The sequence below is a fragment of the Eptesicus fuscus genome, chromosome 5 (genome assembly GCF_027574615.1).
Source record: "Eptesicus fuscus isolate TK198812 chromosome 5, DD_ASM_mEF_20220401, whole genome shotgun sequence".
Taxonomy (NCBI): Eukaryota; Metazoa; Chordata; class Mammalia; order Chiroptera; family Vespertilionidae; genus Eptesicus; species Eptesicus fuscus.
Genome location: NC_072477.1, coordinates 71,635,332 through 71,779,510, shown reverse-complemented (window position 1 = coordinate 71,779,510; position 144,179 = coordinate 71,635,332). Strand labels below are relative to the sequence as shown.

At 39.2% G+C, this 144,179-nt stretch overlaps 3 protein-coding genes and 1 long non-coding RNA gene across 5 annotated transcripts; 2 read left to right on the top strand and 2 right to left on the bottom strand.

Annotated features, from left to right (window-relative positions):
- Positions 1–17,639: 17,639 nt before the first annotated feature.
- LOC103287285 (prothymosin alpha-like) lies at positions 17,640–18,411 on the top strand. The gene has a single exon (XM_008142969.3). It carries the CDS (start codon positions 17,812–17,814, stop codon positions 18,121–18,123), a length of 312 nt encoding a protein of 103 aa, XP_008141191.2. The 5' UTR covers positions 17,640–17,811; the 3' UTR covers positions 18,124–18,411.
- A 6,008-nt stretch (positions 18,412–24,419) lies between these two features.
- On the bottom strand, positions 24,420–122,425 carry AQR (aquarius intron-binding spliceosomal factor). Its single transcript, XM_008142970.3, has 35 exons — positions 122,210–122,425; positions 117,452–117,508; positions 113,713–113,753; positions 106,298–106,333; positions 103,318–103,438; positions 100,814–100,954; positions 99,038–99,106; positions 97,653–97,753; positions 95,392–95,468; positions 90,177–90,241; positions 88,969–89,085; positions 86,843–86,956; positions 83,564–83,667; positions 78,481–78,583; positions 75,926–76,046; positions 72,403–72,544; positions 68,997–69,175; positions 65,077–65,244; positions 63,551–63,720; positions 59,439–59,680; positions 57,647–57,793; positions 56,862–56,931; positions 54,494–54,604; positions 51,083–51,192; positions 47,099–47,234; positions 45,131–45,340; positions 43,908–44,045; positions 41,204–41,275; positions 39,968–40,155; positions 39,205–39,376; positions 36,862–37,032; positions 33,169–33,254; positions 28,498–28,672; positions 25,879–25,992; positions 24,420–24,861 (listed from the first exon to the last, which is right to left on the bottom strand). The coding sequence occupies exons 1-35, from the start codon at positions 122,282–122,284 to the stop codon at positions 24,490–24,492; spliced, it is 4,515 nt and encodes a 1,504-aa protein (XP_008141192.2). The 5' UTR covers positions 122,285–122,425; the 3' UTR covers positions 24,420–24,489.
- Positions 122,426–125,684: 3,259 nt separating this feature from the next.
- ZNF770 (zinc finger protein 770) lies at positions 125,685–133,562 on the bottom strand. Of its 2 annotated transcripts, XM_054716377.1 has the most exons (3): positions 133,454–133,562; positions 130,249–130,323; positions 125,685–129,272 (listed from the first exon to the last, which is right to left on the bottom strand). In XM_054716377.1, the coding sequence occupies exon 3, from the start codon at positions 129,214–129,216 to the stop codon at positions 127,102–127,104; it is 2,115 nt and encodes a 704-aa protein (XP_054572352.1). In that variant the 5' UTR covers positions 129,217–129,272; positions 130,249–130,323; positions 133,454–133,562; the 3' UTR covers positions 125,685–127,101. The 2 variants fall into 2 exon arrangements, with proteins under 2 accessions (XP_054572352.1, XP_008141193.2); XM_008142971.3 differs by lacking the exon at positions 130,249–130,323.
- Positions 133,563–134,097: 535 nt separating this feature from the next.
- Positions 134,098–136,611, top strand: LOC129149004 (uncharacterized). Its single transcript, XR_008555998.1, has 3 exons — positions 134,098–134,158; positions 136,007–136,115; positions 136,554–136,611. It is a non-coding gene; the product is annotated as an uncharacterized LOC129149004 (long non-coding RNA).
- The last annotated feature ends 7,568 nt before the right edge of the window (positions 136,612–144,179 follow it).

Here is a 144,179-nt window from a genome sequence, read left to right as displayed (position 1 = left end):
GGAAGGAGCTAGGGTGAGGAATGTAGCTACGTGCAGGCCTGGGGTCTGTAGACATCAGCTATTATCAGGTGATGAGAAGATGTTGATGAGATGATGTTGACTTCTGGTGGGTCAGTCTGACCATGTTTCTCATTTTGCTTGCTGGATTCACAGCCGAGTCATCTCCTTAATTACTTGAAAAGAAAACTTTAAGAAAACTTAACCCCCTATTCACATATGAGAAACTTAATCTCTTATTTATATAAGTATATGTGTTCTAAGATTTAAAATAATATGATTACTTTTCAGATTAATTTAACTGCTTTATCTATCAGATATATTATTTAGTATACTTATAATTCCTTTTAAGATTTCTCTTTATAAGCCTTCTATGACCTTTATAAATATTCTTATAACTTTTATAATTATTTTTAAGCATTCTCACTCTAATTTCCTTTCTTCCTATTATATTCTTTTCTTTATATCTCTTCTTACAATTTTTACTTTCTTACCTGTAGTTCTTTTTTAATTGTACAGACATTTTGTAATTTATACATACTTGTTATAATTTACATGTAATTTCTGTAATTTATATATACCTTCGGTAACTTACACATACTTTCTATAACTTACACATACCCTTTTATTTTGTCTACTTTCTTTCCCCTTTATCTCTATACCTTCTATTACAGGAAAATTATAAGTTCCTTCTAATTAGTTATGACTAAAGGTTAGTGCTACACAGTTTCCTTTATTCCTAGTTTTAGTGCAGTTGGAGTGGTGAGAAGTATGTCTCAGAGTCTATTTCTCCTCTACTTGGCCTATCGTCCTTGCTCTGCTCATGTCTAACTGCCTACTATATTCCCCTCAAGGATCTTGGCTCTGAATTATTTCAAGGAAATGGGATGCAGGGTTTCTTCTGTAGCTGCTTCATGCTGAGGTGGGTTGAAGGTTTCTTTCAGAGCCAAAAGAACCTTGCTTTCTGTCAGAGGGATGATGAGGACTGGGTACAGGAAGAGGTGGAATTGGTGCCTAGAGGTGGTATTTTCTAGGTGTAAGTAGGGCTTGTAATCTGGTGGAGACAAACTGTTATAAAATTTAGTATTATTGGGCAAAAGTTAGAACAGTTTCTAATAATTTCCTGTTGAAATAATTTTTTCCCCTAAAATTATCCTTATTTTTATTAAAGACTAATTTACTTACTATGTTAAGTCTAGTTATAATTTGGTCTGATTGTTTGTATGAACACAATAACAGTTGATTACATAGGCTATTTTTTAAAAAATGCTTTGCTGGAATCTCATGTGAAAGTTTTTTTTGTTTTTTAAATATGTTTTTATTGATTTCAGAGAGGAAGGGAGAGAGAGAGAGAGAGAACGAGATAGAAACATCAATGATGAGAGAGAATCATCGACTGGCTGCCTCCTGCACACCCCCTACTGGGAATGGAGCCCACAACCTGGGCATGTGCCCTGACCGAGACTCGAACCCGGACCTCCTGGTTCATAGGTCGACACTCCACCACTGAGCCACGCCGGCCGGGCCCATGTGAAAGTTTACTCCCAGGGCAAAGAAGCCAAGCCACACAGTTGCTATCAGGCTTCGCCTGCAATCCCTACAGAATTGGGGTGTATTCCTCAAACTGAGGTCCCTACAGGTGTCTTGAGGTTTCTTTCATGCCATCTTTCCAGAAAGCAACCTTTGTTCCTTACCTGGAGAGACTGCCATGAACCATGTGACCAAGCAATGTACCAGTCTATTTATCCAAGGGGCTTATCAGCTTCAAAGTCAATCTTCATTCCTTAGAACTTTCTGGTGACATCCAGAGTCCTGGCATGTCTCTCTTTCAGACATGACATTCCAGTAAAATTTTGGTTAATAAAACTACAATTGGAAACTGATTTATGTCCTGTTATGAAACAACCAGGTTCTTATTGGATTTATGCCATCAGACACATTGCCATGAGAACAATAACTACTAAAACTATAATTATTTTTAGTTTACTTAGTCCTATAATTAAATTTCTTTTCTCCTGATTTTTCTTGCTAGTATTTACATAAATCTAGATACTTTATAGAGTAACACAAATGACATGGAATCTTGCCCTTTCTGTAAAACACAATATTCCATAATATTATAACTTATAACAATTAGTTATAAATGAAAGCATATTAGAATCTATTTAATATGCATATATAAATAGAATATAATTATTATTTGCTTATTTGACAGAGCTTCCCATATGCCTTAAGTATAAAATTTTCTTTCATAAGGAGAGAAAGCAAATCTTAAAATTCAAACCCTGGGAAGGTAGTCAAATGTATTATATTATTATTATTAAACAGTATTAAGTAATCTATTCATTTAAAGTAATCAACTTCCTGATTAACATAATTATTTTAATAATATATATAAAACTTTGGCTTCATAGGCAAATACAGGAAAAAGCTTTTTTTCCCTTACTTTCAGAAATAGGCTTATTTTTCTAGTGGAAGACATACTCACATTCTTTTTTTAAAAAAATATATTTTATTGATTTTAGAGAGGAAGGGAGAGGGAGAGAGAGAGATAGAAACATCAATGATGAGAGAGAATCATTGATTGGCTGCCTCTTGCATGCCCCTTACTGGGGATCGAGCCCGCAATCCAGGCATGTGCCCTTGGCCGGAATCGGACCTGGGACCCCTAAGTCCGCAGGCTGACGCTCTATCCACTGAGCCAAACGAGCTAGGGCCATACTCACATTCTTAAGAAGCTTAACAGATAGTGAATTCCTTAGCTGAGAAACAATTCCCTTGAACTTGGAAATCCCAAGAGGGCTCCAATGACTTACTGCGTAATTACTTTCATTTTCTTACTCTTAGTTTTCGAGGGTTCCCTTGTGTTTCATTGCACTCCTGGCTCCTCACACAGGGGCACCACTTTGCCGGAGCTGACTGGCAGACCCTGAACTACAGATGAATGATTACTATGACACACATTTCTGTGAATGAGAAGTAAGGGGCTAGCTGGCATTGGGAGCCAAAAAAGCCTCGATTGCATGCCTTCTTAGGTTTTTATTGTCACAACAGCTTGAACTAAAATTAACCTCTAGATACAATCAGCAGGGTAAACACCCATGGGAAAACACATGCTTTTTGCAAGTCTAGTTGAATAAGGCTGTCTCCCGGCATAGACACAGCTGATCCTCACAGCCAATTGACCTGGAGGTCAAATCCTCCCAGTGTACCAACAGCAATCAAGGTTTAACAACACCAAGACTTTGCACTCAGCCCACAAAGTGGGGTACCAAGAGCGACCACCTAGGGAGATTGGGGAAGCTGAGCTACCGGCCCCTATAGGTCACTGACCACACAAAGCCACTCCATCAACACAGGGAGGCAGCCAAAATGTGGAGACACCGAAGCAGGTCACAAATAGAAGAGATTGAGGAAAGTAAACTAATGGACGACACAGTGTTCAGAACCACATTTATAAGGTTACTCAAGAATCTTCTAAAAACCGCTGATAAACTTGAAGAGACTTCCAAGGACCTTAATGAGAATACCAAAAAAAAATGGAAAAGGACAAGTCAGAAATCATGCATACACTGTCTGGAATAAAGAATATACAGAAACTCAACTGTAGATCACCATACCCCAAGAGTCAAACCAAAGATCTGGAACATGAGGAAGCAAAAAATACCCAACCAGAGAGATGGAAAGTAAGAAGAATCCAAAAGTGTGAGGATAGCGTAAGGAGCCTCTGGGACGGCTTTAAGCGTACCAACATTCGAATTTTTGGGGTGCCAGAAGAAGAGAGAGAGCAAGATACCGAAAACCTATTTGAAGAAATAATGACAGAAAACTTCCCCCACCTGGTGAAAGAAATAGACTTACAAGTCCAGGAAGCGCACAGAACCCCAAACAAGAGGAATCCAAAGAGGACCACACTAAGACACATCATAATTAAAATGCCAAGGGCAAAAGACAAAGAGAGAATCTTGAAAGCAGCAAGAGAAAAACAGTTGGTTACCTACAAGGGAGTACCCTTTACGACTGTCAGCTGATTTCTCAACAGAAACTATGCAGGCCAGACGGGAGTGGCAAGAAATATTCAAAGTGATGAACTGCAAGAACCTACAACCAAGATTACTCTACCCAGCAAAGCTATCATTCAGAATTGAAGGTCAGACGAAGAGCTTCACAGACAAGAAAAAGCTAAAGGAGTTCATCACCACCAAACCAGGATTACATGAAATGCTAAAGGGTATTCTTTAAGAAGAGGAAGAAGAAAAAAAAGGTAAAGGTAAAAATTATGAACAACAAAAAGACATCAAATACTTACCTACCAACAAGTGAATCTAAAAATCAAGTGAATTAAAAAATCTGAAGAACAGAATGGACTGGTGAATATAATAGAATCAGGGACATAGAAAGGGAGGCGACAGACAATTCTCAGGGGGAAGAGGGTCTGAGGGGTGCAGGAAGAGATTGGACAAAAATCTTACACCTATGGATGAAGACAGTGGTGGGGGGTAAGGGTATGGAGTGGGGTGGGGAATCAGGTGGAGGGGAGCTATGGGGGGGGGGGGAGAGGAACACCTGTAATAATCTGAACAATAAAGATTTATAAAAAAATAAAATTAAAAAAATATATATTTTATCCTTATAATAGCTCTTCTAGAAAGGCATTATTACCCTAATTGTGCAGATGAGAAAACTAACGCAGTGTGGTTTAGGGTCACCCAGTTAGCGAGTGGCAGAGCCAGTTCGGCAACTTTTGTTAGGTTCTCCTGACTCCAAACTACTAACCCACGCTGGGTGGCTGGAGACTGGGAGAAACGGTGGTAATTACTCGGGTGTGGCTGAAGCACTGGCAGCACTCCCCCACGACCTCCAGCGTGGACTGTGTGGCCCTGCCCCTCCGGCACCGCATTGCCCATCTGTTCTGCTCTGCTCACCTCCCACGCGGTGCTGCCTGACGTTTCATACTGATGTGCTGGGACCGACCCCGCCTCCTTTCCTGGTCATCAGTGACCCCTCCAGGAGCTCAGGACAATCCACCCATCCAATCTAGCTTGAGACTGAGGACATTATCCACACACTATCCATTTCTCAGCCCCGGAAATGGGCTTGGACTTCACTCGTGGGCCAGGGATTTTAACCAGGGATATGTGCATGAGCTCCATGGAATCATGAACTATTAGAATTCCAGGAAAAAACCCTCCTAGATAACAGAGAACAAACTGATGGCTGTCAGATGGGATGGGGGTAAGGGGGCTGGATGAAAATGGTGAAAGGATTAAGAAGTACAAATAAGTAGTTAGAATATAGTCACAGAGATATAAAGTATAGCATAGGGAATATAGTCAATAATATTGTAATGACTATGTATGGGGCCAGGTAGGTACTAGATTTATCAGGAGGACCACTTTGTAAATTATATAAATGTCTAACCACTACACATACTAATTATAATGATATTGAATATCAACTGTAATTGAAAAATAAAAATTAAGAAATTGAAAAAAAGGAATTCTAGGAAAACTATTTAACTGAATTGCTAAAGAAAAATTAAGTTTTCATTAGATTCCTGAAGTGTTACCTTAGGTGGCTAGATATTAGGAAGAAAGCAAAGGGAATCAGACACGGAGCCTGCTTGCTTCCCCAGGAAGCTACAGCTTCATACACAACCCACGCCCCAGGGGAGCATAGCATTGCCCCTCCAAGGGGATTAACACCCTCCATTTCCCCCTCCAGTACTGGATTGTCAAAATGGGGCAAGGGGAGGTGCTTGACCTTAGAGGCCTGTCAGTCTAACCTGGGAAAGGGATCATTGGCTAAGGGGTGGACCCATCAGAAGCCCAGGAAAGACTGGGAAGTTGATTGGTTTCTTTGAAAATCCTCCTGGTTAAAACCCCAGGGGATATCTCTCTCTCTCTCTCTCTCTCTCTCTCTCTCTCTCTCTCCCTTTCTCCCTCCCTCAGCCCATAACACTCTTGCCTCTGCACTCTCAAGTTCTCTCCATAAGCAACCATGCGGGGGTCTAGGCCACCTGGGGCCCTTGGCCGGCTGCAGGGGCTCCAAAGGACTCTGCTTTAATATGAAGCAGAAACTCTGGACACTGGCCATTGCTTTGGCCTTGATGAAGATGCGGTTGGACTCTTTCCATGGCATGATGAGGGAGATGGGGCATTGGGAACCCAGGAGGGGCAGCCTTCGGGAATAAACCTTGCCACACACAATCTCCTGTACTTGGGTCCTTGGAATGCTGTCCTCAAAATCCCATGGAAGAACCTGATTTCCGCCCAGCAACAAAAGGGCAATATGACTTTCTTAAAAGGTTAAAAACCATAGAAATGCTTCAATATTGAAGCCACTAGCTACATGTGGCTATATAAATTACCTAAAATTAAATAAAATGTAAGATTCAGTTTCTCAGTCTCACTAGCCACCTTTCCAATGCACCTGTGGACCTTAGCACAGATTGGAGAACATCTCTGTCATTGCAGAAAGCTGTTGGCTAGTGCTGGTATGGAGCATGGGGAGCCACTGAGGACAGTACACAGAGCAACCACATGCTCAGATACGTGGCGTGAAAGGAAAGCCCCGAGACTCCAGGAGGAACTGATCTTTTGCCATAGCAATGGGAATAGAGATGGGGGGGTCACAATTGCAAGAAATGTTTCTGAGCATTTGGGGAAGAAGCTAACTAAAACACAGAGGCAGAAAAAGATGTCAAAGCCAACTCTAAACCTTCTCATTTGAACAGTGGAAAATGCCAACACATTACTTCTGGCCTCCCTTTCCTTCCACTGTCCCCTCATTCACCTTAGACACCCTGGCCAGGTCCCGGGTCAGGGCCTTCACGCTGCTATTTCCTCTGCCTGGAATATTCTTCCTCTAGTTTCCAAAGGTCTCCTTTCCTCTAATCCTTCAAGTGTTTGCTCAGTGTTTGGGAAACCAGCCGGAGTGACTACACGGGGAGACAGCAAATGCCACAGAAGCAGGTGTGAAGGTGAGGAAGCTGATGAGTCATTCTTCGTGTGTGAATCTGTCAACAAAATGCTGGGTCATCACAGATCAGTGACAGTATTCACTGAAGGGCAGCATTTGGAAACAGCTGACTTGCTCTCACTCCAGGTACTGAAGGCCCTCAAGTATCGTATCTTTTCAAATCTTCCCTCAGGAAGTATCCTGATAAACTTATTAATACTGGGTTCTAAAATAGTAATATGTGCAATTTGTTAGCCAACCCGAGTGCTTTTCGTTTTTATGTGGGAAAGGGTCCTAAGCATAGACTGGGTCTCTAATGGCGGCTTTTCATGTACAAACCTGGTGAGAGCCCACTTCCATAGTCCTCCCCTCACAAGGGGCCTTCTGAGCTTATGGGCTGACTAAAGCAATTTTTGAAAGGCATTCAGCAAAGGGTGGACAGAAAAATTCTTTGTGACTAATTCCCCATTACTCATAAAACTTAAATGGCTCAAACATCCCTCCCCTCCCCCTCTGAGCATGTTGGTAATCACTATGTTACTGTATAATGTGAACACTTCCCAATAGAACTAAACTCAGGCCTATAAATATACATGATTAAGGCTTCAAATATAGCACTGCTTTCTTTTCATGGGGGCTATTTCTGTGTGGTGATTGCCTGGCTGATTTGCAATTTTCAAATACAAATGGTTTTTCCTCCATAACCAAGGGTACTTGGCAGGGTGCTGCACACCCAGGCCCTCTCCGTGCAAAAGTCTGTTAAACAGTGTTAAGTGCTCTTCTGAATTACATAAGCAGAGCTGACAACTGGCAACTCCAGATTCTGCAGAGATGAAATAGTGTCTGTTGGGTTCTCTTCTGCTGCTAGAGGAATACGGACTCTTGGAATAAACAATGAAATGATCATGAGCACATAGCCCTGTGGTATTCTAAATTAAATGCACTATGGCAGAAATTAGGAATTAATGCCAATGGAGATTTCTCCAACACTGGATTCATAAGGAACTAAAGTATCCTATATAATAAAGAGGTTAATATGCAAATTAACCCTCACACCCTTGCACAAGATGGCCACCCCATGTGGTCAAAGATGGCCGCCACAAGATGGCTGGCAGGGGAGGGTAGTTGTGGGTGATCAGGCCAGCAGGGGAGGGCAGTTGGGGGTGACCAGGCTAGTAGGGGAGGGCAGTTGGGGGCAATCGGGCTGGCAGGGGAGCAATTAGGCATCGATCAGGCTGGCAGAGGAGTAGTTAGGGGGTGATCAGGCTGGCAGGCAGGCGAGTGGTTGGGAGCCAGCAGTCCCAGATTATGACAGGGATGTCCAACTGCCAGTTTAGGCCTGTTGGATCCTATGGATCGGGCCTAAACCAGCAGTCCAACATCCCCTGAGGGGTCCCAGATTGGAGGGGGTGCAGGCCGGGCTAAAGGACACCCCCCCAGTGCACAAATTTCATGCACCGGGCCTCTACAATGGGGACTTTAAAGTACTACCTAAGTTTTAGGGTTATTGAGAAGATTAAATGAAACAAAGCATGTAAAAAAAAGCCCAGTACCTGGCATATACTAAATACCCAGTAAACATCTGTTAATATTTTGTCCAAAAAAATCTATCTTCAGTGTCTTTCATTGGTTCTGAACACTTGGCAAACTAGGAAACAATTCTAGTTTGTGATAATTAGAGTTAATCGGGAGGCTGAACCAGTTGATGTATAATGGAAATTTAAAGTGCAAGTCTTGATAAATCCTATCTTTCCCCTTATTGTATATTATACTCTTTTAAAACTATTCTTAACCTGTTCTGACTTTGCTTAAAAATCAAATGGTTTCCTGATAGAGTATCACAAAAACTCACAGCAAACACTATACTTAATGGTGAAATATTGAAAGCTTTGCTCTTAAGATTGGGAAAATACAAAGATACTTAATGTGACTGCCTCTTTTCAACATTGTGCTGGAGGCTCTCACTAAATGTAATTAAAAGTATCATTTACCATAGCATAAAATGATCGCATACCTAAGAATAAATTTAACAAAAGATGGCCAAGATTTTATTGAAATTAAAAAGACCTAAATAAATGAAGAGAGATATATTCCTAGATTGTAAAGATGGCAATTTTCATAAAATTGATCTATAGAGTCAATACAATTCAAATAAAAATCCCAGAAAGTTAAAAAAAATTTTTTTGTAGAATTGACAGGATGATTCTAAAATTTATACAAAGACTAAGAATAGATAATATCTTGAAGAATATAGCTAAAAGATTACACAACCAGGTATCAAGATTTATTATAAAGTTATAGTAATTAAAACAGTGAAATGTTGGTACAAGGATAGAAAAATATACCAATGAAACAATTCCAGAAACACACCCTACACATATACTTGATTTATGATGAGGTGACACTACAGGGCAGTGAGGTAAAGGATAGTCTTCTAGTCCTAGCTGGTTTGGCTCAGTGGATAGAGACTGAAGGGTCCCAGGCTCAGACTGAAGGGTCCCAGACTCAATTCCAGTCAAGGACACATGCCTGGTTTGCAGGCTTGATCCCCAGTAGGGTGTATGCAAGAGACCTTTGATCAATGATTCTCTCTCATCATTGGTGTTTCTCTCTCTCTTTCCCTCTCCCTTCCTCTCTGAAATTAATAAAAAATATATATGTTAAAAAAAAAAAGGATGGTCTTCTAATTAATAGTGCTCAGTTAATCTTGGTCCCTACCTCACATTATACAAAAATATCTATTTAAGGAAACACACACAAAAAAGTACATTCTGTATGATTCCACTTACATAAAACTCAAAAACAGGAATAACTATTCGTGACAGAAAAGGGGGATCTTTCTTATGGCAGGGAATGGCCAGTAGGGGCCCAACAGGAAACTTCTGGAGATCTGGCAATGTTGTATTTCTTGATTTGGGTGATAATTATATGACTGTATTCACTTCATAAAAATCTATTGAGTTGTTCACCTATGACTTGTGTTCTTTTCTGTATGTTTAATATACTTCAGTAAAAAATTAACAGAAAAAAAGTGGTCACACATGGTTGGCATCGGAACCAAGAGTCTTTATATTTCACACACAAAAAACACTTTCTTCTAGTGCCATTTTGTTCTAAAGATAAATGTGAACATTTCATACAGTATATTATCAAATGTATCCCTCAGGATCCCTAAGTGCCTACTGAGATGTAGCACCTCCTGCTCATGCGAGGTCCCGCTAATTCAGAAACTCCTCCTAGCTGATACTTTAAATCTGAGAGCACCAAGTAAGAGTACTTTGCATTCATTTGATCTGCATTCAACACTTCAAGCTAGCCAGGTCACAGGCAGGTAATTCCTATCATTCTTTTTGGTTTTGGTTTTGTTTTTGTTAATTCTCACCAGAGGATATTTTTCCATTGATTTTTAGGGAGAGTGGAAGAGAGAGGGAGAGACACAGAGAAACATTGATGTGAGAGAAACATATCGATTGGTTGCCTTTTGCATGAGCCCTGACCAGGTCCGGGCTGGGGAGGAGCCTGCAACCCAAGTACATGCCCTTGACTGGAATCAAACCCAGGACCCTTTCCTTTGGCCTGCAGGCCAACACTCTGTCCACTGAACCAAACCGGCTAGGGCTGTAATTGTTAATTGTAGACAAGAACAAATAAGTTCACTTCCCATGCCCAATATTAATATTATTATGGCAATTTAAGAAAACCACCTGATCAATTTAAGTATCAATGCCAGCTGACAGTCATGACTTTTCATCACAGCTAGGACTACATTTCTGCAGAGGAGATACGTTCTCTGCTTGCTCAGATGAGCCCACCATTTACTTAATGAGTTCAACTAGATCAAAAGGTGCAATGGTAGCCTCTAAAAAAGGTGTCACAATTGATTACTTTCAGTTGTTTTAAAAGTAGATTTTATTCCCGAGAACTTTAACATAATGTTCATTTTACTGGTAGCTCTCAAATGTGCTAATGCTGGAAATGTGTAAGTAATTAAATTGGGAGGCTGAACCAGTTGGATGTATAATGATAATTTAAAGTGCATGTCTTGGTAAATCCTATCTTTCCCCTTATTATATATTAGATTCTTTACAAACTATTGTTAGTTAACCTTTTCTTAAAAATCAAATGGCTTTAGGATAATTAACTAGCATTTTGGAGACATAGATTAAGTACTATTTACTAGAGACCCTTCCCATTACGTTCCTCAGATCTTTTTCAAACCAAAAGCAAGTATTAATTTGGCTTTCACCCATAAGTCTAAACACTGTAAACATTGAAGCATACTTTCCAGAGACCTCTTATTTCCTGTTCTGATTCTGGCAAGGTAGTCTCCTCTCTGGTATTCTAACCTTGGGAGGAATTCTTTGGTAGAATCATGCGCACAGTTAAGTATTGCTCTTTATCCTTTGTCTCAAGTAAGTAAGTTTCAAGAACAGCAATGGTAAGGGATCTGCCTGAAAAGCAGATGGTGGGTCTAGTCCCGGTTCAATCGACTGTGGTGTCCTAGGCAAGCCATCCATGCCTCAGTGTTCTCATCGATGAATCAGTAGGGCCATTTCTGGCATTGTTTCCTGTCAAACATACAGGAGGTGCTTGGTAGTCTATGATTGCACAAGAATTAGGTAATTTCAAAAACATCTTCCAACTTTTCATCATATTTAAGTCAATTCACTTCTGTGGAAAGTAGTCAACCAGCAAAATAAAATGCAAATTAACCAGGTCTCCTGTTCCACCACTATTCTTGGGGCAGAATGGGAATAGAAGAAACCAGCACTGGAAGGTGCTAATAGAGAAAATAGTGATATAATAAGCACCTTTATTTGTAAAGAACTAAATTAAAAACCAGAAGGATCCCTGCCCCCAAATGGCCAAATGGACCATGAACTAAAGAAGAAAAAGGTAGTATTTTATATGACCAATTCCTAACCAGAACTCTTGACTTTTTGAAAAATGTCAATAAAATTGGTTTCTCAAAAGAGCTTAATATTACTCAGGGCATCTCCCAAGAAGTGGCTACCATTGATTCTTTTACTCAGACTTACTGCAAGAAGAAATGTGTGGGATGAGTATGCAATAATGTAAGACAAAGATGGAGAAGGGGATCGTGGAGATAGTCATCTCTGGAGATCAACCCAGAGAATTCAATGTCTCATGTGAGGCAACTTTTGGGGTCCTCTACGTTAAACATTCTCATAAAGGGAAATTTTCTTCATTTCTTTATAGTTGCCTTAATTTTTTCTATTATTTCTGGCCCATCCCTATTGGCCATTCCTTTCCCTTTTGAAACTTAAACTTTTCAAAGAAAACAAACATTTAAACCTTCATGGTAAGAAATGAGAAGAGCCTAACGTGAAACGCTTAAGTCTAAAATGAAAAGTAAAACAAAGAATGCTCAGTGACCTTTTTGTCAGAGACTCACATGAAGAAATGTCATGGTACATTGATCAAACTTTTATTCATTTGCATTTTCGGGATGTTGCTATTAATACCACATGACACTCAACAAATTACAATACAACATGACATTCTGTACAAATCACCTCTAGTTTCTTCTTCAGCTGTGTTACTTCAGCCCCTGGTTACTTAAAAAAATGTATTAGAGACTTTAATACCCCACTATCACCACTGGACAAATCCTCTAAACAAAAAATCAGCAAAGAAACAGCAATCCTAAATGAATCACTAGACCAGATGGAATTAATTGACATCTTCAGAACATTTCACCCCAAAGCCACAGAATATACATTCTTCTCAAGTGCACATGGGTCATTTACAAAGATAGACCATATGCTGGGTCACAGGCAAAGTCTCTTCAAATTCAAGAAGATAGAAATTATATCAAGCGTCTTCTCAGATCACAGTGGCATAAAACTGGAAATCAACTACAATAAATATAATCCAAAGAAATCAAACACATGGAGACTAAACAGCATGCTATTAAACAAGGACTGGGTCACCAGAGAGATCAAGGAAGAAATAAAAAACATCATGGCAACAAATGACAATGAAAACACAACAATCCAAAATCTATGGGACACAGCGAAAGCAGTCTTGAGAGGGAAGTTCATAGCTCTACAAGCCTATTGCAAAAAACAAGAAACAATGGTAATAAATTACTTAACCCTACAACTCAAAGAGCTAGAAAAAGAGCAGCAAGAAAAGCCCAGGGTAACCAGAAGGAAGGAAATAACAAAGATCAGAGCAGAGATAAACGACATAGAGACCAAAGAAACAATACAAAAGATCAACCAAAACAAGAGCTGGTTCTTTGAAAGGATAAACAAGATTGATGGACCTCTAGCCAGGCTCACCAAGAAGCAAAGAGAGAGGACCCAAATAAACAAAATCAGAAATGAAAGAGGTGAAATAACAACAGACCCCGCTGAGATACAAAGGATTGTTACAAAATACTACGAACAACTCTATTCCAACAAACTGGACAACCTGGAGGAAATGGACATATTCCTAGAAAAATATAACCTTCCAAAAATCAATCAAGAAGAATCTAAAGAGCTCAATAGGCCAATAACTATGGACGAAATTGAAGCAGTCATCAAGAAGCTTCCGGCAAACAAAAGCCCGGGGCCTGATGGCTTCACAGGAGAGTTTTACCAAACATTCAAGGAAGAACTAAAACCTATCCTCCTCAGACTATTCCAAAAAATTCAAGAAGAAGGAACACTTCCAAGCTCCTTCTATGAAGCCAGCATCACCCTAATACCAAAACCAGATAAAGACAACACAATGAAAGAGAATTACAGACCAATATCCCTCATGAACATAGATGCCAAAATCCTCAACAAAATTCTAGCAAATTGGCTCCAGCAGTACATCAGAAAGATCATACACCATGACCAAGTAGGATTTATCCCAGGAATGCAAGGATGGTACAATATCCGCAAATCAATAAACGTGATACATCACATAAACAAGTTGAGAGATAAAAATCACATAGTCATATCAATTGATGCAGAAAAAGCATTTGACAAAATCCAACACCCTTTCTTGATAAAAACTCTCAACAAGGTGGGAATAGAAGGCTCATACCTCAACATAATAAAAGCTATATATGATAAACCCACAGCAAACATCATACTCAATGGACAAAAACTAAAAACATTTCCCCTAAGAACAGGAACAAGACAGGGATGCCCACTCTCACCACTCCTGTTTGACATAGTACTGGAAGTATTAGCCATTGCAATTAGACAAGAAGAAGAAATAAAAGGCATCCAAATTGGAAAAGAACAAGTAAAGCTGTCTTTATTTGCAGACGACATGATAATGTACATAAAAAATCCGAAAGACTCCGTCAAAAAACTAATAGACTTAATAAATGAATTCGGCAATGTAGCAGGATACAAAATTAACGCCAAGAAATCTATGGCCTTTCTATACACCAATAGTGAACTTACAGACAGAGAGACTAAAAAGGCAATCCCATTTGCCATCGCACCAAAAAAATTAAGATACCTAGGAATAAACTTAACTAAGGAGGTAAAAGACCTATACACGGAAAACTACAGGACTCTGAAAAAAGAGATAGAGGAAGACATAAACAGATGGAAGAACATAGCATGTTCATGGATTGGTAGAATCAACATCATTAAAATGTCCATACTACCCAAAGCAATCTATAGATTCAATGCACTCCCCATTAAAATACCAATGGCATATTTCACAGACCTTGAAAGAACTCTCCAAAAATTCATCTGGAATAAAAAAAGACCCCGAATAGCCACAGCAATCCTGAGAAAGAAGAATAAAGTAGGAGGGATCTCAATACCAGATTTCAAGCTGTATTACAAAGCCACTGTTCTCAAAACAGCCTGGTACTGGCACAAGAACAGACATATAGATCAATGGAACAGAATAGAGAATCCAGATATTGACCCAAACCACTATGCTCAATTAATATTTGACAAAGGAGGCATGAACATACAATGGAGTCAAGACAGTCTCTTCAATAAATGGTGTTGGGAAAATTGGACAGATACATGCAAAAAAAATGAAGCTTGATCACCAACTTATGCCATACACAAAAATAAACTCAAAATGGATACAGGACTTAAACATAAGACGGGAAACCATAAAAATACTAGAGCAATTCACAGGCAGCAAAATCTCAGACATATGCCAAAAGAAATTCTTCACTGACACTGCCCCTAGGGCAATGGAAGCTAAAGAGAAAATTAACAAATGGGACTACATCAAAATAAAAAGCTTTTTCACAGCAAAAGAAACCATCAACAAAACAACAAGAAGGCCTACTGCATGGGAGAACATATTTGCAAATGGCATCACTGATAAAGGTTTAATCTCCAACATCTACAGGCAGCTTATACAACTTAATAAAAGGAAGATAAATGATCGAATAAAAAAATGGGCAACAGACCTAAATAGAATCTTTTCAAAAGAAGACAGAAGGAAGGCCAAGAGACACATGAAAACATGCTCAACGTCACTAATTATCTGAGAGATGCAAATCAAAACAACAATGTGGTACCATCTCACACCTGTCAGAATGGCTATCATCAACAAATCAACAAATGACAAGTGTTGGCGAGGATGCGGAGAAAAAGGAACCCTTGTGCACTGCTGGTGGGAATGCAGACTGGTGCAGCCACTGTGGAGAACAGTATGGAGTTTCCTCAAAAAACTGAAAATGGAACTCCCATTTGACCCAGTAATCCCACTCCTGGGAATATATCCGAAGAAACTAGAAACACCAATCAGAAAGGATATATGCACCCCTATGTTCATAGCAGCACAATTCACCATAGCTAAGATTTGGAAACAGCCTAGGTGCCCATCAGCAGATGACTGGATCAGAAAACTGTGGTACATCTACACAATGAAATACTATGCTGCCATAGAAAAGAAGGAATTCTCATCATTTGCAGCAACCTGGATGGAATTGGAGAACATTATGTTAAGTGAAATAAGCCAGTCAATGAAAGAAAAATACCACATGATCTCACTCATTTATGGATAATAAAGAACATTATAAACTTGAACAAAAAGATAGATACAGAGACAGTAAAGCATCAAACAGACTGTCAAATTACAGGGGGAAAGTTAGGGAGAGGTGGGGGAGATAAGAGATCAATCAAAGGACTTGTATGCATGCATATAAGCATAACCAACGGATGCAAAACTCTGGGGGGTGAGAGCATAAATGGGAGTGGGGTGGGGGGTGGCAATGGTAAGATATGTACACATATAATACCTTAATAAAAAAATTGGAAAAAAAAATGTATTAGTCTTTTTTTTTTTTTTTTTTTTAAGGCGAGGAAAAACTTTCTCTCTACCTTAACGTCCGGTCCGTCCGTGGCTGGGGCCTGTGAATTAGACTCATAAAAGATAGATTAACAGGAGAAAGAGCATACATACTTGTAAATGACTGAACTAAAAACCAGAAGAAAAAAACAAAAACAAAAAGGTCAAGTCTATAAAAGCAAATTTAATTGATATTTTAAATTTTACTTCCACGGGGGATACACAGAAAAGTGAAAAGTCAAAAGAAGCAGTAAGACTTGGAAGCTTATGTACTGTTTTGACAAAGGGTGATAAACTGTGAAGTAAATAGGCAAAGGAAAAGGGGGGTGGGCTTCCAGAGGGGGTGAGTTGTGGAAGAGTCAATATATGGGGAAACTGATGGAAAATAAGGATTATGTTAGGTAAGGTGTTTTTTAATGTAGGCTCATCTCAGTGTCATCTCTTCCAGTAATAAAGACCAAAGGAGAGGGGACACCTTTACAAAGGAACATCTAGGCCCTGCTTTGGGGCAGAAGCAGCCCAGAGTCCTTCCTGCATCTATTGCTTCTCAACTGCCTTCAACTCAAAATAATCTTTACGCCAAAGTGGCATATTTTAGGATGGCATATTATGACCCCTTAATATTCTAAGAAGCAATCAGAGTTCAATTGCTTCTGTAAAAGTATTAGTTTCCAACTTGTGTTCTGTGGAGCTAGCTCCCTAAGGTGTCTTATTTTTTTTTAAAAAGTTCTATGGTCAAATAAGTTTGAGAAATGCTGAGTTAAACATGATTTCTTTTTCTAGCAGAAATTCTCAGAACTTTTAGTTAACTAGAAATACACTGTGATTCGACAAAAGGGAAGTAATAATTCATTACATTTCCTAAACTTATTTGACCATGGAGCATGTTTTTCAGAGTATGCTTCAAGACCAGTGTTTCCTGTAATACATATTGAGAAATAGTGGGATCAGCCACATTTGTATGTAACTGCAAAAGTTTGTGTGGCCACTGAAATAAGTATAAGCCAAAAGGGAGAGAGCAACTGACTGAAGCTGCCAAGTGTCGGTCAGCAGTAGCCATGCTGCCTTTGAATCATGCTCCGGGACTGAGCTCTGGTTGGTTCCTAGGAAGAAAAACTAAAGCATCGAAAGTTTCTGGGTCCCACTGAATTGAACCCCTTTCTTGGGTACGAAAGAGCACCAAGGGATGAAGGAAAATAGTCTCATGTGCTCATCTCCATCCGTGGCTCAGTACTGTGCCAGTTGTATTATTCTTAAACATCTATTAACATGATTGCTTCATAATTACAAAGGCTAACTGCCAAGCATTTTTCACGGGAAGCAAGGCAATGCTTGTCTTTAATTGCTCTATTGGCTGATGCAAAAGGGTCAGCATTAAAAAAAAAAAATCTTTTAGACTGGCTGCTCTGAAAAGCCATCTTTGCATTGTTCCTGTGGCTTCCTCTCCGCTCGCTGCAACCACCTCCGCCCCGCGCCTCCTCCACCGCCGCGGACTCCGGCAGCTTCTTCGCCAGAGTCCTCCAACTCTCGCTTTTTTTAAAAAAAATCCTCTGCATAGGATCACCGGTGTGCCCCACCATGTCAGACACGGCCGTGGACACCAGCTCCGAGATCACCACCAAGGCCTTAAAGGAGAAGAAGGAAGTTGTGGAGGAGGCAGAGAATGGAAGAGATGCACCTGCGAATGGAAATGCTAATGAGGAAAATGGGGAGCAGGAGGCTGACAATGAGGTAGATGAAGAAGAGGAAGGAGGAGGGGAGGAAGAGGAAAGTGATGGTGAGGAAGAGGATGGAGATGAAGATGAGGAGGCTGAGGCAGCTACAGGTAAACGGGCAGCTGAAGATGATGAGGATGACGATGTTAACACCAAGAAGCAGAAGACTGATTAAGATGCCTAGACAGCAAAAAAAGGAAAAGTTAAAGGCCTCCGTGACCTATTCACCCTCCACTTCCCATCTCAGAATCTAAACGTGGTCACCTTCGAGTAGAGACTCCCGCCCACCTGCCCACCCACCCACCTCGGGCAGCGCCACCTGCAGATGACACGCGCTCTTCACCACCCAACCAAATCCACAACGTGAATTTGCAACAGGGGAGAAAAAAAGAACCAAAACTTCCAAGGCCCTGCTTTTTTTCTTAAAAGTACTTTAAAAAGGAAAATTTGTTTGTATTTTTTATTTACATTTTATATTTTTGTACATATTGTTAGGGGTCAGCCGTTTTTAATGATCTTGGGATGACCAAACCAGCCTTTGGAGCATTCTCTGTCCTACTTCTGACTTTACTTGTGGTGTGACCATCCTATCTAATAATAGACAAATATGCAAATTGACCATACCTCTGACACACCCACAAGCCACGCCCACCATCCAATCAGAGCGAGCATGCAAATTAACCCAAACCAAGATGGCTACAGCCACAGAGAGCAAGGTTTCCTAGGTAACAGAGGAAGCCAAGCTTTCCACCTGCCCTTGCCAGGCCTAAGCCTCCACTCAAGCTACAAAGTTTCAATTATAGAAGGTAAACAAATTCAAACAAATGGCAGCAGAATGGAGCTTGAGAGAGCAGGCCAGGGTTGCCGCCGGCAACAGGGGAAGCAACGCTTTCCGCACACCCTGGCCGGGCCCACCCACTTAAGGCAACAAAGTTTCAATTATAACCCCAACACAAATGGCTGCCGGCCTTGGAGGGAGCCCCAGGCTTGGCTCTGCTCCAGGCTACAAAGTTTCAATTGTAGAAGGAAAGTAAATTCCAGATACCAGGGCCTCCGCTTGCATTGCCAGGGGGCGTAGCCCGCCTGCAAACCACCACAGGCCCCTCGCTCAGTCCGCCCCACACCCCAAGGGAACCCCCACCTGATCCGGGACACCCTTCAGGGCAAACCAGCTGGCCCCCACCCCTGTACCAGGCCTCTATCCTATCTAATAAAAGAGTACTATGCAGATTGATCATCACTGCAACACACAATATAGCTGCCCCCATGTGGTCAAAGATCCTGCCCCCATGTGGACACAAGATGGCCACCATAAGATGGCCAGCAGGAGAGGGCAGTTGGGAGGCACCTGGCCTGCAAGGGAGGGCAGTTGAGAAGGACCAGGCCTGCAAGGGAGGGCAGTTGGAGGTGATCAACCCTGCAGGAGAGGGCAGTTAGGAGTAACCAGGCCGGCAGAGGAGGGAAGTTGGGGGCAAACAGGATGGCAGCAGAGTGGTTAGGGCGTGATCAGGCTGGCAGGAAGAAGCGGTTAGGGGCAATCAGGAAGGCAGGCAGACAAGCAGTTGGGAGCCAGCAGTCCTGGATTGTGAGAGGGATGTCCAACTGCCCGTTTAGGCCTGATCCTGGTGGGATCGGGTCTAAACGGGCAGTCAGACATCCCTCGAGGGGTCCCAGATTAGAGAGGGTACAGGCTGGGCTGAGGGACAACCCCCCTCCGTGCACGAATTTCGTGCACTGGGCCTCTAGTGTTCATTATAATCTCAAAGGAGAAAAAAAACCTTGTAAAAAAAGCAAAAACAACAACAAAAAAACAATCTTATTCCGAGCATTCCAGTAACTTTGTGTATGTACTTAGCTGTACTATAAGTAGTTGGTTTGTATGAGATGGTTAAAAAGGCCAAAGATAAAAAGGTTTCTTTTTTCCCTTTTTTTGTCTATGAAATTGCTTTTTATTTATTTTTTTTTTGGCCTGTTTGATGTATGTGTGAAACAATGTTGTCCACAATAAACGGGAATTTTATTTTGCTGAGTTGTTCTAACAACAACAACAACAAAATCTTTTAAATCTTATTTTAATTGAAGAAACACCTGTAAAAATACCATTTGAGGGGCTTCAAGATAAAAAAGAAAAAGCATATTCAAGGCACGAAACTAAATAACTGCAACAATATAATGATTTGGGGGTAGGGAGTACAGGATTCAGGACGATGGAAGTCATCAGTCTGTCGGAGGCTGCACAGCAGCTATGCCTTCCCTCCCATTACGCTGTGCTGCCAGAACTCTAGTTCCACAGAGACCACCCTCCATGCCATGCCAGACCGACTCAGGTTCCCAATCAGGGGGCGTGATTCTTGATCCTCAAAGGTCAATTCCACCCATGTCCCTTCTTCATCCTGCTCCATGCGCCCTGGATGGGACAGAGCTAAGCACCCACATCAGAGGATTGGTTGCAAATCCTACACTGTCTCAAAGCTTTGGGGAAAAGAGGAGAGAGAGCAACTAATATTTACTGAGCACCTAGATACCAGATGTTTTCATGAACATCACCTCATTAACAAACAAATCTTTTCCTTATTTTGTACGTAAAGAAAATTGGGGCTTAGACTGGTTATAAAACCAGTCCAAGGTCAACCCAAATGCTGATGAGTAAATTAGGTTAAAATCTGAGCCAGGTCTGAGTGAGTCCGAGGTCTGTTTTATAACATCATGCTGTCTCCTGATCATAAAACACTTCATTTTATATGGGAGCACAAAGGGCCCATTTCTCCCAGGGTCTAGCAAAACATCTCAACTTTTATCATCACTTCTAGAGACCCGATAATGTTTAGATCTTGTCATTCATTTGCCCAAACCAATGGAGCTATTTATTTTCAACTCTGGTAACAAACTTTCTTAACTCAGCATTTTTCAGGGGAAAAAAATCTAAATTCCTGAATTGCTTCATTTCATGCTCATTCTCTTTGCATGCATCTTTCTGGCTTTTAAAAATAGAGTCCAAATCATTGCGTATTCAGATATGAAGCACAGGAAGAGCAACGGGAACACTAATGTGCAGTGGTCTCCAGGCGAAGAGTACCTGTGTCTGTACTTACTCTAAATTAAACAGAAAACTCTCAGATTTATAGATAAACCAAATACTATCCTAGGCCTATGGACTTGGATTCTACCCCTCTCTCCACAGTTACTACCCTGGCTAAGACCATTTGATTCAGCCTTGTTATTTAAAATAAGAGTTGCTCTCTTAAGTTCCTTAAAAATTCTATAGTTAACTGCAACTCATTGGCCTTTCCAGAGATAACGCAATCTAAAATAATTCAAATCCCACCACCATAATCCTTTTTAAAATTTCTTTGATAAATGCAAAGGATATACCCATCTTCCAGTTAAATTTCCTTTTGAGTTTAACAGGAAATCAGAAGCAAAGAAAAAGATATGGTGATCTAGCAAGACCGTGATTTATAGTGTTTGGAAAACAATTTACTTAATGAGAAAGTAGCATAAAAGTTTGCTTATCTTGGTCACAGGTATTATAATTCATATCCCTAAAGGGTAGAGAGAAAAATCATTCTTTTCCAGGAAAGACAATCCTATCTAATAAAGAGGGAATATGCAAATTGACCATCACACCATAATGGTCAAGATGGCTGCGCCCACAGCCGAAGCAGGGATTCCATAACATAAAATGGCTGTGACCACAGCGGAGGCTGAGTTCCCATAATGAGCCTTAATGAGCAATCAGCAGGGACCTGAGGCTGCGTGGCGCTGGGTCAGGGCAGGGGACCTAAGGCTGCGCCCCCCGCCTGGTGGGGCTTGACAGGGGACCTCAGGCTGCGCCCCCCGCCCCAGTGCCAGGCTTGGGGACCTCAGGCCACGCCCCACACCCCAGCAGGGCTTGACAGTGGACCTCAGGCCATGCCCCCCGCCCAGAAGGGCTTGACGGGGGAACTTTAGGCCACGCCCCCCACCCTGGTGCTGGGCTGCAGAACCTGAGGCCACACCCCCCACCCAGCGGAGCTTGATGGGGAACTCAAGGCATGCCCCCTGCCCTGGCCCGGGTTGGGGGACCTCAGGACGCGCACCCTGCCCCAGGCCAGGGGACCTGAGGCTGTGTCCCCCACCCAGCGGGGCTTGACAGGGGTGGGGCTGGCCGGGTCTGGATCTAGCCCAATGGGGGTTGGGCCGGCCAGGTCCAGGTTTTGCGTGATTTCGAGGCACATGTGGGTGGGCGAGGACTTGACTCTGGTTCCCGTGGTGTGCCCCAGACTCTGACAGGAGGAAGGTTTTCATATACATTTTACTAATTTTCTTTCATCTCTGACACTTCTATTATAAAGGGCAAATAGCAATATTAAAATATTTCCTCTAATTAATTCCCTTTTAATGTGCACAAATATTGTGCACCGGGTCACTAGTCCTATATAATAAAAGGCTAATATGCAAATTGTCCCCTCAACCGAGAGTATGACCAACTGGGAGTTCAACTGGAGTTTGACCAGGGGGTGGGGCCGGCCAACCACCTGCGGCCCCTCCCCCAGCCGGCCCCACCCCAATCGTGCCCCCCCCCACCCGTGATTGGCCCACCAACCACCCACAGCCCCTGCCCCGGGTCGGTCCAGCCCAATTGGCCCCAATCGGACCCCACCCATGCACGAATTTGGGCACCGGGCCTCTAGTAATAGCATAAAGCTCCTTCCCTCTTGCTTAGCCTGATACTATATATTCACCTGATACTATATGTTTACAATGAAAGTAATTCTGCGGGTGCTAGACCTCACACAGATGCCTGAAACACCTGCTTTCGAATTCTTACACTCGGAGACAACATGTAACTGGCTACCTGGCTCAATCCTTACCGGACAGCAGACAACCTACCTTCCTAGAGCAGTTTCCTCATCATTTCACACCCCTCATCAGCCACCACTTCCATTTCCCTCCCTCACCCACATTTACACAAGAATTCTGAGGCATGAGACACTTGTAAGGTGAGAGTGAATCACATCTGCCACCACCTGATAGAGCTGAGCAAACACTAGTCACTCAAAAATACCCTTCCCTGGCCTGACTTCCTGGGTCTAATTTCTTAATGAAGTGATCATTTCTTCAAGATGGAGAATCAGAAGCATTTCAATGGCTGTGTGCAGTTCTTATTTCATCAAAGGTTCTTTGGACATGGTCAAGGCTGAAGTACATGTAGTAGAGGAGATACTTTGGGAGAAATTCCTCCTTTAGCCACTCTAGCAGATGTCAAAATGTGGGAGAGAACTAGTGGACAATTTCTCCCTCCACATATACAAATATTCACTTTTTCTGGCCACCCATGCAAGGGACCTTATAAGCAGAAGTCCTTGTCAGGAAATTTGAGTCACTCTCAGGTAATTCTACCTTCGAGATCATCCTTCTACCTCTCATTCATGTGAGGACAGCACAGTCATCTCAGTACAGTGCTTCTCAAACTACAAAGTACTTATGAATCACCTGGGGACTTTGTGGAAATGAGGATTCAAATTTAATAGGTCTAGGGTAGACCCTAATGCCTGCGTTTCTAACACGCCTTCAATAGACACTGATGCTGCTGATTGCAAACCACACTCAAGTAGCAAATTCCGCATCTCTTTCCTCTCCCAGAACTGGAGCACATTTTACCTTAAGGTCTCTTTGTGGCTGGTTATCTACCAAGAGAACTAAGCCGGGCAGGAAACGCAGAACCTCGGCGTGCCCTGTGAGCTCCATCCTGCACACAGGGGCTCAGCACGCTGCTCTCACTGTCCAGACTCCGGGCCTTCCTTCTTGCCCACATAGAGTTGCCACATTCTTGCTTAGCTAAATGGCAAACCTGGCTCAGCCTCCCCAGCCTTATCTGATGCCACTCTGCCAGCAACTCAAACATCCGGAGCACCTGCTCTAGGACACATTCCTGGGCCCTCACCTGAGATTTTCATTCATTAGGTTGGGAATGGCCCCAAAAAGAAACAGACACTCTAGGTGATTCTGATCTGTTAACAAATTTTCGGGAAGCAAATACATGTAACCTCTTTGATGGATTTGAGAAACCTGTATGCTATGGTTGTTAATGCCTTTACATCAAGGAAGAAAGGTTAAAAATAAAACAAAACAAGTTGAGCATCTGATACTATGATAGAACTATTTCCTCCCCAATTTCAACACTTGCTTAGGGGCATTTATGATTATTTCCAGTGCACTGTCTTTTTTCTTTTTTATAGAAGTTCACTAAAAATGTAAAATATGTCCTATATATCCTATAGAAAATTCCTTTAATGTAGGTATGATTAAAGATACACTCAGTTAATGAGAAAAATATCAAAGGAATTATTATTTGCCCTTCTGATTGAACTGAAATGGAGTTGTTCATATACATACAATTTAAAAAATATATCCAAGAACAAACACTGATTACCAGGTAACAAAAATAAGGACTGAACATTATTACCTTTGAAATGGCAGAAGCAGATACAAAATACAAAAAGTAACTTTACTTTGACTTTATAGGTGAAATGTCCTCCCTAAGAAAGGCTGGCATTGGCTATTTGGTCTCTGGGGCAGATGTGGCATCTTGCTGGGTGCCAGCCTCCGTGGGCACAGCCTCGGGGCCTGCTGCAGCAGCAGTGACCTCAGAGACAGCGGAGGTGGCTTCTGGACTGGAACCAGTCCCTGCCTGACCAAATGTGGCCTTAGTCTGGCCAGGGGTGGTCTCAGTCTGACTGGGGGTGGCCTCCGTCTCACTGGGGGTGGCCTCAGGCTGAGAGGCTAACAGTTCATGACTGACGCTGGCATCTGTTTGACAGGGGATGTCAGCCTGAGTAGGCATGCCCTCTTCTTCTGTTTCCATTTCTGTTTCCTGACTTTGAACTTCCTCACCTTCTTCTACCATAGCAGGTGGTAACTGCAAAAAAGTCTAATAGAAAAAATAAGGAAAATATCAGTATGAATGAACTCAAATAAAAGAATTGGCTTATAAAGTTAAGCTCTCACATTAACATTATTATCTTCCTAAAAGATACTGTTCACTCTTAAGAGTTCTCCAGAATAATGCTGGCCATTTCATGTTACAGATGAAACAACTCTGATGACAATGGCCTACGTTTTGCTGAATATGCCAACACGGATATCACAAATGATCAAAATACATATTACATCTCTAGAGAGGGAAATAATATGAAAACCTATTATATTTTTTAGCAAAGGAATTTGCTGTCACACTTCTGGAAAAACTGTGGCTGATTAGGACTGACCGACACACCAAGTCGAGAAGGGCCAACGTTGATCAAGGAGCTCTGTGAGGGGCAGGAAGAAACCAAGCCCTGGGACAAAGCCATGGCAGGGAGGGGGAGGGTACGAGACTCTGTCCCACCCAAACACTGGAGCAGCTCTAGATGCTGAGCCTGGTTGCTGGAACCGGTGGGAAAGGGATTAGTAAAAAATGAGAGGGCTTACCAAGAGGCATGAGGACACTTTGGGGGCTAATAAATATGTTCATTATCTTGACTGTGATGATGGTTTCACAGGTATATACGTGTGTCAGAATATCAAATTGTATACTTTAAATAAGTGGATTTTGTTGCATGCTGAATTATACCTACATAAAGATGTTTTGAAAGTATGGATATTATATGAATACTAACAACCCATTTTCGTTTAGTTGGTTTTCTACAAGGAATCACGTATTTAAAGATTTATTCTGAGATGAAGGAATACAGTCAATAATATTGTGATAATCCTGCACAGTGACAGATGATTCCTAAATTAGCGGGGTGATCACATTGTAAAGTATAAAAATGCCAAATCACTATATTACCAATATAACTAATATAATATTATAACACTTAAATTTTTTCTAAAAAGTGATATATTCTGCAACAGATAAGATTCTTTAGTAAGAAGAAAACTAAGAGTTAGTGCTGAGAAAACTCACCTGATGATAGTGATGGGTGGTCTGTATCAGGTGCATGTACATGTTGTACACAAAGTTTGCCATTTGGGGCATATTCTTTATTACCTGTACTTCATGAGATGGTCTCTCCCCATTCTAGAAAAGGCAAAAAGGAAGTTAAATATAGTGAAAAACACTAAAAGCTAGCATTCCAATAGGAGTCCATCTCTCTGTTTAATGTGTAAGCATAAACTTACCAGCCTGAAATTGTATTAAAAGCTAGTGACTCTTAGCTCCCTCCTAATCTCTACATTTTCTACATTTAAATTGAATCACTCTTTTTCCTTCTTTATTGTATTCGCACACTTACATCTTTATGTCCTCTAAACACAAATATTTACATTACGATTCATAACAGTAGCAAAATTACAGTTATGAAGTAGCAACAAAAATAATTTTATGGTTGGGGGTCACCACAACATGAGGAACTGTATTAAAGGGTCGTGGCATTAGAAAGGTTGAGAACCACTGGTCTAAAGTAATGGTTCCTAATACTGTATATGCTCCAAAGGCAATTCTCAAGATTCAGAAATAAAATGTTAAAACTGTTCTTCCTACTTACGTTTTTCTAAAAAATAAGAAGCTAACATTTACAATGAGAAGCTAACAATATCTAGGCTGTCAGTAATGAAGGCGAACATTCAAAAGGAATTTTTACTAATAAAGGATGCATATATAGTCAGAAATGTTGGCAAACAGTAGTATAAAGTGTCAACTTTGTGTATCTATCAGGACCATCTGGGAGAGAATGTTCAATCAGAGGCCTGGCCCTGGCCCCAGAGATGTACATTCAGTGTCTGAGACAGAATGAGGTGCTTAGAGTGGAGTAGTATCTGACCACAATCTCAGAAGCAATGCTTTCTATTGGTTCAGGTAAAGTAAATGAGAAAAAAAGTACAAAATTTGCACTTCTTCCTAAACCATACTAGAATAAAGATGAACAACTTTCCTATTTATAATCAATCATACAAAGTCTCCCCTTTCTTACTGGAAAATTTCAGAAAACCATAAAAGTAAAAAACTTTTATCAAGAAATAAATAAATAAAAGTGGCCAATTATTTAAGGCACATAAAGTTAGAAATATTCAGTACATTAAATAGCATTTCCCAGAATTCGGCAGGGTGGCAGGCACGCATGTAAGCAGGTGTTCTTCTGATAATGGTCACTTTCTGCAATGGTCACAGCATCTGTGTGCAGAGGCTCCCATGCTGCTACAACCACAACACTGCCTTCAAAACAGGAGGGTTTTTTGTTCTGATCCGTTTGCTTATTTTCAGGTGGCTTTGCTGGGGAGCTGCCTCTTCTGGGAGGCAGTGCTAGCTGCTCAGCCCTCACTGCCCATCCCCACAGCCTCCTGAGCAGAGCACGGGGAAATGCTATCTGCCCTCAGTCCCCAGGCCTGAATCCATGGTGCTGTGCAAAGCACCAGTTTCTACACTTCACCTCATTCATATTGCCTGAACTGCACTCCGAGTTTTCACCAGGTGTGTCGCTGTAGCCCTTGGGATTCAAAGCACCTGGGGCATCCTTTCAACCCCCAAGACACAGAGGATCTGCCCCAGACCTCTTGTCAGGAATCTCTCTGCTTAATCATCAGCCCACAACAGATGGAAAACCTCAGCGCTATAGGATTGTGTTCAAACTTCAGAGACTGACACTCAAGGCTTTACATGACCCCACCCTCATCATATCTCTCCACCGGTTCCTCCAATTCCTCTATAGCAGCATTTCTTTTTCTCTTTTGGAAAGTACTTAGCATTATTATAAAACAGATACACATAATTTATTCTTTTTTTGTCTCTAAGAGGGAGAAAAATGTACTGTAAACATTTAAAAGCTTTGTTTAAATTCCAATGGATCTCCAAGACATTTCATTAAATAAGAAGGCAAAGCCCAAGTCTATATAGTATGGTTACTTTCAGGTAAGAAAGAAAATAAACAGGTATCTGCTCCTTTGTGCCAAGATAATATATAAAGAATAAACCAGAAACTAAAGAGACTGCTTTTATGGGGGGAGGGGAGAGGAAAGGGAAGAAAGGAGGAGGGAGAGGAAACTGGAAGCAGGGATGAATGAGGAGGGAGTGGTATTTCTCTGGGTGTAACCTTTTGTTAAGTATACGTGTAGGTGCTGCTCCCTCCCACATTTTCCCAGAATGTAAGCTTCTTAAGGCTTCTCCAAGAGCTAAACTATTTATTACTCTGTTAAGGTCTCCTTACAAAGCTACACAATGATTATGAACATGGACTCTGGAGTCAGCCTGTCTGGGTTTTCAAATCCCGAATTCTTCATCTACTAGATGCACGGCCAAACTACTTCTCTAATCCTCAATTTCCTCATGCATAAAACTGGGTTAATAAGAAAACCTACTGAGCAGGGCTGTTACTGAGATGAAATAATGTACATAAAGAACTAATTGCTTGATACATGGTGAGTACTCAATAAATGTTGGCATATATTATTTTTATATAGAAAATCTAATTTAGTTCCTTAATGCAAGCAACACTCTTAAATCAGTAATTGGAAGATCTGTCTGATGATGTTCCTACCTAATATGATCATCCATAAGAGAATACAGCTGTGTAGAATGCAGAAGTCCTACCTTTCTACAGGTTGGGAAAGGTTCCGTTGGAATTATATGCAAATGAAGTGGGCGGGCTGTGAGCTGGCTGAAAGCTGGAGTTAGTTCAAAACAGTTTTGGAAGAGGGATACTCTGGCGAAGATATAAAGTCCAAGTCTGGCTCGAGACATGGCCACCACTAAGCGACGAACATCCCTTTGGGAAACAAACAAAAGTAATTAACATACATCAAGATTAATAACATATTTATGTAGCTTTTTTCTTTTTCTCACATATTCTACTAAATATTCCTATTAAGCTGTGTCAACAAAAAGTTAGGTTTCTTTATTGCTAATCTATGTGTTGACTTCTTCTTTGGGGGTGAGGGGGAGAAAAAAATCACAAAATAACTGATGCACTGACTAAAAAGATCCAAGAAGCTATATTGGTATTATGATATAGTTCAGTTGTCAGGCACCAGTAATAAGTCAATCTGAACCAATCTTCCTCCATTTCTTCACCTACAAACTCGCATGCTCCTCAAAGTGAAATTTTACTTCCTCGGTAATTTTCACCACCGTTTTATACTTATTTGTAATAATAATTACAAATATAAACATACTAGAGGCCCAGTGCGCGAAACTGTGCGGGACCCAGAGTCCCTCCCGCTGCCACCGCAGGACCCACAGTCCCTCCTGCCGCTGTGCGTGAAATCACACGAGACCCAGAGTCCCTCCTGCCGCCACCGCGGTGCCCATCAGTGCACCTCCTGGTGACCAGTCGTTTGGTCGTTCCAGCATTCCGGCCATTGGCCTTTTATAATACAGATAGTATGATGACATGGTAAAATACCACATAATACCATGTCTTTTTTCATGTATTACTCTAGTACCTGGGCTCAATGCCTGGCCTACAATAAGTATTCAGTGTTCACATAAACAGTAATAAAATGGCTAAATTGAATGACACAACTACACATGTGACTATCTAATGAATATCAGTTTTCTTTATCTCTTAAAGGGAATATATGCTTTTAAAACTTTATTTGAGTCAAATCAATTTATAAAAATAGTGCTATACATTAAGTCTAACTTTAGTATGTGTTTTAGTAAAAAAAGATAATTTTAGTTTCAAATATAGAGGACAGTTTGTTTTCTGGAGATGCTCTTACATGGCTATTTGAATTTCACAAAAAAAAAAAGACTTTCATGAATAATAATAAAGTCTGGTAAAATTATCCCTAATCCTTGAAAGTAAGATTAGGGTGTTACAGAGATCAAATGTTACAAAGATAATATAATAACCAGGGATTCTCCCATCCCCCCCCCCCACTACACAAAACTGTGAGATGTTCACTTAGGGAGGAGAAAACATATCCCTTCGCATAACATTCTGGTCTCCCCTTCACACCCAGAAGGCTCTCCACCTCTAGGCAGAGCACAGATCCAGGGCTGCAGCAACCCTGACCTGGTCCCTTGGAGGAACTGTGCTCTCCAGTCCTCAGGGCTGCAGTGCAGCAAAGCGGCTTCGCAAGCCTGATCTCCCTGCGCAGGAGGAGGGTTACATTAAGATCCTCTGCAGATGCAAGCACGGGCACCTTTCTAAGGATATGCTCAATGTCTTCCCAAATGGACTCTAAGCTCCAAGAGGGTAGAGATCACAAATATTAGAATTATTTCTACAGACCCAGAACCCAGCACATTGCCAAGTAATAGACTGACTTGAAAGGATTTGTAATGAGTGACCGAACACTATGAGCATGGCACACTACCAGTCAGAAGAGTAAGTGAGCAGACAGGGTTCCCTGAAGCTATATCTTGAACTCAGGGCAATGAGATCACCACCTGCTTTCAGTCCCAGAACACGACTGGGCAGGAACATTGTTCAACAACAGGCCGTCGTTCTGACAGACCCTTATGAGGACAACACAGGAAGTGACAGTCTCACTGCTTTGCACTGAGCAGGTCCCCAGCATTTCTATTGGTACCTGGGGTATTGAAATCAGGTGGGGACAAGAACAACAAATGTTGGGAAAGGGACTAGAAATGTCTCACTACTCTGGCTTCTGAACAGGCCCACAGTGTCCCTAAGACAGGTTTCTGGAACTAAAGCAGAATAATCTGGCTCCTATACCATCCAGTCTACCCTGGTGAAAAAGATGTGGGCAAAGGCAATATGACAGGCACTGGGAAACAGAAAGGGTTAAACACAGAGTTACACATGACTTAGTAATAATTACACCCAAGAGAAAGAAAAACATGTCCACACAAAAACTGGTACATGAGTGTTCATAGCAGCATTATTCATAATGGACACAAGTGGAAAAACCCCAAATATCCATCAACTGATAAATGATAAATGAAATGTGATCTAATCTAATAATAGACAAATATGCAAATTGACCGCACCTTCGCTACACCTAAGCCACGCCCACCAGCCAAGCCACGCCCACCAACCAATCAGGATGAGTATGCAAATTGCCCCAACAAAGATGGCGGCTAATTTGCATATCAAGACACCGTCCAAAGAAGCCAACAGCTGCAGAAGGGAGTAAAGCTTCGAAGAAGCAAGCAAGCCGGGGGGGGGGGGGGGGAGCGGAGGCGGGGCCGGGGGCGAAGGGAAACGCGGGCGGGCTGGAGGAGAAGGCGGGGCGGGTGACAAGGGCGGGGCGGAGGCAGGGCCGGGGGCAAAGGGAAAGGCGGGCGGGCTGGAGGAGAAGGTGAGGCGGGTGATAAAGGCGGAGCGGAGGCGGGGCCGGGGGCGAAGCGAAACGAGGACGGGCTGGAGGAGAAGGTGAGGCGGGTGATAAAGGCGGAGCGGAGGCGGGGCCGGGGGCGAAGCGAAAGAGGGCGGGCTGGAGGAGAAGGTGAGGCGGGTGATAAAGGCGGAGCGGAGGCGGGGCCGGGGGCGAAGGGAAACGCGGGTGGGCTGGAGGAGAAGGTGAGGCGGGGGACAAGGGAGGAACGGAGGCGGGGTAGAGTGCAGCAGGAAATCCTATTGCAGGATTTTTCCTGCAACGGGAAAGCTAGTATATCTATACAATGGAATGTTATTTGACAATAAAAAGGAATGAGGTATTCATACATGGTACAACAGGAATGAACCTTGAACACATTATGCCAAGCGATTCCATTTAAACCAAGTGCCTAGAATAGGTAAATCTAGGACAGAAAGGAGAATAGTGGTCGCCAAGGCTCTGGGGAGAGAAGGGAGTGACTGCTGGTAAGTACAGGGTTTCTTGTTGGAGTGATGAAAATGACCTTAACTGATGGTGAAGATAGCTGCATAACCCCATTAATATGCTAAAAATTATAGGCTTGTACACTTAAAATATGTAAATTGTACAATGTATGAACTATATCTCAATAAAGCTATTATTTAAAAGAGAAATAAGAAGGAAGTAGGTTTCCTTGATCTCTTGAAACTTAAAAAACAAAATATTAGAAAAAGATATGAAAGATTATCTCTGTGAACCAAAATATCCAAAAAAGGTTTGGTAAAATTCTAGCTAAGATACCTAAGAAATTTACGTAATTGGAAGCATAAATAATACTTAAATGAACATTTCCCCTGTATAATCTAACAACACCTGAACCATCACCAGTAACCCCGAAGAAGAAATTGGATGTTCAAGAGCAAATTTTGGCAAATACAAAGAAGATTGATTACATGGATAATGGTATTTTTGCTTAGAAAATCTTGATATTAGACAATACCAAAACCAGGCTCTTTTTTAACCTTTCATTTATGATAAGTATTTTACCATCATCATCTATTTTTTTTTTTTAATCTTCCAGAAAAGTCAGGCAAAAAATAGCAGAGAGCTAAAGTCATGGGAATCTGGAAAAGACAAAGCATTACAGAGTAAGAAAAAAGGTGGGGAGGGGAGGAAGCAGCACTCATGCACTCACACTGTGAGTTTTTGCGAAATTTAATTATATAAATCGTAATGATGCCCCATTCAGACAGCAGCTAGCTCTAACTCTCATTGCGGCAAAGGAACTGCTTTTTAGAAAAGCCAGTCTCCAAATACTTGCTTGACAAATAAATAAACAAAAATAAACTGTATTTTAGAACACTACAGTCTTCAAACAATTTCTTGAAACATTCTATCTTTGCTTACTCTTACATAAAGTTATCAGTCGAATGGAACCTGAGCACTGAGCTAAGCTCCAAACAGAGCTTGACTTACTGATTACACTATGAGAGCTTGCAGAATTTTCTTTTTATATCCACCAAATAAAATATTAAAATGAACTCTCCATATAGTTTTGCTATTAAGTCATATGAAATGAAGGTTTATATAAAACTAAACAGCTACTTTGTAATCAGAAGACATTATTCCCATAAATCTCTAGTGCATAAGTACATCACAATAAGTGACAAAAATAGATTATTGTTTGTTTTGACAATTCTTAATCCTGAGAGAACAAATGGTTCCTTTATTCTCTAACACTGAAGCTGAGAGACTGTGTGGAAACACCAGAGATCCTGTGCAATGAAAAAGTCATTCTGAAGAGACGCTTGTACCACTTTACTTCTTTTAATTTCTGACAGATCCATTCTTACACTCCAACATACAGCACCAAAAGCTGCCATAACAATTAATTATACTTTAAATTTAAAAAAAGTCAAACTACTTAGCCACAGAAGTTTAAAACTGACACAGATAGTAAAGTTCAAAGACATGATGACAGTTTTTCCTCACGCACCTGAGATGGCCCACTGCCCTGGTTCGTACTAGAGAAAGGAGAATATAATCATTCTGTTGACCTTGAAATCTGTCAACAGTTGTCACCTAGAAAGAAAAAAAAAATGGTAAGTACGGCATACTTAAAATAATCAATCCAAAATAAACATGACTATATACTTGGCATTCAAAAGACGAATTAATGAACATGAACTATTTGAAATAAACCACGGTAACCAGATGGCTATGTCCCTATGTTACTCATCTTTACCTCTGCTGAGCTGAATAACATCTGTGGAATTCACAGTCTTCCCCTACTAAACTACTCAATTCCATGAAAGCAGGCACTGTGTTTAGCTCATTATGTGGTATCCTGGTTTGATGCCCAGCAATATAACTTAGTTTGCTTACTTATCATTTAACACATTCCTACTTCTATAGCATTCCTCTATCAAAAAATAAACAAATAATCTTCATAGTACTTATTGTTCAGCTTGAAAATACATGTACAAGTAAGGAAATTCAGGGAGGTTTCAGTCTAATATTGGCACCCAAGCATTTATCTTTTTCATTAATTCAACAAAAAGTTTAAATGCTTATCCTGTAAAAATTACAATCATGGTCCTACCTTTGGAAGTTAACATTTCTTTTGAAGTCAGCTTCACAGAGGTATAACTGACATACAGTAAAATGCACTCAAGTGTGCAATTTGATACATCCTGACAATATACAGTATATTCCCTTAAACCACTACCACAACCAAATTTTCCAAGACCTCAGGCCCCTTTTTGTCAAATCTGTATTCCCCACTCCAGGCAACCACTGAGCTGTTTTCTGTCACTACAGATTTTGTTTTAACCAGTTCAAGAATTCCATAAAAATGGAATCATACACTATGTACTTTTTTTTTTAAGTTATTTCACTCAGCATATGTTTCTGAGATTCATCCATGTGTTGTATACATTAAAGTTCATACTTTTTTACCTCATTACTATTCTACTGAATGCACATACCACAATCTGTTTATCTACTCACATGTTCATGTCATTTGCATTGCCTCTAGTTTTGGGCTATTTTGAATAAAACTGCAATGAACATTCTTATATAAATATTTTTGTGCCATGTTTTCACTGCTGTTGGATAAAAGCTCAGAGTGAAATTGCTGAGCTGTGTGGTAGAAGGTGCGTGTGTAACTTTATAAGAAACTGTCAAACTGTTTCTAAAGTTGCAGTACCACTTTACACATTCATTAGCAACATTCCAGTTCCAGAATTCCAGTCACTCCACATCCTTGCCAATACTTTGTATATGTTAATCTTTATAATTTTAGCATTCTACAGGGTGCATAGTGGTATACCACTATAGTTTCAATTTGTATTTCCCTGACAACAAATGATGGTACACACTGTTTCACATGCTTATTTGCCATTCATATGTCTTCTTGTGTGAAATATCTGTTCAATATATTTGCCAATTTAGTATTGGGTTGTCTTCGTTTAACAGTGACTTTTACAGAAGTTCATATATTCTGAATTAAAGTGCTTTGCTCTTGTGTGTGGGTGTTATATTAGGAAATTCTGTTGCCATCCTGACCATGTGGAGAGCTTATCTCAAATGAGAAGGGCTGGCAGGAGGATGAGATGAAACTTGGTCTCTGACTACATCACCAAGTCCCTCTAACCTGGAGCCATGCTACTTTCATCTTGCTAAGGGAGGGAGTAACTGTCTTTATTATTTGAATTAAGTTTTTCTGTTATTTATAAATAAAAGAACTCAGATATTGAGTTTCTTCTATTTCTAAACTTTCTGCATCTCAAAGTTATTAGCTTCTCAATTTTCACTGTCTATACCCCTTATGGAGTGTCTATTCCTCACCATAGTCCTTTCAATTTTATCTTCATTTCTATAATTTTGTTTTATTTTCTTCCATTTCATATTTTGTCTCTTGCAGAGTTCTTTAATTCTCTACTTTGTAGCCCTCCCTCTCAGATATCGTTACTTCATTAAAGTACTTTAAAATTCAAAGCTAAATGTGTATTCAAAATTTCATCTGTTCCAGGCCAACATGTTTTTTTCTGGAACATATATCTTGTCAATTAGTATGTTTTGATGCTCTTTACCTGATTTTTTTCCTGTATAAATTGAGCTTGTGCTAGTCTCCTCTTCCCCACTATTTTACCACTAAGTAAGTGGATTTCCTTACCCACTTACTATGCAAGTGATTAGGGTGGGGTGAGCAGGACTGTGTTCTAAAGGCTGGATGGTTTTTTTCACAATAGGTTCTCTTTTCTTCTGCTACTATAGAGACAGTCTATTTGCAAATAAAGCTATGGCACATACAGCTCACCTAGAGGTTTCTTTGAACCAATCTGGGACCAGGAAGGGGTCTGCTCACCCCAATTTCTGAATCTACTGTTCAGAAACAGGGATGTGGCTCTTATACTTCAGAGTATGCCACTCACCTTCATGAAGTGCACACTTGCAGGCACTTTCAAGATCAGTCCCCTAAATTCCCTTCTTCCCCTATTTCCTTCATGATTTTAGTCACCCCTTTCTGTGTTATCTCACTAAAAATGGAGTTTGTCTTCTCCCCATTTTCCTCTTACTTTTGGATTATTTCCAAGAAAAGGCGAAAGAGCTTTTATACAGCCATATTCACAACCAAAGTCCTAACCTCATCATTACTAATGTATTTGGTTGTTCTTTCCAATTTTCAACATTTTATTGACAAAATCAAGCATATTTATTTATTTATTTGATCTTACTCCCCCACATCTCATTTGCTGTGGACATGACCACAAAACAAGGTTTTCTTTCTGCTACATTGCTAGCATTTGGCCTATTGGGAACATTTTATGAGCCCTTACTTATTTTTGTTGCCTAGATCAGCTTTGTCCAATATAAATAAAACACAAGTTATATGTGATTTTTGTAATAGCCATCAGAGATTTTCCAACAGCTGTCTGAGATCTCTGGAGTCTTGCAGATGTTCTGTCTAGCTAATCCTTCTGGGTTGCTAGTGACCAGACAGTTTGATGTGATCACATGATCATCCAATGTTCCTGTTATATAAGACTAACTGATGTGATAACTATGGATTGAGCAAGAATTATTTTTAAAAGGGATTAAGACTCAAACTCAGGAGGAACTAAGGCAGTGGAAGGAATCACAACATGTGAAATTCCTTATGTAAAATTTATTAACTTTAAGTAATTGTGCCTATGTTACACATAACAAAAAAAAAACCTTTACAAAAAAAAAATCTTAGGTCTGGAGGCACTTCACAATTCTTAATCTTCAAGAAAAAAAACTCCCCTATATACACACAAAAAGAGACAGAACAAATTATACTTTTGCAAACAAAACAAAAAGTGATACAATTCCCATCTCTACTCTAATAATACCTAAGTAATCTAATTTTATTATCCATCATTTTGCCAACAAAAATGTTATAAACATTTATTTCTGATTACTATCTATAAAAATTTTCAGTGTGGTAGTTAAGACAGAAGTTCAAAGCAAACCAACAACACTGACAGATAGGTTTGTCAGAGAATTACTTATAGTTCCTATGACAGCATTTTCTCACATATCTTAAAAGGAGATAGCAAAGAGACGAAGTGGGACAACATAAAGAACTCATAATAAATACAAATATTTCCATCTTACCAATATCATAAATAAGAGAATATATGTATTATATTCATAAAATTACCTTATTTGGTCTTCCAATCAATGGATTGTTCCCACATCGTCTATTGATAATGTCACGAATAAGATGCTTTTGCCCATTATAAGTTGTTAGAATACTGATCTTGTCAGCAGGGTAACCAAGTAAACACATGTACATAAAGAGTGCCACTACATATTCTGCCTCTCCAAGATTCTGCAAGGCAAACAGAATCAGATTGTGCATTTATTGTCTTTTCTTTCAATTTTATATAGTTAACCAACTGGCACAACTAGCACATTTATCACACTTCAAGCGGTGAAGAGTTAATAATTTGGACAAGTGAACACCTTACATGAAACTGATGAGTAACATTACCCTAGAGTAACACTGACAAATAAATGTAGAATATTTTAAGTATTACCCTTTGACATTTGCAATATATTTGTAATAAACATCATAAAATAAAAGTTACCAACTTAAAGACTTAATATTTTTGGGACCACAACAATCACAATGCAGACCGATAATTTTCTGCTGCAGGGTACTGGAACAATGGCTATGGAAAGAAACATTAACATAAAGGGGTGAGGCAACTGGCTTAGAAGCCAGTGTAAGATTCAGTCTAATAACACATACATCTAGCAGTACTGTAGTCAACCTTCAATTTTTACACCATGCTTTTCCTTCTTCAGACTTCACAGTATTTTTGTGTTTTGTGTTTGTTCTCTTATGATGGCTGCCACCTCTACTTTACGTGGGAAGAGGCTGTGGCCTCATATTAGTCAGTCTGGCTGACTTTAGGGAGTGGTCAAAGTTGGAGGAAAGGAGCTCCCCTGAGCCTGAAAGTCAGGAAGCACACACAGGCAGCTTAGTGCAGGTCAGGAGAGACTGATGGGAGGAGTAGGAGATGAGGGAAGAAAGCAAAAGGAGAAAGAAGTACAACATATAAATCAAAAAAGAAAGACAAGAAGCTGCATTTCGTGTCAAGGCAACAGGAAAATTACAGGAAGACCTTCAAAAAAGCCATTTATATTCTGTGACACTCGCACAGCTTATCTCTCAAATCTTCTGGTTCTTTGGAAGACAGCAGGGAAAAGGAGCTGCATGACTGTGTAAATCTTATCAACAGCAAACTACATTTATTTAAGCATCAGCTCTAATATAGGGAAAAGAAATCTTTTGGTGTAAATGCTGCCAGGCCTTTTTGTACCGATTACCAATATATATTTCTATATATTTGTTTTTCTGTTCCTTTTTATAAATAAAATGGAACACTACAGATATACTTACAACTTGATTTTTTTTTCCATTTAATGCAGCATAAACATTTTTCCTGTCAGCAAACCAGGTTATAATGTTGTCATTCTTTTTTTATTTTTTAATATGTTTTATTAATTTCAGAGAGGAAGGGAGAGGGAGAGATGGAAACATCAATGATGAGAATCATTGACTGGCTGCCTCCTGCACGCCCCCACTGGGGATCGAGCCTGCAACCGTTGCATATGCCCTTGACCGGAATCGAACCTGGGACCCTTCAGCCTGCAGACCGACGCTCTATCCACTGAGCCAAACCGGCTAGGGCTAATGTTGTCATTCTTAGTGGCAATTCAGTATTTCATTATATGGAATCGGTAACAATATAATTAATCCCTACTGATAAGATATTTAGGTTATTTCTAATTTCCAAAATAATTTGTAGTAAAAGATAAAATAAACATTTTAGCATATAAATCCTTTGTAAATTCATCTAATTTTTTTTAGGAAGAATTACGAGAAGTGAGAACATTGTGCTTTGAATACATACTGACAATCTGCCTACCAAATTACTTTCCTACTAGCACTGCATGAGTATCGAATTTCCCCAAACCTACACCAACAAATAGTATCAGAGGTGAAAATATGTGCCAGCGATTTGTACTTGCTATAAATCTATATTTGTGAGTGTGTGAGAATTGCATATTCTTATCCTTATTGCATTTTTCTGTTGGGGAGCTGATTTTTTTAAAAAAAGCAAAAACTATTTATAAGAGTTCTATATAAATTCAGATTTCAACCTGTTGTTTTTTTAAATGTTGAAAATTTTTTTTCTCAAACCAGTATTTTTCTTTATGATTTTTGTGTCTGGTAACAAGCTTAATAAGCTCTTTCTCACCCCAACATTATATATTCATCAATATTTTCTTCTTTCTAGAAAGTTTTCTAATAGTTCCCTTTGTGTATGTATCTTTAATCCATTTGAAATTAAATTTTTTGTGCTGTGAGGAGGGGATCTAACTTTCCTTTATTTAATGACTAGCCACATGGCTCGTATCACTCACTGATTTAGGTAGTAGTTCCACCTGCCAAATGCAAAATAAACTTAAAAGTCTTATGTTTTTTTCTTACCTGATAAAAGTAAGGATTAGGCTCAGACTCTCCCACTCCCTGAAAATCTTCAACATTGATGAGCTGGAAGTCATACAGCAAGCCAGCATTTGCTGTGCTAAACTCCGGCAAGAGCTGCACATGGGGTAAGTTGCCTAGTTTCTTGTATCGCCAGTTGTACAGGTTGCACAAGCTTTCCAAAGACAAAGCCCCCCAAACAGGAAATATTAGCAAGGTAAAATCCCTTTTATCATAGATAGGGTGTTTCTAAGGAACTGTGTTCTTCCTCTTAATTCTCATCCTCCCCACTTTGTGCTCCTCTCTCTAGCAGTAATGCTTTTTCATCCTTTGCCTCCCTACTTCAACTAACCAAATCAGAGGGCAGACGACAGTACAGAAGTGACAGCTCCAAAGTGCTCTCCGAGGCCATGCTATCTGCACTCAAATCAAAGAGCAGGGAAAAGTCCATAAATTCAGGAAAATTTTGAGGTAACTATGAGATAGGGCCTGTACACTTTATGAAGCAAAAATTGGTGTGTTCTCCTCTTGTTAACTTTTTGCTTTATATTTCAAAATGATATTAACTGCATTATCTTTGGGGGGCATAAAAAAAGGAGAAGGACAGTGGAAAAAATTCACACCCCATGCCAAGGCAATAAAGGTGTGTTCAGATACTGAGAGGGCCAGTTCCTGGACAGCAGGGAGTGCTGAGAGTGTATACAGAAGGTGCCATCAAATACCCAGACTACCGAGCTGGCACCCTTAAACTAGAATAACCCCCTACCTTGCTCGGGCTCTCCCTTGGGCATCGAGGTCCACAGTAGGAACTCCAATCCGGACGAAGCGAGTGAAGAGAGACTGCTCCATGTTGGAATACTTCTGAAAGGCCATGTTCTTAATGACCGGAGGTAACTGGTGATGATCACCAATCATAATCCATCGTTTCAGTCGGCTAAAACCATCCTGAGGATTCTAGAAATGACAAGTGAGGAAATGGCAAAATATTCTAATTGACAGATTATCCTGCTAGTCTCCTACTTATTGCACAAATTCTTGCTAAATGGCTTCATTAGCTTACTAAATCTTTATATTCATCTGCTCCACAGAGAGGACTCTGGCACATTCATAGAATGACTTGTGAATCAAGTATAGGTGCCACTGCATCTGGCTGATGGCGTGTGAGGAAGGATGGAGGATTGAGAAGGCAAGCATGGAATTACCCTATTTTAACATTTGGGGTAATCCAAAGAGTTCTGGGAGGTACAGGTCAGAACTAGACAAAGAGTACACAGAAGGAAACAGATGCCCATACAGGTCAACATAAACCCTTGTATCACAATTATGCCGAGAGCCAGTTCTGAATCCCCAATGCAGTAAAAATTACCCTTTCTTTAATTTCCTATGCAACTATTTCACTTCCCTCCTCTATGTGTCTCCTTATTCTTGAAACATACCCTGATAAAATACATTTCAACTCCCAAATAACTTGGCTCACAAAAAACTATTTTTGGAACCCAATTTATCTATAAGTTAGAGCAATCATGATTCTTAAATTAGAATTCCACATTTTGTTTTTAATGCTTTCATTGTAAAGAATATTGTACAATAAGAAACATACTTAAACATCATCATTTAGCTCGAAAGATTTAGGCATAAAATAAAGAAAAGCACTGCACCCAATAAACAAAAAAGAATTCTAAAAACAACTTCAACGAAAGAAAAGAAAAAAAAGCCTATCTTTCCTCCAAACACCATAAAAATGCAATTTTCTTTATTAAAATTACTTCATTTTTTCAAAAAGTAGACATAGACTATGAATTTTTAAATAGTACTCCAAGAAACAATACAAACTACTAAATAACCAGTGAATATTTTAAAGGAAGTTTCCAGGCTTAAAATAGCATATCAAACATAATGATGTTAAAGAAAATACCTAACTATGGCAATTAGCACCCTAAAATTATCTAGCTTTCTGATGCTGCCCCTGCAAATTTCTGTGTCTCAGATCTCAGTATCTTACCTGTAGAAGAAGAGGTATAAACGTTTCTATCTCTAGGATCTGAGCAGCCTCCTCCATTAAAATGTTGTCATACTGAGAAAGGGAGAAGGAAAGTCTGTCAGCAAGGCAGCCTGAAAGCCACACATACCATCATAACCACAACCATGCAAAACAACTAAATAATTTCAGATAAAAGTAATAAATCATTCACACAGAAAGTTCACAATCTTATTTATCACTATGCCTCTGCCTCTCCAAGTTGTCTTGAACCTCAGGGAAGCCCCCTAAATATAAAACTCTACCTTGAGGAGATCCTGTATATCATTTCTTGGACTACAATATCAATTCAGTTCTTTAAGTTCTACATAAGCAAATCAATTTATGATTATATACGAGGTCACTTTCATTGGTACTTCTTTTTAAATTCTTTTTTAAAAATTTACATTCAATATTATTTTGTAGCAGTTTTAGGTGTACAGCATAGTGGCTAGCCAATGATATATTTTCCCCTTGACAGTTCCAGTACCCAACTGGCACCATACATAGTTATTACAATATTATTGACCATATTTCCTATGCTGTACTTTATGTCCCCATGACTATTCTGTAACAACTAATTTGTAATTCTCATCCACTGGTACTCTTACCATAGGTAGTATTTTAGGGTGAGTTTTTTTCCTTATGAATCCTAACCAGCACTCAACAATCTCCTGATTCAGCCCCTGGCATTCAATATATCACCAAAGTATGTCAATTTTACCTTGAAGAACTCCCTCTTGAACCTATTCATTTTTCTCCACTTCTACTACCACTTTCACTCTAGTCTAAGCCACTACTCTGACTACTGCAAGCAATCTCTTTACCCCCTCCTGTCTTATACCACCTACATCACTGATAAAGCAGTCATCAAATCACTTCACCTCCCTGGTATCATTTCATTGTCTTAGGAAAAAAATCCATTATAATGTGGCGTACAAGAGATGAATTAACTTAGGGCATTGCCTTCCTCTCGTACTTTATATGTCACCTTTCTCCTCATTATTATGCTTCAACCATGTTGACCTAGTTCATCTTCTCAGAAATGGCAAAACCATTCCTGCCTCTAGTCCTCTTCATGCTATCCTCTCTTCACTTTGTCTGCTTGGCTCTTTCTCATTCTGAAAGTATCAGGCTAAACCCCAATGTCTCTAGGCCTCCTCTGACCTCCCAATCTAAAACGGGTTTCATTATAGATTCTGTTTTTTAAAAAGGAGATTTTAATCACAAAGCAAAATTGTGACATAACTATACTGGGAATGTGCATACATGTCTCCTTGGAGACAGCACAAAATCAAAAGACAAGGTCTACCATGGAAATCTAAAATTCTTTATTGATATAGATTAAAACAACAAAGGAAAACCTAAAAGAGTTGAAAGACTGGATAATTGGGGAGGATCAAGGAATAGGGGACTGCTTTTTTAAAATTTTAAGCAGATCTATAAGGTTCTTAAGATCTTAAACCAGATACACATGTATAAATTGGATAAAAATAAAACTTTAAAATAAAAACATAAAAAATCTAACAGATACTATCAGCACTCATGCTAACAATCTTTAGGTGTGTAGCACAATGTAAGTATAGAAATGAATAATGAAAATGTGATAAGCTACAAGTAATGTGTTTTAGAATATGCATGTGGAAAGTTGCATGCAAGCATAACATGCTAATTACAACTGCATTATCTCCCCTTGTTATTGAACTGATATGACTTAATATAAAACTCAAAGTGTATTTTATGTCAGCCCCAAGAATAAAATATTTAGGTGAAAAAGTCTCACTAATAATTTTCAAAAAAGTAACTTCACACTACCTTTTAATACATTATTGTCCTACTTGCAGCTGAGAAACCTTTCATCCGAGATAACAACAATTCTATCACCTTCAATTTACTTAACACCTATCTTTCAGTGAACGCATAACACTAAAAAATTTGTCAGTTATTCATCAACAACAAATACTTTGCAAATTCTGAATTCAAACTAGTACAGAAACCATATTTTAAACAAGCACAGATAAATCAGTTGCAGGGAAGTTAAATGATGTGCATTGAAATAAAATCTACATCACTAGCAAAGTCACAGTCTGCAAATTCAAATTTGTTTGCTCAATTATTACATTCCATTTCAACTGAGTCACAAGCTATACCATGCCCTTTAGCTCTCTGGTCTTTATCATGTGATTAAGTAATTTAATATCTCATCCTTATAGTCTAAATAAGAATATTCCATGTCCTCACATGGAAGGCGTTTTCTTTATTGAATGAACAAATAACTGGGACTGAATGTGTGCTTAAAGCATGAACAATGCAAGCATATAGATGTTTATTTAATAGGTGGAAAACATCACCAAACGTTATCTTTATAGCTTTCAGTTCTGTTCAGATATTTTTCACATAGTGAAAATATATTAATCTACCTTAATAAGTATTAAAATTTGGTTAGATAATTATATGGTTATAATATTATTTAATGGATACATTACTGATTTAGAAAAATTATATTTAGAGTTCACTAATCATATAAACATAGGAATGTATCACTTTTTAGAGACATTTTTAAGTTATTATAAATGCAAACTTCTAAAAGCGGTAGGCCAATCTCCAAGGGATATGGCCTACATTAAAAACAAAACAAACTAACAGCTAAACAAATGATGAATTAAGAAACTAAAATACAAGTCTTTACCTTGAAACCTAACTTGACTAAATCATGTCGTTTTAAGGCAGCATGAGTACAGGTCATGGCAATGATTTTGGCTTCTTTCACCAAAAGGTATTTAGATCTGTCCAGTCCACTTCGAAGCAGTTCAGAGGCCCTGAATTCCTACAGAAGTGGGGGGAGGAGGGACAGTGAGAGACTATTTTAGGAAAATAAAAATAGCTTATGCAAACATCCATACAATCCAGTTAATCAGACTTAATTCCTAAGAATTTAAACATATCATAAACTAGGCCTAAAGCATAATTCTTTTCATATTAGGTACTAATTGAATTCAAATAATAGCTGATAGTCAAGCTACAATTTGGACTGTGTTTTTGTAAAAGGTAAAACATTTGCATTATCAACAAGAATACTAGTCTTGGCTGGGTAGCTCAGTTGTTTGAAGCATTGTCATATACACCAAAGGGGTGTGGGTTCGATCCCTGGTTGGGCGCTTACAGGAGGCAACCAATAGAGGTTTTTCTCTCTCTTCCCCTTCCTCTCTCTAAGCATATGTTTCTTTTCTTTGTTTCTTTCTCTCTCTTCCCCTTCCTCTCTCTAAGCATACCCTCGAGTGGGGATTAAAAAACAAACAAACAAAAAACCCCAAGAATACTGAATAAATGGTAAATTATCACTATATTTATATTACTCAAGGTCCCTCCAGGAAACTGAAACTATTTCAAGTATTCATAACAAAGGTGAATTTAATGCAGTGGACGGAGTACACAGGTGACAGAGGAGCAGAAAAGCAATGAAGGGGGTCCCTGGGTTCCAGACACATTCTTCTCCAAACCTATCCTTTGTATAGTGGTGATTCTTATTTCACCTAACTAATCAGGATCAACCATCCTGGCTAAGCAGCAACCTCACTTGCCTACTGAAGAGGCATGAAGAACTAAGAATGCCCATGTGGCAGTCTCAAATTCCAACTCAAAGAACCACTGCTCAATCTCCTCATTGCTCATCCCTTTCTCAAATATCAAGATTTTGACACCAGAAAAGCCAGACTAATGGGCATTCAATTCATATTAAATTTTACTTATTTCTTAAACTAGAACTATAAATATTTGCAATAAGCTCACTTAAAAGTAATAATCTGGTTTGTCAGATTTGAATATTTCATTTACTTTACATAAAAAACACACAAACCAACAACTAAACTTAAAACCTTTAAAGGAAAGTTAGAAGAACTTGAGAATCCTTACCTCAAGCTGAGTAAAGATTTTCTTAATATGCCTGAAACATCCTTCAGCAATTTCCATGTCTTCTTCATAAGACCGACCTTTAAAAATGGGTTGAGGAGCATTTGCAAAGTATTCATGAAAAGGGAAGAAAGTGGAGACTTCCGTGACATCTGGCGATGTGTTACCTTTATTTTTCACTTTGCTGATATATTCTTCCCAGCGAGACATTACCTTTAAAAAAAGGACTTGAGGTTAAATTTGCCAGCTAATTATGTCTTAAATGATAAAAGAGAAATTTTGTAAAAATAAGGTCTGCTAGGTAAAAGGTAAGAAAAGCAATCTTTAACCCAAAATAACTATTTTTTACCAAAGTCACTGATGGACTAGACTGCCCTTCTTTTATAAAAGTAACTTTACCTTTAAGATTATAGAAAAAAGGTTCTTTCATCAAAAATGTAGAAAGGGGAAAAAACTTCAGGGTCATCTCATGAGACTTTACCTCAAACATTTCAGATTCTCCATTTATACAAAAGGCTTCATGAAATTCTTTATTTTTTTTTTATCTCAGTTTCTCTCCATACGGTAAGTTCAGCTTTAGCAGTTTTTAAATCAATTTGACACTTAACTCTTCTCCCTGACCTTTATAATTTTTCCAATTCTCTTTAGTACATTTATAAAGAACTTCTGGTTAAGCTGAGTACACATTTGAAAGCACATTCTATGACTTTTGTGATAGAGTTCAATTATATCCTGGTATAATGTTAACTATGCCTCTACCACAAAGTTCCTACTTAATTCATCTCAATCTCTGTGCTTCTCCCAGGTCTTTTTCCGTTACAATCCCAGTTTTTCTCAAAGTGTGGTCCTTAAGAGAATATCTGAGAAGCTAAATAACAATGTACATCCCTAGATGCCACCCTATATTGAAAGAGACTCTCTGGGGACAGAGCTTGAGAATTTCCTCTCAAACAACTTTCCTCATGTGATTCTTACATGTTGAAAATTTTTTAAAAATTAAATTAAAAAACACGTAGTTTTGACTGATAGCCTAGTGATTTTTATTTTGTGCCAAATATGCATTTAAGCATGATCTTTACTCCGTTTTTCAAACGTCTACACAGTCTGAGTCTAATGCAGACTACTTTGAGGGGGATGCATCTCTCTCCTGTTTCATAAGAAAACATGAAATATGTTCATTTTAAATGGGTTCACGTGGTTTGTGTATACACTTATAATGAGCACAAACCCATTCTTTCATATACATTTTAAAATTTCATTGTTACAATTTATACCTAAAATATACAAATAACATTAGTATAAAGAGAACAAAGTTATACAAAGTCTTCATTATTTGATTAGGCTTTATTCCATTTAAAATTACTAGGAAACCAACTGGCTATTGAAGTTCATTTGTATTCATTTTCTTTCCCTTTGTTTCTCATTGTCTTCATACCCAAAGAACTAACCTTGAAAAGCAAAAGATCACCCCACTAAATTGAAGTCAAAAGAATTTTTAACTTAAACTCCTGTTTATTTAAAATTAATTCTAAAACATAATTTATTTCTGGAAATTTAAAAGATTATGTTTTTCTTTATTGATTAATATTCATAGTAAAAGTAAGTTACAAAACTGCACTTTGTTACCATTTGGTAGCTGGGATATTTAGTTATTTATACTAATGAAAAAAAAAAAAAAAGAGAATAACTAGAAACTTTTTCAATAGCAAAAAGGAAGAAAGAAAAAATTTTAAAGTACCAACATTGGCCTTTCATTGAAAGGGTCATCAAGCAAAGTTTGCAAAGAAAATTGAAGATTACAGGGAAAACAAACATTTAACATTCACAATATTGCTATGGCAATAGCATGTATTTCAATCTACTCCTTGGGGTGTGGGGGGGAAGCTTTCAAAAAAGATCTCAAAACCCATTTCAGTTTCCAACTGAAGACCACACAAGTGAAGTATGATTTTAAAACTCTTAACTTCCTACCTGATATAAGAAGAAATAGCCTGCTGTTTCACAAGTATATGAAGCATCCCCTGGAACCCCTAGGCTTTTTTGCAATCGTTTGACTTCTTCTAAAAGTTCTATTCTTCGAGCCAGGACATAATTAACTCTTCCATACCTAGAAATTACAATTAAGCAAAAAGGCAAAATTATGTAATGAAGAGATTTGAAAGGAAATTGTTAGCAAAATATTCCAGAAAAATCATATCAGAAACTATAAACGGCCAAATTGAAAAACAAAACAGAAAACATACTTTATATTTTACTATAAATAGTAGTTCTTGGATCATTTTACACCAAAGTTACTTAAAGTACACCCTATGGATCAGTGCATACCTACAAATGTGTTAGTGGTCTGTGAAGAAGAAAAATCAAAGACATCACTAAATACACCATTTAAGTTCAGCTATCAGTTTTTTCCCCCATAACAAGTTCTTCCCAAAGAAGCAAACAGTACAGTGCATTCTGGTGCTAGTTCATCCCATCAGACCAAGCACATCCAGTTTACCCACTGACTGCTTTGAATAGCACCGTTTCATACCATCACAAATGTAGATTTGTTCTAAAGGCTTTGAAAGGTAATGTATTATTCATTCTGTCATCCCAGCATGTGGTTTGGTACCCGAACCTAGTAGGTTCACAGACATTTGCTGAATGTGTAGAAACCTAAAATTTGGACAGTATATATAAAATTTGGAAAGAGATAGTTAAGAAAAAAAAAAGTAGTGGCACCAGAATTGCATTCCAAAGGCTATATACATACTCTTTCCACTGTAACAAAATGCCCCCATGACCTTTCACTAATAAAAAAGATCAAAACAGTTTTTAAACACTGAAGTTCTCATGTTTAAAGATTTGACAAAGGAAGAAGTCATGTTCCTGGCTGCTCCAGAGTTCAGTTGACCTCTGAGGCAGAAAGCGATGATCAAGAATACAAAAGGGATAAGACATGGTCTATGTTTTTAAGAATTTTCCAACTTAGAAGGTATCAACATCATAGCAGGTAATTTTTTTCTATGTGCTTATCTATAGTTTAAAATGTTTCCTACAATGAACACTTTGGTAATGAGAAGAAAAAAAATTGGAATGCTTATAAAGAGTTTGTAATAAAATGCCAAATCTTGTAATATAATGTTAAATTTAAAAAGCAATCCTACCTAATAATAGACAAATATGCAAATTGACCGTACCTTCGCTATGCCCACGATTGGCCAGGAGGCGCAGGGGGCAGGACTCGGGGTGGCCGGGGTGGCCGATTGGGCCGGCGGGACGCTGAGCTCGCGTCGCCAGCGGTGGCTCGAGCTCAGCGTCTGCGCCATGGCTGTGCTGCGGCACAGAAGGGGCCTCTGGGGCAGCGAGCTCACGTCCCACCGTGGACCATCAAAAGTGAGGGAGCTGGGTGCCTGTCCGCTGGTGCACCAGGCCTTTCAGAAGCCTCCGCCCCTTTCAGAAGCCTCCGGCGGGGCGGAGGCTTCTGAAAGGCCTGGTGCACCAGTGGACAGGCACCCAGCTCCCCCGTGATCGAAAGCGAAAGCGTGTAGGGGACCCTACATGTGCATGATTCAATCATGCACTGGGCCTCTAGTATATAATAGAATCCTATGTGATATTTGTTCAATTGCTCTGTAAATCTAAAACTATTATTCAAAACTATTCATTTTAAAAGGCAATGTATAAAATTATAATTAATTAGCAAAATTATAGCTGATTATTGAAAAAAAGACTATCAAACACTTATTTTGGATTAGCAAAATTATGTGTACTGTCTCATTAGATTTAACATTTTCTTTATGAAAAATGCTATCACTTTTATTATGAAACAATATTCACCATTTTTCTTTTTAGTTACAACAAAGGGAGAGAAATGAAAGAATATGCCCAATCGATCAAGCACACACTTAACAAGACCTGGGGCTTGGTTTGTGTATCAGAAAGCAAAAGTATTTTTCTGTCTAAAAATTCAGTAGTACCTAAAACCATTTTTAAAATCCTACTTCTGCTCTATTATAATATTCTTTAACCTTTTGCACTCGGATGTCGAGTGTGACTCGACACGGTTAGCATTGGTAGCAGCTCATATGTCGAGTTGTATTGAATGTATCAATAATTTGAAATATAAAAAAATCCAAATAAATAAGTTTGTATGAAAAGAAACTCCAGTTTTTTATTCTACTGCCGCACTTTGTAAAATCTGGGGTATTTAAAAAATTAAATCCCAAGTAGAATAAAGGAATCGAGAAAAAAGCAAGCGAGTGCAAAGGGTTAAAAACTATAAATTCCACTGCAATACAATTATAAGTATAATATTTAGCATTCCATCAGTACCTGTATGTTCACTGAGTTTGGGGGTATTTGATTTTAGACTCTAGCCCTCTAGTAAGTTAGGTTTAATATGAGGAAATACTCATGGGAAGAATTCAGAGAAATATCATTGGCTGGTTTAAAATTAATAATCAAAGCCTCAAATAACTTAATGTGTGTTGTTCTTTGCTCTCTGACTTATTTTCCCCTCTCTGACTTTTTAGAAGCTAACAAATGTTTGGTAAGCTCTGTAAAACAAGAATTCAAAGTAGATGCAACATAATAATTTAATACTCTTTTAGCTCTTTTGATGTCTATGATCAATTCAGTCAAAGGTCATGTTCATACCCAAAGGCTGTATTAAATATGTGCAGCTGTTAATTATGCCTTCTGTCTAAAACTATGCTTTAAAAATGGATTTAAATACAAATGAATGAGGTATTATAAAGCAACTTTGAAGAAAAAAAATAAAATACTAACAGCAAAAGAAATTTGAGTGGTAAAATTTTACTCACTCTACAATATGCAATCCATATATATAAAGAGCCAGGGGCTGTCACGACCAGAGGGACGACCGAACAGGCAGGCTGTGTAGGGCGACCAGGCTGTCGGGGGGCAGTGAGGGAAGACCAAAGGTGACGACCAAAATGACCAAACAACCGGTCACCATGAGGTGCATGGAGCTCCTCTTGGGCCCTCCCCCACGGCCCATAGGCTCCAATCGCAGCAAGGCTGGCAGCCAGAGGGCAGGCGGCGGGGGGCGTGAGGCTGTGAAGGGCCAAGGCACGGCTGGGAAGGGCCCAGGCTCAGGCCGGCAGTGGCAGCAGCAGCAACGGGGTAATGGGGGTGGTGCCTTCCCCTGATCCACCAGGTCACCACCCACAGAGGGAGGCCAGACTGCGGCTTAGGCCGGGGGCCAAGGCAGAGGACGTTAGGGGTGATCAGGCCAGCAGGGGGGCAAGTTAGGGGCGATCAGGTCAGCACGGGGGCAAGTTAGGATCCAATCAGGTCGGCAGGGGGGCAAGGTAGGGGTGATCAGGCCGGCAAGGGGGCAAGTTAGGATCGATAAGGCCAGCAGGGGGGCAAGTTAGGGGCAATCACGCTGGCAGGGGGGCAAGTTAGGGTCGAGCAGGCTGGCAGGGGAGCAAGTTAGGGTCAATCAGGCCAGCAGAGGGGCAAGGTAGGGGCGATCAGGCCGTCAGGCAGAGGCAGTTAGGGGCGATCAGGCAGGCGGGCAGAGGGGTTAGGGGCGATCAGGCAGGCAGGCAGAGGGGTTAGGGACAATCAGGCAGGCAGGCAGGCAGGCAGGTGAGCAGTTAAGAGCCAGTGGTCCTGGATTTGGAGAGGGGACCTGGGATCGGGCCTTAACCAGCAGTCAGACATCCCCCAAGGGGTCCCAGATTGGAGAGGTGCAGGCTGGGCTGAGGGACACCCCCCGTGCACGAATTTTGTGCCCCGGGCCTCTAGTATTAAACATAAAGCCCAGCTAAACAGGCATTAAGAGCCTGAAATAATATTTACAACTCCAAAGCTTACAATGCCATTAATCTTCAATTGCATTTCATTAAATGAATCAACTTCCTAATTGATGCCTTAGACATACACAAAGGAGAATGTTAAAGATTCTTTTGTATACTATTTCAAAATTCATCCCCATTTGCTCACCTGCTGAAATCTTTTTCTGTCTCCAGCTCTTCTTCTCCATGACCAAGACGCAGGAGGTGGCGCTCATCAATATCTAAAGCCATGATTTTCTCAAACAACTGGTTCAGGGCCTAGAGAATAAAACCAGAAGGATGATTGCGAGTTTTAAAGAATCAGCACTCCCTTAAAAGTAACAACCAACATTTAGAAGGACAGAAGAGAGAAAGCATTGCTCAGTCAGATATGAATCAAATCAAAACAAAAAAGGAAACATCTTATATTTGTCCATTTACAGTTATTGAATTCTGATATTTCTGCCTATGTATACTAGGCCAAATAAATAACTGGAAACCATAAAAATCATCTAACCACTAAATCTCTGCTTTTAACTTATGAAAAGAAAAAAGGTTTGGGCTCAGTTTCTATTTCTCCCAAGTAATAACAATTACTAAAATGATGAATAACAACACCGGTTTTATTTCACTCAATGAAATTTCCATGGATTGCAGAGAACTAGAAATTTTTTTTGGTTGGAGAAGGACTCCCAGGAGTTGAGTGTGTAGGTAGAACGCACAGAGAGGACCACAGTGTGAAAAGTCAAGTGCATCATTCAAATCTTGGGCTGAAAGTCTAAAGATCTCTATGCAACAATGGGCACTCATTTATAGCCAACTCTTCTGATGAAAGCCATCCAGAAGCCACTCCTTTCTACCTATTAAATGTTCTTATTTAGGGTCCCCTAGTATTTATTATCTGCACATATGCAGTTACAAGGCTTTTCAGAATGAGGAAAGTTTCAGAGTATGGGAAGATACACTAATAAAAACATCATTTAAAAATTAGCCCTCACTCAAACATCTCTCTTAATTTACCATTAGTATAACCCTGCCTGCCCATCAAGTGAGCATCCAATCTCATCAACATCCAGGTTATATAATATAAATATAAACATCCTTTGCTATCAAAATTCTACCAATTAGAGTTCAGAAATTAAAGAGATACACATCATTTTTAGAAAAATTCCCAACTATCCAAAAATCTTAATATTTTTCAGCCAAAAGTTGGAGGCCCAACTGACCAGACCACATTACATTACTCACTATCCAACCTTTTGCTATCTAAACTCAGGAACAACATAGATTTAGATGGCAGACATACTCCCACTGAAATCTCAGAAAAACCTGCAAGATTTCATCGTGAATTAGAGTGATGTTGGAGGACTGCTTGAGTTATATATGCACATAGAGATCTGGCAAACAAAATAGTTGTGAAAAAATTAACAATTTGATAGAGATCAATAAGGATGATTTGATGATCTAAGGATCAAAAAAAGCCCTTAGGAAACAATAAGTCTTTGACTATTTTTGTAAAATAATCTTCTCTATAACTGTATTATTCAAGTCAATCATTAATAGAGGACACCATAGACAGTCATTATCAAGTTATGACAAGATTTATTTAAAAATACATGAATCTTTTTTGCACTATACTATTACTGTTTTAGGTTCATTATATGGTGCACAATTTTATCGTGAGATGAAGTACCAATAAAAATTTTAGTTGACACTTTAGGAACACCTTTTTGTCCAGTACAATTAATTTTTCTAGAATATTCGCTTGTTTCAACTAGCCAATTTAAATTTGCCTGAAAACTTGACTACTATTTTACTGTCAAATTTATTACTCTAACAATAATCTTGTTTTACCCTGTAAATATAGGTGGAAGGGATTATTTGCCTTCTTGATTAGGTCCTGAGCATTCCTGGTGGTAGGCTGGATTCAAAGGACTTGTGTGCAGGTATATGAGCCTAACCGGCGGTTAAGGACAACAGGGGGGTGGGGCCGTGTGTGGGGAGGGGGGTGGGATGGGAATGGGGGGACGAGGACAAATATGTGATACCTTAATCAATAAAGAAATTAAAATAAATAAATAAATAAATAAATAAATACATAAATACATAAATACATAAATAAATAAATAAATAAATAAATAAATAAATAAATAAATAAATAAAATAAAAAAATAAATACATGAATCACCCAGCCAGTGTGGCTCAGTGATTGAGCATCAAACCATGCACTAAGAGGTCACAGGTTCAATTCCCAGTCTGGGCACATGCCTGGGTGGAGGCTCGATCTCCAGTAGGGGGCGTGCAGGAGGCAGCTGATCAATGATGTTTCTCTCTCATCGATGTTTCTATCTCCCTCTCCCTTTCTCTCTAAAATCAATTTAAAATTTTTTTAAAATACACGTATTATTCTTTATTCACTCTAAGAATTTGCAAATAGAAAAATTATCACAGACTAAATATTATTAAATAGAAGAAAAATAAGTCTACACGTGTGTTTTTTTTTTATCAAGGTAAACTCTCAATCAACCCTCTTCATGGCACAATTTTAGTACATCATGCCACCATTACTAAAAACATGATATGAACCAACACAATAGTATTGTTTTTTAAAACCTGTTAATTAAAAGTTGATGAAAAACAGAATAAATGACGTTAGCATTCTAAAAACCCAGTACTTCTTTGTAGACCAACTCTTTGCAGAACTGGTCAACTCAAGTCACCATTATTATGTATTCAGAGAAAATAAGTACCTTCAAACTACCATGCAAGTTTCATAACATGCTGAACATTCTGAAAGCTGCCTTTCACATTCTACATGAGAACTAATAAATGTTACTTGTTTTTCTTCTTTCTATGAGTGACAGCTATCACATCACACAGGTAGACATAAAAATAATTTTTCAACCATTATTTACAAAAAAGGAATTTGTTTTTTTTTTGCTTTAGCTGTTTATAAAGCCTTATGTATTGAACCTGCAACCTAAAATAGTCCTTCCATGTATACTTCCATGTATATTCGTATGTATACTTCATAAAGATTTAAAGTTCAACCCAGTAATACAGTTTAGACTCAGTCTTTTAGGAATATTTGTCCTACTAGCAGGAAAAATGCTACTAATGCTTCAAAGTAAAAGTTCTAGCTCAGCACATAAGATGGGGGGAGCAATTTAATTTCATTTAATCGAAATATTTGACTACATACCTAAATATTCTGCTTAGCTTTTCCACAATTTGACACCCCCTCAATTAGAAAAGGTTGTTTTTATATTTTCTTCAATACAGTCTAGTCCTTACGAGTGTTAATCTAAGAATAACTCAGTAACAAACACTATACTCAGCCTTTCCTGGTATTCTGTTTACCTATGATGAGGTTATCACACAAGCAGAAATCTCCATTGCGCTTCCATGCACTCCTGCTTCTTCTTTATTTACCTCCCGCAGGTCCACTCTATACATTTAAGTATACATGTGTGTGTGTGCACTAGTATTCTCTCCCTTCCTCCCCCCGCCCCCCCCCCGCCTCCCCCACCCCCCCCGCCCCCCCACCCCCCCCGCCGAAACCTTCTTCTCTCTCTCTTACCTGATTGGAATGAGTAACAATCAGAGTTCTCTGCTCTGGAAAATTGTGGTATATATTGGATATGATCTGAACCGCCACATCTGTTTTTCCTGTACCCGGTGGGCCCACAACCTAAAAAGGAGATAAACATAGCAAACTACTAAATGGCAATTCTAAAACTGAAAGATAAAATGTTTAAAAATCCACTGGATGAGTTTAATAGCTTAACGGACAGGATAGAGTCTATGAACTTCCAGATGGATCAATAGAAGTCACCTAATCTAAATAACAAACAGGAAAGAAGGGCTAAAACAAGTCATAGCCAGAGCCTCATGAATCTGTAATATTAAAAGGTCTAACATTCATATCACTGAAGTCCTAGAGAAAGAGGAAAACTATACAGTACAGAAAATGTATTTGAAGAAGTAATGGCTGAAAATTTCCCAAATTGGCAAAAGACATAAAAATCCACAGTATCAAGCTCAGCAAACCCCAAACAGAATAATCCCAAAGAAATCTATGTCCAGATACACTATAATTTAATGTTTGAAAACTAAAGACAAATTATTAAAAGCAACTAGAAAAAAATGATACACTACATAGAAAAACGATGTTTCAAATAACTATGTATTTCTTATCAGAAACAATGGAAGCCAGAAGGATGTAGAATAACATTTTTAAAGTGCTGAAAGGTAAGACCTGTCAAAGTAGAATTCTATATCCAGTGAAAATATCTTTAAAGAATGAAGGTGAATTAGAGACATTCTCACATGAAGAAACCAATGATAATTCTTTGCTAGCAGACCCGCTCTTAAGAGTGGTGAAAGAATTTCTTCAGACAGAAAGGAAATGATACTAGAGGAAACTTGAGATAAAGGATTGAGAAGATTGTGAAGAGTTAAGTATGTATATTGTAATTCTCTAGAGCAGCCATTAAGAAAAATTACACAAGATATAATAAATGAACAAAATAAATCAACAAAAACATGGAACTAAAAACTACACAAATAACTCATAAGAATGCAGAAAAGGAAAAACAGCAACACAAAACAAAGGGAACAAACATAAATAATAAAATGGTAGATCTAAATCCAGACACATCAGTAAATACTTTACCTGGGGTCTAAACACACCAATTAAAAGAAAGAGACTGCCAGAATTCATAGAACAACATGCCCCAATTATATACTGTCTACAAGAAACTCACTTCTGCACTAACCGGTTTGGCTTAGTGGACAGAGCATCGGCCTGCGGACTCAAGGGTCACAGGTTTGATTCTGGTCAAGGGCATGTACCTTGGTTGCGGGCACATACCCAGTAGGGGGTGTGTAGGAGGCAGCTGATTGATGTTTCTCTCTCATCGATGTTTCTAACTCTCTATCCCTCTCCCTTCCTCTCTGTAAAAAAATCAATAAAATATATATATTTTTAAAAACTCACTTCCAATACAATAGGTAGTTTAGAAGTAAAATGATGGGAAAAGATGTATCACATAAACACTATTCAAAGGAAAGCTGCAGTGGCTACATTAATATCAAAGTAGACTTTTGAGCAAAGAAAATTACCAGTGATGAAGAGAGACATTACTTCACCAAGAAGACATAACAATGTGTGTATATATATCATAAAGCTGTAAAATTTGTAAAGCAAAAACTGACAGAACTGAAAAGGAGAAACAGCCAGAAACAGAATTATAGTAGGAGACTTCAATTCTCTTCTCTCAGTAATCAACTGGTATTAAGTGGAATATAAGCAAGAATTGAGAAGTACTGAACAATACTACCAACCGAATTAATCTGATCGGCATACATAGGACACTCCTCCACCCCCAAACAACAGAACACACATTCTTTTCAAGCTCATATGGAATATCCTCCAAGACAGATCACATCCTGGGTCACAAAACAAACCTTAACAAAATAAAAAACAAAACAAAACTGGAATAATATAAAGTATGTTCTCTGACCATAATGGATTTAGATTGGAAATCAATAACTGGAAGATAACAGAAAATCTCCCAAAACTTGGAAATTAAACACATGTCTAAACCAGTTGTCAGTAGACATTTCTGTTAAGGTCTAGCAAGTTAACATTTTAGGCTTTGTGGCCCAGATTATCTCTGCTGTAAGCATTTAACCTCTGCAGATGTAACACAAGAGTGGCCACAGGCAACACATAAACAAATGGGGATAGTGGTAGTCTAATAAAACTTTATTTATGAACACTGAAATGAGTAGCAAGATCTCCATAGTGCATAAGATGTCACAAGCATTTAGAAACACTTAATTCATTTTGGCTTTTGTGCTTCAAATAGAACACACTATCAAAATCCGAAGCTCACTTCTACTCTGAATCCATGTAAAAACATGTGTAACAATAATGCTCTTACCATAGTTAGCCCAGGCTGCATTCCAGCACGGATGGCCTCTATCTGTGTATGAGTGAACTGAATTGTATTACTGCAAATTAGAGTAGATAAAAAGTTGGTTGAAAACACAGATGAATGACATTCAATAAAAATTTAGACAATAGTGACCAGAGTTCTAAACATCTGCTCTGCATCTGTTCCCAGTCTCTTCTCCCCCTCAGGCTGGCCCTTTGTGTATGTGTGGTAAAATTACATAATAAGAAATCTGCCCTCTTCACTACATTTAAATGTGCAGTATAGCACTAACTATGACTTAACAATCTCTTCTGAAGGACTCTCAACACCCCTGCCCTTCCACAGACCATTTAAAACTGGATGAAACTTGTGGACGGAGAAGACTATTTTTCAATATATTTAGCCCATTCCAGACCTCATCTGAAGTGTCCAAGTTCTAATTCACAAGTTAAACCAAATGTCCTGCCACTGTATTAGTTATGGCACACACGCAACGAGCAGCTGTTACAAGTAACACATGGTCATAAAGTAAGAACCCTGTGCTGAAGTTAAGGTAGCCCTCTAATGTTCATTCTCATAGTACCTGAAAATGTTTCTTTCTGAAATATGACTACAGAATGGCCAAAAATGTCTGAGCTGTTCAGCCAATTGATAGACTAGAAGGAAAGGGTATAGCAACAGAATTTCCTGGGATTTTTAAAGAGTCAGAAAATTTTAAAAAAAAATTACAAATCCATTTGAAATAGGAAACTATTATTAATTACTACAATTAGCCCAGATAGTAAAATTACCGCTTGGGTTGGTTGTAAGGGTAAGGACCCCGATTAGGAATAACATGAGGTTCAACAATTAAGGTCTTGGCCTCTTCACTGTCTTCATCTTCCCCATCCACGTCTTTCCTTTTCTTCCCTTTTCCACTTCTTACTGGAAAAGTTATCCTACAAGACCAAACTTCTGTTCAGTTTTACAATTAACAATGTTTATCATTGTGCATACATTGTGTAAAGAATAATCAGATCAGTAAGGAACATTTATGATCTAAAGGATCGTACTATCTGTACATAAATTTTGAAGAAAAGCAGAATTAAAAGCACTAAAATGTGTTAAGGGTGTTCAGATTAGAAAAAGTCATCCAATTAAGGGAAAATAAACAAAGAAACATATATTTAAGTCACATATAAAGTGCTGTAAAGTGCTATACACTCTGTCCTTGATTTAATTAGAAAAGGCTTCCTGGCATCTAAGATGAGTTTCGAAGAATTCAGACATGTAAACATGGGAGGGAAGACACTCCAGGAAGAAAGAAACACCAGCAGCTTTGCTGGAGTGCGGGACACAATTTAAGGCTAGAGAGAAAGGCTGGAGCCTGTTATGGCACCTTTGGAATACTAAGCCTTTAAGGCAGAAGTTATTAGCCCGGGGTCAGGGATACCCCAGGAGGCAACTCCCCACAGGCACCTGGGGAAGTGAATGACAAACCTAAAGTTAAAATAAAACATTAATTCTCTGTGTGCACTTTTTCCAGTCTTTCTTCCCATTCTGAAAGGACAGATAATACCCACCCCCATGTACTAAGAAAGAAACAAAGAGGCTAAGAGGTTATGCCTTATTTTGATAAGCAACAGGACAATTCAGTTTCTTAGTTAGAGAGCGGAATGACTCTAGCAGTAAAGCATGTAATAGGTTCAGTGAGGAGACAAAGGCAGGAAAGACACTGCCACCAAAGACTGAAGTGTTTAGGGCCTAGAGAGGCTGTGGTCAGGAGTGACATAAAACAGTATCCTTAAAGCAGAATCTATAAGGCACAGCAGGAGTAAAAAAATTCAAAAACAATGCTGAGATTTCAAGGCAGAGTAACTAGAAGAATGATTTTGCCATTAATAGGATTTGGAAAGTATAGAGGAAGACTACACTTAAGTAGGTGTTATAAGGATGCATGTTTTTAATATGTAGAACTATTATATTTATATTTAACTACAATTATATGTTGTAATTTCCAACTGAGAAAGCAGGCGCTTTCCTACCACCCAAGGTACACAGAGTGTTTTGTCACTACCTGCCTGATGGAACTCAGGGAAGAGCAGTCGGTGCTTCAGGTACTTTGTCCTATTTCTACTCAAATTTTAAAACCAAAACTCCTTTAACATTAAATATAACTATATTGCAAATATTTAAAACTTGTGAAAGCAAGCAAGGTTAAAAATAAAAGAATTTTTTAAAAAAAGGAAGTTCAAAATCACATGGCTATGTGTATTAATTAGCAAGTATACTAGACTATACACACATATTTTTTCAGTGCAATGCTATAAATATATTTATGTAGTACTCTTCAGACAAGCATTTACTGATCCCTTATAACACACAAAGCTACTCTGACTGTGGTCTCAAAATAACTACTACACAAATAATTAGAACTAGAGTCAAATAAAATAAATTCACCCCAGTGAGTATATGGTGAAGGTACAGATTGCACACACAAGATCCAGACTCGATGCTCAAAACTTACTAGTACTTTAGCTACAGTCCTAATGGCCCAACTGGACTGACCACAGAAAGCCTGAAGGAGGACAGTTCGGACTTTACCTGAAAGGGGGTATCTGTAGAGCTGGGTCATCCACAGTTACTTTAACATTGTGACCAGGGAAGCTGGTTTTCAAATGCTCAATGGAAAGAAATGTGTCATTGAAATCCAGGGTGGCAATCTGATTGGGCATTTTTGAATAATGTGCACTGCTTGGATCCCCGTAACCTAAAATGATGTCATGCAGCCAGGCAGGTACCACACAGTCAGTGTTCATCAGGTTCCGAATAGTCTCCAGCACAGCCTGCCAGTAAAGAACAGAAGAAGACCGTATCAAGAAGACATCCCAAACATGTGCACTTGAGTGGAATGCAGAGCTGGCTGCACTAATCCAGAATTCCCGACTGTTTCAGGACAAGAAGCTATTTTTTGCTGACAGGTGCTTGGCTAGACTGAATCAACAGCTATATTTTAAGCTGATGCCATACACTGAGTTAAACAAAAGACCAAACTTAGCAAGAACAGTTTATCCGTTAGGAGTTCATTTAGACAGAATGTCATAAATGAATTAGACTTGACTTCTGTAGGGTAGGATGAAAATCCAACTGGGTCTACACAACAGCAAGAAAACAATATTAAACAAACCCTTAAAGAACATACTTCCTCTAAGAAACTTCTGGAGTTTTCTCCCCTTTATAATCCTTAATTCCTCAATGCTAGGAACACACACCACCAAAAGCATGTTAAAGTACTAGTATGCCTCAACTGTGAGACACATATTAAAATTGACATTGTTCAAAATAAGATATGAAAAATAAAGCGAGAGTGATAAAAAAAAGTCAAAAATAAAATTTCAGGTTGAAAGAATCAAGACTACAATAAAAGTTCATTACAGTAGTTAATATATACATTGTCAAAAGTAATTACTGAAAGCCAAGGCAAATTCTTAGTCTTTCCAATAATTATTCCAAAAAAGTGATCTGTTCCACATATGTAAATCAGAAGGCTAGGGTATTAATGTCAAAGACTAAAATAACGAAACCAGCCATTCTTACATTATAAATGCTATACAATCCAACAGGATAACAAAATAACAGGCTAGTGCATGTAAATCACGTTTTGACTACATTGCTTTGTTTTATTTTCTTGCGCTTATCCTACTTGATATTCTGTTATTCATGTACTTGGTAACGTATTTACCATTTGTCTAATCACCACTAGAATATAATTCCAAGAGAGCAAGGATGTAGAACAGTTTAAAGATGGGATGAATGAACAGATAAATGAGTATGTTCACTTGATGAATAAGACTGAGTAGTCTCTAAGGTAATTATGATTCTAGTAGGGAGATAAAATATGTCATTAACGATGATACAAAGCAGCAGAATATGGCAAAGAGTAAAAAACACTACAAAATATACCCGGAGCACAATTTGAGCTAGGTGAGACTTTTGACATTAGAAAAGGTTTCAAGGAGAAAAAGTGGCATTTCAATTTAGCTCAAGTAAAGGATTTGTGAAAAAGCTTTGACTTATGTCATCATTAACGTAGTCACAGAAATGTTTTGAGAAGCAGAGTGAAATGACCAGTGGAAGGGTATGAAGAACAGGTGACAGGTGATAGACTAAGAGGAGAACAGGGGTAGAGACAAAGGAGGCTGTTTTGTGCAATTATTCAGGCAAGAAGTATCCAGATTAGAACAGGCTGTACAAACAGGAAAAGAAAGAAGGAAATAAACGAGGGATGCTGCCCAGGTATAAAATGAAATACCAAAGATACCAAAAGAGCGTTTTTCCTTTCCCAAACATAGGCAAGTTAATCATCTCTCCTTTCTCTTGGATCAGAACCTAAATGCCTCTTTGAATTTCCAGGACACTTCTACCTGCATCCTCCTTTCGACTTTTGGAGGATGCAGGTAGATTGTACCAAATACCAAGTTTTCATGGTAGCTATTTGTCTGTATTTCTAACTTCACTTATTAGTAGTCTAAGCTCCCCAAAGGGATAAACTGTGCCTCAGTCATCTCTATTAACTCTATGTAACTTAGCACAATATCAGACACAGTAGGCATTTAAAAAAAAAAGATCAAAGGAATAAATATAAGGAACTTTTCATTTTTAGTAAATTGACTGAAATCCAATTACTGAGAGAAACAAAACAGATACAGACAAAACAGAGACCTGCCCTCATAAACTTGCATTCTAATGTCAGAGAAATCCTATGTAATAATAATAAATCCTATATAATAAAGAAGTAATATGCAAATTAACCCTCACGCCCTCAAAAGATGGCTGCCTACAACCAGGCAGGCAGGGGGTTAGTGAGGGACGACCAGACAACTGAACAGCAGGCTGTGTGGGGTGACCAGGCCGGCAGGGGTGGCAGTTGGGGGCGACCAGGCCAGTGCGGGGGGGGGGGGGGGGGAAAGTTGGGGGCAACCAGGCTAGCAGGGAGGGAGCAGTTGGGGGTGACCTGGCCTACAGTGGGGGGCAGTTACGGGCAACCAGGCTGGCAGGGGGGTCAGTTAGGGGCGATCAGGCCAGCACACAGAGGCAGTGTGGGTCAATTAGGCCGGTGGGCACGGGGGGCAGTTAGGGGCGACCAGGCAGGCAGGCAGATGAGCGATTAGGAGCCAGCGGTCCAGGATTGTGAGAGAGATCCTGGATTGGAGAGGGTGCAAACTGGGCTGAGGCTACCCCTCCCCCCCCCCCCCCGTGCACGAATTTCGTACACCAGGCCTCTAGTAACAATATAAAGTCATTCTAAAGTCAGTTAAATAGCATATAATTATCAGGTATAATAAAGGCTGTAGGGGAAAATAAAGAGAATTGGATAAAGAATGATGTTACTTTAGATAAAGTTGCCAGAGAGGGTTTCTCTTAGGAGGTGACATTTAATCAGAGTTGCCCATATAAAGTCAGAGAACAAGCCATGCAAATGCTTGGGGGATGACTGCCCAGGTTCAGGAAACACTGTGTGCAAAGGCCTGGATTATTAAAGATCAGCAAAAAGGTCAGTGTGATTGACATGGAGTGAATAAGAGAAAAGTGTTAGAAAAAGATGTTGGAGAGGTAGCCAGAAAACAGAGGGAAGGGGCCTCTCTGACTATGAGGACAACTTTCTACTGTGATAAAAAAAACCCACATGAAACAGTGTTGAATAGGGGTACCAGGTATAACCGGCATTCAGCCGCTAGGTGGAGAGGGGTCTAAGTCTTAAACTTTAAGAAAACCTTTGGAGCAGCAGTGGCCAACAGGTGGTCCGTGGACCACTGGTGGTCCGTGAGTTCCGAAAGGTTGGCGACTGCTGGTCTAAGGGGAAGAGCAGTCACAAATGGAACCAGGAATGTGAGAGATGAGTTGTCCTGGACATGGCATCGGTGGAGGGGGTAAGTCAATCAGACTGACTGATGAACTGCAGGTGGAGTGTGAGACCAAAGAAATGAAGGGTATTTCCATTATTTTGTCTTCAACAACAGGATGAGATGGGGAATAAATTCCTTTGTATGTGAGGCTTTCTTTTTTAATAACAACAAGTAAAAAGGATAATCAAGTGGTAATGTGTAAGAAGTACTGTGCTTGGTGGAGAAAGTAAAGGCACTTTGTGCAAAAGCTGGTATCACCAAATGCAGAAGTGCTTAATGTTTAAGTTTTATTAATAGTTTCAAAGAATAATTTTTAAGACCTTCCTTTACTAAAACTCCTCTACACACAAAGTTATTATGAAAATAAAACTCTCTAGTCCCCAAATCTTCCTTTTCCACTAACAAGTAAAGTATAAACACATTACATCATAGAGTAATTCAAAGCCCTAAGATTCCATAGGTGTTACTTTTGATTCATAAAAGAAGTCCCAGTAAACAAATAAACAAGCAGTTTTCTTCACCTCAAACTGAGGCACAAACTGAATGTCTTATATTCAAAAAACAAGGTAGGAGGCTGACCTTTAAAATAACACATGAATTACTTCATATTTTTTCTAAATTCATCAAAAGACAAAAGAGATTGAGCAAATAAATTTCCTTAAGTTTCTATATTTAATCTAAGAGAACCGCTTAGAATAAAAAAGCAGTGATGATAATTTTCTTAACAAATCATTTAAACCTAGTATCTACTATTTGTCTTAAAGTTTTTCAAATTATGCAGCATTTTTGGTTTTAAAGCCCCAAAATTACCTTAAAGTTATTTTCTTTTGGTTTCCTCCTCATTATTATATTGAAAGTTTCATACACATCTTCTGCTCCATTTTGTATGGTATTGGTCATATCTTGTTGATACTGGTTTGGATCCAAAAACACCCTAAATGTCCTTGACTCTCCTCTAAGATTGGGTCTGGGTTCGGGTCCTGAACATTTTGAAAAAGTTTGTTAAATGAAATACATACTATTAAATATCTACTTTCCAAATATCAAAATAAGTTAGTATTCCTTTTCTAGAAATGAGTAAACTGTCCATACTTTACTCCAGCCATCTCCCCGAGTAGAATGCTTTCCACTCATCCATTTCAAATTTCAAAAAGCTGAAAATAGTTTCTCCTTTCTCAAAATTCTTACTATTTCTTCCCAGAGTAGTCATGTAATGTTTATGAGACAATGCCAGGAATTGCAATTATTTGACTATGACCTCAACTAAAATCGGAGCCTTGGAAGTCAAAGAAGTTGACTTTTGTCCGTCACTCAGAGCTCCTACTACTGCCTTACAAATAGTAAGGCATGGCTGATCACTCTTTCTTCCTTCCACATTCCATACCTAATATCACTAGTATAAAAGGAAGTTTCATATTCTAATAGCTGAACGCTCAGAGGCTGTTTCTTTCTTAGACCTTCAACTCTGGTCCCATCATATGGCCTTATGTTTATCCCAACCATCCTCCATTCCCTTCTATTTTTCTTTTATTCTAGTGATAAAAGCGACCTAATTATCAGCACTTTAGCAATGGTGCAATCTTGAAATCACAGGCAATAAAAGCTAATTGAAGTTCTATGAGAAGTTTAATAAACAAATTATAAAATAAGCATTGGGCATGGACGCAGTTATAATTTAATAGTAAGTATTACCAAAAACATCAGAACAATGTAAGAATTTCAAAAAAAAAAATCAGTGATAAGAACTCAAAGAGCGGACTAGCCTTGTAAGGCAACGTTTCTAAATGGGGTAATGCTGGCATCCCAGGCAGGACAGTTCCTTCTACATGATAGTTCTGTTTACATGCTTAGCATCCCTGGTCCCCAACCAGAAAATACCAATAACTCACCAACCCCTACTCCTACACTAGTCATCTGACAACATAAATACTACCACACATTTCAAATTGCAGGGTAGTGCTATTCCCAATTGAGAAACACTGCTATAATGAATCAAATCAGTAAAACTTAAGAAGAAGAAATTAGACAAATATGTCATTGAACAACTAACTATAAGAGGTTTTATAAAAGCAATATTGTAAATTAATATAAAACGAAGTTTTAAATAAAGATGATTTCAAAAGATCCTGTCCTTTCCAGTATCTAACAGTTTAGAAACCATATTATTTATTTCTAAAACTGGATGGTCGGTGCTCTACACATGTTTTATAGATAATCCTGTGTCAATTTAGTACATAAAACAACTAAGAGTATCACCTAAGACGCAAAAAGGAAAAGAAGGCAAAGGAATCTATCATTATGTACACATACTCTTTCAAAAGCATAGATCACCATACCATCTTCGATGACACGTCCTTTATCATCCAGCATGCCCTGGATCTCACAGCCTCGGACATAAACCAGGCCAACCTGCTCAATGAAAGGTCTCCTCCGGTCAAACTTGGTACCATACGGTTTTGTGGGACGCACAGTAATTAAAAAGCATACATCATGTTTACGAAGGCCTGGTAAAACATAAAGACATTTTCACTTATCAGAATGTCATTGTTTTTAGTCTTTTGTTAGCAATTTCTTAAGCTTTTATCTTTGGAACAGAAATATAAAAATATATTTAAAATATGAGAGGTGGTCAAAAATTTTATTTGTACTGTAATACAATTATGGGCTTTCCTATAACATCTAATACTCAATGTTTGATAGTAGTAATTAAATGAAAATTCCCGTATATTAAAATCTGAACCTTTATACCATGAAGATATTACTAAATAAACCCTCCACGTCTGGCTACTGCTCCAAAACTGGATGCTCTCCTTCATTCTTACTCTTAACATTCTTAATAAGTAGCCAGAAATATGGTTAGCATATAATCCATCTCTATCATATTTAGCAGGTTCATAACATCAGTTTAACTATCCATCAGTCATTCCAACCACAGTCTAAGTGTATTTCACCAAAAAAGGTCAACTCAAAAATAATTCATCAAGACACAATAGCATCGTTTACAGACACCATCTTGAAAAGATAGCTGAGTATATATAGTTTCAGTTGGCAAATATGGAAGATTTTTGTAAGTGAATGTCAAGAAATAGGAGACTTGTGCCAAAGTCCATGGCTTTTCAGTTATCTGACCAAATTATAATTCAATTGGATTCCCTACTCTATTAAAACTAGACAGTAGAAGACAAGGGACATAAAATTAGATCACACAGCACATAATATCATCCCACTTAATCTTTATTTCTTTTCTGATTTGATTTTGTTAGCCAGTATATGACATAAATGCAAATTTAAGCAGTCTGTTTGCTCATAACCTTGGTAACAAGACACACAATTAAATCAAACCAGCAATGTGTGTGGCTAACAGTGCTGGGACCATTCTGGTTTGTTTCAATATCAAGTGGGATTCAAGTGTGTTAGAAATAATAACTCGTAATTCATAATAATGACTTTATTTCTCAACAAATTCTCTGCAAAGAAGCAGGAGAAGCAATGAGAACTAAGGGAACTGTTCTGTGATTTGTATTGCCTGTATGACTTCTGATCTGCATGACTCATTAAAACGTCCAAGTCTTTGAGCCAAAGAAGTGGCCCTGAGAGGTAATTTAGTCTCTACCAATGTCGCTTTTTGGTATCAAGGAGGGATGAGTGCCCATTCCCTACTAAGGCAGATAATTTTACTGTGGAACATTACAGATACACATCAAAAATACCTATATTACAATGAGCTCAACTACCTCTCTCCTTTCAACCATCTGCATTCATTCCATCTGTAAATGTGCCTTTTGTAGCAGAATCCGGCATTTCGATTTCCTTAATTTTGTTTCCTTAATTTTAAATGAGGGATGGAGAAGGGCCTGAAATTCACACATTCTTACAGGGACAAGAAGAATGTTTTATAGTATTTACCTTAAATTCTTCAAAACTATTCTGTATTCACAGGGATAATATTCATTACTATTTATAGAACCTCTCTCTAATTTTTTGCCTCAATTTTCTACTAGGTTATTCTCTTTGTGATCAATACTGGGTGTGAAGTTTGACTCTGGCCTCCCAGAAAACACTTTTCTCCCCACCATTCCTTAAAATATGAATTGCTTCCCCCATAATACCCAATTTTTCTCTATCCTACCCATCAAAATTCACCCATTCTAGTTCTTATTCTACAAGAGGCCTATGTTTAAAAGAAAAAAAAAGCTCTCCCTCACCCCCTCAAAAAATGACTGATGTCCTGACAGCAGTCTGCAAAGTAATGGAGGAAAGGAGATTGGATAAAGCATTCTTTTCCCCCCTTAGTACCACAATGCAGACTTGTCATCTGTCATCTATAAGTTTCTGTAAAGGATCTTTGTTTTTAAGTTTATTTCCAATATTACATTAAGGGGTAGCCAATAAGTTAGGGCCGTTTATTACCTATCATAAACCCGTTTATTTTAATACCTCCTTAAGCTCTAAGGGGTAATAAATATAAGGCCCTCTCCAGCAACTTAATGCCTTCCTCAAGATTCAGAAATAATAAAGGTACACATTACTCTAGATGTGTACGGCATCAGATTAGAACTCTTTTGAAGGAAAGTGAAGTTGCAAAATCTGTCACAAATGATACCCACTACAGTGGCCATTTGTCAAACAGTTGGCCAGCTTCTTTACTGGATTCCTTCAGAATTAATGTGATAAATATATCATACAGCCCCTGTGGTTATAAACAGCTATGTTGACAGCAACAGTTTTTGAAAAGTAAACCATTAAGGGACTATCCCTTTCCTTCTGGCATGCCAAGAAGGTGAAAGGAGATAAAACATACCATCTACTATGTCTCACAACAAGGCAGCAAGAGCTCTCACAGACAGCTGGGAGAAAAAGATAAGTGCCAATTAAAACTCAGCTCATGCGACATTTCAGGCACAGATGTTAGCACTGTTTTAACCCTATCTTACATAGTAACTCTCAACATATCTACCCCTAAATAAAATTAACTGTGGAACTCCCATCCCTCAAATCTTGCCTGGCAAAAAATAGAAAAATAGCTCATTTAATCTCTGCAATTCTTATTTATTTACCGTTGAGTACATAGAATTTCACTGACTCTCTATTTGAGTTCTTCCCTTTGGTGGAAATAAACTATTATTATTTCTTTCTGAATTGTTTTGTAGATCCCCCTAAAATTCCTTTTGAGTTTGTCTAGTTTTGATTTTGTATCTTTATTTTCCATAAATGGTATGCATCCCTATTCTCTTCACTTTTTATCTTTTAAAAATAGCAATTTTCTTTACTTGCTCTGACTGCGTTCCCCCTTTCTTTAGTGAACACTAATATTTTTACTTTCTATATTGATCCTACAAATTCATAAACATTACCTTACTAAATTTAAGATTTAAAATACTTTCAGCTCTACTAACTGCAATTTTAAAAACACTTTGATATGAATACTATTTTATGCTTTTATTAAAGTATTAAGGTATTTAATCATGCTTACATGATCCTTGGTATTTTTTACTAATGATAATTATAAAGACAACTGCCATTCTTTAAATCAAATTTTAAGGATTAAACTTTATGAGTTTAGAAGGGTAACATTTAATAAAAGTGCTTTGCTAATTCTCTAAGTGAAAGTCTATCTATAATAATAAAAGCATAATATGCAAATTGACCAAACGGCCTCACAGCGGAACCATCCCAACAACCACGCTATGACATCCAATGGCGCCAGGCCAGCCAAGGCGGGTGCAATGCGATTGGTCGGGGGCCCGGCCATTGCTCCATGATCGCCCTGCAGAGGGAGGCCCAGGCCACCAACCGGCAGGGCAATCGATCAATCAGGGGGCTCCATGATTGTCCCAAAGAGGGAGGCCCAGGCCACCAACTGGCAGGCTGCAGTGGGTGGGCGGGGCCTCCCTCTGCAGGGCACAATCGATTGCATGATCGCCCTGTGAGGGATGCCCAGGCCATCAGCCAGTGGGGCGATCTATTAATCAAGGGCTCCACTATCGCCCCAAAGAGGGAGGACCAGGCTACCAGACGGTGGCGCAGCAGTGGGTGGGTGGGGCCTCCCTCTGCGGAGTCGATTCATCACGGAGCCCCAGCCTGATGGGCAGGGCCTACCTCTTTGGGGCAATTGACTGCAGGGCTCCCAGACTGTGAGAGGATGCAGGCCGGGCTGAGGGACACTCCTCCCACACCGCCCACTGCACAATTTTTGTGCACTTGGCCTCCAGTATAATAAACTAAAAAATAACCACTTTTTCAAATGCAAGATTACCTTCCCATTCATCTTTGATGTGATCTCTGACATTGAGATTGATGGTGACATCCGCACGAACTCGGGTTGGCCAGTTTTCACCTATGTTGGGTTTGGCAACCTCAACCACAGTGAAAGCCACAATGGGCTGAGCCATTCGCGCCCAGCCACCAAATACTACACCACCATATTCAGACTGCCTGAAAAGCAAAGAAGTGCATGATTACTCAAACAAAATATAACTTTTGGACAAGTAAAACTGGTAAGAATACATGTTTAGCTAGTGTTTAAGCCCTAACATAAGTAACTCTTATTTCTACACTTAAAAAAAAAAAATAAGTCTCAATATATCGGGAGTATACAAGGTAGGATGAAAGAGGCAAACATGGTCCAGAATATAGAGGAACATCCCCACACACCCCCAGGTAAGAAGGTAACTCTATGTACATATTAGTTGAACTATTTTGTCAAAGAATGAAATAATCCAGCACATTTAGTTTTATTTTATATTCTTATCCTTTTCTCTTCTTCATAAAATAGTCTCAACTATTTAATTTTACCTTATGTACCCTAAGCTTTTCTATAAGCTGTTTCAAAAACATTATAGAACTAGGATTTAAAATATTAAAAACAAGCAAACAAATAAAATATCTATGCAAATGACTTCTTTAGGGTATAATACTTAAATCATTTAAAAGATGCCACCATGGACTGGGGGGACAAATAATCAAGCTAGTTGTAATAACTAGAGCCACTAACATCCAAACTCTCATTCTTTCTTCTTAAATTAGTCTAAGTAGTGCTTTAATTTTTACATTAAATAGTATATTTGGGAAATCTGTAATATAATAACTGCAGCAATACTCCAAAATTTAAAAGTACTGCCAAAAAAAGCCATGATTACACAGAAACTACACCCTAAGTAAAGGCTTTGTATCATAACAAAAACTGTAGAACTTCATGACATCAAAGAGTAAAACTAATTAAAAATAAAAACTTTCCAATCCAATGACTTGGTTCATACTGGAACAAAAAGACATTACCTTGTGCCTAAACCCTTTGTAATAACTTTCTATCGCTGTCCCCATTTTTTCAACTTTACTACAGCACAGTTTAGTAGCATAAAATTCATTCATTGTAAATGTACAATTCAATAATTTTATTAATTTATAGAGCTGTGCATCCATCCCCACAAATCCAATTTTAGAACATTTCCATCATATTAAAAAAGATTCCTCTCGTCCAGTTGCAGTCAATTCTTATTCCCACCTCTAGGCAAGCACTCATCAATTTTCCCTAATTCTTCCCCCCTCCTTGTAAAATCTACCTGTAACATGAAGCATTAAAAAGTGAAGGTTTCGGCCTCTCATAAACACATCCTCTCTTACCTGCGCAGTGGTTTCATCAGTCTGAAAACATGATCACTAGAACCACGTGATGCAGAAAAGTGCCGCTGCTACTTTTCTACCTTCAGGATACATGGAACATGCCCGTTTTTAGATCTCACTGTTTTTAAGTTTTCAATCATGGGCAATTAGGAATGAAAATTTAGAAAAATTTATTATCACAAGTTAACTACAAAAAGTGACATTTTCTTCTCCCCAGCAGAAAATGTAACTTAAAAAAAATCCTTTATTAATAAACAAGAATTATAAGTGTTATTACTGCTTTATTTGGCATTTAAGTAAAATATGAGTGAGCTGTATTTGATGAACTGCTAGTTATTAAATCCCTACTTGGCAAAATGGCCAAAATTAAGTCCAGAATCTGAGCGTGTAAATGCAAGGTAACCATAAATTCTAAGGAAGCTTTCTGATCAAGCACTCCCGGGGTTCAAACAATGGGCAGCAATTTCAGCAAAGCTGTGGGCAGGGACCATCAGCCAGTGGGTATACAAACTTCACAGTGCTAGCCTGCCTCCTGACTCAACTGATTATTAAGACAAAAATACTTTATGTTGTGTTTTACAGTCTCACCCAGAATAACTATTCACATAATAATTAATTAAAACATAGAGCTGTGTATGAAATAAAATATGAAGGGAAAAAATAGATCATAATCACAGTGTCCATGCAGTTCTCTATAATTAGTAAGGGGAGAAGCCTAGAAAATACCTGAAATCAGTTCACACTTAAAATATGTTAAGTTTTCATACAGAATACAGTATAATTGTGTATGTGTGCATGGTGTAACTATAATGTAACAAAAATTCATTTTAGAGAATTATTTTACTTGTTTACAGTCACTTGTGATATACAATGCATCTCCATCAATTTTATACTTAGAATGGAAGAGTGACCCAGGGCACTATTGCAGAGCTGCCTGTAATAAGTAGAATGAAAGTCTTTTCTAGCTAAAGGAATGAGTTAGCAGGTGGGAAGTTGAGTCCAAGCAAAAGTGTTTCTCAAATAACAAGACCTACTCAACTGGCCCGAAGAGTAAATGCTGATGATTTAGTCTCTTCAAGGCAATCAATGGCTGGAGGCCCAGGGAAGACTTTCCAATGTTCCCCTCTGCTCGATGTTCAGCCACGCCCTCACCTCCTGCCTTCTCCCACAGGCTCACTGAGACTAGTGGTGCCAGGACTAAACTATCCTGCCCTTGTACAGGCCTACTGGCCAGCCCATACTCTTTCCTCTTTTACTAGTGCCCTACCTACTCCCCTCTACATTTCTTTCTTTCCCTGCCCCACTTCTCCCAAGGATAATGACCTCTCTTCCCTTATCCTCAGTCCCATCCCAAATACCCAGATTTTATATTTTAGCACTTTTGATATACATTCACATTAAAGAATTTCTCAAAGAGTAAGTATCTCCTGTTTTGGAAGGCATCTTGGTGCCAGGTATATTATTTCTAAACTAGAGGCCCGGTGCACGAAATTCGTGCACGGAGGGGGGGGGTGTCCCTCAGCCCAGCCTGTACCCTCTCCAATCTGGGACCCCTCGAGGGATGTCCGACTGCCCATTTAGGCCCGATCCCAGTGGGTTATCCCTCTCACAATCCAGGACTGCTGGCTCCCAACTGCTTTCCTGCCTGCCTTCCTGATTGCCCCTAACCGCTTCTGCCTGCCAGCCTGATCACCCCCTAACCACTCCGCTGCCAGCCTGACTGATGCCTAATTGCTCCCCTGCCAGCCTATTTGCCCCCAACTTCCCTCCTCTGCCAACCCGGTCACCCCTAACTGCCCTCCCCTGCAGGGTTGATCGCCTCCAACTGCCCTCCCCTGCTGGCCATCTTGTGGTGGCCATCTTGTGTCCACATGGGGGCAGGATCTTTGACCACATGGGGGCAGACATATTGTGTGTTGGAGTGGTGGTCAATCTGCATATTACTCTTTTATTAGATAGGATACATTATGAGCTTTCTGACAGAAGTATGTCAGTCACTGCTTGCATCACTTCATTCCAAGTGGAACCAATTAACTCACCAAGGCTTCATTCTGCTGACACTGTCCTCGATGTCCTGCCTAATTTCATAAGTTGATTCTAAGCGGAAGAGATTAAAGTTCCTTAGTAGATAATCATGAAGAGTCAAAAACTGCAAATTCAGCTTGGGAAGAGCAAGACAACCTGAAAAGAAAAATAACAACCATATTTGAATTATTTTTTAAATCAGGTATCTGTTTTCTCTATAAAAAAGGCATCACAAATTTGGTAAGAATCTAATTTATTGTCTAAAATATAGCATATTTAATAAGGTCTTATTTCTACTTCCACACATAAGTGAAGCCAAGTTAATAAATGTTATATATTAAGAATTGAAAATAAAAGATGAATTTCAGCCCTAGTTGGTTTGGTTCAGTGGATAGAATGTCGGCCTGTGGACTGAAGGGTCCTGGGTTCAATTCCAGTCAAGGGCACATGCCTGGGTTGCAGTCTCGATCCCTAGTAGGAGACATGCAGGAGGCAGCCGATCAATGATTCTCTCTCATCATTGATGTTTCTATCTCTCTGTCCCTCTCCCTTCCTCTCTAAAATCAATAAAAATATATTTTAAAAAAAGATGAATTTTATTAATACATGTAATCTGCATATCAATGATTCATATCCGAATAGCACTTCTAACAAGTATCTGAAGATGCTTGAACACAGTCTTGAGTAGCTTAAAAATTCTTTCTTTACCACCTAATTTACACTTGGCAAATCTTGAAATAATGCAACCATAAAATTAGTCCCAGACAAAATTACCAAGAAGACTAAATGAGTATATCACATTGTATAAATCTATCTCCAATGACCACCACTGTGCTCTTCTGAACCTTTGCCTTCTTGCTAGACTTTAAGGGTAAGGCCTAGATTGTACATTATTCCTCAAGGTACTTCCTTTCTCTGACTGTATTAATAAACAATATTCTTTCCATTATCCTCACTTAACAGTACTTCCCGTAGATAATAAATGACCAAGCACTCAGCAACAATATCAAAAGTTTAAAATAAAAAGAACCTAAAACATATTTTACTGGCAAATCGTATTTTCATCATCCCTATCTATCCTTACCAAAGCAATAACGCACTTAAAAGCAGGAAACATTAATGTATAAAAATTTTATATTGTTTATGTTAGTAAACTCTGACTTGAAATCTAATTCAACTGCTTTCAGGTCAGAGGCTGAGAGAAAGCATCTCCTTCAACAACATACTTTTATTAAAAAGAAAAGACAATTAAAATGTCACCATTTTACAATGATCACCAAATTAACAAATTTAGCTATTAAGCAGCAATGGCTACTAATATGACAAAAAGAGAGACAATCAGACATTATGTGCCTCCCAATGAAAATAAAACACACCAACACCAAGAATCTTGCCAAAGACAGAACCTCAGCCTGATTGAGCCTCTGCATCCAGTTGCCAATTTGCAAGAAAAATAAAGAGCAGGGGACATGCTGACACAGTCACTTAGAACAATCCAGACTATGGAAAACTATACAGGTTTCCATGGGATGGATATAGGGGGTACCTGTAAAGTAAAATACATTTTTTAAATGTACAGGGCTGACTTTAGTGTCTAGGGATGTACAATTGGGTGATAAAACTATTTTTAAAATGCAAGATAATGATGGCTATAAAAGCCAAGAAATAAACAGTCACATTCAAGTTGAGGAGGAAGCCATGACTAAAAAGGAAGGGTTCTGGGATAACTGATGAGGTGGCTACAAGGGTTTCATGGTGTTTCCCTTATGATAATTAGTAAAGCTCTATATTTAGTGCTTATTTTATAACTAGAGGCCTGGTACACGAAATTCATGCACTCCAGGGAGAGGGGTGTTCCTCAGTCCAGCCTACACCCTCTCGGGGGATGTCTGACTGTGGGCTTAAGCCCATGGGGAGCGGGCCTAAGCCAGCAGGATATCCTTAGCGCTGCTGTGGAGGCGGGAGAGGCTCCCGCCACTGCCGCTGCGCTCACCAACCTTGAGCCTATCTTCTGGCTGAGCAGCACTCCCACAGAGCACACTGACCACCAAGGGGCAGCTCTTGCATTGAGCGTCTGCCCCCTGGTGGTCAGTGCACTTCATAGTGACCGGTCGTTCCGGTCTATTTGCATATTAGCCTTTTATTATATAGGATAAGAAGACTTTAAAACGGTGAAGGTTTACAAAGATTTTCTTTACAACTGTTACACCTTATTTTTTATATCTGCCCCAATTTTACACTTATTTTCTCTCCATGGGAGCTAGGAGCACCTCGCTAATGGTGCAGTCAGAGCTTTTGTCTCATTTAGTTCACAGCACCAGGTATTGGGCCCCACAGTTCAGCCCCATCCATGGTCAGTGAATAACAGCAACACATAGCCAAGTTTCTGAAAACAGCTGTATTGAAGTCCAACCATTTGGCAACTAATCTCATTCTATGAAATGTATAAAAACTCAAATTCTGAAAAGTATTCCTTTCTATTTAAAATTCATTAACCATGGGAATGAAAGAAAAGTAATACTTTATACTAATCAAAATATGTCTTAAACTCAGACTAGCATCATTGACTAGTACCAAAAGCTGGCTATAAGCCTGTTTATATTTTTAAGGACACATAAACTTTTTATTAAAAAGACAAAATATTCTTAAGTGTTATTTGCCCTTTAGGGACTGATTAGTCAATGAGTTAGATGTCATACATATATGGTCATTAATGCTTTTAGTATGAACAAATAAGAAAATAATGCATTAATCACTGTCAGACATTAAGAGATATGAAGAGTGCCTATTCTGAAATCTAGCACAGTTTCAGCACATTGGGCTTACTGGAGTCATGTCTGAGGATATGACTCTGAAGTAAGTTTTTCTTTTAAATAAATGTACCAATAGCAACACTGGCAATGTCTTTAAAATAGCCACATTACTTCTAATACTGCTGTTCAGAAGATTTCCTCAAAATTTTTGCAATATACTTTCAAAATGCGTGAGAATGCACTTTGGCATATACTCAATTGTGGTGAATCCTCATCCTTAGAGGATGAGCAAAAGCATTTAGAAACGATCTGTTAAAATAGGTAAGTGAACAAACCAGGTGGTACCATTTTGAATCAAAACTAAGATTAATTATTAACAAATGACAATGTGTTTTCATGGTGGTCATTACCTGGCTCTATAAGGAATTCAAAAGAGCCTCTAAAAAGCACTACCAAATATTATGGTGATATAATGAAAGTCTACCTCCTGTAGTCTTGGTTCTCCTTAAAACACAATGTTATTGCTTTATGATCATATTTCACAGGATCACACACACACACACACACACACACACACACACACACACACACACACGAGTATGGTTAAAATTTAAATCCTTAAAGCAAAGCAATCAAAATACTAAATAGTTTCTAGCTTCTAAAGTTGACCTTGAGGGTACATAAAATTATCCTAATGTAATAGTACGTAGGGGTATTTTCATTTACATTTTAATTCTAAATTAAGTTTCATGCTACATTTGGATTCTGTAATTCTTTATCATACCTTCCCCTGAATAGTACTCAGTTGGGACAATATTTTCATCCCATATGATTTTCTCAGTTGGGTACAAGGGCATCTGGTTCAATTGCTGAATCTGAGAAATTCGACGTTCATGACGAGATACCTAAAAGAACAGGTTTGGGGAGAAGTTAGAAGCATCTTTTTTAAATCAAAATAATTCATTGAAAAATTCACCCAAAGTATGGAGTGAGAAGTCTCATGTTGTGCAGTTACTGTAGCACTTAACAAGGTATTTTATTCCCCTTTGAATCACCCCACCTCCCCCAATAAATCAAAGATGCAGAAGTACCAATCCTGATAGTCCTTGGGAATCAGATAGATGTGAGTTCAACTCCCAGTACCTCTTCTTATGCTATGTAAAAGCCAGGCAAAGTAGCTCAACCTCCCTGATCTTAGTTTTCTTTTCATTGAAAAAGATAAAATGTCAGTCACCTCTCAGGTTTCTTATGAAAATGAATGGACTACTATAAAATAGTTTCAAAGTGCCTGGCACATACCAAGACTTTAGAAACCATAGCACTCAGCATTGGTTTATGCCAGAATAAAATGGAAGCCCCAAATCCTAGGCCACAGTTTTCACTCTTATACTGACTTGCTAAACAATTTGGACAAGTTTTGTAATAAGCTGGTCTCAGTCTAATTTATAATATGAGAGGTGGACTTGATGAACTCTATGTACCCTTCCATTGTTAATATTAGAGTGATTTATCTCAAATACTGAATTAAGTTTGTTGCCTAATTAACATATGCTAAGATGATATGTCTGAAAATGTGTCACATTCTCTTCAGTAGAGATAACATTATTTTAGGAAAGATGACAGTGTAATATCATCTAAATAATATGCACATTTCAACTTTTTAATCATAATTTAGATATTAGAAGAATCCAAAGCCTAAGGAAATCCTTTAGTAGAAGGAAAAATGAACAATAATGCTAGAGCACTATAAATTTTAAAAATTGTTTTCTTTTGGAATAACTATTTAAATTTTAAGGGTGAAATCTTAGCTATAAAACCTTAAAAGGCATAGAATCCACTCTATAATCAGAACTATTTTCTAATAGAAAGGTTCCTAGAAAAATCCTCATTTCAAAACCTGACGTACAAGAGAAGATTTTAAATTGTCAGAAAACACAATAAGGAATTTTTAGAAAGCACTTGTAGTCAGAGACAATGAAAAGTGATTTGTGTAAAAGAAAGCAAAGATTACCCAGGACACACATTTCATGCAAGTAATATGTGAATAAAAAGTATTTTCGATGGTTATAGAAAAAATGATATAAAGAAATTTTTTTAAATTTTAAAATAGAGTATTTCCCATACACGAATTTAAGTTAAAACCCTTCCCAAGGATTTCTCTCCAAATGGCACTTACACACCTGTCACCAGGCTTAAAAAACACCTGCTACAAAAAGTTTCCTGTTACTACCCCAAAAACTAGCATATCATCTTTCTTTCTACAGTAAGGGACTATATTTTGTACCCTACATTAAAAGTATTAGCTTGGAATATAAGTCTCAAAACCATGTGCCCATTATGGTTCCATGTGTGTAAAAAAAAGTATACATAAATCCACAGTGCATGTTTGTATAAGTATAAAAATAAAATCTAAAACAAATGAAAACAATTATTTTTTTTGAGACTGGCAAAAATTGGGATGACATGTAATAGTCAATATTGATAAGAGCCTAAAGAGACATACTTTAATACACTGTTGGTGGGAACATATAACTTTTGGAGGATAATATGGCTGCATCTTTTATCTTTTAAATAAGCAGCACATGATTCAGTCAAATAACTTCACTTCTCGGTACCTCTCCTAAATGTCCACATATGGGCACAAAGAGGCATGTACTAGGATTGTATCATTATTTGTAATAGTAAACACAGCAACGTAAATGTTATAGTGGGAGTATGGTTAAATACTCATTCATTTTATGAAATATTTTACTAAAATTAAAAATAAGGTTTGTCCCTTCCCCTCAATTTTTCTATGAACCTAAAACTGCATGAACAAATAAAAGTTTATTTAAAAAAAGAATTAGTTTAAGAGTTAAAGCCCTCACTTCCCAAAATGATTGAGAAATTCTTAGAATTCTTAAACCACTAAGTTAGTGATAACTTTATTTCTAAACATTCCTGAATTTTCTAGTGATAAAGGTAGGGCTTCATATTCAAGGTACTAGATATACTAAATAAGAGTGTATACTAGTAACTTACAGGCAGGAATGGTGTCAGCTATCTATGGATCCCCAGTGCCTGACTCCCGTGCCTGGCATAGGAGTTGCTCATACATGTTTGCATGGAATAAATCCATGCTATAAAGCAGTTTTAAGAGATTAAAAAAACTTGAAAAAAAAATTCAAGATATGAGAAAAAAAGTCACATAAAACCAAATGATAATATAATTTCCAAAGAGGAAATTATCTAGCTAATCTTTAGCCCGGAAAGAATATGTACCAGTCTACGTTTTTAAGAGTGATTCAAACAGGTAGGAAAACCACGTGCTAAGTTTGAAGAACATTAATATGTATTTACCAGCAATTCTAGAAGAAATTCTTTATCAAAAGTTGTGTCTTCAGTTTTAGGAAGAGTTGGTAACAAGCAGAGGTATGATGCCACCTGGTGGAGTGTATTTGAACTACAAAATAGAGAAGATTCAAATTAGAATGTTTTAACAACTTACTTCACTTCTAAATATGCAATTTTATAGATTGTTTAAAAAGTTTTACCTAGAAAATATAGTCCTATAACATGAGTAGCAAATATAAAATATCAGCAGGGAAAGATAAGCCCCTAATACAGAGTTCTCAAAGTGTTTTCTGAAAACCTGTTGTGGTCCCTGAGATTCTTTCAGGAAATCTACAATGACAACACTTTTTAAAAATATATATGTTTTATTGATTTTTTACAGAGAGGAAGAGAGAGGGATAGAGAGTCAGAAACATCGATGAGAGAGAAACATCGATCAGCTGCCTCCTGCACACCCCCTACTGGGGATGTGCCCGCAACCAAGGCACATGCCCCTGACCGGAATCGAACCCGGGACCCTTGAGTCCGCAGGCCGACGCTCTATCCATTGAGCCAAACCGGTTTCGGCGACAACACTTTTTTATATTAATACTAAAACAATAGTTTTTCACTGTCTTTACATATACAGCGACAGTGCAAAGCAATGGTGGTCAAAACTGCTAGCACAGATCAAGGCAGTGGCACCAACTGGTACTATAAGTAGTTATAGCATTCTGCATGCCATACACAGTTTTAACAAAACCACAAAACCCCAGTTTTAAGAATGTCCTTGATGAAGCAGTTATTAAACTTGGACCCCTGAGTATCTGTTTTTTTAAAAATTCTGTGTGACAGAAAGGGAGGTCCACATTTTGTATACGATGCTTATTTGAAAGAATTGACAAATGATGGCTATTCAGACTTAAATAATGGCCAAAAATAAATAAATTTAATTTGAACAAAATAAACCTGTACCTTCAATAAAAACAATTGACAGTATTTGTTGCCAAAGATAAAAGTTAAACTTCCAGCCCTAACTGGTTTGGCTCAGTGGATAGAGTGTCGGCCTGTGGACTCAAGGGTCCCAGGTTCTATTCCGGTCAAGGGCATGTACCTTGGTTGCAGGCACATCCCCAGTAGAGGGTGTGCAGGAGGCAGCTGACTGATGTTTCTCTCTCATCAATGTTTCTAACTCTCTCTCCCTCTCCCTTCCTCTCTGTAAAAAAATCAATAAAATATATTTTTAAAAAAACACTTAAACTTCCAAGTGAAAAACTGTTATTTTGGAAAACCTTCATTTGCCACTATAAGCTAGACAGTTTTCCTTAAGCACAGTTTAATCACCCACTCCCCCAATTCCCTCACTCTAACCCAGTCCCTGGTAATCATTACTCTCTTTTCAATTTCTATAATTGTGTTTTTTCCAGAAAGTCAAGTAAATGGGATCATACATTACATACCCTGTTGACACTGGTTGCTTTTACTTAGCATAGTGCATTTGAGATTCAACCATATTGTTGTATCTTTTTATTACTGAGTAACATTGTTGGTTCTTTTTTATTGCGGAGTAATATTCCATTGTAGGGATATATCACAGTATGTTTATTCATTCTCCAGTTAAAGAATATTTGTGTATTCCAGTTTTCAATAACTATAAATAAAGTCACTACATATATTTCTGTACAGATGTTTGTGTGAATATAACTTTTCATTTCTCTTGGGCATGTCTGTGAGAATACTAGATCATATAGTAAGTGCATGCTTAACGTTACAAGAAACTGTCAAATTTTTCCAGTGTCACTACCATTTTGAATTCCCAGCAGAAATGTATGATTTCATTTATAATGTGGAATCTTTGCAAAAAAAAAAACAACACACAAAAAAAAAAAAACACCTCATAGATACAGAGAATAGAGTGATGGTTGCTGGAGAGAGGTGGAAATAAATGATATAAACTTTCCGTTAATAAACAGATCATGGGGATGTAACATATAGCATAGTGAATATAGGAAACAATACCTTATTACATATTTGAAAGTTGCTAAAAGAGTAAATGGTAAAAGTTCTCATCACAAGGAAAAAAAACTCTGTAACTATGTATGGTGACAGATGTTAACTATGCTTTTTTTGGTGATCATTTCAAAATATATACAAATATCAAATCATTATGTTGTACAACAAATTAATACAATGTATGTCAATTATATCTCAATTAAAAATTTTTTTAAATGTCAGGGCTCAGAAAGCAGACTACCTAGGTTAAAATCCTATCTGGCACTTACTTGCCATGTGACCTAGGCAAATTATTTAACTACTAGAGGCCCGGTGCCTCAGTGGGGTCCCTCGGCCTGGCTGGCTATTGGGGCCAATCAGGGCCATCTTGCCCAGTCCTGATCGGGGCTGGTTGGGGCCAGCTGGCCGGGGGAAGGGACCGAGGGAGGTTGGCCGGCCAGCCAGGGGGGAGGGACCGTGAGAGGTTGGCCAGCCGCGGGAGGCTGGCTGTGGGAGTGCACTGACTAGGGGGCAGCTCCTGCATTGAGCGTCTGCCCCCTGGTGTCAGTGTGCATCATAGCAACCAGTCGACCAGTTGTTCAGTCAACCAGTTGTAATGGTTGCTTAGGCTTTTATATACATAGATTCTGTGCCTTAGCTACTTTATATTTAAAATGATACCTAATCCTCTCACATGAATGTTTATAGGGTTAAGTTATTTACATACTTAGTAGAGTGCCAACAACATAGTAAATAAATGTATGCCATTACTATTTTTTAAAAAGTATATTAGCAGATAGCTAAGTGCCAGAGAATATTACTAACTTAATAAATTTTAAACATGCAAAAATTTTCCTAAGTCACACCTCTAATATTACATACAGTTGTCACCTCCTTCTGCATGGGGGATATGTTCCAAGATCCCCATAGGATACGTGAAACTTCAAATAGTATGGAACCCTGTATATACTGTTTTTTTCATATACATATCTACACTGAGTGGCCAGATTATTATGATCTCTGAATGCATAATAATCTGGCCACTCAGTGTGTGTGTGTGTGTGTGTGTATATATCAGAGGCCAGGTGTATGAATCGTGCATGGGTGGGGTCCGGCCAGCCTGGCCAGGGGGAGGGGACATGGGCAGTTGGCCGGCCTGCCTGCTGGTCGAACTCCTGGTCGAGGAGACAATTTGCATATTAGCCTTTTATTATATAGGATACACACCGAGTGGCCAGATTATTATGCGTTCAGAGATCATTATAATCTGGCCACTCAGTGTATACTAATAATAGAGGAATATGCAAATTGTCTGGGACGCCATCACAGTAACAGTAACAACCAAACAGCAGGCTGCATGGGGTGACAAGACTGGCAGGGGGGTTAGTGAGGAACAACCAAACGACTGAACAGCAGGCTGCGTGGGACGACCAGGCAAGCAGGGGGGTTAGTGAGGGATGACCAAAGGAATGGACAGCAGGCTGCATGGGGCAACCAGGCCGGCAGGGGGGGGCAGTTGGGGGCAACCAGGCCAGCAGTGGGGGACTGTTGGGGGCGACCAGGCCGGCAGAGGGGGCAGTAAGGGGCAACCAGGCCAGCAAGGGGGCAGTTGGGGGCGACCAAGCTGGCAGGGGGGCAGTGGAGGTGACCAGGCCGGCAGGGAGGGCAGTAATGGGCAACCAGGCCAGTGGGGCAGGGAGGCAGTTAGGGGCGACCAGGCCGGCAGAGGGAGGCAGTGGGGGTGACCAGGCCAGCGGGGGAGGGCAGTTGGAGGCAACCAGGCAGGCAGGGGAGGGAGGGAGGGGCCACAAGGCTGGTGGAGGGGGGCAGTTGGGGGCAACCAGGCTGGCGGGGGGGGCAGTTAGGGGCGATCAGGCTGGCGAGGGGTGGGGGGGCAGTTGGGGGCAACCAGGCTGGCGGGGGGGGGGCAGTTAGGGGCGATCAGGCTGGCAGGAAGAGGCAGTTAGGGGTGATCAGGCTGGCAGGGGGGCAGTTAGGGGCGATCAGGCAGGCAGGCAAGGAGTTAGGAGCCAGCGGTCCCAGATTGTGAGAGGGTGCATATATATATATATATATACATACACACTTTTGTCCTTAATCATCTTCTTCAATTCTACCAGAAACGTGGCAGCAGCTTCTTCATCGTCAAATGCAGCATCTCCAGGAATTTCTGTATCAGTCTAAACCTATTCCTGAATGTATCTGGCCATCCCTTACTTGCAGTAAATGCCCTGGTATCACTCATTTCAGGGGATCCTTGGCAGAAGTCTTTGTATAGGCGCAATGCTTTCTGGCACAGCAATTGGAACATGTTTTCTGTTTGTGTCCCCTACCCACAAACTTAAGGCTTTTTCCATCTTAACTAAGCATTTATCATGCACTGTGGCCATAATTTTTAATCTGTAGTGAGCAAAACTAGCATGAATTCCTTTTTCCTTCTTTAGTTTCAAGATTCACAATTTCAAGGTTGAATATCATTCTTATCATAAATCTTAGCAACTTTAGCAAACATTTTCTTATTAAACCAAGGAAGAAATTTACAGCTTCTCTTCGGCATATTCAAATTGTCAACATCACTACTCTTGTATTTTAGGGCCATTATTCATTAAAATAACAATGAAATACAAGCACCTCAACACTATAAAAGTTAATCTGGCTATCAAGATGGCAACGAAGTGACTAATAGGTATATAGCAAGGAAACGCTGGACAAAGGGATGATTCATGTCCCAGGCAGGACGAAGCGGGACAGTGTGCAATTTGAAACTGATGACTTATTTCTGGAATTTTCCATTGAATGTTTCTGTTTTTATCCACAAAAAAGCGAAGCAGTGGATAAGGGGGGACTAGTGTATGATGAACATTTTTGGTTTCTGTTGTATATTGTTTATGACTATTCTAAGAAAAATTTAAAATCTAGGAAACTGTATGTTATGAAAAATATAAATTTTACCAAACACAGAAAAAGACGGATAATTATATATGTGACTCAAAGATACCACATGCTAGAGAGAAGCACTAGCTAGTTCTGCTTGTCAATAAGTAGGGTAGCAAGTAACATTACCTAAGTACTACAAAAGAAAAAATTAAAATTCAGGTTTCCTTTCATGTCACCTTACCTAAGAGGTCCAAATAACTTGACCAAGGATCCCCGAGTATCTACTTCTGCCACATTTGAGAGGGCAAAATCATAGAGTTCAGGGAAATGTGCAAAAGCAGCTCTCTAGAAAAGAACAGCAAACACACAAAAAAAATCAAGTTAATGTCCACCTATTAATACAATCAAGTATAATTTATATACTCTATAATAAAAACATTTAAAAATATATTTATGCACTTCTCTTTTAAATGCTTCTCATATGTGACCTTTGCCTTATTTAGCCAGAAGCAGTCAATACATTGGGGGAAACTAGAAAAGTTCAAAAACAAATGCAAAAACGAAGAGTCAATGTTCAGTTTTTTATTTCTAAACTTGTCCTCTGAATATATAGGAAAGCCAGCTTCATAGACATGAGGGAAGAAAAAGAAAACACTATTATCAAGAAATAGCTTTAAAAAAACTAAAAGAGAGTTTTAATTTTTAAGGAAAATTCCCACTGAAGAGATAGCTTGAGGCCAAAAGTACTAGTACCTAGTACAGTGAGCTTGTGCCCTGCTTTACATTAGAACCCCAGAAACAGAGGGCCTTGCAGGGTACCACTCCAACCAACATGGGGTAAGCTGGAAGAAAACAGAAATAGTGGCATTATGCTGATTTGATAGAGAAAGAGATAACATCCCCAGTCTTCCTTAATGCCCATGTGGTACACAGAAGACCCAGAAGTTTTCATGTATCCCATAGTGCAGTGATGGCGAACCTATGACACGCGTGTCATCACTGACACGCGTAGCCATTTCTGATGACACGCGGCCGCCGAGGATGAAACATTTGCTGCTCCTGAGGATGAAACATTTGCGAAATAATGTTTTTTCCTCAAAGTGACACACTACCCGAGTTATGCTCAGTTTTTTGGTTCCTCTCCACTAATACTGTTTTCATTTTGAACTTGGAGCTCATGAAAAAAAAAAAATGGCTTGCTTTCATAGGCCTCATCCTGATACTCAAAAATAATAGTTACTGGGCCAATGTAATGCATTTAAATATCAGTTGTATTTTATGAAAGGAGATATTTCAAAGGAGATATGACAAAGTAGTATGAACATTTTGTACATTTTTTTAACTTTAACTTTTTATTAAAAAAATTTATAAGCCTTACCCAAGGATATGTTTTTACTGACTGGATAGAGCGAGAGGGAGAGAGAGAGAGAGAGAGAGAGAGAGAGAGAGAGACAGAGAGAGAGAGAGAGAGAGAGAGAGATTCATTGGTTGCCTCCCACAGTTGCCCCTACCAGGAATTGAACCTGCAACCCGGGTATGTGCCCTGACTGGGAATGAACCTCGCCACCTTTTGGTCTACAGGATGACGCTCTAACCAACTGAGCAACACTGGCCAGGGCAACATTTTGTACATTTTAAAGATAAACACAGGTAATGAAATTTACCAATATAGCTTCTTTCCCAGTCGGCACTGGGGTACATGGAGACACTAGGATAGCCTCATTGTCTGCAGGAGGAGTGATCGGCACACTGTCTCCGCTCAGACTTCCTTTCCTGCTTTTCTCAGACCGTTATTGTTTTTGTCCTTGCGCCTCTGCCCTTGCAGTGACCCTGGCTGGTATGGCTTGTGGTCTGTGTTCCTGGCACAGGAAAGGCATGATGATTGCTCTCAAGGAGCTTGGCTGTCTCCCTGCTGACGAGGCCCAGCTTTGTTCTTGATGGTGCTAGAACTCTTCCTGAGAGGTGACTCCCATTCATTTCCTAGCTTAGCTCACACTTCAGGTTTGGATTGCAGGGTCATTTGCCATTGCCTGTATTAATCTCATGGCAAGCTCATCCATAACTTTGGCAACTTTCTGCATGATCCACTATGGCAGTGATGGGCAACCTTTTGAGCTTGGTGTGTCAAACCAAGAGTGTCCACCTCAAGTAACTGGGAGGCTGACCCGTTGAACCAATAGGACACCTTGTACACAAAACTACCCTACCAACTTAGGGAAGCAGAGAATATGAGAAGGCAAGGAAACAGATCACAAACCAAAGAAATGGAGGAGAACAAGCGACTGGACATAGAGTTCAAAACCACGGTTATAAGGTTTTTCAAGAATTTCATGGAAAAGGCCGATAAATTCAATGAGGACCAACTAGAAATTAAACATACACTGACTGAGATAAAAAATATTATACAGAGACCCAAAAGCAGACTAGAGGATTGCAAGAATCAACTCAAAGATTTGGAATACAAAGAGGCCAAGGACACTCCTCCAGAGAAGCATGAAGAGAAGAGAATTCAGAAAGTTGAAGATAGTGTAAGAAGCCTCTGGGACAACTTCAAGCGAACCAACATCAGAATTATGGGGGTACCAGAAGAAGAGAGAGAGCAAGATGCTGAAAACCTATTTGAAGAAATAATGAACGAAAACTTCCCCCACCTGATGAAAGAAATAGACTTACAAGTCCAGGAAGCGCACAGAACCCCAAACAAAAGGAATCCAAAGAGGACCACACCAAGACACATCATAATTAAAATGCCAAGAGCAAAAGACAAAGAGAGAATCTTACAAGCAGCAAGAGAAAAACAGTTAGTTACCTACAAGGGAGCTCCCATACGATTATCAGCTAATTTCTCAACAGAAACCATGCAGGCCAGATGGGAGTGGCAAGAAATATTCAAAGTGATGAATAGCAGGAACCTACAACCAAGACTACTCTACCCAGCAAAGTTATCATTCAGAATTGAAGGGCAGATAAAGAGCTTCACAGATAAGAAAAAGCTAAAGGAGTTCATCACCACCAAACCAGCATTATATGAAATGCTGAAAGGTATTCTTTAAAAAGAGGAAAAAGAAGAAAGATAAAAATTATGAACAACAAATACATATCTATCAACAAGTGAATCTAAAAGTCAAGTGAATTAAAAATCTGAGGAACAGAATAAACTGGTGAACTTAATAGAATCAGGCATAGAATGGGAGTGGATTGATAATTCTCAGGGGGAAAGGGGTGTCTGTGTGGGGAGTATGGGAAGAGACTGGAAAAAAATCATACACCTATGGATAAGGACAGCGGGGGGGGGGGGGAGGTAAGGACAGAAGAGGGGTAGGAACTGGGTGGTGGGGAGATATGTGGGGAAAAAGGAGAAACAATTGTAATCTGAACAATAAAGATTCATTAAAAAAAAAAAAAATAAAAAAAAACAGTATTAAATTAATACCTATTCTATTAGTACTATAAAAATCACAAATTACTCATGGCCTGACGTTATGGAGCAGAAGCAAAGGCGACCATGCATTTCAATTACCTGTAGAGAAGTGATTCTATCATAGTGAATGGTAGTCATCTCGTTCTCTGTCAGAGCATTTCCAGTCTGGTCATTAATCTCGAAACCAGTATAGAACTTAAGCATGTCCAAAAGCTGAAAGGATATATTTAAATTAACAAACTGTGTGAACATAAGAGACAGAAAGCATCAACAGACACTGATTATTAAAACTAATAAACAAGTCCACTTACCTTCTCAAAGGTGCTGAAAAATTTTATAATGTAAACAGTACAACAAACATTTCAGAACATACCCAAGTGTTTTATTTATGTGAGAGTAGGTAGTATGTGAATAAATTAAGTCTATTTCATATACATGGTCTACTTATACAGAGAACTTAGGCTCCAACCCCAATAATAAGAGACATTAATGATCTAATCAAAGCCAATCATTTCAATGGGGGAAAAAATCAATCTACATGTCTGCAAATTTATAGAACTACTAGAGGCCCGGTGAACAAAATTCGTGCATGAAGAGGGGGGGTGTCCCTCAGCCCAGCCTGCGCCTCTCCAATCCGGGACCCCTTGGGGATATCCGAATGCCGGTTTAGGCCCAATCCCAGGGATCGGGCCTAAACCGGCAGTCGGACATCCCTCTCACAACCTGGGACCGCTGGCTCCTAACCACTTGCCTGCCTGCTTGCCTGATCGGCCCCTAACCACTTCTGCCTGCCAGCCTGATGGCCCCCTAACCTCTCCCCTGCCAGCCTGATCGCCCCCAACTGCCCTCCCCTGCCGGCCTGATCGCCCCCAACTGCCCTCCCCTGCAGGCCCTATCGCTCCCAACTGCACTCCCCTGCCGCGACCCACCTCCTCCATGTGGCTGCCAGGCCCCACCTCCGCTGTGCTTGCAGCCATCTTGTGGCAGCCATCTTGTGACAATGTTGCGCGCAAGGGCCACCTAGACTTTTATTAGTAGAGATACCACTAGGGCAGTGGTCAGCATACTCATTAGTCAACAGAGCCAAATATCAACAGTACAACGATTGAAATTTCTTTTGAGAGCCAAATTTTTTAAACTTAAACTTCTTCTAACGCCACCTCTTCAAAATAGACTCGCCCAGGCCGTGGTATTTTGTGGAAGAGCCACACTCAAGGGGCCAAAGAGCCGCATGTGGCTTGCGAGCCACAGTTTGCCGACCACAGCACTAGAGGAAACTCCTGAGGTCTTTTACTTTGGCCACTGAGAATTTTCTGAATGAGGGTTTTGGAATTCATGATAGAAGAATCTCTTCTCTATATGCTGCTTCCATGAAGGAACACAGCAAGGTGGGGAAGGTTAACTGATCCACTCCTCTCCTCAGTCTCCACGGCCATCAGGCTGTGCTTTGGCTCAGTCCCTGCTGCTAAGGGAGGCCTGCTTCCCCTGCAGCAGCAGCAGCAGCACAGTTCATTGGCTGCCTTTGCCCCAAATCTTTATTATTCTTAATTCTAATCTATGGCATAGCAGATAGTAGGATTTTAAAATATGAATCAAATCACTGGGATTTAATAGGAGAACGAGAAAGAAAAAGGAATGCTCACAGACACAAGATAAAAGAAGACTTATAATATGTAAACACATAAAAAATGTATCTCTAACTATGATCTCATCAAAAGACAAGTGTTAGAAGTTTGTTAGAAGACTTTTCTTCTGGATGACATTACAGGAAGTGCAAAACGCTAACACTTTCATCATCCTATCCAAGTTAGCAAACAAAGCGTATACACGTCCACACTCTCAACCGCCTGTCAGCGTCATCTCATGGAAGGAGGGCCGCAGTGTTAGGGCATAGTTTACTTGAAATTAATGCTCATCATCTGTTATATTCCACAGTGGTTATGTGGGACTACATCACACATAATTTAGTAAAATCATAATAAAATCACGTGACTGGAAAAGGTTATAATATGTCAGTACTAGAGGCCACCTATACAGGAATGCATTCATTTTGTACATTAAGACTTGATTTTACTTAAAAATGACTAATAAGAAATCTTCATTATTCAATTCAATATAAAGCAAAATTACTTTGTGTAATGCTCTGGTACTCCCAGTTTCACGGCAGAAAAAAGGTCAATTCAGAAATAAGAACAGTAAGTATGTTCAGATACATCAATGATCACCTGGGAAAAAAGATGGCCATCCTCTTCCCTATGAACAAGATTGGAAAGGTAGCAGTGAACCAGAAGGTGGGAGTCGTCCAGGATGGTATTAAACCAGCGCCTTGTGGGGAGTAGGGCCTAGAAAAAACAAACACCACAGCAGTAAGTCTGCAGGTTTTCTGTAGCTGGAGGTGAAACTATTGATATTTAACTTGAAAGTGTTAATCACATTCAAAGTCCCCTCCAGTCACCTAAAGACACCATTTACAAAGCAAGGTCCATGTTGTAAATAAACTTGGTGCTAATATTTCCCAAAAAATACAGATTTTTGAGGGGTTTTTTTCCAAATAAAATCCTATATGAAATCCCAGTATGTACTGTGTATAGGTTTAAAAATGAAGCTGCTTTGAGAAAAAAGGGAGTGAGGAACCCTGAATGGAGACTCCTGTTTTGGTTTCCACCTCCAACACGCCCTATGACAGTCAGCAAGGCAATGCTTCGAAAATGCCAGTGTGAAAACCACTAATCTAATCAAACACCCCCATTTTATGGGTGAAGTTATTGAGGTCCCCAGAGGTTATAAATTAGTTACGGGCAGAGCTAGAAAGTGAATGAAGATCTCATGAATGTCTACTAGTCTAATACTCTGATCCTCAGGCTGAGAAACCACCCCACCTTTCCAGATAAGGAACAAACAGAAAGAATTTTCTTTCAATTTGCTTCACTAAAGATGGAAAGGAAATAAATTCAATCTGAAGTACACCAACTCTGTATCTGAATTTTTCATCAAAATCTTTTACCTAATAGTATGAAATTTTCTTTTCTAAGAATCTTAATGAGAAAAAGTTGACAATAGCAGCTATATCGTTCCTCATCAACAATATTAGGCAAAATTTTCAGTTAGATTATTAAAGAGATGGCCACAAATCCATGATTTCAGCCACTATTGAGAACTCTATGAAGAGGTATTAAAATGTGACAGAAAATAAACTGCAATTGCTGAGCTCATATTTAACAACTATACTAAATAATGTTTTTCCTACAAACAGCAGCCATCTGAAAACTTTAAGGGTCAACTGCTTTGACTTTCTTCTCTATGAGACACCTTGAAATACATACATTAAACTAAGACCAGTTTGAGGTGATAAAAATATTTCATATATAGTCATATGCATAATCTTAGCCTCCTTAATGATTACATGATAGAAAAGTCACTGCATACTTCTTACCTCTAGATCAATCATAAGTTCAATGAATCTTTCACAGTAATGAACTTTGTCCATAGTGACAGGTTCTAGATATAATGAAGAAAGCATGTTAGAATTTTCTTACTTAGGTTATTCTGTGTTATTATATCCTAAAATTGGCAGTGATTTAAACAAGGACACTTGTCTCTTATTCATCAGGATTGGACTATTAGGAGAGTAAGGACCTCACATAGATTTCAAAAGAAGGCAGGCCCTACCCTTATGTTTAGTTCTACAAATATAAGAAAATGAAAAACCTAGCTTGGATCAGAAACACATTATAAAAATAAGATTTGCAAAAATATTTTAAAGTGTTAATTTTTAAAAATTTGTGAATGATTTTGAAAAAAACTGAGATATAAAAACTAGAAAGGCAGTTTTTTATCAGTTTTTGCTCCACTTTCCTTGTTGTCTTCACATGCTAAATTTCTAGAACTTCTTTCATGTGCATAAAACAGATGCATATATGTGCACACATATGCATACAAACATACTATATAATACAAAGAAAATGGGTGGGAAAGTTACACACCAAACTAATTAAAGGGATGATTTTTAGGACTTTTTTCCACTGTACATGTATTCCTTTTGACATTAACTTGTCAATGACACAGAGCAATAAAATATTTTTAAATCACTCTTATTTTATGCTATCCATGAGCATTAATGCACTACTGTAACATTTACATTTTTGTTTTAAGTAATTATAGTCTTGTGACATGCATATTTTCAGAGTACAAGTTTTTTTTTTCAATGCCAGAAAATGGTCTACCATTTTACTAGCTAAAACCATCCTGCCAATATTGTTTCAATCAAAAGGGAGATAATTTCAGGGTCTCTACTGTTGCTTAGGCTAAGGACTCCCAGCAGTAACTAACACAGCACTAGACCTATAGAAGGTACCCTACAAATGCTTATACTAATCCATTTATTATTTACAAGAGGCCTGGTGCACAAAATTCGTCCACTCAGCGGGGGGGGTGTCCCTCAGCCGGGCCTGCGTCCTCTCGCAGTATGGAAGCCCTCAGGGGATGTCCAACTGATGGCTTGCTCCCTGCAGGGTGTGGGCCTAAACCAGCAGTTGGACATCCTTAGGGCTGCCGCAGAGGCGGGAAAGGCTCCCACCATTGCCACTGCGCTCACCAGAGGTGAGCCCGGCTTCTGGCTGAGCGGCGCTCCCACTGTGGGAGCACACTGACCACCAGGGGGCAGCTCCTGCATTGAGCATCTGCCCCCTGGTGGGCAGTGCACGAAATAGTGACCGGTCATTCCTCTGTTCGGTTGATTTGCATATTAGCCTTTTATTATTAAACTAGAGGCCCAGTGCACAAAATCCGTGCATGGGGTGTGGGGGGATCCCTCAGCCCAGCCTGCACCCTCTCCAATCCAGGACCCCTCAGGGGATGTCCAACTGCTGGTTTAGGGCCGATCCTACAGGGATCAGGCCTAAACCGGCAGTTGGACATCCCTCTCACAATCCAGGACCACTGGCTCGTAACCGCTAGCCTTGCCTGCCTGCCTGATCGCCCTTAACCACCTCTACCTGCTGGCCTGATCAACCCTAACTGCCTCTACTTGTCAACCTGATCGCCCCTAACCGCCTCTGCTGCCAACCTGATCGGCCCCTAACTGCCCTCCCCTGCCAGTCTGATCACCCCCTAACTGCTCCCCGCTGCTGGCCTGATTGCTCCCTAATTGCTCTCCCCTGCTGGCCTGATCGCCCCTAACCGCCTCTGCCTCGGCCCCCGCCACCGTGGCTTTGTCAGGAAGATGTCCAGTCTAATTAGCATATTACCCTTTTATTAGTATAGACTAGAGGCCCGGTGCACAAATTCATACACCAGTGGGGTCCCTCGGCCTGGCCTGCGGGATTGGGCCAAAACCAGCTCTCTGACATCTGCTGAGGTGTCCCGGCTTGCAAAAGGGCGCAAGCCAGGCCGAGGGACCCCACCAGTGCACGATGGGGGCCCGGGAAGGATGCGGGAAGTTGGCCAGCCGAGGAGGACCACGGGAGGGCTCCAGGGTATGTCCGGCCTGTCTCGCTCAGTCCCAATGGACTAGACCCCAGCAGTAAGCTCACCTACTGTTTGAAACGTCTTCCCCTTGGTGGTCAGTGCATGTCATAGCGAGCAGTTGAGCAGCCTTAGCATATCATTAGCATATTATGCTTTGATTGGTTGAATAGCCAACCAGACGACCGGACACTTAGAATATTAGGCTTTTATTTTATAGTATTTATGTGTAGTATACAGGAAAATAGAAGGCATTATATGACAAAATAAATGTGAATACTTTTGTGACTAATATATGGAAATGTTAACTGGAACTCTTCCATGTCCATAATCCAGACCCTAAAATTACATAACCATAGAATTTCATAGCTGGACAAGACCTTACAGAGCATCTATGTCAGCTCTCCATTTTCTAGGTGAGAAACAGAGGACCAGAGAAAATGACTTGATAAAAATGTAGAACAAAATAATGGCTGGTTAGAAGTGGAATCCAGGTTTTCTGTGACATAGTCTAGGTCAGTGATGGGCAACCTTTTGAGCTTGGTGTGTCAAACTTCACCAAAAAACTGAGCATAACTCGGGTAGTGTGTCACTTTGAGGAAAAAACATTATTTCGCAAATGTTTCATCCTCAGGAGCAGCAAATGTTTCATCCTCAGCATGCGGCCGCCTCAGTGGCCGCGTGTCATCAGAAATGGCTATGCGTGTCAGTGCTGACACGCATGTCATAGGTTCGCCATCACTGGTCTAGGTCATACAGCTGTGCAAACTAAAGAATTTAAAGGAGCAACTTTTAATTTAAATCCATTCAAACCAGTTCTCTGCTGCTATCTTTTGTTCTTGTTACTGACAAAGGAAAATATTTTTGCCTAATATTGAAAATGTGAGCAAACTCTGTACTCTATATTTTTATTTATTCCTTGAGAAAATTATTGGCAATGGCTTATTTAAAGTTTGAATGGATGATGCCTGGCACTCAGCTTCTGAGCCCTGGTGGATAAAGCTGCGTATTTTTAAATTAGTTGGCCCTACTGGGCATATTGTTTAGAGCTGCCACCTTGTTATTCCAATTTCAGGCATCAATATATCCTATCACTTGCTTCTTACATGCATTATGTTTTTTTCTGTCCTTCTGACAGCAGTCCTGGCATCTCAGATCATTCTACACAGAGTTCCTTTGCAACAACTGATAAGGACATGTTGTTTTTAATGACCCTATAAAACAAAACTACAATTCTTATTCTTTCTAAAAGTAGTTTCTGTTTCCTAACTATATAATCCATCTTTAAACCATCTCTGACCCAACACACACTGTTTTCAACATCTTGTTTGTTCCTTTGCAGCAAGTTAGTAAATTCTGATTGAAGCTCAAGATCAATCTAAGAAATTTTGTTTTCTGGAAATATATAAACAACAATGGCAACAGTGAGTGGTTTAATGGTTTTTAAACTTACTGCAGGCCCTATGTTGTTGGTACCTTATTACCAAACCTTTCTAAATGACCACAAGTAAACATTCCATAGTTAGAAACAAAAATTTTTATGACATTATTATGACTAATTATTACAGATATTAGTAATTCTAAGCACTCATTATCTACTAATTGCTGCAAGGAAACCAAATCTAAGTCATCTTGTAAGTGCAAGCAGCTTAACTGAAAGATTTGAATTTACTAATATTAAGTGACTCAAATTATAAGCATGACAATTTCTTCTTTATACTGATAGTAATATTATGCCCCAAATCAGGTACAACTGATTTACAGCATTAGTACTATTCCTCGCTGAATTATAGGTATGATTTTCAGTTGTAAAATATTATTTGGAGGGTCAGAATTTATAAGTAATTCTGTTGTATTTTCAGTTTAAACAAAGCTACAATCTCCAATGCAAAAATAGCACTATGATACATCTATAGAGCTGTTCTTATATTACATTCCAGTTAGGAAAGAAAATATTATTAACCAATGACATATCATGCATAGCATATATCCACCTTTATTAAGTAAATAATATTCTATTTGCATTCACTAAACGTTTGTAAAGATCTTGTAAACGGAGCATAATGTAATTGGCCTGCTTGGCATGTAAGCATATCTCTCTCTCTCTCTCTCTCTCACACACACACACACACACACACACACACACACACATCTATATACAGTATACAGAAATCATGATATATTGTAAACATTTTTTAAAGTCCTTACCCAAGTATATGCTTATTGATTTTTTTGAGAGGGAGGGAGAGACAGACAGAGACATGGATGTGAGAAACATCCATCAGCTGCTTCTTGTAAGCACCCTGACCAGGGATCAAACCCACAACCTAGGTATGTGCTGTGATGAGGAATTGAACCTGCAACCTTTTGGCGTATGGGATGACGCTCCAATCAGCTGAGCCACCCAGCCAGGACAATGATCATTATGTATTTAAAGTGTATACTCTACATAGTATATACTTACATGTTTCATCAGTAAGTGGGGGCCACAAGGGAAATCCTTCCCATTTTGTCTTGTACCTCATACCTCAAAGAAAATTCTCTTTCTCTCCAAACAGTGTTTGATGTCAGTTGAAAACACTGTTCAGTGCCACACTGTAAATCATGTGGATAGGGTCTGTGACTATCTTGTTTACCACTTTGTCTTAGCTCCCTGTTAAGGAACAGGGTCTTGTAAGCAAGCTAAAAAATTTTGCTAAATAAATGAATGTTTCAATAACCATGCTGATGCCTTTAATATATGTGATTTTTTCACAGCAGTCACAATATTGACTGGTAATATACTTGAAAAAGGAAGGACATACACTTCATCATTTTAATTTGAAATCATTCTGCCCTAGCCAGTTTGGCTCAGTGGATAGAGCGTCAGCCTGCAGATTGAAGGGTCCTGGGTTTAATTCCAGTAAAGGGCATGTACCTCAGTTGCAAGCTCGATCCCTGGTCCTGGTCAGAGCTCATGGGGAGGCAACCAACTGATATTCTCTCTCTCTCTCTGTCTCTTCCTATCCCTTCCACTCTCATTTAAAAAAAAAAAAAAAAGTCAATGGAAAAATATCCTCAGGTGAGGATTAACAAAAGAATAAAATAAAATCACTCTAAGAGAAATTTATAGATTAAAGATTAGTAAATCCTATATGGACATCTAAATAACTTCACAAATAAGCCAAGTAAAACAAGACAGTTACCAGAAAGTGGGACTGACTTCAGCACACAGATAAACTTCTGGATGAGCTGTGAAAGAAATCTTCTTTCTTCATAGGCTCTAAAATCACATTCAGAACAACCAATCATTTTGAAAAGCAATTATTTCAAAAGTAAAAGATAGTGAACAAGTCTTTCTTACACCGTTCAAATGTTCCATCTCTCTCTGAAATTGGGGCCATAAACTGAACACACAACTTCTTCTCTGTATGTAAAGACAGTACTACATGAAGAGCCTCATCCCTGGCCTAATAAGCAACTAAAAAAGCACCTCTTTCTTCTTCAGGTAAAAGCTTTCACTTGTGACTCAAAGGTCAGGACAAGAAAGAAGTTTCCAAAATTTCATTTATAGTCTGCCCTTAACATAAAAAATCTATTTAGGTATGTAGTTAAAATAAGATGAGCAATTTTATACTTTAATATGCTTAACAGCATTAAGTATAGTAGAGTATTACAATGTCTAAAAATTAAATGTAAGTTTAAAACATAATTTCTATTCCTTATTAATTTAAATAGCTAGCAGGAGAATTAGAGGGTTCCATGCCCAAATGGCTGAAAGAATTCAGAGGAACAGGGCAGAAAGATAAGTTTGGGAGGAAGAAACAATTAGTGTTATTTGCTTAAGACAAATTGGAGTTCATGGCAATGCATCCAAACAGAAGTATACAGCAGAGTTATACAAATATAGGAAAGTGTGGAAGTCAGGGCCAGAGAGATTTAAGAGTAAATCATATTGAGGTAACAGAAAGAGAGGGTTTAAAAGAAAAGTACACAGATGATGCAAAGACATCATGTATTAGTCCAAAAGGAGTGGAAAAATCAATTAAAGGTGGAGAAAGAAAAAGGATTACTGCTAGGACAGTCACATAGTAAACAAGGCAAGAGCACAATGAGATCAGTTAGCCTCAAAGGGACAGAGAAATAAACTTCTTAGAGTATGCAGATCCTTTCTCTGTGTCCTAATAGTAGAACTCTTGTTGATGAATACTTGCTACCAGACTTTTATCCAATAGATAATAATTACTACTAAAATAACCTATAACCCTCAACTGCTTCTTTAATCCTTATACTTGATTTGTTTTTCCCTAGCATGTATCACCATCTAATATACTATATAATTCATCTGTTTATGGCTGTCTTCCCCAACTAGACGAAGCTCCACAGGGCAGGAATTACTTTCCATTATGTTCTCTGCTGTATCACCTATTCCAATGCTAAGAGTGCGGGAGTAAGAAAAAGAAAGAAAACTTGGATTGACAGCCTGAAGATTGTGGAGAAAACTGCAAACCATCCATGACAGTCAGACTATGGACAAGAGGCAGAGAGAAGACCAGTGGTGTACGATAAACCCTCGATTTTGCAGACTTCAATTTAACGAACTTCGGATTTAACAGACATTTCCAGTCTGTATGTCATATGTGAAATTTAACACCCTGTTAATTTGAAATTGCTTTTAACCAAGATTTGCTTATAATTAAATTAACAGGTTATTTTTTTGTTATTGATTCAGTTCTTTTTAACAAATTTTAATGAACAGGCCATATGTTGGAAAAAACACTGTAGTAATTTTGCCAACATAAATAAATACTATATATTTACAACTATAGTCTACATATTTAAATCCAAGAGTCACCACTTGTAAACAATGTTCAGCAAATGATTAGCACGTGATCACACTGCATTGTGCTTGGTAATTGGTTCTGTTGTTAAGTGCATGACTTTCTGCAGCAGTTGTAATGTGTACCAGCACATGTTCCCATTTGCACAAAGCCACGCCCTAGCCATGTGCATTTGTTTACTCGCAGTGTCAGATGAATGCACACATTTACTAGACCTATTCAGTATAAATATAAAATTACAGTAATACATATAGAAAACTTTTCTGTGAAATTAAGCTTTTCATACACACTTAATTTTAATTACACAAATGTGTCTAAATAAGTAAAAACAGGTAAACTAATTTATCAATTTTTTCACATATGCATTTGGAAAAGCTAATTTATTATATAATGGACTTTCAGTTTTAATAGACACGCCCTCACCCAAATTAGTCCATTATATCAATGTTTATCCCTCAGGCAGAAAGAAGGAAAATGTGGTAAAAACACTTCTTAATCATTTATATGGTTCACTAATAAATGTTTCCTTACATTTGTTATGTAAGGAAATAACAAACCAGTCAACATCATCTAAGACCCATAACCCAGCATGATAAACCAACAAGAATTAAGCTTTGGAAACATACTGTTCTCTTGCTTCTGGATCCATCTTTTCATCATTCTTTTTAATCAAGTTCCAGAATTTTCTTAGCTTAGGTGTCTTTTTTAATTCTAATTCCAAGCGTGCCTGAAAGAATTACGAGATATTAAATCACCAGTAACCTCAAAGTTTACAAGAATAAAAATTAGATCAACTATTAGTTTTCTAATGTATGAATATAACAGAGAGCAATGGGATAAAACCTGAAAGCAATGACAAAACCTGAAAACTAAGAAATGAATAACTGTATTTTTAAAAACTGTTCAATTCTAACACTTGTTAATAGAAAAAACTAAGACAAAAGAAAATGCCTTTTCTAGTCAAGATTTTTAGCTCAATAATCATTTAAATTCCCTTATTTCTAAAATTAATTTCAGTTCGGAAAATAGGAGCATTAACATTTACGAGCAAGATGATTCAAACAGTTTGAAAAAAGTCTGCAGCAATAAACATAAAACAGATATTATAAGTAAACAAGGTAATCTCCATATCACCATATTTTTTTCTTATGGCACTTAGCATTTTTTCACTTACAATTAATTATTTATATGTGTCTGTTTTCATCCCCATTAACTGGTACCTAAAATGAGCTTGCATATCTGAGTGTCTGCAAAAACAGCAATGCAGGAAATGGAATCCTGAATAAAGTATTACACTGAAATCTGAGTTTTAACTTTACTCCCTAAGGTCTGTTAATTTGACTTTGATATCAGTATATATTTCTAATAAGGATCTGATAAAACAAAAGAAGTCATTGATATTAAACATGATCTAGACCTTCTCCTACAGCTGTATGTATATATTCCAATCAAGGAAAATAAAAATTCAACTCTGAATTGAGTCTCATCCAAAGACATACATAAGAATAACCATAGCCTGGCTGGTGTGGCTCAGTAGTTGAGCCAGGAGGTCATGGTTTGATTTCCGGTAAGGGCACATGCCCAGGTTTTGGGTTCGATCCCGTGTGGGACGTGCAGGAGGCAGCCGATTGATGTCTCTCAACATTGATGTTTCTATCTCTCTCTCCTTCTCCCTTCCTCTCTGAACTCAATAAAAATACTAAAAAAAGAAAAAGAATAACTGTATTTTGCTAAATTAAGGCCCTTCTATGTGAGCTCAATAGGTATTATCTTATTTCACCTTATAGTACTAAAATTAAGCAAAATATACATTGGTTTACACATAAGAACTTTAAAATTGAAAAACTAAACCTATGATAAAATTAATGTATGGTAAATTAGATACATTTTTTTCAGCAGGAAAAGGGATTTTTAGCTACCACTTTATATTCATATTAAAGCTACATAGTCTAAAACCACATGTTGCACTTATAACATATATACAAGTAAATTTCCGAATTTAGATACTTACAGGCTGTAAGCCCATCCACATTGGGAGGGAGATAAGCTGCTGTACTTGACTTCGTATCAAGTCTACTTCCTGTTTAAAACATGAATTAAACAAGTTTATAAACACATGAGCATTTTAACCTAAGTCTTTATACATGCAGCATACCATCTTTTTAAATTCTGGGTGGGGGGGGAGGGGAATGCGACTAATATTTTTAAATTAATGACACTGTAATATTAAGAAATTCAATACTTTATTTTAAAAGATACAGTCAATCCTCATTATTTGCACATTCTGTATTTGTGAATTCACCTACTTACAAAAATGTTTTTGTAACCCCAAATTCAATACTACTGACGCTTTCACAGTCGCTTACAAACAGCACAGAGCAGTGAAGATGTGAGTTATCCAACATGCATGTTTCCAGCTCGGCCTTCTCGTTTCAGCTCTTCTATAAAAAAGTGTCCTTTTCCTGGTCTATTTAGTGCTAGTTCTTCACATTGTTGTGCCTTTTTAGTGTGGTTTTGCTATTTAAAATGGCCCCCAACCACATGGTTGAAGTGTTGTCTAGTGTTCTTAGGCTCAAGAAGGCTGTGACGTGCCTTACAGAGAAAGTATGTATGTTCTATCAGGTTTGTTCAGTTGTAAGTCATGAGCCATTTGCAATGCATTCAACGTTAATGAGTTAACAATATATATATTACATAAGGTGTGTTTAAACAGAAACACATATAAAACAAGGTTATGTAGTGACTGGTTGATGAAAATGTGACCAGAGAGGCTTGCTGAACCTAACCCTGTATTTCCCCTGAGGAGCAATGGCTCAGGTTTAGCTAATTCAGTGTTCACAGCAACTTTAAAGAACATGACTACCTCAGATCATGAGAACTGACCATAAATTGAAAAAATATAGAGCATTTCAATAAGCTGGCTTTAAGTTAATTAAACATAGCACCAAACTAATACTAATTAAATCTCATTTCTGTTCCGTTTTTTATAAGGAATCACATCTATTTATATTTGCTTTGTTTGGTTTAATAAATGTTAAAGATGTAAAAGTGACATTAAAAGGAGGCATTATAAATCTATTTTTTATGCCTTTACAAGATCCATGTGAGACAGCACAGGGAAACAGGTAATAATCATCCCTCTATCAACATTCAGTCTCCAGGACAGGAAACAACCCCATGCATTCTCCTGCAGGGGTCTAAGTGCACTATCAATTCAGAAGCACTTATCTTTAAATAAATAGGCATATATATTCAGATAACCACAGGAGGGAAGCGCAAATGAAATATTAATTATTGTAAATATTTAATTTTTTACAAGATAATCTTATGAAGGGTTAGAAATGTATCATATACAACCCAAGAGATTTTCAAAGATCATCCACAAGTGCCCCTACTCAGTCAACTCAAAACAAGCCTCCTGCTGACCTGCCAGCCTGCGGTGAAGTATGACTGAGAGTAACGAAGGTGCTTTTGTGTGTAGCTATAGCACAGATCTCATCACTCAAAGGTCCTATTAACCAGACTCTCTGCTGCTCTACTTTGGAGCATTTCAGTTCTCATTATCATTTTTCTTAGAGTCTAATAGAAAAAAGAGAGAGCAAGTCCAAATCTCTGAAAAAGCAAACATCTTATAAAATGGTTAAGAAGTGGCTGAAATTAAGCTGCTAGCATTATCCTCATTGCCCACTGCTGTGAATGAAGAGTTGCAACAGAGGTAATATCATCTACAGTCAACTTAAAAGAACAAAAAAACTTGCAAGTTCTCCGAAAGATAAAGTAAAATTACCAAACTATTGAAGCAGTGATCAAGAAAAAGCAATAAGACTGTCTGTTCATGGAGTGAAAATTCACCATCAGTTTCAGCCAATGCTGCTTTCAAGATGCACTTGAAAAAGAATGGGAAGTGGTCTGGCTTCTTCTTGAAAGTCTGAGAAGAGAAAAAATAAAAATTCATTTTGAAATAGTTTGCTCATCTCTTTTTCTTCCTTAAACAAGCACTGGTAGACCTTTTTGGAGTCTACTTAAAAAAACAAATAATTACCAAAAGATTATTTGCTTACTTATAATTAATTAGAGGCCCAGTGCACAGATTTGTGCACCAGTGGGGTCCCTCAGCCTGGCCTGCGCCCTCTCACAATCCAGGACCCCTCGGAGGATGTCAGACTGATTCGAGAGATGTAGTAGTGTGCGAAGCTGCAGGTGGCCAGGGAGGAGCCTAAACCAGGGAGGGCACCCCGCCCCGCCCCTCCCACTCATCCTGCATCTGGCACCCATTGATCAGCTGAGAGGCGCTCCCACTGTGGGAGCACACTGACCACCAGGGGGCAGCTCCTGCGTTGAGCGTCTGCTCCTTGGTGGTCAGTGCGCATCATAGCGACTAGTCAAAAGGTCAACTGTGCTTAGGGTTTTATATATATAGATAGATGGTAGCAAGTCAACTAGTATAGGTTTCTGGACTATTGAAAGTTGCAGAAATCTTTGGCTAATACAATAATGGCTTTAATTTATCTTTTCTTCTGTGGATTATGCCTGTAACTACCTTAGGCTTTATTGTCTCAGTAAGGATCTGAAGTGGTTTAATTCTTCTGATTTAAACAAAAGAAACAGCATCTTCAGCAAAAATTATAGTGCTCCCACTCTAATTAATCTCAAGGACACCCTCTCCTGTTTTATATTCCCTCTTTACTCTTAACATATTACAAATGTCAGTAACTAAAGAAAAGCATACTTTTTTAAAAAAGTATGAATAATGTAAAAACATTCAATTCTCTCTTTGATCTACCTCTCTATTTAGTTTCTGCCACAGCTCTCTCCTTCCATAGACAAGTGCTCCAAATGTACGGTCCACACTAGTTGTTTTCATTCACTTCTCTAAAACAACTTCCACCCACAGCAACCCCCAAAACTGCTACACTGTCAAGTCCAAAGGACTCTTACCCACCCTCAACTCCTGTTCAATGTGCTGCAGGCTCCTCTTCCCTTTTCCCCTTATGCGGTAGTGGTTACTTAGAGTTCTAGCTTCGTTCTTCTTCTACCCCCCCAATACCTCACTACCAAAAGCTAATGATTTCAAATACACATCTTCTGTCCAGATTTCTCACTTTAGTTCTAATCTTACATTCCTCTGTAGTAATACCTTACATTCCAAGGGCAATTTAAACTTGATAATCCAAAACTCAATTCAACAATTTTGTGCCCTCCAAAGTATTCCTCAATCCTCTGTTACCTATTTAGTAAATGGCATTATCTTTCATATGCAATTGACCAAGCCTGGAAGGTTACTGAAAATATTACCCTTCTCTAATGCTACAGTGATTATCAAGTCCAATGAATTCTACTCTCTAAATCTCTGTGTAACCTCTTTTCTTAATCTGCACTGCCATTTCTCTATTTCAAATCACCAAAGTGGTCTTTATAATATGCAAACTGATCAGGTCATTCTCTAACTCAAAAGATGTTCCCTCTTCTTTCCTAAGGTAGTTTAAAGCAACTTCAAGAAATCCCTAAGATCTCTCAATAAGACACAATGCCTATATATATTTTACATTGGGCTCTAATCTGCCATAATGGTAGTCACTTAATGAATATTTGACAAAAGAAACCACACTTTTATTTTAAAGAGTCTAACACCTTTTCACTTTGGAGACCAACCCTCAAAAGAGATGACAAGTATCCAATCCTTTTTTTCATTGAAAAAAGAATGACTGAAAGGGAAGAAACTCATTTTATGGTGGCCAAAGGACACCTAGATTTTGAACATCTACTGACAAGCCTCTATTACATTAAGCACAAAGAGAAAATGTCAGTCTATTAGAAGATTCAAAACAGTAAAACGGATCCCAAATCAGAGACAAAGAGAAAACTGAAATTACAGTATAAACATCTGTCTTGACTTTGGAAACACTATTTTATACACATGAAACTACAGTTGTGAAATAAGGCACTGCAAAATATTAGCTCACTTTAGCATTATCTATCTGCACTAATTAATATAAACTTCTCTGATGTAAAAGTCTTTATAATCCATGTCATTCTTTTTTTTTAAGCACAAAGCAGAAAAATAATTCCACATTCATAATTTTTTTAATTAATAGTAAATTAGTTTGAAGAAAGTATTGAAACCAAATGAAATCTAATATTATTTTTTAATATATATATTCTTTCTCTCAACATTTACTTTATTATTGGGTAAAATTCTGTTCTGAAAACATTACTTAGTACCAGTAAAAAGTTCTGCTACTTTGCAATGGCTTTAAGTGAGCACAGTATGAAGTAATTTAAGTCTGTTACCTCCCATGCAGGGACATTTTCTCTGAATTTCTCATTCACCATACAACAGATGGACATTAAATAGGCCTTGCTGGACACTTCCGGGGAATAATTCATCCAGAGGTAATTTTCAAGGTATTGGCTGTGAAGAGTGAAAAGGCATAGGGTTATTTCTTTAGTTACTGACATTTGTAATATGTCATTCACCTGAAAAGCATATTATTTACAACTTCCTGAGAATATTTTGAATTTCTGTATTTATAATTTGAGAAACCTTCACAAATTTACTTGTAAAACAGGTCACTACTTACTACAAAGTTATGTATAGCAAATGCAGCTTTGGAGAATGAGAGTGTTATATTTCAAATAGGAAGACATCAAAGGTTACTGACATGTAATTATCACCACGAGAACATTAGGTCTGCCTTTACCTACGGCTCTTTGTAGAGTAATAAAAATATCTGACAAATGTCAGTTTTAAAACAAAATGATATGATGGGCAGTTTCAGAGAGAAATGTAATAGAGAATTAACCCTGCCTCCTATCAGAACCAAGTGACTTCAAAAGAAAGATACTTAACAATCAAGAGTCTTTGTAATATTTAATTTATGAGGTATTCAACATAAGTCAGTTTTCAAGATAACTGGTATTTCCCCCTCAAGATACCAAAATTCTTATTTTAAGACCTTGGTGAAAATATTCTTAATCAAATACGTATTTCCGATTCCCAAAACATAACTTAGTCATTTCTTATGCAGAGTAGTTACAAGCATCAGTCACTGTACTGGGCTGTACTCTAAAGCAGCGGTTGCCAACCTTTTGGACCTCACGGACCACCAGTGGTCCGCGGACCACCGGTTGGCGACCGCTGCTCTAAAGCACTAATTTTTGAAAAGCAGGGTTTGTTGTTCCTACTTTAAATCATTCCACATGCATAACGTTTTAATCACTTACACCTGCGTGTGCATGTGTGCACACATACACACACACACACAGACAATTATGTGTTTTAGATTCTGCAATGCACTATAACTTTTCTACTACTTCTATGCTTCAAAGATTTGCTCACATTGGTATTTCCATGAGTCTATCTTTAGCAATCCTTCTTGCTTAATATGTGAGAACCTAGGAAACTTGACATGGAATATTTTCCTCAAAATAATGGTCAAGGCTTCAAGTTAGAAACTAAAGTGCTCTTTCATAAATAAAATGCATGAAGAATCATTTTATTCCTTTCTTACATATTTAAATTCCTTCTTTCTAAATTATGTCCATTAGAATTTCTGTTAGCAATAGTCTGTTAATGTGTCCAAAATATCTTTATTTCATGATAGTTTACCTGGTTATAGAATTCTTTCTAGATTGACAGGGGTTTTTTTCTGTTTACTAATCTTACTCTATTATCTTCTCTATCATTACAATTAAGAATTTTACATTCAATCTATTTTCCTTCTTCCTCTTTGAGTAATCTATCTTTTTATTGAGATTTTAAGATCTTTACTCTTTCTTTGTTGCTCTACAGTTGCTCTGTTCACACTTTGCATTCTCACATAGAAATTATATAAAAGTCCCTGAAAGGTAACCAGTTTTTCAGTTATTAAAAATCATTCACTATCATTGGTGCCTGCGATCTGTTCTGTTGCTTTCTCCTTCGGTTCCTACAATGCTTTGGTATCTGATATTTGCCAGGACCATAGAATTCTGGTTTTATCCTAATTGTATATCGGCATACTCTTGATTTGTTCCTGTTTGCTTGAGAGATGATATGATGGAAAGGGCATTATTAACCTAAGGGCCGATGGGTCCAATTCCTAGCCTCAGTATTTCCCTCTATAAAATAAGTAAGATCTTACTGGGGTTATTTAGTAACCCCAGTATGCTTTCTAGTCTTAACATTAAGTCTAAAATATTACCAAATTGTGGAGGGAATGTCAGATATCTCTCTTTATTATTTTTTTTAAGAGAAGTATTTCACTTTATATGAATAGCCATGCTGTAGTTACAGGGTATCTCTCCAAAGGCAGGTCCAATTAAGCATTGAATACTTAAATGAGATCAAGTATTCAATAACAACACATTTCTTAGGCTATAGTAGGTAGTCAACTTACTAGTTAATCCATAATTATAAACTTTAATTTCTCTCTGTAAAACTGGTAAGAACACCTACTTCATGCCATTTGTTTGTGAGGATCAAATCAGTGTTGTGTAGGTATTAACAATTGTCAAAAGAGAGACTCTGACCTCCGATGCAGACTAAACCTCAAGATAGCATAGAGAAACAGAAAAATGAGCTTTGGCATCAGACATTGGCATCCCAACTCTGCCAATTACTTGACTGCATTATGTTCAACAAATTACTTCATCTCTCTGATCTCAGGTTCTTCCTCCATTAAATGTAAAGTATAATACTGAATTTGCAAGGTTGCTATGAGAGCTCTGTATGTAAAATATTTAACATTGTGCCTACCAAGTACAAGACAAGTATTCAATAAATGGTAACTATTACTATCATAAACAACAACTCTGGCTTTTATTTCCAGCCTACAGGCCATACCTGGTTGAAATATAACCTAATTTACTTTCATGATCTAAAAATTGTACCTTCTCCTTAGTCTGAAATATTTATAAGTGGCTAGGTCAGAACAAGGCTGCCTTGGTAACAGCAACTTAGCTTGGAAGGGGAAAAAATGGCTATAGAATGAACTCCAATTTACTTACACTGATGACTAGTGGAACCAAGTAAAAGTTCAGAAACTGCTCAGCACACACTATCTTAATTATTGAGAAACAATTCAAAATACTATTTATAATGACAATGTAGCATCATCTTTGAAAACAAAGGATATCATATACATATTCCAAAGTAAGCAAATCACAATACAAATCTTCAAAAATTTAGAATTATTTTCTTAACCACTCACAGAAATGTATAAAAATTTTATCTAAATGTTAAATCATACTGTCATATTTAACGTCATCAAAGTAAAGACTTTTAACTCACCTAAATTCCAAGAGCATTATCTTTCTGATGGCAAACCTAAAATTATAAAAATAAATAATAAAAATATTTAAATAGAAAATATAAACATTTCTGATTTATCAGTGTAGATGTATTTTAGATGTTTTAATTGATTCACATATCACAATAATCATACTTACTAATAGATATGCACTGATAAAAGCTAATTTTGCTTTTAGATTTTTTGGTTTGTGTTTTGTTTCAGAGTAGTTTAATTTTTAAAAACTGCCAAAGAACAGTAACAAGTTCCCATGTAAGAAACACAATCAGCACCATGACATACCACGATATGACACAGAGATTCACAGCCAAATAATTCTAATCAAAACACAAATGTTCGTTGATATTCATAATATTGGATTGAAATTGCCAAATGCTTGCATGTTTCAATTTCTTAAAAATGACCAACACTCTTTCATTAAATATTGAAATAAAAACAAGAGACACATGTATATATCACCATGTCTGGGAATCAGACTTTTCACATGCTTTGTAGTCTTAACATTAAGTCTAAAATATTATAAAATTGTGAAAGCAATATCAATTATCTCTCTTTATTATTTTTTAATACAAGTATTTCATTTTATATGAATAAACCATGCTGTAATTCAGGGTATTTCTCCACAGGCAGGTCCAAAGGTCCATAATTTAGTTTTATCATTTTGTATATTAGAAACAAAGTAGCCAGACCAGGACTCTGCCACTGGATAATAGCCTCTGGCTTTAAAAACTAAATGAATTATCTATATATCCTATCTAATAAAAGAGTAATATGCAAATTGACCGTCACTCCAACACACAAGATGGCAGCCACCATGTGGTCAAAGATGGCTGCCCTCATGTGGACACAAGATGGCCGTCACAAGATGGATGGCAGGAGAGGGCAGTTGTAAGCGATTGGGGAGGGTAGTTAGGGGTGACTGGGCCAGCAGAGGAGGGCAGTTAGGGGTGACCGGGCCGGCAGGGGAGGGAAGTAAGGGGAGGGCAGTTGGGAGGGACCAGGCTAGCAGAGGAGGGCAGTTGGGGGGGACCAGGCCTACAGGGGAGGACAGTTAGGGGCAACCAGGCCTGCAGGGGAGGGCAGTTGGAGGCGACCAGGCCAGCAGAGGAGGGCAGTTAGGGGCAACCAGGCTGGCAAGGGAGGGCAGTTAAGGGTTACGGGGCCAGCAGGGGAGGGCAGTTGGGGGGGACCAGGCCTGCAGGGGAGGGAAGTTAGGGGTGACCAGGCCTGTAGGGGAGGACAGTTAGGGGCAACCAGGCCAGCAGAGGAGGGCAGTTAGGGGCGACCAGGCTGGCAAGGGAGGGCAGTTAGGGGTTACGGGGCCAGCAAGGGAGGGCAGTTGGGGGTGACCAGGCTTGCAGGGGAGGACAGTTAGGGGCAAATAGGCTGCCAGGGGAGCAGTTAGGCATCAATCAGGCTGACAGGGGAGTGGTTAGGAGGTGATCAAGCTGGCAGGCAGGTTATCAGGAAGGCAGGCAGGTGAGCAGTTAGGAGCCAGCAGTCCTGGATTGTGAGAGGGCAGTCAGACATCCCTCAAGAGGTCCCAGATTGGAGAGGGTGCAGGCTGGGCTGAGGGACACCGCCCCCCCTCCCATGCACGAATTTCATGCACCCGAGCCTCTAGTAAGATATAAAATGGGTCTTGGATTAGATATCATGTCAGAAGACATTTAAAGATAAGAATGAAAAGCTAAAAGTAACAATAAAAAATATAAGTAATTTAAAGAATTTGGAGATGGTTGTTTTTTTGTTACCAATATTTACTGAGAGCATGTTTTCTGCCTGTCTCTGTGCCAAGAGTTTAACATGAATTTCATTAAATACTCCTAAAGTTGAGTAATTATGTACAATAAATTGGGTGCATTAACTCTATTAACTGGCTCATTAAATTTGATAAGGAGCCGAAACCGGTTTGGCTCAGTGGATAGAGCATCGGCCTGCGGACTCAAGGGTCCCAGGTTCGATTCCGGTCAAGGGCATGTACCTTTGTTGCGGGCACATCCCCAGTAGGGGGTGTGCAAGAGGCAGCTGATCGATGTTTCTCTCTCATCGATGTTTCTAACTCTCTATCCCTCTCTCTTCCTCTCTGTAAAAAATCAATAAAATATATTTAAAAAAAAAATTTGATAAGGAAAAGAGGGGTGTGCAAAGGGAACTTCTGTTGCTGCTGTAATTGTCCGTGCTTCCTTTCTTGGGCTATGGTTGTGTGAAAACATGAGGTCTGGAGCTGCGGAAGCCCCCTTGCAACCACACAGGGAAAGCCAACAAGTATATTGTTAAAAGAATAAGACGGGCCCCGACATTACAGATTTCTGGTTTACCTACTCCCAGATTTATTGTTAAACTAGGGGCCCAGTGCACAAAGATTCGTGCACGGGGGGTGGTTCCCTCAGCCCAACCTGCACCCTCTCCAATCTGGGACCCTCTCCAATCTGGGAGTTTCTGAGCGAATTGAGTGAATCATATGAGCGAATTGTCTGAGACCCCAACCCAGTTTGGTTTGGTGCTCACAGAATAATAGAGGTCTTTTTTATTTCTTTGCTCCATTGGTGGAGATTTTCTAGAAGTTGCAGGATATCTTCCCTTTAATTTTTCCTCGACACTCTGACTTAACTTATGTCTCTCACCTTTGCTTTCCCTCCATCCCCCACCCACAACAGTAACTTGCTCCAGGCTCACTTTGCTCTAGGGTCTAGGAGATCCTGCAAGCGTCTGCCACCAGAACTATGATTCCCAGCATTCCTGGTGCTCCCTGCGCTCTGGGCTTCTGCTTCTGGTCCAGGGGCTGCACAAATCAAAAGGACTGTGAACTTCAGCCACCCCCAGGCCAGGCTGACAGAACTGGACACTCCAGTGGTATCCCCAGGACCCCGGCCACTCTACGCCGGTGTGCGCACGCGCTGGCCACAGGCTCAAAAGGGACGGGGTCCCAGGGACCCCTGCCCCATCACCCTGGCTACACGGAGGGCGGGTGGGCGTCCCACCCTGCCCCTGGTCGCTCGGCGGCTGCGCGCGTGTGCACTGCCCACAGGCCCGCCATCTTTGTTGGGTTAATTTGCATGCTTGCTCCTGATTGGCTGTGGCATCACGGGTGTACGGTCAATTTACATATTTATCTATTATTAGTATAGATAGATGATTAAAAAACAATAATTGTGTGCAAAAGAAGACAAGCACAAAAGATTACATACTGTGTGATTCTCTTTATTTGTAGCTCAAAAACAAGCAAAACTATAGTGTTCATTTTGCATATCTATATATATAAAAAGGCAGCTACCGTAATGGCCATGATGACCTAACAACTGGTCGCTATGATGCCCACTGTGGCCAGCGAACTGTCTGATGAGGGGGTGGGGCTGGTGGCCAAACTCGCTGTCGCTCCCCCCCTGCCAGCCTGCCTCTGATTGGACTCTCCCACCCCAATCAAGAGTGGGGCCTGCTGGCCAAACACCCCCTTTCCCTCCCCACCCCCCCGCCGGCCAGCTGTGCCCTGATCAGCCTGCCCCACCACAATAGGCCTGCAGCCCCTCCCCACGGCCGGCCAGCCCCTGATTGCACCCTCCCACCCCAAAAGGGAATGGGGCTGGGCAGCCAACCTCCTGGAGCTCCTCCCCTGGCTGCCCCACCACTGATCACCCCCCCCCACCTCAATAGGGGATGGGGCTTGCCAGCCAACCTCCTGCCGCCCCTCCCCCATCCAGCCACACACCCCATGGGCCCCCACCATCCTGATTGGCCACAGCCCCTCACCCTGGCCAGCCCCACCCCTGATCGCCCCTCCCCCACCCCAATAGGGGGTGGAAATAGCCAGCCAATTTCCTGCAGCCCCTCTCCCCACCTGGCCCTACCCAGATCGGCCCCCCCACCCCGATCAGGGGCAGGACTGGCTGGCCAATCACCCATGGCCGCTCCCCCAGGCCGCTGGCCCCAATCAGCACCCCCTACCCACCCTATTCGGAGGCAGGGCTGGCTGGCCCACCGCCCACAGCCCCTCCCCATGGCAGGCCCCACCCCCAATTGGCCCCCCAACTCCAATAGGGGGAGGGGCTTGCCGGCCAATCACCCGAGAACCCTTCCCCCACCTTTCCCGGCCCTGATTGGGGACCCTGATCGGGCCCCGATCCAGATGGGCCAGCCGGCAAACTTCTCACCATCTCCTCCTCCCAACAGGCCCAGCCCCAATCCACCCCGATTGGGGCCAGGCCGGCCGGACCCCACCCGTGCACAAATTTGGTAAAGGAAAGGGGCATGCAAGAGCTTCTGGGATGCTGACAATTTTTCTTTCTTTTTTGCCGTGGTGGTGGTTATGAATTATAATAATTCAGAAAGTTATACATTTCTGTTTTATGCTCTTTCCTGTTATATTTCATAGTAAAGGGATTTAAACATTTTAAATAAAAATAAATGTAAACAAACACTGTCAAAGTAAATTGTTCTACAACTCACCCCCCCCCTTTTTTTTTTTCAGTATAAAAACCACTTGGATAAATTCCTAACAGGATTAATAATCATAGCAAAGTGTGCTGGTTCAGCATCCTAAAGGGCAGTGAACCCTGTCCTATTTAAGAACAGAGTACTGAATAGAGTCAGAGACAAGAATTTAATGCCTGGCTTTGCCTGTTACTACTAGGAAATGACTTGGGCTCGTTACTTGACCTCTCGGTATCTCCTTTTCCTCACTCATAAAATGAGAATAATGTGACTATCACAGGGTTATGTAAGTATAAACAAGCTACTATATGCAAGATGCTCAGAATAGAATCTGGCAGATAGTAAGCATTCAAGAAGCAACAATTATTTTTAATACTGTAAAATCACACAAAAATATGTTAAGACAAGCTTGCCAAATTTGATAATGGATAGCAAATTGAATCGTATAATATACCCCATGTTACAGGGGTAATCAGGCAATATGATGTTTTAAGATCTAATCCTGAGATCCTAAACATGATCACTGTACCATAAGAATGTTAAGAACTGACTGATTAACCTTTTGCACTCGGATGTCGAGTGTGACTCGACACCGTTAGCATCGGTAGCAGGAATCGAGAAAAAAGCGAGTGCAAAGGGTTAATTCCATGGTTTTTACTGTGCAAAAGCACCAAGATAGAACACTGCCAATGTACTGGCTGCCAAGATGGTTCTTAGGGACACAGGGTTGATGTGCCAAAAATGAATATTACAGGAATCTTAATGTATAATACTAAGAGTATCTTATGTCTGTAAACTGCCTATTTTGAAAGACTACAAACAAGTTAATAAATCTAACATCTAGCCATTCCCCAATAATGAAGATGCTATGAGCACATAACACAGCAACAGAGCTTCCACAAGGCACTGGTCTAAAAAATAATCATTTAAATTTTTAAATGTGCACTACAGTTTATGTGTTTTAAAAGTGCATTGAATTTTTTGAACTTGGAGACTTGGGGGCAGAATGCAATAATTTTACTTGTATTCAAATATTTAAAAATGTGTAGAAGATGTGAATATGGCTGTTCAAAGTGCCATGGTAAATCTAAGTGAGCCCCACTGATGAAGATTACCTGTTTCAGCAATTTAAAATAATGCAGTCAAAGTCTATATAATTTAAAAATCATTGGCAGATTTTAGTTATACAAAAATTATCTTTGAGGAACAAAGGTCCAAATAAAACAAACAAAAACACAAACAATTACTATCCACTGGATTGAAAGCCTGTTCTGAAAAGAGGCAGAGAACCAGTTCTGAAAGCTCAAGATAATTTTCAGATTGATATACCCTTAACATAGAAGAAATAAGGATCCTTGAATTTATCTACCTTTTCATCTTTAGTTAAGTTCCTCAGGCAATTTCATCCGTACCCACCCTCCGACCAACAAGTCATTATGTTATACATATCTGCTCAAATTTCCTATCTTTAGAAGATTTTTGCCTGCTCATTCAATCCAAAATAGCAGCCTTTGTCACTGAATTCTTACCACACTTAATTTCAATCCATAGCATTTACTACCTGTTGATATTATATATCTGTATATCAAGAATTAGAAGGTAAGCTTCATAAGTTGAGACTTTAACTGCCACAGTCACTGTGTACCCTTAGCATTGAAAAGGTGGTCGATACAAAGTGGGCTCAACCCCAGTCCTCTCTTCTGAGCTCTTCACCTAGATACCCAACTGCTTATTCTCCATCTCCATCTGCATGGCTCATTAGTAACAAAAATTAAACACTTCCCAAAGGGACCTAATGATCAACACCCAATCCCACCCCAACCATAACAAAAGTCAGTAACAGGCACCAATAATCACTTAGCAAGCTAAGTCCAAAACTTTGGAGTCATCACTGATTCCTCCTGTTTCCTCACTCACCACATCCAACCATCAACCATCTCCTCACTTTTCTCCCAAACTGGCAACTTCTCTCCATCCCAACTTTCCACACTAATCCAAGCCATCATTATCTTGAACCTAACTACTATAATATTCCCCTAACCCATTTCCTGCCTCTTAGCCCCTCTAAATTCTCCTTTAAAAATATTACCATTGTGCTTACAACTCTTCACTGGCTTCCCTTACTCCTCAAAAATTCTTTAACATGCTCTTTGGTCCTGCCTATGTCTGCAGGCTCACCAAACAACTGAAACGAAATAACCAGTCTCTTATTTTGGCATTGCCATGGTTTTGCCTTTACAGTATTTAGCAAAATTTACCTCATAAAACTCAACAAATGAAAAATATCAAATCTGAGATTTTATAAGGTTTGTGACATTCACAACATAGATGCTTCTATTTTAAATTTAGTCAACTATCCTTTTAAAATATGCACTGGGGATTTATATCTACAAGTGCAGATATGGAGATATACCCAAGATGCATTGTTTTTGGTGTTGGGTTTTTATGGCATGATACTGAAAGGTATGTAGAATATGAAATTTTTCTTGTTTAAAAAAATCTGGAGTGGAAGTAGACTGGAACATATATACAGACAAATAAATAAACTGAAGGTTAAGAGATAGGGAAGAAGATTTATTTATATTTACCCCCTTCTGTATATTGCTCAAAAATTTTTATTATATATATAAAACACATATTTTATTATTTTACATTTAACTATGATGTATGTTTTACTTTTAAATTTTTTAAAATAAACATTTAAAAGATGAATCAGAAAATAAGAAAGTTAGTACTAGTTGAATTGAAATACATAATTTTCATACTTACTCTCCCTCATATTCCTTCAAAAACAAAATAAACCCTTATGACACTTAAGCAGCTAGATTAAAGTTTTCTAGTCACCATTTCTCTGATGACCAAATAAAAAAAAGAAAATTCTAATTATGATCACATTCTGTTAAGAAGTTAAGATCCAAGTTAGTCCCATTTAATCCCTATATATGAAAATTAAACTAATTCCTACCTTGATTTGACAATCTCTTTCTCATATATATCTTCAATGACCTGTTATTAAAAATATAAAAATGTTTATTATATCAAACATTTTTTCAGACCCTAAATTTACTGAGAATTACACAAAATATTTTGGTTTAGGAAAGCTATAAAATATTATTGCCATTGAAATTTTTCATAATCCCATCATTTTCCTCAAAATGTGATAACAGAAAGCAAAATAGTGGAAAACATAAATAATAAAAAGAGCCCTAGAAAGAAGCATTACAATTATGTGTTCAAACTTAAGTGTCCTTTGATGGGTGATTGGATTAAGAATGTGGTGTGGCCCATGTTGCTTGATGGTTAGAGTGTTGGCCCCACACCGAAGTATCAAGGGTTTGATTCCCAATCAAGGGCAGGTACTAGGGCCACAGGTTCGATTCCTGGCCCGGTTGGGGCACGTGTAGGAGGCAAACAATTGATGTGTCTTTCTCACATCAATGTTTCTTTCTCTCTCTTGTCACCCCCCTTCCACTCTCTCTAAAAATCAATGAAAAAATATCCTCAGGTGAGGATTAACAAAAACAAGAAAATGTGGTACAGCCCTGGCTGGATGGCTCAATTGGTTGGAGCATTGTTTCATATACCAAAAAGGTTGTGGGTTCGATTCCTGGTCAGGGCACATACCTAAGTTGCAAGTTCAATCCCCAATTGGGCGTGTATGGAAGGAAACAGATGTTTCCCTCACACATTGATGGTCGGTCTCTCTCTCTCTCCTCTCTCTCTCTCTCTCTAAAATCAATAAAAACATATCCAGGATGAGGATTTTTTTAAAAAAGTGATACATATATATGTAAATACTACTCTTCCATAGGAAAGATAAAATACTTCCATTTATGACAACATGGATGGATTTCAAGAATATCATGGTAAGCCAAATAAGTCAGTCAGAAAAAGACAAAAACCATGATTTCATTCATATGTGGGATATAAACAGAAAGCAACAAATGAACAAAGAATACAAACAAAAACCTCATAGACACAGACAACACAGTATGGTGGTTACCACAGGATAGGGGTGGTAGTAAAAGGTAAAGGGGGTCAAATATATGCTGACAGAAGAAGATATGACTTTGGGTGATGGACACACAATGCAATATACACATCATATATTACAGAAATATACACTTGAAAGTTATAGAACCTTATTAACAAATGTCACCCCAATACATTTAATATAAAAAACTATTTATTTGTATTATTTCTAGGGAAAATAAAAGTTTTTAAGATCAGGACCTTTTTTAAAACTTAATTTTAAAGTGCATAAATATTAACAGACTCAGTCTAATGTAAAATGTGCTTTCAAAAGCCAGAAAGAAAATAAAAATTAAAAATGTAAAGATATAATGGAAGCAAATGCTATTTGTTACACAGTTTTCGAAATACATAATGATAAAGCCTCAGAATTTCTATTTATTTAGGTTAGGGTAGGAAGAATAGTGTAATACTTCAGAATTTAGGCTCTGGAGTTGGAAGCCTGGTTCAAACCACCCATCTCCACTGCTGATGGCTAGGACACAAAAAAGATCTAATAATACAAAGTACCCCATGGGGTTGCTGTAAATAAGACAATGCATGCAAGGAATTTAGTACAAATCTTGGCACATGGTGAGCCTTTAATAGTTATCAGTAGAAGTAATAGCAGTACTAGTGATAACTGAAAAAAAATATTCCTACTGAGTCTTGGCTGGTCTGGCTCAGTGGATAGAGCATCTGCCTGTGGACTTAAGGATCTCAGGTTCAATACCGGTCAGGGGTACATGCCCAGGTTTCAGGTTTGATCCTCAGTGGGGGGCATTGGGAGGCAACCAATCAGTGATTCTCTCTCATCACTGATGTTTCTATCTCTCCCTTCCTCTCTGAAATCAATAAAAATATATTAAAATATTTTTTTTAATTCCTACTGTAAAATTATGAAGTGCTTTAACACGGTATAATATATTATTACTAGAGATCCAGTGCACGAAATTTGTGCACTTGGAGAGGGGGGTGTCCCTCAGCCCAGCCTGCGCCCTCTCGCAGTCCAGGAGCCCTCAGGGGATGTCCAACTGACGGCAGGGAGTGGGCCTAAGCCGTCAGTTGGACAGCCTTAGCGCTGCTGCGGCGTGAGCCCGGCTTCTGGCTGAATGGCATTCCCCGTGGAAGCACACTGACCACCAGGGGGCAGCTCAGCCCTGGTGGTCAGTGTGCATCATAGCGACTGGTTGTTCCACCGCTTGGTCGATTTGCACATTAGCCTTTTATTATATAGGATTTTACTAGAGGCCCGATGCACGAAGATTCATGCAAGAATAGGCCTTCCTTTCCCCTGGCTGCTGGCACCGCCTTCGCTCCGGCACCGCCTTCACTCCAGCCAGAGCCGCCTTTCCACCTTTACTCTGGCCAGAGCCGCCTCCCACCTCGTCACGTAAATTTGCATATTCCCTCCTTATTGGCTGTGGGTGCCGCCATCTTTGTTGTGGAGTTACAGTCAATTTGCATATTCCGTCTTTATTAGATAGGATGGTAACTGTAATGTCTTTTAACTGCTCAAAGTATATTTGTTAAATAAATGTGGGTGGTGGGGGGGATGGTGAGGCAAGCAAGTCTTATTCAATTTATATGAGATTTTCTGTTATTGCTTTTCTTTTTATCAAAATTCAAATCATATAATAAAATGAAGGGCATAATCTTCCTTAAATACCAACCCATAAGAAAGGTCTTCTAAATAGGCATATGTAAGTTCACCTGGAATTATTACTTGTGTTAACTAAAACAATCTGGATATAAATTTAATTTCTAAAAAAGGCCTAAATATAATTAGGTTAAACTCAATCTAGTAGTATCATCAATATGTCTTTGTTATTAATAAAAAATGTTCCTAGGAACCGCCATACCCAACATACAGAAAGACAAACATATATACAAACAGCATAAAATAAGAGAAAGCAACCTTGCTGACAATTAAGAATAACTAATATATGCCATGTATATTAATATATTCCTGATGAATAAAATGGGGTTGATGACAAAACAAAATATATTTAAAATATGTAAGCTTAAATAATGTCAGAAATTTTGGGTTAAGTTAGACTAAGGGTACCTTAAACAACAATTCAATTTATAATGAAACCAAGTCTTCATTACGTGTTAAATGGCATGTAAAAGGTCAGCCCTATTTCATTTAAAGACCTCCCTTTAAAAACCTATTTCAATGAGAGTTAATTCTACATTTAGGAAATTTTTCCTTTCATTTATTCTAAATTGCATCAACTGCATCATAAGTCCATTCCCTTTCCTTATTGACTATTACTAGTCCTTAGTCATCTATCTTCTACATTAAACTCCCACTTCATCATTATTAATGATCTTTATCTCAGTTCCCCAACCTAAAAATAAAAAACAATAGATTCTATTCTAAATAAACTGGCAAAAAGTTGTAGGAAAATTTCTGCATCTTTACAAAGATTTTCATTACATTGTCATTTATAATAATGATAAATTTAAAACAATCCATGAATCTTAAACAGGAAAACCCACATACTTTTTTTAAAAGCTTAAAGGAAATTCAACAAAATGATAGTAGAGATTATCTCTGAGTAGTAATTTTTATTTTCTTTATGTGTACCTTCCATATTTTCCAAATTTTCTAATATGAATATTAGTTTGATAATTAGAAAACTGTAGTTTTAACTTTTAAAAGTATGTTGCAAACTCAAAACGCTTACCTTTATATCAAAAGGTGATTTTTTCTTGATATGGGGAGCCCAGTATTTACATGCCAACTGCAAAAGTAAACAGTATAAACAGTAAGTCAGACTGATACCATAGACTGATACTGAGATCTTTCACTGACAAGCTGTTTCTTAACAGGGCACTTACTGACACTTCGGGACAGAGTCATTCTACCTTCTAAGGGTCTATAGGGCTTGCAGGTCAGTTCACAGCCTTTGCCACAAACCACTAAATGCCATTAATGCCCTGCACTGCAACCTGCCATTGTGATTTAAAAAAACATAACATACTTTTTAACCACCAACAGCGAAACAACAGAGCAAAGTGAACAACCATAGTCAAATATCTTCAGCACAGAGATAAGGAAAGCCAGGTCTAGAAAGATTAAGTGAGCTGCCCAATATTACAATTAGTTAACCGTTGAGCCAGTACTGAAAACCAGAATAAAAAATCTTTGGGAATATTAATTTATAAAATAAACCTTTAAATTATTAGTACATACCCATCCCATACACGCCTAAACAAAACCTTTAAAAAATTGTAGTTTATCAGTGGGTTATTATAGAGAATAAGAGTTGGTAGGTTAAAAAACAAACAAAACAACAACAACAAAATAGAGTTGGCAGGTTATATTTCAGCATATGGGGTTTTACCTAGAAATTGTGAATTTTACACACATATCTACAATGTATCCAGTTACTTAGATGAACTGTATAATAAGAAACAACATGGTCTTACTGAGATACTGTTTTGTTTTGTTTTTTAAAGAACCTAAGCTACAATCTCTTGAAAAATAGAAAACTTTGGCAATGACAAAGACTCAGTATATTTCTAAAACAATTCTATGCAGTGTCTGGCATACTGGAGACACTCAAATAATAGCTGATGAATGGATGAATGAAGTAAAATCTGAAATGTTACCTCTTCTATGAGGCCTTCTTCACCCCTACCTGATGGTGAGCAATTGATTCTTTGTTCTCTTCATTTTATAAATACTCTATTATAGTCTTGTCTTTCTGTATTATTATTTGCTTGCTTATCTATCTTTCCTGCCCACTTAATTGGAACACTTAAGTGATGGGACCTATGTCTTCTTTGCTACTAGAGCTAAGTTTCTATCACAGTTGACACATTTAAAGAGCCTCCCAAGCAGCGAAAACATTGAGCCTGAGAAAGTCTCAAAAACATTACAGTAATACCCCACTCATAGGACACTTTCCCAAATTATCAATCACCTTCCAACCCAAAAGAAAACACCTTATCCCCGATTATTCTGTGGTATTCTCACTTCCTCATTCTGCTCCATATCGGCAACACAAAACTCAGCCATCTTTTCCTAACATCTTGCCATTAAAAGAACTGAATCTAGCCCGGCCTGTATGGTTCAGTGGTTAAGCTTCGACCTATGAACCAGGAGATCATAGTTCAGTTCCCAGTCAGGGCACATGCTGGGGTTGTGGGCTCAATCCCCAGTAGGGGCATGCAGAAGACAGCTAGCTAATCAATGATTCTCATCATTGATGTTTCCATGTCATTTTCACTCTCCCGACCTCTCTGAAATCAATAAAAATATATATTTTTTTAAAGAGAACTGAACCTGATCTGTTTCCTTGGATTTAGGGACTTGCAAGTAAATATGTAAATCCTATCATCTGATCCAAACTGTTTACTATACGTCTCTACTTCATTAAAGATCTAGCAAACATTTATTAACATCTATCATGTCTTTTCTTTCTTTCCTTCCTTCCTTCCTTCCTTCCTTCCTTCCTTCCTTCCTTCCTTCCTTCCTTCCTTCCTGAGTTTCTCCTTTTCCTTGGGGTCTAACCTGTGACCTCTCAGACATCTCTACCTCCAGGAACATACTGCCCTTCCCTACACTCTCTAGTCTCATGTGAAATAGGAATTCTTCCAATTCTCCACTTAGTATAGCTATGACAGCACAGATTGTTAAAAATAAATCTTGAAAGATATAAAATAAGTAAAAATATAGTGGCATAAAAAAGTAAGGTCAAAGTTTAGATATGTAATCTTAAAACTAAATTTTAACCTCTACATCTCATTCATTCAATAATAATTTAAAAGCACCTTCTCTGGTCAGGTTTTGGGGGCTGGGAGGGGGGAGCGGAGGAGCAGGACCACCTACTGTCCTCTCTACCTAGAACACCTACTTCCCCACCTCCCTATTATTGTTTTAGACTCCATCTCCAATGGCACTTTCTCAATGAGAAAATTCTTTCCTTAGACAAGTGTAATCATTTTAAATTTTATTCTCAAAGCACTTCCCTCACATCACTATTCTGGCATTTATCACACTGAATTATGATGACTTCTTTAAGTCTCCTAAAGTCTCAATCCACAGACTGTGAACTCCCTGAAGACAAGGATCACATTTGATTCATCTTTCCAGCCGAAGAGTCCAAAACAGTCATCTGTCAAATAGTAAGCATTAATGTTTGCTATCATGGCCCAAGACTCCTGAGAATGTTCATTCCTCTCACCACGTCTTAATGCGCCAGTATGTTTACTCATTACTTCACTCACTCACTCTTTCAGCAAATACATACCCGTCACACACTGTGTCCCTATACAACGCTAGGTGCTGGCAGTGCAAGGGGAGTACAGCAGACATAGTCCCTAGCCTCAGTTCTCACAATCTAAAGCAGGATACGATACATAGCATATGTTTACGAACAACATTCTGTAGGACATCTCAGTCAGCTGGTCCTGCTCCTCCTACAGTTTTAAGTACCATCTTGAATGAATAACTTCGAAATTAATATTCAAACCCAGAACTTGCCAACACGTTCTAGAGTCACACATTCAACCGTCTTGTCAACACGTTCAATTGAATGTCTACAGGCATCTCATACTCACCATGGCCAAAACAGAGATCTTGACATTCCCCACTGAACCTTCTCTTTTCCCAGCTTCCCCATCACAGTATATGTCCAAATCATTCGCCCAATTGTTCAAATTATGTTCAATTTGTCTCTTCTTCCATCCCTCCACAAACCTACTGCCTCTAGTTTCAGAGTGTATCAGTCGACTTCAATCTTTAATAGTAGAGGTGATCATCATTGTCTGGACCAAATGGTAACCCTATTCTATTTTTGCTCTCCTACCCCCATTCAATTAATTAATGTGGCACGTTAGCCACAGTGATCTTTCTAATATTCACTGGATTGCAATTAAAATCTATATTTAGAATAAAATACAAACTTCATACCTCAGCCAACAAAACTGTATATGATCTGGTCCCTACACATTCTCTGTCCTCATCTCATACCATTCTCCCTCTTACTTGTTTGCTATCCTGGCTTTCTTTACCTTCACACGGTAAGACCTTTTGACTTGCTATTTCTTGGACTGTTTTCTGCTCTTCCCAAGACTAGCTCTTTTTCTTTTCTTTTTTTCTTTTTTTTGCACTCAGGTCTTAGCTCAAACGTCATCTCAGAGAGGACTTTCCTGCCTCTCATACCTCACCGCAGTCCCTGTCACAACATCTTGTTTCATTTTCCTAATAGCACTTATCACTGTCTGAAACTAATGTTCATTTGTCCGGCTCCTCCAATATATAAGCTCCATGAGAGAAGGAAACTAAGAAATGACTTTTACTACAAAAAATGCAGGTATATGAAAAATGAAAGATCTAATCTAGTCTAAATTGTCAATAAAAGCCTCTCCAAAGTAATGAAGATGAACTATACTGAAATAACCATATAAGGGAAGGGATGTGGGAGAGAGAGGATTCCAAGCAGAAGGATCCATGACCAAAGGCCAGGAGGTTAAAACTGCAAGGCACATTCAAATAAATGCAGCTCAGTATGACCACAGCAGAGTTAGAAAGGGAGAGGAAAATGAATATAAGCACAGGCCAGGTTACACAATACTCTGAACATTTCGGTCCCTTTCCTAAAGACACTTAGAACTCTTTAAAGATCTGAAGAAGGTAAGTAATATGACCAGATCTGCACTTGTGTAAAGTCACCCCTTCAGCAATATGAAGAATGGGCTGGAGGAGAGCCAGCGGAAAGACAAGGCGGGTTAGGATGCCTAGGTACAGGCAGCAATCAATGGCAACCTGGGTTCAGGTAGAGAGATGTGGCGAAGCAGACAGATTTAAGAGATTATTTCGAATGTAGCTACGTGGGGGTAAGGGAAAGGGAGGACTCAAAATGACTCCAAGGCTTCTGCCCTGGCAAACCCGCTGAGATGGGGACCAGGAAGCAGGTGGGGTAATAACCTCTGCACTGCACTATCTGCACTCTTATCCGATACACAACGCAACGAGTGAGGGTTAGGAACGTTTCGGAGGGCTACAGGGTTGTGTTTCCCTATTCAAAGCCAACCGTGGTTCACAATGCAATACAGTGAACAGGTTCTAAATAAACGCTCGCAGGCCGCACGACTGCTCTCACACAGATGCGCCTACTTGGCACAGGTTCTCGTCCCTCCGCTCAGAAACCAGGTTACTCTACGTCCAAGAAACAGCCTACTCCTTTCTCAACCACCAGCTCAGCATCACCTCTGCTAAGAACCTCCCTGCCAGACTAAGGGAGACCAGCGGGTTCCTTCCTCCGTGAACCCATCGCTCCTACGGCAGACTCTACTACGAAGCTCGCACGGTAACTTTCTTTTCCTGCCTGACTTCCCTAGAGAACCCGCAGGGCAGGAAGGCCTCTTTCCCCCTGGCAACCCCAGCACCCAGCGCGTCCTCCTCCCGCACACACGCCGGACTCGCCCAGTCGCACCTGGGTCACGAACTCCGCGTTGATCTGGGACACCGTAGGGGCCACGATTTTCTTGGGCTGAGCTGGAGCCGCCATGGCAGCACTCTCCCTCCGCTCCAGTGGGAAAGAAAGGGCCGCTCCGAGCAACGGTGAGCCGATGCACTTCCCCAGGGAGCGGCTGCGGCTGCCTCCCCACGCAGGGCAAGAACCTCCGGCCCGGATATCCTCAGCCTTCACAGTCCCGCGGGGAACGGGTCCAGCAGCCCAAACATTCCCCCGGAAGCGGTCCGGAACTGAGCCGGAAGTCCCTCCAGGCGTTGGGTGTGACTAGAGAGGCAAGGCTTCGACCTCCTCCGCACGCGCCCCCTAGCGGCAAGCTCAGAGGACACACCAGCCGGCCGGATTGAGGGCTCAGTGAGCGGGAGCCAAGTAAAGATGGTGTTTGGAGAGGGTTTCTCTAGGTATGATTGCGGGGGGTGGGACGACTTAATGTTTCTTTCAACTATAAAAAAGCAGTAGTAGAAAAACAAACCGAGAATGAAGGTCTCGGTTTTACCTGTTTTTAACAGACTCATGGATATCTAAGTTGACTACAATGAACTGCACATATTTAGAGTAAAATTTGATACGTTTTCAGTCATACATCCGTGAAAGCATCACCAAAATGATAATAAACAGATCTATTGCCCCTAAGTTTTCTCATGCCCTTTTTCAATCCATCCCGACTTGCCACTCGAACCCACCCATTCTCAGGCAATCACTGATCTGCTTTCTGTCACTATGGTTGTAGAGATTAGTTTACTTTTCATAGATTTTTACATAAGTGAAATAACATAGCATGCACCTTTTGTCTTTTTTTTCACTCAGCATAATGATTTTGAGCTTCATGTCGATGCACGTGTTAGTTTATTCCTTTTTATTGCTGAGTAGCATTCTATTTAATGGGTTTATGGCAGTTTGTTAACCTACTACTCATCTGTGGATGAACATTTGGATTGTTTCCAGTTCTTGACTATTATAAAGCTGCTATGAACATTTGTGTATATACATCTTACTATAAACATACATTTTCATTTCTCTCAAGTAAATACCTAAGAATGAACAGGAAGGAAATTTTGAGAGTACATGCTGAATTGGCTTTGACCTCAACATATTAGAAAGCAAACTCATTCCAAGAGTGAATGAAAGGCTCTAAGTGAAGTTTCAGATTTAAGGAGAATGTTAAGAGTTTGCAACAATAGCTCCATTCATTTCTTCCTTCGTACATTCAGTATATATTTGAGGATATCAAGATGTTTTAAACTGTTATGTATAAAACATAAAAAGATGCATGCCCTTTCTTTCCAGAAGCATGTAGTTTAACTTAGTGGTTTTCAAAGTGTAGTCTCAATACAGCAACAGCTAACCTGTACAAATGCAAATTCTCAGGCCAAACCGACACTGAATCAGAAACTCTGAGGATGTGGTCAGCAATGTTTTTAATAAGCCCTCCCTCTAATTCCAGTGCATACTAAAATTTGAAAATCACTGATCAACAGTGACAATAGAATTATGAGCAAATGGCAGTGGGAGCACAGTGGATGAAATGCTCGGTAAAATCAGAAAGGCTTCCTATCACATGATCTTACTTATTTGTGGAATCTAATGAACAAAATGAATTGACCAACAAAATAATACCAGAAGCAAGGAGGCATGGAAAAGAGGAAGGAGTATTTAAGCTTAAACTTCAAGAATGTATAGAAATTTGCTAATGCAAATGCAAAGTATTACACGTTCCATATCCATTTAATAATACCACTGTACCACTTTAAGTTTTATTTTCTTCTCTTACTACTAATAGAATTCTTGCAGTTAGGACCTGAAATTCTAAGCCCTCTGACAATAGGAGAAATCTCAAGATAGGAATTAAATGTTCCCTTCCCCTAAAGCTTCTGAAAAGCAAATATTCTGCATCATAAAACAGTCCTTGCAAATGTTATTTCTAACAAAGGATTCTTGCAAGATAACCAGACTTTAAAGACTGTTGCTAAAATGTCTGTAATTCTAATTGGTTATCTTACATAACATGTACATTGAAGTCTGTTTTCTACTTTCTACAAGTCAGTTTTGAACACTTGAGTTTTTTCTCATAATCATGAAAGAAAAATGAATAAAATCTGGCTCAACTAAATTTCTTCTTTGAAGTGTCTATATCTAATTTAAATTAATACTAAGTAAATAAGATAGAGGCAGGAAAAATAACAAGGACACTATGCATTGGAGAAACTAATTCTATATTTTTTCAGTACAAATCTGGAGGAAGGCCAAAGAAGATGCTAAGTGGGTAGACAGGTAGATCATGTGACATAAAATGGAGATAGCACTCCCTTTTGTACGTGATAAGAAGCTATCAATGAAATGTAACATGAACGAAAAAGTAAATGCTTAAATATCCATGTTAGGAAGTTCAGTATAGAAGGTGGATTGGAGTGGGCCTAGGAAAGTATGTGGTAATTAGTACCTTGATCCAGCATTATGTGATTTTTCCCTTTAAAAAAAAGTCCAAACTGTGTAATTTGAAACTTTATTTTTAAAATATTCTGAAATTTGAAGTTTTCAAGATTCTTAACCACCACCTACTTTTCTTCAACACATATACATTTTGTCCTAAAATTGTAGAACCTATTGCAGTACAAAACAAGAAACAATAATTCCACTAACTAAGCCAACCAAATTACTTCTGTAAATAATCATGCTACAGCCTGGAATCATCCAAAGGAAAATTCTTCTAATTCTCTTTAAAGATATTTATAAAGTTTATTTTTCAGAAAACCAAAGTAATTGATTCAATAACACTAACCACTCTGGCATGCAGCAACTCGTCATTTAATATCGAATGTTTAATCTTTTCATGGATGTATATAGTTTATTTTCACTACTATAGTTTCCACAAGAAGCTTGCAGTGATAGTAAAGGTAAATAAGTATTTTGTTACAGGTACTTCAAATAGCACTACAGTACATCTTTGACAAAATTTTTTACAATATTCCAACTTTCAATATGAAACAGCTTAAAAAGGCATGGGCCAAAAAAAAATATACTATCACTTAGGCAAACAAAGTCTAATAATCATACAACACTCTTAAGGACTCTCCCTGTTTGGGCTGGGAAAGAAGTATATGAGACATTTACTTCAAATAAAATTATATTAGCAGCTTAGGAAAATTCAAAAATACACAATTTCAGACATATTAAGGGGGAAAAGAATCTTGAACCTTTATTCTTAGAATGTTTGAACCAGTTTTTACTTGCTGTAATGTAACAGATGTGTTCTTGAAGTTTTGCCTAAGGCAACTTCTATTAACGATCATGCTTGCACTGGAAGAATGCACCTTAAGGAAACCTAAGAGAACTTATTCTTTAAAACATGACTCTCCTGCACATTTGTACAACATTGGGAATTTTATCTGTACTGTTTTGTGTTTTTAATTTAAAAACACAAAACAGTACAGAATTTTATCTGTACTGTTTTGTGTTTTTAAATTAAACCCGAGTTTCTCAAAATTCACTTGTAAAACCTGTAAACAGTCCAACCCCTCCCTTTTCACACACAGACAGTTCACAGAGTAAATTCAAAACTTACAATTGTTCATTTATTCGTTCTCAACAGAGGGCTTGTCACTGTATTTAAGTGTGCTAGAATAAATACCCACCTGTTCTTTTCACCTTAGAAAGATTATGGTTATTATTTTTTAATTGCTAGGAAATGCTATTCTTAAAGATTTTATTAAAAAATGACAAGTATGAGGGGCAATTTGTGATTGTAAGTCTTTTATAGTTTAAGATGAAATATTTCCCAAATCATAACAGTACTGTTTAGAAGAATGATACCCTCAATTCTATAAGCATCTTATTCTTATACAGGAATAATTACCTTAATAATTAAAGTAACAATTTATTAAGGATCAAAATAACATTCTTTTGCATTAGAATCTTGTGAATAAAAACCATAACTAGACCAAATCATTGATTTTTTTTTTTTATCAAACTTAACAGAATAGACTTAGTTAAGTCATAGGATCACTCAATGAGGTATTAAAAGAAAGTTTTACTGAAATGTAAAAATTAACTACTGCTGTCATTCATGAATAAGCAAATAGACGAATTACATTTATTCCTCTGAAAAGATAACATTGCATACATGTTAGCAAAAAGATTGTGGCACTTGGACAATGTCCCTGATAAACATGTAAATGTGTGGAGGTGCATCCTAATCTCTCTGCTACTTTTATTTTGTGAAAGACAACAGCAGATTGGGCAAAGTGATTATAATCACCTGTGAAAAAGGAGGTGAAGCTACCACAGAATCCTAAGACTAAATAGCTTGGAAAAGACCAGGGAAAATAATGCTATTTTCTCATCCATTTTCACTTTTATTGCCTTTTTATTTTTTAAACTTACAACAACAAAAAATTTGCAATGGAATTTGAGCCACAGGTGAACAAAATTGTGCTCTCATGTGAAATGTAAAATAAATGAAGTATCATGGAGCTATTTGCTGTAGCCAAAAACCAATTTTTGCCTATTTCTAAAAAGAGATGACATGTCTCAAGGAATAATTCCTTTAAAAAACAAATGGGGCTGAATTGTTTGTACTGCATCATAGATTTACACTTCCAATAAAGCCAAAGTATGTATTACAATAAAACAGATGCTTACTTTATACCATCAAATCATGTTCTTCCCTCTAAAAATATGGCTGTTCCTAAAACATTGTTTTAGTTTTCTATGTATCTTACCTTACTGTGCAGGACAGGCAACTGCCTATAAAATCATTCAACCTAATGCAGGCCTTCTGATGAAAATATATTTTCAATTATACAGGCTTAAAGAACAAGATCACCAAAGAGACCATAAGTTAGTGGCTCTGTCAGTTACATAACCGAATTTAAGACTAGTTTTTCTTGTGGTTGTTCCTTAAAATGAGTAAGTTGATGTCTCTTCCAGTGAGGGGCCTGTCTGAATGTTTTGCCACAAACTGAGCATTCGAATGGCTTCTGTCCTGCATGAATTAGATAGTGTCTCTCCAGTTTAGATGGAGATCTAAAACTTTTAGAACAAACACTGCATTGGTAAAGAAGGCCATCATTCCTCCCAGGATGTCCTGAGTAACTACAATGACTAGGATGGCTCTGCTCTGATTCCAGAAGGGAATTAGAGAGATAGGGCTGCCTGCTCCTATAGTGGGCATCAAGAATGAAATCCTCTGATTCTGCCTTAACTTTTATTTCTGATATTTGATCTGACTCCAAGACCTCACATTTTTGAAAACTAGGAGTCTGGCATTGTTGGGAAGCATTATAGTTAACATTATCACCCGGAAGAGTAAAAAGTTTGCTCAAATTGTCAAATTCTACTTGGCAAAGAGATCGTCTATAAGGAATCTTTTCAATATGAGTTAATTTATGTCTTTTTAAGTGAGCTGACTGTCTAAAAGATTTCCCACAAACATTACAACCAAAAGGCCTCTGTCCAGTATGAATTAAATAGTGTCTTTGTAGTTTGGATATAGAAGGAAATACTTTCTCACATTTGTCACAAGGACACATCTTATGTCCAGTATGCATGTTTTCACTTGGAACTGAAAAACCACATTGAAGCACTTTACAGTTATCAAAAAATTCCTCACCTGATGAACCATTGATAGATATGTCTTTATTATTCACTGAATTTTCCATAATTAACATGTTTTCTGTTGTAAGGATACCTTTCAAGTTTTTCCCCATATTTTGGCTCTGGAAGTGCTTTTGCCAAGAAGATGGCAACATCAATGTCTTCTTCCTTTTATTGCCAACTGTCTTATATGTTCCATGTTTGCCAAGAGAACCTATACATGTTCTCTGGGTGTGTTCGGGGCTCTGCTCACCAGAAATAAGATCACAATTTTTCAAGAAACCATTTTTAAATGATTTTTTCTCAGATCTAAAATTATCTAATTTCTTACTCCCGACATGTTTAAGCTTGGCCAAGATTTTTTTAACAATAGTTTTATAGTTGAGGCTTCTTTTGAAACTGCTTGGAATTTTGCCACTTCTGGCAGGAAAACACTTGTGTCCATTAAGAATCTTCTCTGATTCAAAACATTCTTCACACTCTGGACACTGAAAAGGAACAATATAAATAGAATGGACATCAAGTTGATTATTCTCCTCGGATTCACCCATATCACCATTTTCAAAACTATCCTGCTTTGGATTTAATTTATTAGGTAGGGGGCATGACTCTGGATTCTTCTTTTTTAATGAAAGAGTCTGAAAAGTCTTATTCCTGGTATGGATTTGTTTATGCTTCAGAAGTTTACTTTGAATCTTAAATCCTTTTTGACAGAAACAGCATTGAAAAGGTCTTTCTTCTGAATGTGTGAGTTGGTGGATTTTTAAATGAGTCGACTGTCGGAAAGATTTACTGCACAGGACACATTTAAAAGGCCTCTGACCAGTATGAATAAGTGCATGCCTATCGAGTTTTGATTGCGATGGGAACATCTTGCCGCAGACTGTACATGCGTGAATATTCTTTCTCTTCTTTGCAGGGCTGTAGGTAGGATCAGACTTAGTAGAGGGGTGTAAGGCCCATCGCTCCTCTGAGGTAAAAGTAGGATACATTCCATACACTGGCTTTTCTTGCTTGGCCTCCAACAATCTTCTCACCTGTTTAACATCATTCTGGTAGGTTTCATTGTGAAGGTGTTGGTGCTTCACAAATGTCTTCAGATTTTTAAAGTGGCGTTGACAAATACTACATTTGAAAGGCAGATTATGAGTTAGTTGATGTCTCTCCAGGTGAACTAGTTGCCTAAAAGTTTTATGACACACATCACATTCAAATGGTTTCTGACCAGTATGAATGAGATAATGCCTAGCTAATTTTGATGGTGTTTCAAAGTGCTTGAAGCAAATATTGCAAATATATGGCCTGTTTCTAGGTAGCTTGTTGGCTACTACACGCTGTTCATTCTTTAGCATTTTTAAATTGTTTTCAGTCATCATATTCTTCAGTGATATACTCTGATGAGCTCCATAGTATTCTTACTCTCCACAGATGTCTAAAAATAAAAAATAAAAATGTATTAATTTAAAAATTACTTATTCATATAAAAATAATTATAAATTGTCTTTTGGCTAAAGATATTAAGGATATGGGGGAGATCTGGACTTTTCTTGAGTTTAAAAGTTAATAACCATTTTGGATGAATACTTTAGAATCATAAATTTCACTCATATAGAGAAGTGATAAGTCTTAAATAATTTCAAGCTATATTTCTAATTAAGATGATACACTGCCCTGCTGGCGTGGCTCAGTGGTTGAGCATTTAATCTATTAACCAGGAAGTCATGGTTCGATTCCTGGTTAGGGCATATGCCCGGTTGCAGGCTCGATCCCCAGTGTGGGGCATGCAGGAAGCAGCCGATCAATGATTCTCTCTCATCATAGATGTTTCTATCTCTCTCTCCTTCCCTCTTCCTCTCTGAAATCAATAAAAATATATTTTAAAAAAGATGATACATTAAAATGAGACTAAATTGATTTATCAATATTTAGTTATCACTTTAAAAATTTTAAGTGTAAGAATGAAAATATAATACTAAAAATAAGATGTATTTGCATTCAATTACAGCATATTATGGACATGATTTGAGAATGGAATATTTCATTTGTCAAAGTTAGATTTCTTAGCCCCATCATTAACACTATTTACTCTCAATTACTTCTTTGGACCAAAAAAGACAACATGTCAACTGGGAGAAAATGTCCCAGAAAACCTGGGTTTTGGTCTTGGATTTGCCACCGTATGATCTTGGTGCCAGGAAGAAGAAAATACAGACTCCTTATCTCTAAATCAGGAAAATGCCTCCTGATGCATTTGCACGTGTTGAAAAACTGAAGCGATATAAATGTTAAGGTATCATTTAGCTCAAAACTGATCAAATTTTAAAACTTTATCCTTATCTACTTAATATCATTTCTAGAGTTTCTAAGATATAAAAACACTAATTAAATTTACAGTTCTTTTTATTTACCTTTCCACTTTGTTGTAGAATCCTTAAAAGACAAGTACAGAGGCAATGAAGTCCACAAACTGGTTACATATATACCTATTTATGGTTAAAAGTAATTGAAAGTTGAGTGTGATTCACTTTTTAGGCAATATAATAAAAGGATCATTTTGTTTTCAGAGTTAACAAAAAGATACAACTTTTCTTCTAATATACCTCTGTAGGACACATAGAAAAGGCACTTTCACAAACATCTTACACTCTATCTTCCCTTCTTTTATGAGAAAAGCCAATTTCCTTCTCATCTTTCTTCTACTACTGCATTCCCTTTAAATACGGGAGCCAGAGATTTACAAAACAAAACAAAAATTGTTCTAGCTCTCTCATTCTAATGTTGTATCTTCTAGTTGAGATCAGAGAGATAACAAGTTTACCAGAAACTCAGGGTTCTTCTGACAGTTGATTTAGCCAAATCCAACATATATGCTATTTGCTATTTACTGTCCTCTCCTCGAAGACACCTTAACCACAAAATCACAAACACAGCCAGTGTGTTTCTCTTCAGCAATCTGAATCAGAAGAAAAAAAAAATCGTAATTCATTTGTTGAGCAAATATCTTCTAATAGTTGCTTTATCACAGTGTTCTTCAAACTGGATGTGAGTATACATTAATGGATTGTAAAATCAGTTCAGTGGATCATGATCACCACTTTTGTTTCATAAAACAGAGTAGAAAATATCAGATTGCATAATACGGTGATTTTCAATTGGTGTGCCACAGCACCCTTGTGTGCTGCAAAAATTTAAAAAACATGCAATATCTGACTACTTAGTCAGGACTGACCTCTTTTCCCTAGATTGTCAAATTAAAAAATGATAGCAGCCAACACAACAATAGTCATCCAGTGTGAATGAATCAAAATTATACCTATTTGTTTTGTAAGATTGACAAAAAATATATGTTTTGGTATGCCGCAGAATTTTAGTAATTAGTTTATGTGTACCATGAAATGAAAAAGGTTGAAAATTGCTGGCATAACATATAGCAAGGATGAAACTGTTTTGGGAAACTTCTGTAGGAAAAGGTAAAAAAGTTTGTCAAAGCTGTTTCTGGCATACTTCCTCACACAACACTAGACAGAGGAACCCACAACAAATCAATTACTTTATTCAAAGTGACTAAGTAATCTATTAAGTAAGATGACAGTCCATAGGATGAGACAGGATTATAAGGAAGGCAACAGTGTCTGGTTTGCCAATATAATCCCAAAATAGTTATCAAAAATCTAATTGGAGGCCAAGTAAAATATCCCTGTCGATCAATCAGGTGTTAACATAGTCAACCAAGACGATGAGCCAAACTGATTCAAGCCTTTGTTCCCTTACTGCGACAGTGCAGGAGAGAAGCTAAAAGAAGTACTACTGGCTCCCCGGTGGTCTACTAAATGCAGTGCACACACTCATCTTCCTGGAGAGGAGGCCCAAACAAAGGCTTCCTCTTTATGGGCCTGTGGGCCAGGCTAGGGAGGAAGGAAGGACTAGGAGTGGAAAGGTCCTGAGTCAAAATGCAGAAAAGTGCATCAGTCAAGGCCATTCCCTCCCAATAAGGACACTGTGGCGACACCTGAGCAGTGCCTCAGCCAAGGTCTCAGAATGGAGTTGTCTGAGCCAGGAACGCAGTATCGCATGAGCATGGCTAGCAGGAGGAACAGAGCCAGTCCCTACATGCAACTCCCTCCAGAAAACTTCAATGCATTGACCATGCACATGTGTGTGTTTCATAAAACAGAGTAGAAAATATATTTTTCCACCTCCCATCCCCTGGCCAGACAGGCAAGGTCTTGCAATTGTCTATGTTGGATCTGAAAGATCACACAAAGGATTTTGGCCTGGAGCCCGACTCCTCAATTCCTGTTGTATATTTCTCCTTCTCTTTGTATCTATGAAATACCCTTGAAAAAAAAAAAAATCCTACACTAGACCCAACCACAAACTGCCATCTCTGATTACAAAAGGAATTGACTACCTATAGCTCCTGTGCCAAAAATAGACTATGGTTTATCATCTACCACTAGGACAAAGACTGGATACTATTGTCACTGATCTCCAAATCACATGGGAAATCACTTACTAGGAGCCCAATTATATTGTTAGCACTATTGGTGGCAAGCAGTGACCTCACCTCCTATTTATAAGTGACAGCTCAGGGATCCCCAACGCTCCAAGTGCCGTCCACCGCGTACTTATACGGGGTGCATATTAATTTGATAGAGCTCCAAGTCCTACTTCAACGGATTCTCTATATGCTCTCAATTATTTCTTTTGGTAAAAAAAAAGAAACAAAAACAAGCAAATAAAAACCAACTCCCAAACTGGGGAGTTTTTCCTATGTTAAACTGAAAACAAAAATAAACTAGCAAATCTCAATGGTTCGATCTGAAAACTATCCTAACAACAGCATGATACACTCCGTTCGTTGTAAGGCTGTAAAAACTGGTCTCAAAAACTCCAAAGTTGCTTCAAGGCCAAAAACCTGTTGGTTTTCTAGCCTTCACTAACGCCATTAAAACGAAGTGAGCATTTCACAAAAGTCAAAGAAAAAAAGAAACGAAACACCTGAGAAACTTAGACAACTTTCACTTGGGGAATAATCGCTGGCGACATTTACCACAGCCTTTCTTTCCCTCTTTCTTTCTCCCCTCCCTGCCCGGCCACACACACACACAGAGAGAGAGAGAGAGAGAGAGAGACAGACACACACACACACAGCCCTGGCCCACTCTCCTTGGCCTTGAATCCTCACCTCTCCAACCCAGGGCGGGGAGCTGCCCTGGACAGAGGACCCCGACATCTGGCCCTTGCCCTAATCGCCCACAACCAATAAGTACCTACGGGGTTAGCCCAGTACAGAGATTGCAAAACCCCACACCAGGAAAGGAAGGGCAAGCAAAGGGTGAAAACCGTTTTGGCTGCAGCCAGGGAAAATATGCCTTATGTGACATGACCCGTCACGGCGAAGGAAAAGCATTCTCTCTGGGCCTTCCTCTCAGCGATCCCCACGCCCGGGGAGAGACGGTCAGGGCGCGGGGAAGGGGAAAGGAAAAGGAGCTAAGGTCGCGGCGCCCCCGTTCTGGGTCCCTGAGAACTTTGGAGGAATGGAGGCAGGCCCGACCCTTCCTGGGGCTCGCTCCACCTCACTCCCGGGCTCCTAACGTCCTCCTCACGCACCTGCAGCTGGCACGGAGCCGGCGGCCACACATCCCAGGAGCCCCGAAGGCAGCTTAGCGCACGTTCGAGGCTCTGAGCGCTGGTCCTCAATGCCGGCGCGGCGGCGGGCAGAGCGCGCAGGCGCGCACTGGGGAGCGCCCAGGGACGTGGTCCGGCTGGAAACAGGCTCCCCGGAAGCTTAGGGCCGCCGTCGCCTCAGCCGGCCCCGAGTCTCATTGGGGAGAGGGTGCTCAGAGAGAGGTGCGTCCCCAACCCCAGCGCCCCTCACCCCGCACCTCAGTTTCGGTGGGAAAGAGAACAGAGGAGTGAGGAAGGGTGCATTTCCTTTGTTTTAAATATATTTTTATTGATTTTAGAGAGGAAGGGAGAGGGAAAGAGAAAAACATCCATGATGTGAGACAATCGTTGATGGGCTGCCTCCTGCATGCCCCCTACTGGGGATGGAGGAGCCCACAACCCGGACAGGTGCCCTGACGGGAATCGAACCCAGAACCTTTCAGTCTGCAGGCCGAGGCTCTATCCACTGAGCCAAACCGGCTAGGCAAGAAGGGTGCATTTTCCATCTCACCCCTGAGTGTCAACTAGGGGAACCTTGTGGACCTGACCATTGGGCTCAAGGCCCTGCTGGAAACTGGCGAGCCCGCCTTGAAAGCCCTCTGGGCTGGTCCTCTCTAACACAAAAAGCCGCGATGAACAGAACGCCAGGTATCAGGGGCTTCCTGTGCTAGCTCAGCCTCAGCACTCTGTACATTGTCAGAGATGGCGTAGGGGTCCGAGACAGGCTTTGTGGTCAGACATAACTGGGCTCCATTCCTGGTTCTACCTCTGGCCTGCCAGCTGCGGGCCTTGTTGGCTTCTGGGAGCCTCATTCATTCCATATACCTATTTTGGTTGTGTACAGTGTACGAACCTCTGTGCCTAACGTCTTAGTTTCCTCAAATTGCTCTATCAATTAGATGAATGTGCTCAACATAATGCCTAGTGCGCAGTAAGCCTCAAATAGTTGTTACCATTGATTAATCACTGTTTTTATATTAAGTACAACAATTTTATGAAGTGATAGGATCCTATTTTAAAATGAGGAAAGTGAGACCCAGACATTAAGGAACTTGACATCACACAGCTGATAAACGATGGCGGTGGGATTTGAATACAGGAAGTCTAATAACAGACCTGCAATTTTAATTCACAACTGCCTCCAAAATTATAGGTACATCAATATTTTATATAGACACCTCTAAGGTTTAAATGTGTAGTACAGTTACTAGGATGGCACATTATTACTGGATATAATGCTTACATATCTACTGAAATGTTAAGTACAAAAGGCATTGGAAAAGAATTTATTGTAGATTTTTGCAGGTTCTGGTTGTAACTGTCTCTGATGCGAAAATGAGAACAAGTAACAAGCACATTTCTTTGACTGTAACTTTTTGCATTACTTTTAAAGGGCGACTGACAACAATAATTGTTATTTATAATGTTAAAAAAGGAGATGTTGGGCCAATGAAAAGTAAGTCTCTATTTCTGTTGTGGTTACGTGAGGAAATGGCTAATAGAAAATGAGTTTTGCCCTAACCAGTGTGGCTCAGTAGATAGAGCGTCGGCCTGCAGACTCAAGGGTCCCAGGTTCGATTCCAATCAAGGGCATGTACCTTGGTTGCGGGCACATACCCAGTAGGGAGTGTGCAGGAGGCAGCTGATCGATGTTTCTAACTCTCTGGCCCTCTCTCTTCCTCTCTGTAAAAAATCAATAAAATATTTTTTTTTAAAAAGAAAATGAGCTTTTCCTTCTCTTGTAGCATCCTTGGAGAAGTCATGCTTAGGAGAAGTTGAAGCCCCAACTGCCAATAGAAGCAAAGATGGAGAGAGGGAAGGGAAAGCTTTAGGTGCCCTGAGTGCTAATCCTAGTGTGGGATTCTGTTTGTTCAAATAACCCTTGGAAACTTGCTCTATTCTACAGCTTCCCCTAGGAGCTCAGCCATACCATACAAACAATTGCATCTACCTCCAGCCACATAAATTCTTAGGAGAGATATACAGACCATGAGAGACTACCTGAGGTTGGGGAATAATGGAGGGTACATTACCTGCAAAATAAATAGGCCTTTGCACCTGAATATGGAGTTGGAACATCAATGGAACATGGATAAGCTATTTTCCAAGGCCACACCTTACCTCATAACCTTCCCCACTTACCTTGACAGCTATCTCAGGAAGCTTCTGGAAAAAGGGGGAGAAATTATCGTGAATAAGAGTCATCAGGAAGTTTTTATTAGGTGAGATTTGAACATGGACTTAGTAAAGGGTATAGTATGGATAAATAGGATATGTGGAGGCAGGATTGATGGTAGTAGTGGCAAGGAAAAGTAAAGGAATGTCATGGCATACATTTGGGTTAGTATCCTATCTCTGCAACTTGTTAGTGCGTGTCCTTGTAAGTTATTAGCCTTTCTGAACCTCTGTTTTGCCATCTTTAAAATGGGGAATATAATCAATCATTCATTTATTTAATGATATATCATGTATCAAACACAAGGGATTCACTTCTAGGTATATGAAGATGAAACAGTGAGGCCCTAAACTTCAATGCAGTTTTCAGCTCAGAGCAGCATGCAGACAAAGAAGTACAATATAATCAAAGAAGATACATATGGGGCAGGTAAGTGTGGGGATGGGGACTATTTAAATCTGCCTTGGAGCTTCAGGTAGAGATAGTCTTTGAGTGGAGGCTTTAATGATCCATCCAGCTGTCCTACATTTATAAAATAAGCACTTGCGATGTGTCAATTCCTGTTCTAGGCATTGGAGATAGAATAGTGGACAAATTACAAAGTTAAAAATTTCTGTCTTTATATTTATAGTTGCTATTTTATATATCTATATGGCTATTGAGGGAGACAGATAATAAATTAAAGTAAAATATATAATATATAGTATTCCCATATGGATAAGAACCGAAGAGAAAATAAGCACAGAAGGGGGCTATGGAAATTTGGGGCTGAGGGCTTATTGGCTTTTTTAGTAGATAGCCAGGGGTGACCTTCCTGAGAAGTTCTGTGACTTAAATTTTTTTTAAATATGTTTTTATTGATTTTAGAGAGAAGAAAAGAGAGAGAGAGCAACATCCCTCAAGCTGACTATCTCCTGCAGGAACCCTACTGGAGATCAAGGCTACAACCCAGGCATGTACTCTGACCTGGGATCAAACCAGTGACCTCCTGGTGTATGGGATGATGCTCAACCACTGAGCCACATGGCCAGGCAGAAGCTCTGTGATCTAATACAGATCCAGACCTGCTCATTCATGCTCCACATTTAGAGCTCACCAGGTGCTTTGCAAGAAGCCAGGACAGGCTTTAAATGCCTGGCAACGTTTTTTATTCTTCTTCTTTCTTTTAATCCAACAGGCAATGGGAGATTTTTGAAGAATTTAAAAATATATATATATATCTATATCTATATCTATATCTTTATTGATTTCAGACAGGAAGGGAGAGGGAGAGAGAGAAACATCAATGATGAAAGAGAATCATTGATTGGCTGCCTCCTGCACATCTCCTAATGGGGATCAAGCCTGCAACCCAGGCATGTGCCCTTGACCGGAATTGAGCCTGGGACCCTTCAGTCTGCAGACTGATGCTCTATCCACTGAGCCAAACCAGCTAGGGCTTTGAAGAATTTTGATGATAGATATGGCATGCTTAGATTTGTGTCTTAGAAAACTCACTCAGAAGTAATCTATATCTATATCTCTCTACATATATATGTGTGTGTGTGTATATATATATATATATATACACACATATACATATATATATATATATATGACCCTAATATGCAAATAGACCAAATGGCAGAACAACTGAACAACCAGTCGCTATGATGTGCACTGACCACGTGGAGGTGCGCGTGGAACATGGCGGGCGTTGGCTGTGGTGGGATGGTGGAACAGGTGAGTGGGGCGCCAGACCAAGGCGGGGCACCGGTCACTGTCATCAGGGTGAGCCTCTGGTGGTTACTAAAAATTCTTTGCTCCCACATGCTGTGGTCCCACCTGGCACTTGCACCCACTGCCAGCTGCCGGAGCCGCTGCCTGCACCCGCTGCCGGTGCCCGGTGCCGGCCCCGATCTCTCAGCACTGTCAGCAGGTGTGAGCGGCAGCTGCCGGCCCCAATTGCCCCTCAGGACTTCTCCACCTCCCCCTGCTCCTGAGGGGTGATCGGGGCTGGCAGCTGCCTCTCGCACCTGCTGACGGCGCCGGCCCTGCTTGCACCCGTTGCTGGCGCCAGCCCAATTGCTCTGAGCCATCTGCATGTGGGAGTGGCAGCAGCAGGAGCAGGGCTGCTGGCAGACAGGGGACCAGGGGGTCCATGGCAGGAGGGGCCAGGCTGGGGCGCAGAGGATGGGCTGAGACCCGCCCCTGTGCCCACCGCAGCCTTGCGGTCACAGTTCCTTTCAAGGTGCACGAATTTGTGCACTGGGCCCCTAGTCTTGATAATAAAATGGAAGAGGCAAAATTAGAATAGCCATGAATTGTCAGCTGAGGGCTGCCTACTCCTCAAATAATTTGAATGAAAATCCAAGTCTGTGGCCTGCAACAGTCTTAATGATACCTGGAAGTTCTTGAAGTTTACTCCTAGTATCTGTTCTTGGTAGCCCTTAACCTCCAGGCTATCTTCTTCTATGAAACACATTGAGTACGGAACTCAGCTTCATCAGTTTCTGAGAAAACATCCATTCACATTAAGTTGTGTGTGTGTGTGTGTGTGTGTGTGTGTGTGTGTGTGAGTGTGTGTATTAAAAATGTTTCACTGAAGATTTAGGAGTCACTGGGGGATAGGGCTTCAACTGAGAGGATGTGGGGCTTGGGAGCAACTGAGCCACTACTAACTGCATCCAAAATAATGCACTTGAAAGGAGTCCACCCTTTAAGCATCTTTCACAGGACTTTTGGAATATTTTAAAGGCAGAAATTTTAAAACTGAGTTTTAATGCTTGTTAAAGCCTCTCTCGGCCCCGACGTGATGGGCCCAGCAGAGAGCTGCCATTTCCTGTTTATATTCCACCTCTTATCTTTCCTTTCTCTTCCTCCTCCTTCTGTGGAGCAACCAATAAAAGCATCCACTTGCCTTTAGCAGGTAATCCACTAAAATCTGCACCCCTCAGGTGTCAGTTTCTACCCCCAAGCAATCATTAAAGAAATGTTCCAACGAAGACAACAGCTCTACCTTTCTAAGAGGAATTTTGGTGAATGAAATCTTATTTCTAGCATATATTTCCTCAAGAAAAATAATTGCAGGCTCTTGTATATTTTTCTACACAACCTCTGAAGGCAGAGTGGGAGGGGTGGAAGTGGGGAGTGGGGCGTTGGGATCAGGAAGTAAAACACAGTACAGCTGTATTTTACTTAAGGCAGTTGGACCATCTCCAACTCATGGTCTAGTCCCCGTCTCCTAAAAGGTTGCCAGAAATGTTCTCTAAAGCTCCACTGGGGATAATGCCTATTGGATTTCTGGGTCTAGTTACGTAGCAGCATCCTACCCACCCCATTGACTCGTCAAGTATTGCCTCACTGCGTAGCACTGGGGTTCCACAGTTACCCAGATGGCAGGCAGGATTCCTAACACAAGGCTTTGACCACATTTGTTCACCGGTAGAGTCAGGGCTGACTTCTGGACTCTCACTAAATGGCCCTTTGACTACTGTAATACCAGGGTCTAGACTCTAGGCCAACGAAGGAGGGAGGGTGCTGTTGTGGTATCTACCAAGCTCTTTGGCCTCTGGAGTCAGGAGAGCTTGACACTGTGATCTCTCTCCTGTTTCTAGATCTTAATTTCTGGTGGACAGGATAGAGTTCTTCCCATAGGTACACTCTACCAAAAAGTGCCCATCCTCGGAAGAACCAGAATAGATCAAGGCATTTCTCTTCTCAGCTCTGACCCTTAGTAGCGCTGTGGGTTTGAAATCCATCTTTGAGGGCTGCTAGATTCCAGGGGCATGTATGTGAGTTATTACTGATCTCTTGTTTAGGGCCTGGCTTCCTAACTAGATAAACATTCAGTAGTCACGGTTCCTGGTTAAGGCCCAGGGCTTTTCCTGGTGTGCTCTCTGACCCAAAATAAGGGGGCCACTTAGCCCTAGTCAGGGGGCTTTGGTAGTTAGAACTCTGAACTGGGGTGGCTGAGCTCTGCATACTTCACACAGCTGGATGGGTGCCTTTACCTACAAATCTGAACAAAGTCTTCTGTCTTCCTTCCCTTGAATAACTTCTTTAACAGCAAGAAATGGAGACGATACCTCAGATTTTCACAGGAAGTTCTCAGCTTCTCCTGTGAGGCTTTGCTTTAAATTCCTCCTATAGCAACTTTCCTCAACAAGCCTGGATTTTTCCAAACCGCTTTCGGACTGCAATGTGGAAATGCTTTGTTGCAAAAGCCTCTTAGGTTTTTAACACAAATGCAAAGGTCATTTCCCCTTCCAGCTGTTACATGGTCAAAAACCTGATTTATTTACCACATTGCCAAGTATTGTACCCCAAGGGATGCATTTGCAGTTGGCGATCACATAAATTCCTAATTCTGGATCCTGCAAACTCTTAATTAGTTATTGCCTACATCCTGACAGCTACCCCTCTAATGTTTCAGGGGAGTGTAAAAATCCTCCTTTATAAAAAAATAAAAATCCTCCTTTATGTATTACCTGAAAGTGTTGATATTTCTTGTGGTATATGGTGTTCACTAGGGGTCGTAATAGGCAGTCTCAAGTTTGAATCTATAAGGAAACCCGTCTCAGTAGAAGAAGCAGGCCTAATAGGAATTTTTCATCAGCCCTGTAATGAGTTGCATTGAGTCCTTGAGAAAGATATGCTCCAGTTCTAATCCCGGGTACTTGTGAGTGTGACTTTATTTGGATATAGGATTTTTGCAGTTGTAATTAAGGATTTTTATATGAAATCATCCTGGATTTAAGGTGAGTACTAAGTCCCAGTACCAATGGCCTTATAAGAAAAGGAAAGGATGCACACAGAGACACACAGAGAAGTAGCCCATGCGAAGATGGGAGCCAAGGAATGCCTGGGGCCACTAGAAACTGAAAGAAACAAGAAATAATTCATTCTTAGAGCCTTCAGAGGGAGCCTGGCCTTGATAATTGTCTTTTAGCCTGCAGAACATGAGAGAATAAATTCCTGTTGTTTAAACCATTTGTGGTCCTTTGTCACAGAAGCCCTGGGAAACCAATATATGTCCAAATATTTTTATTTATTCCCTTGACAAAACATTTATTGAGTAATACCATGTGCCAGGCCACGGAGGGAAACAAGACAGGCAGTCTTTGCTCTTACAGGGGCTACATACTGATAGTGAGGGTGGTGGGAAAGATAGAAAATAAACAAGTAAATAATAAATAAGCAAAGTAATTTCTAATGGAGATAAGGACATCGGGGTCCGGTGATGTGAGAGAGAATTGAGGTATGTGAGGACTTCTTTAGATGAAGTAGTCAGGGGAGGTTCGGAGGAGAGGCCATATGAACTGAAACCTGAAGAAAAAGAAAGAGCTAGTGATGTGAGGAAAGATCAGTGGGAGAGAGTTGCAGGCAAATGTTGCAGCTAGCACAAAGGCCCTCAGATAGGAATGACCACGTTGTGTTTAAGGCCAGTGACTCAAGAATGGCCCTTAAGGAGGAAGTTGTATAAGATGAAACGAGCTCAGGGAATAGTAGGGTCAGATCCTGTGCAGCCTTATAAACCACAGTGAAGAGTTTTGTTTTATTCTAGATGCGCGTAGAAGCATTTGGAAGGCTTTAAGGAGGAACATAGTCTGATGTGGATTTTGTTTTTAATCCTCACCCAAGAATATGTTTTTATTGGTTTTAGAGAGAGAGTAAGAGAAAAGGAGAGAGAGAGAGAGAGAGAGAGAGAGAGAGAGAGAGAGAGATTGGTTGCCTCCTGTACATGCCCCGACTGGGGATCGAAGCTGCAACTCAGGCATGTGACCTGACCAGGAATCAAACCCACAACGCTTTGGTGCACAGACAACACTTTAACCACTGAGCAACACAGGCCAGGGCTGATTTGGATTTTTAAGTGATATCTACTGCTTCATGTTGGAGTTAATTGAAGGGGTATGGGGGATTTGTATGGTTTGTCAGTTTAGCTAAACGAGAATTATGTTTGCCAGTATTTCTTTCTCTGCATGGCTCAGGGTTGGCCAGCCTCACAAGAATTTTGTACACTATTTGGAAGGCAGAAAGGAAGCAGTATTCCATTGTTTTTGCTCTTGGAAGGTTGGAGCAAGATACAAGGCACCACTGCAGTCCCCACAGTACTGTAATCTGCTGGCTCACTTTGCTGTCCTGGGGCAACATCCAGCCCACAGCTCTTTCAACTTCTGCCAACTGTTCTCCTTTAGTTTTTCTAAATCCTGGGCCAAGAGCATACTTAGCTCCATGACTAAGGGCATTAGCTTCTTCTGTACGGCACGTACTCTCATCAAAGTTGGAGGCTCAGAGGTGGTGAGTGACTGACATTGATTCTAACATGTCCCTGTACGTTCAAGTTTATCCTCACAGCTTCCGGTTGATCCTTGCATCTCCCTCTTCATACTCATCATCCATGCCAGTGCCAGCCCCAGGCTCCGGCTCCAGACACAAACAGTCTCCTCAGCTGCCAAACTTGTGTAAGGTCAAAGCTCTATAATAAATTCATATGTAATAAATACATATATGAATTTACTTATATATTTATTCTATAGCTATATAAAATATATAGTAATACTTATGTAAATGTTTATGTATTTTAAATATAAATATATTTTATATATAACTGTGTTATTATAGATTTTATAAATCTAAATATATTTTATATTTGAAATATTTAGTATTTTATATATTTAAATATTTATTACATATGAAGTATGTCTACTTTATGTATTATATATTTGTCATTTATGCATGTGTATGCATATACCTAAATCTATACCTGTATCTAATCATCTATATTTATCTCCATTCTTTTGGCTCCGCTTCTCTGAGTGAACACTAATGAAGCAGTGGGCAAAAGTGAAAGCAGGTACACGTGTTAGGAATCATTAAGTCTGGAGCCAGAGATCCAGAGATGTCATGAAAATGGACAGACGTGTTTCAACTTAAATGATTTGGAGGTTGTGTTAGTCAGGACTCCCCAGAGAAACAGAACCAATAGGAAGTATATATATAGAGAGGAAACAAGAGACTAATTGTAAGGAACTGGCTCACATGATAATGGAGGCCGAGAAATCCCGAGATCTGCAGTTGGAAGCTAGAGACTCAGGAGAGCCAATGGTATAGTTCCAGTCTGAAGGCCGCCAGGCTTGAGACCCAAGAATTGCTGATGTTCAGGTTTGAGTCTGAAGGCAGGGAAAGACTCATGTCTCAGCTCAGATAGGCAGAAGGAGTTCCCTTTGACTAACTAGGGAGGGTTAGCTTGTTTGTTTTATTCAGGCCCACTGATTAGATGAGGCCCACCCACATTAGGGAGAACAATTTCCTTTACTCAGTATACGGACTCAAATGTTAATCTCATCCAGAAACACCCTCACAAACACGTGCAGAATAATGTGGGACCAAATGTCTGGGCACCAGGCAGTTGACACATAAAATTAACTACCACAGAGGTAGAATTTACAAAATGTATATTGGATGCAGGTCTGATGTAGGAACCCTTTTCATGTCCCGCGTGGTTCAGGGTCTGGGTTCGGGTTCTGGAGAAGGCCGCACACAAGTGAAAAGAGACTAGAAAAGTATTAATTTGGGAATATTGGGGAACAGGTAGAAGCCCACCTCTATTGGGAGGACTACACACCACTCTGGCCTTGCTATCCCTTTTATTGGGACTATGGGATACACCTATAGCCCTTAGGCAGATAACTCCAATAACAGAAATTTACATAAGACAAACAGAGGTGGAGGCTGCTTCAGCTAACAATGTTTCAACTAAACAGTGAATGATTAGAGCAATTAAGGTTGTTGACCAGCCTTCCCGGTTTCCTGTCCACATCTTTCTATTAGTGAGACAATGATCGGTTTCCGGCAGTCTGACTTTGTGTGCATTTGCACCAGGCCGCATACTTACAAGGACTCCATAATTGGTTTAATGCTCTGCTGTTGTTACCTTGAAATTCTCCATAATTTTTAAACAAGGGGCCCTGCATTTTCGTTTTCACTGGCTCCACAAATCACATAGCTGGTTTTCTTGGATGTGAGGAGTGAGGGAAAAAGAGGCTTAAGAATTACACTTAGATTTTTGGCTTAAACATCTGGGTGGATGGCAGTTCATTTAGAGGTGCAATTTGGGAGAAAAATAAATAATTTTGATTTGAACATGTTAACTTAGAGCTGCTGCTTTTTGTCTTTAAAATTTTTTTATTGGTTGATTTTGAGAGAGAGAGAAGGGTGGAGGGGGAGAGAGAGAGAGAGAGAGAGAGAGAGAGAGAGAGAAAAAATAACACATCAACTTGTTGTTTCACTTATTTATACACTCACTGGTTGATTTTTGTATGTCCCTGACCGGGGATCACGCCTGCTACCTTGGTGTATCAGAATGACTTTCTAACCAACTGAGCTACCCAGCCAGGGCTAGAGCTACTTCTTAAACATTGTGCTAAGATCATTGTTGATTGGCTCCTAGTATTCCTTTCCCTCTTTCGGAGTCCTAGTTAGATCCTGTTTCTCAATCTTGTGCTTAGA

What these genes read in the sequence shown, in the direction of transcription:
- LOC103287285 (XM_008142969.3), top strand. Translation starts at nt 17,812, where the DNA reads ATGTCAGACACGGCCGTGGACACCAGCTCCGAGATCACCACCAAGGCC.
- AQR (XM_008142970.3), bottom strand. Translation starts at nt 122,284, where the DNA reads ATGGCGGCTCCAGCTCAGCCCAAGAAAATCGTGGCCCCTACGGTGTCC. An exon ending in AATTTCTTCTAGAATTGCTG is followed by an intron (nt 76,047 to 78,480) that starts GTAAATACATAT and finishes CTGTTCTTTTAG; the next exon opens with GTATCTCGTCATGAACGTCG. An exon ending in CTTTCCCAACCTGTAGAAAG is followed by an intron (nt 25,993 to 28,497) that starts GTAGGACTTCTG and finishes TGCCTTTTCTAG; the next exon opens with AATGGGGAGAGACCATCTCA.
- ZNF770 (XM_054716377.1), bottom strand. Translation starts at nt 129,216, where the DNA reads ATGATGACTGAAAACAATTTAAAAATGCTAAAGAATGAACAGCGTGTA.